This window comes from Glandiceps talaboti, chromosome 21 (assembly GCF_964340395.1).
Source record: "Glandiceps talaboti chromosome 21, keGlaTala1.1, whole genome shotgun sequence".
Taxonomy (NCBI): domain Eukaryota; kingdom Metazoa; phylum Hemichordata; class Enteropneusta; family Spengelidae; genus Glandiceps; species Glandiceps talaboti.
This window is the reverse complement of record NC_135569.1, coordinates 5677934-5822112: the sequence shown is the minus strand read 5'-3', so window position 1 is coordinate 5822112 and position 144179 is coordinate 5677934. Positions and strand designations below refer to the sequence as shown.

Genomic DNA, 144179 nt, shown 5'->3' with positions numbered 1-144179 from the left:
CATTCACACATTATTAGGTTAACCCTCTTTAGTGTAATGTGCGCATCAGAATGAAAGCTTTGAACTTTTACGTCACTTTGTTCAAGTAAACACCAATCCATTGTCAATTAAAATCAAGAAAAAAATCAAGGGTAGCCGTGCAATGTTTGGCTTAGAGGTCAAAATAATCTTAATATAACCCAATTTAGATTCCAATATGGCCGCCGAATACTGATTTGATTCAAAAAGGAAAAAAAAGAAATATTGTTGAAATTGAAAAATAAAGATTTATTCCAATGTTTCTGGACCCCAAAATTTCTGTAATAATGTTAAGTTTTCATATCTAGGGTTTGAGAGAGTTGTTCAAGTAAACACCTACCCATTCTCAATTATTTATATGAACACAAAAAAATCAGGAATAGCCGTGCAAACGTTTGGTGAAGAGATCTAAATGGTCCTAACATAAACTCACATTAGATTCGAATTCCAATATGGCCGCCGAAAACTGAGTTATTTCTGTGTGGGAAAATAAAATCTTGTCGAAATTGAAATGAAGAATGAAAACAAGATGAAACGAAAATATCTGCAGCTAATGTTGATATACACGATAAATCAATTTTCTTGAAAGGTGTAGCCTAGTAAATCTTATAAAAGAATTTCAATGGTGAGGTAGCAATATTTAGATTACACTGAATGTGTTACTTTATGATTATAATACACCCACTTGAATTTTCTCTTTATTCTTGTTAACACTAAAAAGTATTTTATCTATCGCATGAATGAAATGTTTTGAACCGTCTGTTTAAAACAGTAAAGGTATATTTTGTTGTTTTCTTCTTCTAGCATGTTCTACTCTGAAAGATGGTTTTGCTCGCTAGTGCCGTTCTACAAACTAAAACGTGAGTTTTCTATTAACTAGTGATCAGGCTCTATGCATAGCTCTTATGCCGCGCCAAGGTCTTGCACAGCATTACTCGATATTGTTTCATTTCATCAGCTTCCGCTTCCGGTCGAATGTGCAACCAGTAGCGGCCATATTGGCGGGATTTGTTACTACTGTCGACAAATAAAAATATGACCATATATCGGAAATTGCTGTTGTTAAATAACCTATACCACTCATGAATGCTTAGAAGGAATACAATATAGTTGCAATGTCACTGTACATGTGTTCACGATGTAGCCATCATCAATAAACACGTTTGTGGAAATTGTCTCAGGTCTCTGCCTTCAAGTCGAAATGATAAACATACTAAGTATATGCTACTCACTTAAAGACATTTTTTTTCCATGGGTTATCTTTAATTGACAGATAGAATAAAACTCTAGTGACGAGTTCAGGTCTTTTAAATAGTTGAGGGTTGTGAAAACATGGAGGGTTTCACCTCTTAAAATAAACATATTACATACTTCCTACCAGACACTAGGAATGTACCCTGCAACTTTGAAGAATATTACCTTGTGATTATGATATCTTTCAATCCAATACGTTCACCTAAATGACAACTGAGTATAAAGTAGAAGTAATGAAACAGAAAGTAGAATGAACAACATTGAAAAATGAACAAGAAATGACAAAATGTTTATTTATGTATTGTAGAAATAATGTCAAATTATATAAACTAAACAATACATACATTATTCTTTACCTCAATAGATATGAATTAAAGACTATGTAAGGTATACATAACCCCTTATCTCAATAGATATAAATTAAAGACTATGCAAGTATACATAACCCCCTATCTCAATAGATATAAATTAAAGACTATGCAAGTATACATAACCCCCTATCTCAATAGATATAAATTAAAGACTATGCAAGTATACATAACCCCTTATCTCAATAGATATAAATTAAAGATTATGCAAGTATACATAACCCCCTATCTCAATAGATATAAATTAAAGACTATGTAAGGTATACATAACCCCTTATCTCAATAGATATAATTAAAGACAATACAAAGTATACAAATCCCTCACCTCAATAGATATGATTTTAAGTCAATGCAAGACATATACACTTTCTTATCTCAGTGATATGCACTTAAGACTATGTAAAGCATACATAATTCCTTATCTCAATAGATAAGCACTTAACTATGCATGACATACACACTTCTTATCTCTGTGATATGCACTTAAGACTATACAAGATATGCATAACCCCTTATCTCACCAGATATATATTTAAAACTATACGCAAAGCATACACAAAGAAAATAGTAAGTGACCTCAATTTGTAAATTTCTACAAATACGCAATGGCAACATCTACACCATAGGACCTACTTTTTGCATTTTGATATATCAGTATGAGGTTATTTGTACCAGATGTTGCTCGGTATCTACATATTAATATTCTGATAATGTTTTCACCATATTGCAAAAAGGTTTAAGCTATTGTAATATGATTTACTTATAAAAACGTCAATCATCGTAATACATAGTTCTCCTTACATACGTAACAACAAGGTAAATGTTACGTTACTCGTGAGTATTAAACGGCAACCCTTGGCTGTGTAACAAGTACTTTTATATTAATATGTATGTATGTATGTATGTATGTATGTATGTATGTATGTATGTCTGTCTGTCTGTCTGTCTGTCTGTCTGTCTGTCTGTCTGTCTGTCTGTGTGTCTGTGTGTCTGTCTGTCTGTCTGTCTGTCTGTCTGTCTGTCTGTATGTATGTATGTATGTATGTATGTATGTAAGCGTTCTCTTGTTTGGAAAGCAAGGACATTTTATTTATGTTTAAAATAACTAAATAAATCAACAAATATCAATAACACTGTATCAACGTCGCTGCCAATATATTAAGTTGTATTTTATCAAAAGTAATTAGGAAATGGTATCGGACCATTCTATGCAACGAACATATATATCAGATATTTATGTATCCAAGGATGAAGTTAATTGGAAATGACCTTTGGAGGTAAGTCAATATGAACCTTCACTTCAGGGAATGTGTGCATTATTCTGCTGTTATTGTATAGCTATAATAAACTGTCATTTCTGATTGAGATAGCTTGAGTGCAATGTGGCATATGAAGGCAAAGGTACAGAATTGATCGATTGATTTGTGGTTGAATATTACAGGTAGAACATGATCAATAATGTACTCGCCCTAAAAAACTAGGATCGGATTGATTTCTTGTCATGTTTTATCCACACATATTTGTGTTTTCATCAGGCAACTACACGTCATTGCCTTCATTTTTCCATTCAAAGAAAGTTATGTATAATTCATCAAGGATGTTGTGATGCAGATTTCTGTAATGTTTTTAAAAAATCCACAAATTGCAAATACTACCCATGTTTACATATTCTATGTATGTTTATTTTTATGTATGTTTTTTTTATATATATATTGTTTCAAAACAAATCCAAAGGCTCGGTTTTGCATTTTAGGTATATTAGGTAAGATGTGACCAAAGTACCACACTTTTTTGTGTGTGTTCAATATAAGTGTTGTGTAAGTATGTATTTATTCTGCACTTCGATCAAAAGCGCCTAAATTGATTTTTAATGATTTATAGCATCTGTTTTCTCCAACAGCAAAGGATTTTGCAAATATATTGTACATTATATATATATATATATTTAATAATAACAAATAGCCGCAATAGCAACTGCTAAATGTGTTAATTGGGTAGATATTTTTTGGGGTGAGATATGTGAAAATATATTCAGTTCCTTGCCAAACCTATAAGAAACATATTAAGCCGATGTCACATAATGCTTTTGAGGTTACGTGTAAGTATGGCGTTTTGTATTACAATATATTTTAACTTAATTGTAAAAAGGATACAGTAAGCAACATGTCAGTACATTACTAAAAAAATTCCTTTTTTGTTAAAATCTTTATTGACAAATATAAAATAATTACCAAATATATTAGGTACACTTTAAGTATGCGTTTGAAGAGATATTGATTATATTTATATTGAAATGTGTCATATTGCACGTTTTGAGTGTGTGAAAATTATATTATACATAAACGTGTGGATTTACCCAAATGGGCCTCCAATGCATTCACAGTGTGATGACATACAAATAACCTTCCACAAATAAAATGTACCCATTGTCATCACCTAGCCATTAGCCATTCTGTGAAATATTTGATACTAAATTTGCAATAATAATGTCACAACACAATAGAGTGTGTGTAATATTGTATGTGAAATTGCTGTCTGCAAATATAACTGTCAGCATACTATTAGAAGACCATTATAATATCTATTAATGTTTATTATACCGGAATTATACCAGCAATGTTTGAAGCCTGCATAAACGGACAAAGATTATTATTCATTGGTATATATCAAATATATGCGCGTATATATATATATCCAATGTATATATATATATATATATATATATATATATATATATATATATATATATATATATATATATCCAATGTGTGTATATATATATATATATATATATATATATATATATATATATATATATATATATATATATATATATATATATATATATATATATATAGGAATAACTAAAGAAATAAAATTTATAGTTTTTCCCATTTGGGTCACCTAGAATCATGCATTGCTTAGAAGTAATTTGAATGAACAGAAACCATCTTTCAAGGAGTATAGTTTATTACTGTGTAACATTTATAATGTTGAATTATTCAATGCTAGGGTGAATGATAAGGTTGAATTTCAAATGAAGTGACTACCCTTGTATCAGTTTGTACAGAAATGAATATGAAACTAGTGAAAATTGTTATTTTTGAAGATCATCATCTTTGGATGCGAGCCATCTTTTTCTTTTTGTATATCCCTTCTTTTTTTTTCTCTCTCTCAGATTTCTTTCTTCTCAGATTTGTAATGTGATGTATTTCTTCTTTATTTATAAAGAAAATTAAAATATTGAATTTTGTTTTTTAAATATACCAATTAAGGGTGGCAGACATTATTCTTTTATCTGTCTATCGCCAGGTGAAAATATATCTAGTGGGAACGGAGAGTTATTTATTTATCACAGGATTGGAACTTAATGACTTGTGTTATTGTTAAATGCAGTACACCTAGCATCATCCTATATTAGTCTTCGATATTAGTCTTAGTTGAATAATGTTGTCCACCATTTTGTAAAAACATTCTGGGCTGGAGCATAATGTCGTGCATGAGGTTTTCAGATAAACATTTTCAATAATGAAAGATTACAACTACCGCCATCAGAACATGGACGAACTGAACCTGTTACAAACAAGGAAAGGAAACAACGTTAAATAAATTGGATAAATATCACTTGACACAGCATGTTGGAAGTACAAAGACTTATATTGCATAAAACTGTTCTTATCAAACCATGATGTTTAATACAAGTCTCTGCTGTTCTAACATGCTGAGCCAAGTGTTTTTGATCCAATTCATTTGTTTACTTTCCCTGTTTGTAACAGGTTCCAATCGTCCACGATCTGATGTTGGTAATGATAGTATTCATTTAGTGTTCCCATTGATAACAGTACCAAAGATGGCGTCTGTTAAGATATCAATAATAATAATTATAGAAGCTTTATAATGCAACCTACGTGAGAATGTTACCGATGACAAATACAACTTTCTAATATTCACATAGTTTTGACGTGACACGAGGTCACACAGAACTCTCAGCTGTCATGAATTAATACTTAGAACAAATGTTTGCATTTCGCGAATAGTATTCTTCTGAGATACCAAAATTATTTCATTAAAAGATCAACAGCGGCAAATAATGACTAATTACAAGCAGCTGGAAGAACAATGGCGTGATCACATTATTTCGCTATTTTTCATATTTGTCAATAATATTAAATTAAGGCAACAACACTCTTTGGTTTATTCATTTACAGTGCAGATGATTTTTATCACCCAATCATTGGAATATTGTATTATTTATGTTTATACGAATTTACAGTTGGAATAAAGGATGGATTCACTTTAGAAGGGAGCGAGTGAAAGGAAACAGCTAGGCCTAGACTAGGAGCTTCGATCTGCTTCATGATTACTTCTAAAATGATTAAAAGTTAACCACGACCACTGTGATATCTACTAGCTAATTCCCTAATGTCCAAGTCACCATGTCATGCCGTGTACAAGTGGAGATATGAGAGTGATTCGAGTATAATTACATAATCTGCCAGCTAGATGCGCAGACCATAGAGTAACAAGAAGAAGGATTGCATTTGAAAATAATATGCCAATAAAAATACATATCATGATTATTTGACAAGTATGATAAGATTGGATATCCATTTCCCAATCAAATATTTAGCCTAAAATATTTCGACTTCTGTAACGTTCATGCGACTATATATCATGTATAATGGAATGACAGTAGTACGGCATTTTAGCTAAAGAGATGTTGTCTGCACTATTTTGATAATTTATTGCGTGTGCTATGAAATATGATACACCCGCAAATGGCGTCAAAAATTATACAACCGAGTAGATAAGTAAAAATACTCTAATAGCCGGTTTTTGGTGTGTGAAAGATCTGAATTTATCACAGAGTTTGTTCCAGTAGGCTTCAGGTCAGGTACAACTACAATTTAAAATTGATTATATATATATATATATATATATATATATATATATATATATATATATATATATATATATATATATATATATATATATATATATATATATATATATATATATAACAGTATCAAGCAAGAGCCGTTACACTATGTTTCACGCTGTTGGGATCAGCATATATATACACGCACACACACTAAGCAGATCCATTTGAACATAGAGAATAAACAGTGAAGTGTTTCTGGCCAATATATATATATATATATATATATATATATATATATATATATATATATATATATATATATATATATATATATATATATATATATATATATATATATATATATATATATATATATATATATACACACACACATGTGGCGGAAGAAGATTAAGAGCAATAAAACGATACGATCAAAGAACCACACTGCCGACCCAATTTCAATTGTTATGTTTGCTCCCTTAGTCATACAATTTTTAACACATTATGGTGAGCAAGTAATTATTAAAGCAAAACATATGTATTTTCGGGTACAATAATAGACCAAAGGCCATTCTGCCCTTTACATGATACTACACTGATCTTTTATCATATCTGTTACTAATAAGTTGCATACTTGTACACATCAGTTGTACTCTTTATCGCTGAAACGCCTTTGCACTTCCTGTCAATATAGAGAAGGGCTTAACATTTCAATCATGTCTGACTAAAGGTTCACACACTGGACAGCATAAATATGTATTACACCTCAACATTCTTACACAAGCTATCATTGGTCAGAATTGAATCACATGGCCTTCTTTAAAGAGACTATCTATAGCGCGCGCTGTTTTATTGCCAGCGTGTGCAGAGAGTATGTCTCGGCACTATTGGCTGCTGGAGGTATTTCGACCGATCTATTCTGTGCATGTTATCTAGTGTTGAGTGCTTGAGATCACAAAGTTACTACAGAGAGACACACAAGCTTATGCCTTTCAGAAATTTGAATAAATATAATTACAAATGAGCTTATGGGACACTCGCGCTCCTACAAATAATGCCATGTCCACATTCAGTGGGTATCTGCAAGTACAAGTTGGAAATGCACAAAAGGGAAACATTTCTATCGATGATGATGAATGATGAGTGAACATATGAATGATTGATCGAATGAGTGGACGGTGTAATAAAATTAATAACACATGTACTTGGGTAATATCACAATTTAAAACCTACCCTTGGGCTGGCACTCTTTACCAAAATTTTGATGATACCCTAGCCTTCAGTTTGGACATCATTACAATTTTGGTAAATCGTGCCAACCCTTGTACAGACACTAAATTGTGATATTGTCCTCGCTTCGCTGCCATGTGTTATTATTTAAGTAGCGTAAAAAAGAGAATTAGCATTTGCATTTTCAACTTTAACTTTTATATCAGTGTGTTTTTATGACACACAATGCCACACATAATGTATCAAATGTCCCTCTTTTCAATTACTGGACATTGAATGTCTTATGTATGTGAATTCACTATCTACATGGACTCTCGCCCCTGTATTGTTATCAATTAACCCTGCTTGCTTTATGCATCCGTTTCCTATTTCCTGCTTTGCTGGGGGTGTCTTTTTCCCTCAACTAAGTCATGCTGAGTATTACTATAATAGCATTGGTTATTTGATAACCAGGATCAAATTTCTGATAATTTGTTTTCCATAGTTTCCTTCCACTTCTGACATCTACATTAGGTAAATCGTTCACAGCATTTATAAGTTGTAGCACGCACAATTTGTTAGTCTTTTCCCGATCCCCCAGCATTTAATCTTAAACATTAACACACACTAGACGAGTTTTAATGTATTGTTTCAAATCGCTGTATTTCCAGTTGAATGTATTTACTGGTGTAGAACCGGGAAAATTTGAATGTCCCACTTCAGAATGTCCCACTCCGAGGACTACATTGGAAATAGGTGTTTTAAAAATAATACTGTTTTATGTGTTATCCTCGATTTTCTTATACCTTGTATTTTAATATTTACTTGTATAATTCTTTACCTAATAAATTCATGAAATCAAGTCAAAACCATTATGTCTATATCTTTATTTTTATTGATGCTTCATTTGTTATCACACAAGCCTAAGTACATCACATTAAATTCTAGTTAATGAGTAATAATATTTTATAATAGTCAGTGTAGATTTGAACAAATATATTAAAATAGTATGTTCAAATAACCATGACGGTTTTCCCCTATAATCCGTTCAAATGGTACAAACCTGACTTGGTGAGCCAGCAGATCGGATATAATAAAAATTGTTTGCATCTCTAAAGTTGTTTGCAATGTCACTGATAATGGGTCAATGAAACTGATATAACATTAAGCTTAACTTTGCCTGATATGATTTACTCATGTTGACTTGGTGTTATGTAAGAGTGCATTATCACATTTGTAAATATTGGCAACAAACACAACTTAGTGATAAGAAGTGAGGTGAAACCCCACTTGCTTGGCTTATGGCTTGATCCCGTCATGATCAAAGTTGTAAAACGATTGTCTTATCCTCATTTGTACAATTTTTTAGCCCAATCTCCACAGTTCAAAAGAAAGGTTAGGTCGTATATGAAACATGTTAAAATCCACCATCTTGAATGGTGCATGACGGGAAATGCGGCCATTCACTTCGATTAACTTGACATTAATAACTAATTGTGAACAATCTGTCGCAGTATTCATAACAAAAAATACCCCGGCTTGGTTATGCAGATTATAGGGAGGACTTTTCTCCGATCACCACAGAATGCACACTGCCGGGACAACAGATTATCCAACAATCCTTTGCATCCATGCACATGCCCAGTTTAGATTTGTTACAATGTATGACATTTCATCACAGTTTTATAAATATTTGATCATATCAAAATTTGCTATGACAATAACTAAAGATATTGAATATTACACAATGCACTTGATTTGATAATAATTTCGAAAATGTTCCAAGTTCTAGTGGCCCAGATATGTTCCATACATTATTGTGTGCATGTACACTCGCAATCAGTCGTGTATGTTTTACAATTACCATGTAATTCGAGCATTGAAAATACCAGTGGATATTTTTTTTATTTACAGCATACTATAAAATATTTGTCTCTCCATCATTATATCACGTCTTCTTTCCTACAATTTGCTGCCTATTATTTAAACAAATATTGTTTTTGGTGAAACTGTCGTTATGACTAATGGATAAATACGTTTGGTCCTAGAGGATATCCATGACTTTGAATCTTCCTTCACGTCTAGAGGAACGAGGAGCTGAAATAGCATTTCATGCTTAGGCATAATATGTGGTTCCGATTACGCTCAATTTTAGAATAGGTGGTGTAGGTACATTTTTTAAATTATATTTTATGATATTTTTTTTCTGTGTGAGTGTCTAGTTCAGGTTTTCAATTGTTTTCCATATGGTCTCTGTCTTGTTTAGTTCTTTCTATCAGATATACAGCCATTACAGATTGGAAGAACAGTTTTATTTTGTCTTTTTAAGTTGATGTCAGTTTTCGCATCCACTATTTCTCATGAGACTTCACAATTTTTGCGATTTTATTATTTTTTTCTCGAATACATAAAACAAAGTTTAGGGTCGGCAGTGAAAAGCTAGATGGGGTCGGGTAACTGGAACCAAACAATTATTTTTTAGGCCTTATGTTAATCAATCAAAAGCATTCTACCTAATGTAGTAATTATAAGTTAGAGTTTATTGTGGGCAGTTACATGTTGTCCATTTATGGTATATTTGTCTGCTCAGGATGCTACTTAATAGTATGTTTACGTCATTCTAACAGTTAGGGTTTACTCACGAACAGCTTTTGTTTAATGACTTTGGCTTCTTATTCCTCTAGACGTGGAGAAGGACTCAAAGCCACTATCTTGTGTAAGTTGTGTGGTGAGAACAATTCCAATGATAGCTGCTTTAGAGAGATTTATGTATGCCTTCAAAACAAGTGCCGGGATACTAGAATACATATATGACGTATGTAGGTTAGTAGTACTAATAGTCGTAAATATTAGGAAAAGAGGTTAAGTATGCAAATAGCCGCCGATTTAAGGGTCAACTCTGGTGTTAGTACAATGCACCCCTTCTTTAACTACGATGACAACACTGTCAGTCAAGCGTAGAGTGGACATCACCCACCTTAGACTGGAAGGTACGTCGTGTTGTTCAGCCCTGTCACGCTTCTGATGAGTGCTGGCTGATAGCGTGGCGGGAATGTCTGTATATCTTACAGACTACATCAGCCTACGCCTCAAATAATTATATACATTGAAGAATAAATCTTGATTTTTGCGTTGTCAGAGTTCAAGAATTGTTATATGAAAAGGATATAATATTACAAATTACACATTATCTGGTAACCATATGGTCTCTATCCATTAAGAAGGCTTGAGGGTGAACGTGTAGTTTGTCTCGATAAACTAAACACGAACCTTGTACATATTGTTCACTATGGAATCCATTCTTTAAGGGTGGTGATTACCCAAGGCTAAACCATTGTGTGAAGCACACATTTCTTTTTTGAAATGAACCGATTTATGTGTATCTTGAATTGGTTGAAACTTGAAAGGACGTCATCATCGCCTGTTTGAAAGGGTGACCTGATGATCAAAAATAGTGTTTAACACCTGACTGTTGTGTATTGACACGCCGTTATCAAGTCATAAGCGTATCTCTTCTGACATAGTTAGTAATTATAGCCTTATCAGTACACCTACACAGGTAAACGACCTTACATTTTGATAGCATCAATTTAAGTAGCATTCTCGTCGGGACTAATTTTTGCTAAGAATCAAAGTTATTAACATGTCTCCAAAATTTGCCACATGAGCTTGTTCCTCATCATTTTGAAACGTGTGGGTTCGCCGTAGGATTTTGAAGTAAATCAGCAAGGTTTTTCCATGGAATAACACAGTATTTGCACAGTATATTAAATCTTAAAATGCCTTAATTTTGATATGATTGTGATCTCTATTTCAAATTGTTCGGTAACATCAGATTTTTTTCTTGAATTCCACTGACAGTGGACTAAAATTTTCGTAAACAAAGTTACAACAAATGTTCCGAGGCGCATATGTTAATAGAACGTGCTTGATGGAAGTGATGGCTTAAGTGTTATCAGTTGAATATGAAAATTTCCGTAATCATTCACAGGAGAACCACCTACAGCAAATGACCTTTCAATTTTGCAAGCTAAACTCAAAATGAAAATGACTGCACAAATAGTGAAGCAGCCATGACGTCAAGCAGACATTCCCATAAAGCGCAAAGATTACGTAATAAGTATGAATTACGTCATAGTTAGTAACAGTTGACAAACAACAAATATGAAAAAATGTACTTGTTTAGCGTTGGGTATATGTTAGTCTGGATGCCAACTGTGATTTCTAACCACAGAACGATACTGTATAGGAACTACACAAGGTACATGTCATTGAAAAAAAAATACAGTATTCGTTTTCAGTCGATGCAATGTACGTATTCGAAACACCTAAGTATGGAATCGGTATCAGTAGCACGTTTGCGTGAGAACACCGTTGACATTCAACACTTTAGACGTTTTGTTAATGACACCAAAGTAGACCCACTGGAACACTCAAACAAAGAGCTCTGAAACGAGAGTGACATTAACAGTTCACGTCATCTTAACAAGGATTTAGACCGTGACTATTTGTAATATTCACGACAAGTTTATTAACCCACGCTGGCACACTCTTTGACATCAGCCAGCAAATGACACTCTTGTGATAACAATGTTGATATTCTGAACATCAAATATTCGTTGTAATATCCAGGTCATTTAAAAGAGTTCTTAACATAGAGTCTTATCTTGGCGTACCAGTTAGTGCAGTGACAAACATCGTTCACTTAAAAACACCATGACAAACAACAGCATCTATTGACGAGTATCGTAAACTATGTCACCCCTTACGTTCTATGATCTGGGGCACAGACTTTACACGATCAGTTATTATATACACGATGTATACATTTAGTCAGTTAAGTTAAATAAATATGTCGGTGGGTCAAACAAACATAAGCCCAAAAATGATAAAAGCGAAGGAATGATATTTGAAGTATGTAAACTTTTTAAAGCTGCTGTGGCAAGAATTTATTATGTCTTCCTAAAAATTAGTTATAACTTTTTTTGTCAGTTATTGAGTCGTCAAGTGTATACTGTGCTAAGTGGTACATTTTTCGTACAGAGGAATGTCACCGAGATGAACCAAGTACACTTCAAACAAATCGATTCATCAGATTTTGGCAGGGTTCCAGGTACCACTTGGCACTGGTCGTCAAAACGAATGCAGTGACCTCTCAACTCATTTCATTTACATTGTATTCGCTAATCACCGTAGTGACGTAACGTATGGTTGAGTATTGTGTCCGATAAGATGAGCAGGTACACCAAAACTAACATGTTGCTGTTTTAATCTGTCTTTCAGAAGAAACGACATGGTTTTCCTGTTTGAGGCCGTATCTTAAAAAGTTTGACAGTGTTAGTTTATTACAAATAAATAATTAATAAATAACGTTATGATTTATGAACAATGTCTTTTGATGTTTATAGTCTGGATGCCAACGTGGTCGAGTAGAGGTTTAAATCATAACGATACCGTATAGGAACTAGACTGTAAATGTTTAACTAAACATGTTGTTGACGTACGTGCGACGGTTTCGCGCCTTACCCAACCACTCTCTGAACTTTATCAACCAAAGTCTAGGGGAAGCCTGTCGAGAAAAAGCCCCATCCTATGAAAAACTTTGCATCAATTGATTATTTTGTGTGTAATAGTAGTATGAACATGTCAATCAATTCATAAATGTTACACAGTCAAATAACTTTAAAAATTGATTTTGTAAGAGTTTTCTTGGCTATTGAAATATTTTTAAAAAAAAGTAATAGTCATAAACATGGAAGTCAGTTCCTGAGATTAAGTCTTTGGCAACTAATTCTAAATTGATCATGTAAGAGTTTACTAGGCAATTGACATATTGGAAGAAAAGTATACACAGCGAATGTTGTTCCATAACAGGTCAAAGGTATTTGATGGGAATGTTTGACAGCTGTATGAAAAATAACATCTGTGGTTGAAAATTGTATACTTTTTATCCTGAGCAAACAATAAACGCAAAACCGATAACATACGTAAATTGACCATCGATATAATAACCCATAAAACAATACATTAATGACAGTATCACTTCAAGTAAACGTACACATGTTGTTATCGGGCAGTATTCCCACTTTTTTATTTTCTGGAATTACAGCTGTGACAGCTGTTGCCAAGTAATTGTGTCATTTTTTATATACCTATGGTGCTATTAAAAAATTGCTGTTTCACTCGCTTAAGCTTACCAAATATGCAAATTGAGCCTTTCACACCATGACGTATTGTTAGCGCTTCTGTTGCAGTATTTCATTATATGGCAGTCATAGCAAAGCTAGCTAATGAAGACCCTTCCCTTAATAAGATATTATTATTTAACTCTTATTTCACACATTAACCAGAGATACTTGCAATGTAATAAAACGAGCGTATATTTCCTTTGATACATAACTGTTAGTATTCCAGCCGAAGGCAAGGCACCAAAATACATGTCTATTAACATCATTGCTATCATAGGGTACATGGTTCCTCTTAAACTAGTCAACTTTAACCATAAAAATATCTACAATATATAAATCTATTACACTATAAATTTGGAGGCTCATTTCAATACAATTTGTCGTTTAGTGCGTTAGTTTTAAAAAAAATCTACATTAAAAGAAACCGAGTGTATGGTTATGATATGATAACAATGTTTTGCTTAGACTAACTTAAAGGGTCTTTATCTCTAAATGGAACTTAAAAATCAATAACTGCAAAGCATAATACAAGTATGCTAAAAGATAAATATGATATCAAAATACATATCAATATAATCTCATGCGAATCGATATGCAAATGTTGGGCTTTATCATTAACATGTGTTGGCAGTTATTAGATGTAGTGGTCGCACAATGCATATATTTTTAATGATCCTGTGTCATAGCGAAACGACAGTGTCCACGAATTGAGATATAGTTCTAAAAGCTATTTTATCTGCCGACTGTTTGCACAAGAACTCTATGTTGGAGAGGAACACCTGGTGACTAGGAGAAAGAATTACCAACATTGAATGACGTAATACTTCGTAATGGATCACAGCACGAGACGGCTTTTACAGAGATTACGTTATAAGTAAATTCAAGGTTTTTCCCTTTGAAATTTACACTCACCAACCCTACAAAAATACTTGACCGTCATCTACATTCTTTGACATCTTTTTATTTGCCTGGAAGATATGCTTGCATCGCCGTTACTAACTTTGATTATTGCGCTCAAGGAGAAAGTGTTTTTCTTATACATTCACTAACCCTATATTCAAATTGCCATTATTAACTTTGTTGCGCTGTAGGAGATTAGCATCATACAAAATGCAAAGTGACTGACTCGATCTAATATGTTCATACACGTCGGCCTCATGGATGTGTAGATTAAGTTTCAGGAGAAGCACTTTGCAACTATTGTAACATTTATCGGGCAAACATAAATCGTTTTCCTGAAGAATTAACATATTTGAAATTGTAAATGCAGGTGTATTGCATCGTTTGTAGCCACACACGTCACTGTTTAAGAGCATTTGTATACGTTAAGTACTTACGGCAACATAATTGAGTTTTTACTTAATACTATTATCTTCAATCGATCAGTTATAAGTGTACTTACGATGCCTTTTCTCGTTGCATGCAGTGATTTATTTCAACGAAATCCATGAAATCGTCTGCGATAAAGGGTAGCAAAATATGGCCGAATCTGAAAGATGAAAAAGGTCACTTCCATAAGTCACTTATGCATACGTAACAAGCTAATTTGCATAATGTAAACAATTCAGTTTCTTTGCTTGAACTGTACTATATGTATGTATGTATGTATGTATGTATGTATGTATGTATGTATGTATCTGTGTATGTATGTATGTATGTATGTATGTATGTATGTATGTATGTATGTATGTGTTATTGTTGTGCCTGGTGTATGAATCTGACAAGAACTTGGTAGAGGTGTTATGGAAATACGAGAAAGGAAGGGAAGAGTACGTGTATTTCCATGTGAGCAGTGGTATCTAAAATTTATCTTTATTAATATTAGACAGAATATACATTTGATTTATCTGAATGCCTACGCTGTATATAGCTACTATGACATTACAATACGTGATTTCCTGCCATGTGAATTCTTAGAAAGACGACTATAAATTTGACGAGAAACAACAAAACATGATAGATAATTACAACAACATGTGCTGCATTGCTGTAAGCTATGATAATTATCTTTATTTATACTGGGTTGTTCTTCAAGCGTATTAATGCCTGTCTCCCAAGAACTCCAGTAAGGAGCACTCCTCAACGGTTAAATAAAGGAGGAAACCGGAGTGCCCTGAGAAAACATCAGCTCTCTGGTAGTACGGCATTCCTCTTGCTTGAAGCGTGGCTGTGGCTCGAACCCCCGATCGGAATGGTAAGAGGCAAATGGTTTAACCACTCGAACACCGAAAGGCCGGACATTGAGCTTGTGGAACCATTCTCATGCTGTCATACTTATCTATCATGTATTAGCGAATTTTTAAATAAATGTTTCACTTATCTTTGAGATCTGTCGGAAAAGACTGAATCAAAGCATGCACTGTTTAGGATCAGATTACAGTTCAATTAACTAGTTTTCTGTAGACTTCACATGAACACTAATGGGGTAACAGACTTCCGCTATGGAATCCTCCGAAAGACTGAAAGCTTAAAGTGGCGATATGGATGAGGACTGAGTATCTATTTTGGTTTTTTAATTTATAAACAATTTCATCATGGCTTCCTACTTGAAATATCAATGTGATACAACATTGACCAAGTCTGTGTTTGTAACTCAATAAATTGCAAAAGAGTGATAAATGTGTAAAATGTTTGTTATTGTACCTACAATAACAAACATTCTCGCACATTTATTTAGCTGTTTGCAATGTAGTGAGTTACAAAATCCAAAATAAATACCCAATAATGGCAATATGTCTCATGTGTAGGGAAATGCCAGCAGACGACAATTTAAACTTTTCAACGGGAAAACAATAAAGACAGGTTGAGTCACTTTCTAAACATATTTCAAGTAATCACTTATTAGCATTTCCAATATTTGGTATAGATTTTAATTATATTTTCAAACTGCACTAGCATGCATGGCATTTCACTTGGCGTTATGTATTTATAAGATATAACTTTTTCGAAATTCTTTCAAGTCATTCTGGACTTGTGGTTCTCGAAGAACAGTCCCCAAGTTCTGTTTTTGCTTGGTAAATGACATTTGAACTCAACGTTCAAAATTACCTAAAGTTTTATTTGAAAGATTATTTGACTATTTTGTCTATGAATCCTATGTTTCACACAAACAATTCTTCGTTATTGGCACCAATGTATACCCCAATTTCACATTATCCAACTTTCATTTGACAATACATCAATTAATGGTCTACTTTACGCAGCTGGTTCTGTCAGGAAAGAGTTGCTGATATTATTTCATTAAAGGAAATGTGTCATAAAGGGTCAGTGTTAGTAAATTAATCATGATGTCCAACCATATCACATATCCGTTTATTTGCTCTCTTATGGGTAACTTGAGACATTATGAAAAGGAACGACTTGTGACATTTGTTTTCCAAAAGGATATATACACAAGAGCCTTAACATTAATGTTTCAAAAAATATGATCTAAAGTTTCAGGCAGCACAGTCGTCATGTAGGCATAAAGGCTTACATGTGGAGTAATGATGGTAAAATAGTCACAATGGCCTGTTTGAAATCAGCAAGTTGATGTCTCATTAGCTCTATTAGAGCTATTTGTCATGTTCTTCGCTGCAGTACCTCTACTGTCTGTAAGTGTTTGTAGAAAATAAAGCAATTTTTTAAAAAAAGTTGTCAGTTTAAGCCTACCGACTGCCGTTTGTTTCTGAATAGCATTGCCCTAGTAACTCAGCTGTATAATTGAGGACCTGATATGAAATATGTTGCTCCCCAGGGAGTTGAGGAAGTATAAAGAGCCTTTGTGGTGTTATAGATCCATTCAGGGTTAATAATTGTAAAGTGTTTACAGCATACTGTGAAAAGACACTGTATAAAAACTAACATTATCATTCATGTGAAACACATGTGATACAGACATTCTTCTCTTTGCAAATGGTACGAAGATACATGGATAGCATTACCAGATCATTACACTATTCGCAATTTTAAGTTGCAATTGTTTGATAGGAAACATTTAAATAGTTTGAAAACACTTTTGCCCTTAGAGTTAAATGCACTGATTGTACCGTGACAATCCGAGTGGTACGACTCAAACTATACAGACATCACACATCAATATTCAATCTTCAGCTAAGTTATGGTTAACTTGGTGATAACATCTTTTGAAATGGATAAATTGAAAAATATGAAGATATATTTACAAAAGTAAAGTATATTTTATATTCTGCAAAATGAACAGTGCAGTTAGAATTGATGGATAAATGAATTCATGAAATAAAGGGAAGAGCACAATCAGTCATTGTAATAGTGTATGCACATATTGTTTACAGAGTAATTTTAATAGAATATGAAAAGGGAAGGTTAAAGGTCAGGGTTTCAATTCTTTCATTCCTTATCTTATCATTAAGGTCATGAGAATTACATAAGACCATTCTTTAGTTCTGGATGAACTTTTTCTATAGCTCTGTCGCCAGAACAACAACTAAATTTTAATCCTTACCCAAACCTGGCCATTATAAAGGAGAAATAACAGCGCTCATTATTCTGTTGACCTTTACAACGACACATTTACTACATTAAAAAGCTAAGTCATAAAATATTGACTGGCATTGTATTAAAGCTATACCACACAAAACTGCCTATTCAGTCACAAAATACCCGTTTCGGGCATGTCTAAAGAATGTGTATTATTATTCATTGCATGTGATAGTTACCGGGTTTAGTATTTGAAAGTACTGAATCAATTTTCGCCCGAACAGTTTGAAATTAACCTATGCCTAAAGGGTGAAACTCGGACTCTAATTCAAATTATTTCGAACTTGATAACAGCAATAGCTTATTTATATGCGTGATGACGGATTATTAAAGTACATTGCATGAATTGTACTTTACATGAGCCTACTTCATGCTGAGCAGTATCTGATATTTATATCATTCTATCCTGTAAAGACTAGCAGTATGTTACATACGAAGATGACCCAAATCGCAAATACTCGACGTGCATTATTGGCATTCACAATGGTGGCAAAATGGGAGTGTAACACTTTCTTGAATTCTTGAAATGTGAAGTCCCTATCGCATCGCCTGACAGCAGCTTTTCAAAGGAATTTTTTACGGCAACACCAACTTTCTGCAATCTCGAAAAATGTGTTTTTCTAAAAGTCAAAGAATAATGAGAGATTTGCCACCTAACATTTAAGCTACATAGCATACGCATGCAATTTAAAATGACGTCATCCGGATCCGAAATCCGGGTTTTGTAATTTCTAAATGTAAACGGTTGATGTACATTTCAAAATCGCTATTTTATAACCCATATTTAGATAATATGATAGTTATTTAGAAATTTGCATAGTTAGAGTATAATTTGAGTAATTACAGTCATTATTGTACATAACCTTTACAAATGCTCAATATATGAATGGTACGTTTAACTATTAATTACACCATTATGTATATTTTAACACGCTATCAGTGCCTATACTAGTTCCTTAATGTCGTTACCATCGAAACATACATTATGATGAGAAATTACACTCAGTATTTGTGACATTTTAATCATGACCATTAGAGCATTGACCGAATGTATTTCTGGGAACCAGCAAAACTCATAAAACGAGTCTTCAGTTCAAATTGTTGAATTAATAGATTGCCACGTGTACATATGTTAAACTATGTAAATTCCAGTGTTAATATTATCATTGTACAGGCTGGCATGGTACTCAAATATATCGACGCTGTTTCTACATTTGCATATTAAGGCAACTCCTAGCTATATTTTAATGATATAAAATGCACGTTGGTAAATATTTGATAAGATTGAATCGACGTGAATACATCATTGTAATTTTCTGGGGCAACCATGGGTATTTCTTTTAAAACGTGTGTTAAAAGAGAACATTGAATAATGAATAAAATTCACACTGAACAAGAACATGTTGTAATGCTATTGTTATTTCTCTTGAGATTGACGGAAAGCGAAACAGATTTAGGCTCAGATTAGTGAGATGTTCTAACATGTTTATACAAAACGTACATTATTAAGTAAGGTTAGCATTGTAGTAAGATTTTATGAGTTAAGATCCTTTGAGTGTACGAATACTTAAAAATAGATTTACCTATTGAATTCGATTTAAATGGTTTGTTATCTGTTTACTGGAAGTCGTTAAGTTCTGACCTATTGTATCGGACACATGTGGTTCGTTCTTCTATTTGGAGGACATTGCTAAATTGTAATATATATATTTTGCGGGTACTGATCGTGAAATGATAGAGCTGCAATTGTGTTATTCATCACGCCCTTTCCGATGAAATGGCAATATAATATTTCATGTCAATATATATTAATATAATAGCGATGTCATCGCCAATGTATCGATGTCTTTAGTAACACAAAGCAATCAGACGAAGAACATATATACAATGAAATAAAAAAAAAAGTCCTGTAAATTTACTTCAGCACAAATGTATAAATGTACTTACTGAAATAACGTTATTATTTTAGATCATGGCAAAATATTTTATATAAATGATCATAGAAAAATCCTTTGGGAATTAATATTAAAAATCACTACTTTAAATATTCGAAATGTTTATATATATATATATATATATATATATATATATATATATATATATATATATATATATATATATATATATATATATAACATTTCGAATATTTAAAGTAGTGATTTATATATATATATATTTATATATATATATATATATATATATATATATGTATATATATATATATATATATATACACATACATACATACATAGAGTTTTATTCTTCTTTCGCCAAGTAGAGTGCTAAATCACCTTGGAGAGCATATATATATATATATATATATATATATATATATATATATATATATATATATATATATATATATATATATATATATATATATATATATATATGAAAGAGAATGTATAAATTTTAACAATCAGTTTTTTTTCTTTTCCTGCCACACATCCTTGTCCTGGTAAATTAAACTGATAAGAGCAGAAATGACTTTACCTCTAACTATACTGTATGTAGGTGTATTCATCGGAGACGTGTTATTATTGAATGAATTAATGGCCTTAACATCCTTCTAAAAATATACATTCATTATAGGCAATTCTTGTAGCTGTAGAAATAATCCTGATTTCTTGTCAAATGCAAAAAATGCTAGTAAAAGCGGGTATTCGTTTATTTACAATAAAATAATTGGAACATTTTATGAACGTACCATTGTTGTTATATTAATAACTGAATTCACAAAAAGAATTTGTATGAATACTGAAAATTTGTCTACAGACCATGCGGCCATATTTTCCATATGTGCCCCCAATCCCTTTCAATGAATATAGTTAATAAATATTTGATGAACATAAAACCAATCATTTGCCAGAAGATATATCATGATACAAAACTCATATATTGCTCGAAGTTCATAAAGTCACAGTGGATTTTATTTTAGGCGTAGGATATTGAAATTGTTATAAGGTGGATACTCGGAGATATCTTGCTGTTGATTTGATAGAATTCATACTCCTTCTAGACATATTATTATATCATCAGACCGATATTTTTTCCAGTAAATCGCCGTTGACATATATTGCGTTGAGTAGTTATATAACTATGCATCGATACCATAACTCTAATTACGTATATAAATCTCTTATGTCAAATTCCTATGTGGTAATCTTTAGTACACAACCAAAAATAAATAAATAAGTGAAATACAACTTTCACAACTGATCTTCTCGTACGAAGGATACTAATGATTATTGTTACTGTTTAAAACACTTTTCAGACGCATATGTCATAATATCACACAAAAGTTGAATTACATTTTGCTTTCAAAAATTATTTCATATTGCATAAGCAAAAATATTCCAAAATGTTTCAACAATTATTTCATGTACCATTCGGCGGCCATTTTGGATTCGTCGGCCATTTTGGATAGGGTTAATTAAAGATAATTCTGACCTTTACTTCTATTTTGCATGGCGACTCCAATTTCTTCTGGGTGGGGAGGATGAGGTGGGTGGCCTTAAATGAGAGTGGGTTTGACTTTTCTTGTAACTTGTTTCTTCTTCACAGTAACAGATAGCTTTAAGATGCACCCAAATCGTGTATGGCTATCGGGGTCAACTGGCAATAATTAACCAGGGGTAAAACCAAAACTAGCTGTCTATCTCAATTTGACTGACGTCTGCAGAAACAACCGAGAGATTAAAAATAAACGAGGCGAAATTTGATATACGAGGATAAATTATTAACTTGACTTGGATATATCTTCCCTTTATTCGCTAATATTGTGAGATCTATTAAATTGAAACGAAATATAATCGACACGTATCAACATATTTTGTATAGGTTCACATGTAAATTTATAAGGATATAACAGTAATTGCATTGTTTTAATCTATGAAACAGAGAAAATACATCAGAAAGGCAAGACTTAACAACGTTCCATTACTTCATTGATCAACCTATGAAATGTAAACATAGTTAATACATCAGCGAGGTAACACTTAAAATGTTGCATTGTTTCATTGAGCCACCGATGCAATGTAAACTTAGTGAATACATCAGCGAGGTAACACTTAAAATGTTGCATTGTTTCATTGAGCAAGCGATGCAATGTAAAGTCAGTGAATACATCTGAAAGGGAATACTTATGTGCCAGGCAATTTTCTCAAACGGATATCAAAAATATCAATTGCAATTAGTTATGTTTTGACATAGAAAGTCGCAAATGAGTAGACATCATAAAAAAATAAATGAGATTGACGAACACGATTTCAGTAACTCAGTGTCTTTAATATATGATTCATTCACAATGTTCTTAAAGAAATGGTTAGAACAATGAGACATAAGTACGGTTTTTAATCAAGCTTGCCGGTAATATACATTGCACAATATCAGAAACATAATACGATAACATGCCAAATACCTCGATCAGAAATCGGAGGACGCTGTTTTTCTCCTGACCAATGGTCATTTCAATACTAAAAGACACTGTATATTGTAAACGGTTATCTTGCATTGTCAGTACCATTCACTTGAATTGTCGGAATTGTCAGAATATACAGTAATTTGCGTTTTTTGTAAATCTAATTTTAAAAAGGAAGCAAACTACATGTCTTAATTAATATACATTTCCTCAATTTTATTAACCTAATGGTAGCCCAAGTATGTCATATCATATCATATCATATCATATCATATCATATCATATCATATCATATCATATCATATCATATCATATCATATCATATCATATCATATCATATCATATCATATCATATCATATCATACCATACCATATCATATCATATCATATCATATCATGTCATATCATATCATAATATATTAAATGTATATAAATGAATGAAACGTTGTGTTTTGTTCAAAGCTCTAGAACTCTTATAAATCTTTTGATAAGAACCACCATGATCTATTGTGTTTTTAACAAAAAGTAATAATAATAATAACTTGAAAAAAATTGAAAGAAAACATAAATACAATACGCAGAAACAATTGTTATAAGAAGTTGTAGACCACAACTAAAAAAATCTGACAAACACAAGTGTTATGTTCGACGATGTGAAAACATTCCAGAAAATAACCCTACAAGGTATTTGAACCGGAAGAACTACACGTTGTCGGGGATATTGTCAAAGTTCTTCTATTCAATATAAAGATATACACCATTCATTGGACTATTAAACTGGGCACTCATTGTGTAATTTACAGTGGCAATGGTAGATTTATGTCTAATCACATTCTGATGTTATAGTCACGGTCGGATATTTCCAAATGGAAAACATTAAGAAAGATCCTTTTACGTCAAGTGAAAACTTACATAACAACGCAACGATTTGTTAATAAGTAAACTGTGTACGTGTCTGGTGGTATCTTTCTAAATTAGATGCGGGAATGGCCTAGGGCGGAGCGTGAACTATTACTCAAGCTCAACTATGGGCCTGTTACACTGGTGAATAAACCGCATGGTCGGTAAATATATTCCCTTATATTGATTTTACTAAAAGATTTATGTTGTCTGTGTCAGACATTAGATTTGATTTGTCCGGGTGATTTTGTAATGTTAAGAAATTCCGTTTCCACAATCCACACATTTCAAAGTGAGTTGAGAGTTATCGGCTCGTTATGATGTCGTGAACAGGACGATTTATCTTGTAACAAAAGCATACAGGCTGTCATGCTCGACGACACCAATTCTTTTCTTCCTCACAAATAATGTTTACCGAGTAATATCCTACAAGGCAGTTTTGCATATCGTATGACCTCGCTCTACGCAAAGGCGGACATTCACAAAGGGTGCACAAATACACCATTCAGAGACGAGCAGGTGGTGTTCAATAAAAGCCCCGAGTCTCGAATCTTTTTATCGACAGTCTTAATAAGCTGAGTCTTTTATCCATGCAAACATTATATGTATGTACAATAACGATCGGTTGGTGCTACTACCACTACAGAACGTATCTGACGAAAAATGGCCTCTCGGTAAACATAATGGGAATACAAATAAAATGAAACATATACATATACAACCGTTTCATTATCTCCATGTCAAATGTGATATCAAGTTAACGATGCGCTTTATCATACCTCAACAATAAATCATAGATGTAGTACTTCAGAATTAAAAAAGTACACCCTTGAAGGATGTTGCTTTTAGAAGTTTATTGCTGTTATAAATTTTACTTTTGATTACGTTTCCTTCTTAAGTATCGGGTAAATATAGTTAAGAACGTACATTAATGTCCCCGCAGGCATATAAGCTCCCTGGAATGTGACATCTATTAAATTCTCACTTGAAGTAGATAGAATACTTTTAATATTACAAACTGCATTTTCAGCTGTTAACTATATCTTGTATGGAATTAGAAAAATCTCAAATCAGACTAGGAATGCTTACAAACATATATTTAAGCAGTCTGTCTGAATTGGAAATTTTCACCCCATATGATTTCATACAAACACTAGCCGATTAGGACACAAACCAACTTTCTAATATTAATATCAGTTTTGTCATATATGTATTAAAGATAATAATGATAATTTGCGTTCTCGGCTTTGGGAAATATGGAACATCCTGTGTCATATTGGTCGTGATACGTGATAGGTCTACGTCCTTATATCGTGACCCCGTGGTCTGCCCGCTATACAAGCTAACACGCAAGGTCCACTTTGGAACGGCGAGATTCTTTTTCATGCTCTACCATTATACTGTTGCCGACGTGGATATCATATATCACTATTGAGCGGAATACACTTAGCTGTTAAACAACAATCCTGTTCCTGACCACGTCATCATTAGAACTATTATGGGCTGGAACCCGCCTTCTGTTTACGTTCGTGACGATGCCTATATTGTAGGATGTTGCCCATATTTGGAAAGACACATCACCTAATAAATATCACGGTAATTAATGGTTGCAGAGTGACAGGCTGGTACTAAGTATCATTCCATTGTTTGTCAGTCATAACGTTGTGCTTAAATTAAATTACACGAACCTATCACATTGTAGATTATTTGTTATCTGGTTTGATAACATTTATTTTTTATGATAAGCACATGAATAGTTAATTCTCAAAATTGTATTCATCGGTAAAGGTGTCAAGAGTTCAATCTCCGTACTTCAAAATGATGTTTTTAATTTTCTTTATATTTCTGTTTAAATTTGCAGGTACGTTTGCTTTCATATAATAGTATGATAACCTTCTATAAGAAGACTTATGAATTTGTAATCTATTTATTTAGATTCTTTGCAAAAAAAGTTAGTGATTCTTTTTTCCTTTTGATTGCCCAGCATGCATCTCGCCCTATAGCCCCCTTTATTGACGCCATCTTGGATCCATTGGTGCCTGAAGAACACTTATTCGGAGCTAGATTTCCCCCAATTTCGCACGTCAGAGGTGATTATGACTCTTTTACTTTTACCTGGAATGTTGCATAATTATTGATCTTATACAATTTTATGTATCGCTACCGCGAACGTCAGACTTTTCAAAATATATTCCACGAGAAACGTTTGTACGCGGTTGGCCTTTCAATGCCACCTCGCGGTGTTCAAAAATGCAGCCCGCATGCTAAACAATACTAAGTGAGGCCAAACTTTCCGTTGCTAAGTTTCACCGAAAATTTGCATTGCCAAACATATTTCGCAAGGTTATCTTGGAGATTATGTAAGCCTGCATTCCTTATAAAAATTGTTTACCTGCAATCGGCTTAGCTCGAGATAGGATAGTTTTTTTAAAAAAAGAACTGAGCAATCGCAAAATGTTAAGTGGCACTGACAGCTACAGTTAAATTTCTAGAAGATAAATCAGTCATCGGCGTGTATTATATCTTTTAAAACCTTGGGTTTAACGCATTTTATTTTTCCTCACAATTTGTTTAATAAATGTACTTTACTGCCAAAATAAAAGTTTGTGGTTTAAACCTGTTTTGCACTTGTGAAAGTGGGGAGATATGGCAAACCGTAAGACTCTTTTTGATATCGCATTGTAAATAAAGCAGGGAACTCGCTCAGTGATTTGCATATGAATAGTGTACTCTGTTATCGTGTTTATGCAGCGACGCACACAATTTCCACTGACAATGGAACTTGCATGTCATAACAGCGACGGAGACATGGAACTTTAATATATACATCTTTTTGAAAGGACTGCGTTGAGTGCCGAAGGCGTAGAGAGTAGCGATAGGCTGCTGACAAGATTAAATATATGTGCCGATGACAGATGAAGTGGGGCGGGTACACCCATCGACCGGGGCAAAGAACAATCTATACCATGCGGTGACAACAATGCACGGAGACAGAGTACGCACACACATGGTAGTTCCGACAAAGAGAACATCATCAGACAGGCTTTCGGTTGCTGAATCCGTGGATATCTAGAGATCGTTTTATGTTGAAACAGAGAGGACATTTCGTGGACTGTGTTAGAACTAAGAGCGCATTGTTCAGATGCATTGTTGTTGGCCAAGTTCGGTGTAATACACACGTGAGAACGCAAGAAAACAGCGTGGTTCTGTGACCTTGAGGGGTAAGGCATATTACATTGTATATATACAATAACTCACTCAGGTCAAACGTCGCCTTGGACAGCTGTCCGGAACAATCGTTTTATGAATGAGGTAGGCGTGTATAGATTCATTTTATGAAAGCCTTTGTTAGATTTGAAGGTGTTTTTTAAGGCGTAGTTTAATTATATTATATACGCGTTTTGTTTATTGCTCATGATTACTCTTTGCTTGAAGATTGCATTTGATGTGCATGCTTAGTTTTGTTTACTTTTTTAACTGAATTTAGAAAATGTTGCCCCTGAAGCCACAGAAAGGCACCTCTTTACCAAATATAGCCATAAACATTGCCTTTGTGAATGAAACATTTTTTAGCGATTTTGTTGCAATTTTGAAAAGCTGCCTTTTATTGCAAATCTAAACAGTTTGATTAACCATCTGCTGTCTAGTAGTCGGCATTGTTCCTTACAACTTTGAAATGCAAATTAAGCTGGTTGAAATATCACCCTATGGTCAGAGGTTACTAGGATCATAGGCTCAGAGTTATGTCAAAATCGTGAGAACTATCCTGTCAGTAGCAAAGAAATGCTATGCTTTGTTCTCATAGATGTCTGTGCATCCTTATAACAGTATCACATCACATACCAGGCTTCTTGATATGGGCATGCACACAAATGGACTCTCCCAGAAGCTATCATTTTTACCCCCACTTAAGTTAAAATGCATTGGCCATGGCAGTATACCTCCATCATGCAAATGACATTTCTTGCATGGCAGAAATGTCTTAAGTTATATAACATAATACTTATTTATCTTAACATGTTTAACTTGATAACGCATAAAAAAATGTGTGCTGCTGATTACGCTCAATTTTAGAATAGTTGGGGTAGATAGATTTATATTTTATTTTTTTATATATATATATATTTTCATATTCAAGTGTCTAGTTCTGTTCAGGAAGTTATGTTTTCTGTTGTTTTCTGATATGGTCTCTGTGTTATTGGTTTCTTCCCATCAGATGTACAGCCATTACAGATTGGAAGAACAGTTTTATATTGTCTTTTTAAGTTGATGTCAGTTTCTGCATCCACTATTTCTTGCGAGACTTCACAATTTTATTATCTTTTTCTTGAATACGTAAAAAAAGTTTAGGGTCAGCAGTGAAAAACTAGGTGGGGCTCGGGTAACCGAACCAATATTTTTTTTGGCCTAAAGGAACTGTCTTTTTTTTTCAAAATAATTGTTAAATAAGGTAATCTGTTTGAAAGTTTGAATGACAAGCTTTCCTTTGTTCTACCATAATGATGCAAGAGCACTTTCTGTAGAATTTAAAAGTTATGTATGATTATGAAACTGGGTTTTAGAATAGGCCTTTCCATAATTTGCCATGGTGGTGCTCTACTTCCTGTCTGTGTGTACCTTGAGGGTATACAGGATGTACATTGGTTAATTATAGAGCGCTGCTGCCTTGATTTACGCTTCTACAGAATACAAGGAACAAAGCTGTGATGATACCCCCAATTTGAGTGAGGGCGCTGTATTCTCAATTTCCTGTTTCCAGTCTGCAATGGCCTATTCCATGAATGTGTCCCATAGGTAGCCTCCATTTGTTGTTGATTTCACATCTTATTTTAAAATGTGATAAATTTTACTAAAAACATCTTCTATTTATATATGGTGCAGTTGTATACCTAATTCCATATACTTGTAACATAAGTTAGACTTATGGTGTTTTTATTTGTGGTTCCTGGTATAAATATGGCATTCTCCCATTCTTTTATTGAAACATTGTGATATATTGAAAAAGGAACGAACGAAACCATACACTTTAATACAATAGTCTGGCCACATTCGAAAAGGGGCAGCTGTATACGTATTTTATCTACATAGAATATTATAAACCTTTTTATTTAAAATGATGCCTTACCAGATGGGCATACATAACAAGGTTTCATATGCATACTAATCATGTATGGCACATGCATGGTTATAGAAAAATCATATGCTGTTATAATAATTATGTTGTATTGTATGTTATTGCCTTGATATTGGGTGAGATGGCATGTTATATGCCCAATGCACTGAAGGCATATAACCCAATATCAAGGATATTATATTTTTACTGTATTTACATACACATTTTATTGCCAAACAGTCTCTCTTTAAATCTATCAAAATAGTTCCAGGTTGATTTTGATCAATGCAGAAACCAGTTCTGGGTTGATTTTGGTCAGCAATCAGTAATATACATGTACAAACTGCTACGTCATCATCACTTTCTCTATAGAAAACAATGTATTAATTATGCAGTGTTCGAATATGTGAGGCATAAAATAAATTTGTGTATTATAGATGTACCTCCAGTTTCATGTTAGTGGTTACTGGTTTTGTTTGATACATTGCAGAAACCAATAAGAAACTGCACATTTTACACTTGAAGATAGCAAGATCACGATTTGCATTCTATCGAAATGAAGTAAACCAATTTAATGTACTGCAACTAGTTGCAAACATGCAGGTACCACTGTTTAGATGTCTGCGTGATGGCAATATTTTATATTGTACATGTAGTTCCTTTAAAATGTTGCAAGAAACTGTATTCATTCAATCTTGCTATCTTATAGTGTAGCATGTCCAGTTTCTTATTTGTTACTGCATGGATGTTAGTCTCGGTTACCCAGACTCCCGCTGCTGGGGTTCTACCTAAGAGACCTCCCCAAATGAGAGTCTGGGGCAATGAGGTAACTCGCTCGTGCAGGAAGTAGCTTCTAGAGCAGTGCATGCTGGGGAATACTTCACAGCCAACATTGTAGGCTAAACAATAGTAGGTACTTTCGCGACAAGTTATCACTTCTCAAACGAGTGATACATCTAAATAATGACAAACAGGCCTCGTAAGCCCATTTTTTATGATTTGGAAGATACATACTGTGTGACTTCTGCCGCGAGGTAGTTGTGGTCGCGTAGAAGAGCCCCCAGCAGTGGGAGTCTGGGTAACCGAGACTACATGATTGTATCAAACAAAGCCTATGAACGCTACCATGAAATGGGCATTATGTTCTTTGTGTGTTATTTCGCACCAGAGTAAATATTTAATAATAATCGTTATTTGTCCAAATAAATTCATCAATTTGTTGAATGGTTGCCGTGAGAGCAGTGCCTAGTGCGCTAGTGTTGGAAATATGGCACAAATATGAACTTCATATGTTATTCCCTCATGATATACTTCCTGAGGGACTGATATATGAAGTTCATAATTTAAACACTAAATATAGCTACATGTAGGTATATTAAAAATTCTAATGATAGTTTATAGTGACATCTTTTATTGATGTAGGGCGCCCTCATAAGACGAATTGTAAGAAGTCTTTTAAATTTGAAAATATTCCAAGAATGTGAGAGATTTACGTTTGTTACAGACTTGAACTAAATTGTATATTCCTGCATTTCCATATTTATAAATATAAAAGAACTGACTTGATTATTCTATATTTGATGTATTCTATGATAGTATGCCGAGATTTCAATGAAATTATTCGCTTAAACTATTTTGAAAGTGTGTGATGGTACTTTCACCATTTTTCATTTGATATGTAGTGAGGTTCTTGACTTCAAACAGGCTACTCAAGTGTTTGTTCTTGTTAATATTCAATACTTGTATATCTTTGTTTTGATCATTCAGTAGAATTTGATGGCATTCAGGTCAAACATTTATAGACATGTACTTAAACTGTTAGCCTAGAGTCACGTCATGTGGGGATTTAGACTACTTTCTTACCGCTCACCTAGCATTTCCATAATGTTTTTTTACTTTAATGAAGCTTCAGCCAGAAAGTTGGCACAAAATTTTCCTGCTTTTAAATTACCATGCTGTGAGATGACATTAATGGTCACTATGTGATTAGAATCAATAAGGAGATTGGAGCAGTACATTGTAAAGATGACAATCATATCACAAATAATTTTAGGTTTTAAAACAAATTTTAGGGAAATGCTCCCAACAGGCACCACCTGGAGGGGGCTATTACAAAGGGTTCCATCCATTAGTGTGTGTCCGTCTGCATACGTATATACATGCGTGCATTCACCCTCATATCTCTGACATGCACGAAGTGGTTTCAACCAAACCTAGTACAAATGTCACATGCTATCTGAGACATATGCATGTCACTTTGTCTTGTGACTGAATCAAATATGTCCGAATGGTGGCCATATTTGTTTATAACTTTCATGATATGCATCATAACTTTGGAGGTGTAATATACAAATACATTGTAGAGGGAGACTCCATGCATTAGTTCCTACACCCATATTATCATCAATGAGCTTTCTTTTAAGATCTTGGCCTATGATAGTCTTCTTTATGTTAAGTAAACAAATTTGGGCTCAGCTTTTTGAATAACAAATGAGGTGAGGGGGCTGGTAAATGCTTGGGAATTCTTGATGAAGAGGTGAATACCATGACCCCCTAACATGCCAAAGGAGACGTGTCATGTGTACATGTACATGTAAACACTGATGATGAATGCAGTGGGCTTTGATTTATATTGGCTAGTCTGGATTGTATCATTGTTTTGTTGAGTACAACCGGAAAGCGATAGGATAATGATTCACAAATTCAAAAGACCTGTTGATAAAAAAGACTTCAGCAATTGGCTGTATATACATATGAACAGATTTCATCCAGTCAATTACCTTTATTCTGATGCTGTCTATGAGAATATTTCTAAAGCATGAAGACGTTTATAGTAACTATCTTACATTATGATATTATTATGAAGGTGGCTGTTTCACATGTTATCAACTCTAATGATTAGAGAATTTTCAGTTGAAAAGTCGACCCATGTGTAGGGATTTTTTCATGAAAAAAGGTATCCATTTTGGTGGCAAATACCTGTATACATGTACTTTCTATGTGGTAGTACACTGCCCCCACCTCACCCCCCCCCTCACCCCCCCCCCCCCCCCTCACGCCACCTGTCCTGCAGGACATGCACATTTGTAGGTTCATTATACTTAATGGTATTTCTTTATGTACTCTGGTAAAAAAAAAGATTTCAACATAAAACTTGTATTAGTACAAAATGTACACTGTACATGTATTACATGAATTAGTAAACATCACACTTTGATGCTGTAGTAATATTTCTAACGGATTCTGATTTAGAATTTATGCAAGATTATCAAACTCAAATAACAAAAGGTGGGACATATGGAAAGATTTATATATAAGCATTGATATTTAATATGGGTCCTTTGGAAACATCGCTTTGGGAATTCATGTAGATTTTTTATTGCTTGTATACAATAAAAGTATTGATTTCGAAGTATTAAAATTGAAATGAAAACCACATGGTATTAGCTGTCAGATATGGATAATGTATTGTGACTTGAAAGCAATGGTGACAGCTCCCATATTATATTTTTTTGTTCGCATACACATAAGCAAAACCTTTTTCACATCAACAATGTTGCCAAAAGCCAGACAATACAGTAAAGAATTCAAGAGTTGATATCCATATGTTAAGTGTAGTGAATCAGTTTGGAAGGTAACTTTACCCATATGGCCAAATATATGTATAATATTGTACAAAAGAAACAGTTAACACTCCGAAAACGTGACAGAAGTTAAAACATTCAATGCTATGAATGTACATGTAATTTTGTGTATTTTGTCCCCCGCTGAAATGCTGCTTGAAAAGGAATAATTCCGCATGGAATTCGAATCACTTTTACTGGTAAATTCTACATAATACAGAAAATGAAGGTGGATTTATTTATACTATAATGGCAATGATATTAAAAATATATATGAACACTATGCTCAAAGCGATTTTAATTTATAACCCCTGGCATTGGCCTATAATGGTACAATGGTCCCTTACACTTTCTCAAATCCCTGGGGAGCATACAATCCATTGTAGCTTCTGTGAGTGCATATGATTAAAAGCATTCACATTACAACCTCTGTCTTACCAGGGCCCCAATTATAGAGCTGGGTTGAGTAGGGCACAATTGTGGTTCAAATCTTACCCGAGCCATTGACAAAGAGTAGAAGCAAAGCCTTGAACCCACAACCTGCAGATTTCAAGCTGGCCACTCTAATCGATCAACCATCATGACTCCGCAATGAATAGATGCGAACCTATACATAAAACTTACAAAAGTGAACAAAGGCAGATTGTACCTGTTTGACATCCACCACACATGATAGGGGTATTCAGGTATGAATGAATGAAATTTATTTTATTTATCTCTATTATAAGTGTTCTAGGTAGATTTTTACCTACTTACATGTACTATCCACAGCATAGTACAATGGAAGGGGGGACCATGGTAAAATGACTGAGAAACTCAGGTAAATTTTACTTACTTGGATAATTATCATCTGTTAAAAAACACTGGCAGGGGACCCTGGTAAAATGATTTGGGAACGAGGATAGAGTTTACATACAGGTACTTACTAGTACTCATAACAGCAATGATAGCCAAGAGGGATTCTCAGGTAGATTTTGCCTTTTTTACATGTACTACACATAACAAAATATAATTGAAGAGAACCCTTGTATAGACTGTAAGATACATGTACGTCATGTTGTTCAGCCCTATCAGGCTTCTAGATGAGTGCAGACTGATAAAGTGGCACAAATATCTGTATCTTAAAATGTAGCACAGTCCCATCGAATAGTACCGATGGTGAGTGCTGGCTGGTAGCGTGACACAGACTACCAACCACTGTATTGACTTGGGAACTTGGGTAATGTTTACCTACTTCAATACTATCCTAACAAAAACACTGGTAGGCAACCCCCGATAAAATGATAGGGCCATTCAAGTACATTTTACCTACTTTAACTCAGCCCTTTAAAATGAGAACTTGGCGAGAAATGTTCCCACTTCAATAGTTTCCCCTTCTGTTACAGCAGCTAATACATTGTAAGTAAAAACAGGTGAGCACTGAAGAACTAGTCTAGCATGTACAGTGTTGTTATATATACCTGTTTTATGTCACCAATAAAATGTCATTTGATTCTTTGACACTTTTATGAGCCTCAAGTTTCTAATTTTGCAATCAGACCAGTACTAAATATCTCTACCATAAGTGCTTTTATTATACTAGAGTTATAAATTATAAAATGGTGAAGTGCTGGAAAAATTGGATTCAAAGAAATTTGACACATTTTGAATTTGACTGGTCAATGTGATGTGCCTTGTGGATACTACATATTACCTACATTTGTACATGTATATATGTATGTATGTATGTATGTATGTATGTATGTATGTATGTATGTATGTATTATGTATGTACGTACGTACGTACGTATGTATGTATGTATGTATGTATGTAGGTCAAGTGATCGGGTAATTATTATCTGCACTGCCATTGGTTATCTCTCCACTCATTGTTCATATAGTGTACTAATGTGTGTACAGAAGCGTATATCTGTTTCGCAAAAGACACAATAAAACACATCAATTAACGAAATAAAGCATTTTGAAATAAACCTAATTCTTTTTAAATTTTGTATGTGTTTGTATCAGTAATGAATAAAGTGAGGTCCAAAGACTTGAGCATGCATTCTTCTCTAGTGGCTGAGATCACAAAAAGAAAGAATGCATGAATGGTCAAGGAATAAAGTCATGTCCTTGAACCCATCCAAGATAAAAAAAAAAAAAAACTATCAGGGCTGACCATAGGGCATGACGTCTTTTAATTCTTTCATGAATTCATTATGAGTAGTGTGTACGTGTTAATGTCACACATAAAACTTGTGTACCATGAATTGTCCATTAGTGTCTTTGTGTACATCACACCTAAAACTTGTAATACCATAAATTGTCCATAGGTGAAGTTGTGTTTAAAGCTTCTGATGTTACATGGCTGTAGGATTACTTTCATCAGTTTGGCTACCAAATTTCTGACATCCACTATGTGCCCGTTTATAAATTCAGTCTCGATCTGTGTAAGTCATACATGAAACCTGAAGATCATGAATGGATTGTCTGCAGATGAAGTTGTTTTGAGATGCTGATTCTGAGGTTACGGATTATTTTATGCGTGGTTATTGTAGGATTGCTTTCATGGCCAGCAAACTTCTTGACATCCACTAAGTGCACTTTTATGAATTCAATCTCTAGGTGTAAAACTGTAAACCATACATGAAAACCTGTGGATAATAGATTGTCTATAATGGGTAAAGTTGTTGTAAACCCTAACAGTCAAAGGATTATTGTATGAGTGCCTCAACACCTTCCATCAGTATCACTGACATAAACTCCAAACTTCCGATATCCACAAAACTTGATCTAATAATAGTTTTCTATACTTGTACTGGTTCAAAGACAACACTGACATCCTGTGTACACCCTGCTCATACACTACGGCACATGACTTCTATTAATCCTATACATTGATTGATTGTGTCTTTTCAGGTTCACTGATGTGTTTGAAAGCTTGAGCGACGGACGTGTACTTCTTCAGAGGTCATTCTTTAGCTGTGTGAACTCTATGTATTGGTGTATAGATCGAGCTATTCTACAGGTACTGTCCTTTGTTTTGTTCAATTCTACTATAGAACCCTGGTAACCCTGGTAACAAAGAGCTTAGCCTGGAAACAATAAACAGTCATTTCAAAATATTTCATGTACTCTTCAAGAGAATCTATAGACCAGTGTGCCTGCTAATCAACATTTTCATTGTGGGTCAAATGATAAAAATGGGGTTTATGTACGGAAGGATATTGTTTGCACACACAAAACTATATGTACATGATGGGGAACAGGATTTTAATCACCAAATATATGACAAGGGACTTAAAGATGGTGGATAGCATTCTGATAAATATCCATGTGCTACTGTACTACCGCGGTAGTCTAGAGGCTATCCGTGGCTTCAAATCTCTTCTCATATCTATGCTAATAAGACTAAGAGATGAAGTTCTAAATTCAAATAAAGCCAGCCTTCAGTGATCAATTAACATCATGCTTGTGTTAATCAATCACAGAATTCTGACCAATGATAGGGTAGTGTGTATTGGGAACATTTACATTAATGTCCAAATATGGTATATTTGCCAGGTCAGGATGTTACTTATACATTGTTTACATCACCTTAACAGTTGGGTGGTTACTCATTCCCATGCAACGACTTTTGGTTCATGATATCTTATTAAGCTAAATGGGATGAAGAAAGATTTGAGATTTGTAGCCACAGATACAAATGTAGCATCTATGATCTAGAGTACTACTGCACTGGTATTTCACTCATTTGTTCATGGTAGTATGAGCTTCACTCACTTGGCCATTATCTCAGATGCAGATATCTGAAACAATGGCAAAGTAACTTGTGTACATTTGTGTGTGTACACTTGTATATCCAGGCATGTAATAACAAAAGCATTTCATACAAAAAACTATCTACCTATGGCAAAATCATTTCACTGTTTGCATATGTTTGAAAATGACACTTTTAAGTTTTAAAAACCCTGTTAAAGTGACCATATGGATGAGGATTGGGTATTTTTTTTGGATTTTCAATTTATAAAACAATTTTGTCATGGCTTTCTACTTGAAAAATCAATGTGAAACAATATTGATTAAGTCTGTGTTTGTAACTCAATGCATTGCAAAAAGCTAACAAATAGTGTAAAAAGTTTGTAATACAAACATTTTACACTTTTCAATCTATTGACTTACAAAAAAGGACTTGGAATATGTTGTTTAACACTGATTTTTCAAGTAGAAAGCCATGATAAAATTGTTTTATAAAATTGAAAATCGAAAATAAATACACAATCCTCGTCCATGTGGCCACTTAATAATAGTTATTATTTCAGATTTACACTTTTCTCAATTAATATAGTATATAATAATACTATTGCGAAGATAATTATTTCCAGGTGGTGGCAGATTTGTAAGATATCAATACAATATTCTAGACCCCCAACTCATCCAGTAACCAATACTTTAATTGAGAAATATAATCTAAATAATCCATGCTCCAGACAGCATTTAAAACAGTCTAGACTGGTGACATTTCCTGTCCCACTTCTTAACCCAATTAAGTCCTTTGTGCTGTTGATCAGTTACACGTGTATATACGTTGTACACCAGCTTTGCTATATGGATGAAGATTTGGTATTCATTTTGGATTTTTAAATCATATAAAACAATTTTACCATGGCTTCCAACTTGAAAAATCAATGTGAAATAACATATGCCAAGTCCCTGTTTGTAACTCAGTGCATTGCAAAAGATTAATAAATGTGTAAAGTCTTTGTTATTTTATGTAGCACAGATTATAGCATACCGTAAAATGCATTTCAAAAGTTCTCGTAAATACATTAGTGTTGCCACAGAGTGCATGCATACCACCATATTAAAAGCTTAGAGATACGCCTATGTGCACTGTACAGTACGTACCATAATTGCATTTCTTGTGGCTACAAAAACGCAGAAATTTGTCATGGGAGTGATTATGTATTTCTGTACCCTCTATGTGTACATCAAGTTGCACTTGTTTGGATGCTAAAGTTTTGAAACCATGGTAACAGAAGAAGGAAATCTGGTAAAATTTGTATATGCATCAACATACCTACATATATAGAGCTCAGTATTAGTACTTAAGTCAAGGGCTCTGTCTGGAAACGGCTTAGAGTTTAAAAGTGCTGTACAAGTGAAAATACTTGCATAAAACTTCAACTAAACTATTCTAGTATAATTTTAATGTCAATGTTGTTAGAACTGTTGATTGCATAGCAGTAGAGAGTTCCTGTACAATTTTGATAAATTACATCATTTTGTAAGTTTTATCCTAATACCCTGGTTTGAGTTCAGACAATTGCAAGTAATGATTAAGTATACATCAGTAAGTACAATACTGGGAGTACCTGTTAATATGCAGATAAAACATTACATCCCCAAAAACATATACACTCAGCTTGTGCGCCTTTAATAACATGTTAATTATTCATCTATTTTACATAATTTTGTTCATTTCTTTTGTAGTTTTGTTTTCTATATTAGTGACACAATGGATGAAATTCCACCTGATATGAAGGTACCGACGATGTGTCGACTCGGGCCTTCAAATGTAGAAGAGGATATGATAGGTAAGCCAAATTCTATATCTCCTATTAACCCTTTGGGGGGATCACAGGGAGCCCAGGCTTATCTAGTTATGTTTACCTCAACAAAAAACAAACAAACATACATGTACATACCTACATACTAGTATATACATACATACATACATACATACACACACACATACATACATACAGACAGACAGACAGTCAGACAGACAGACAGACAGACAGACATACATACCTACCTACCTACATGTACCTACCTACATACATACAGACAGACAGACAGACAGACAGACATACATACATACATACATACATACATACATACATACATACAAACAACCAATAACAACAAAACATCAACACTAACTAACATGACAGACATGTACGACAGAGTAATTATGAGAAATACAATACATCACCATGTGTAATCACCCTAAATGATACAGGATCTGTGATGAAATGGTTCTCATTAGAAATCTCCCAGAAGTGAGTTTTGGTCCATGCCAATATCTGATTGCTGGTGAGTAAAAATCAAACTAGAGCAACATGCTTAGTATTCACATATTCACCAGGTCGACTGACATTGGGAAGGCTGCATTCTGACCATTTCTAAAGTCAGACATTGTGGGATTGAAAACCATGTTAGGTTTTCAAACAGCATGGGCTGCCAGTAATTTAAAATGAACAAATCATGTACCCAGTTTTGAGGAGCTTTGGCCATTGTAGGATGTCAGTGTAAGCTGGGGAGAAGGGGAGGGGGTTTGAAAAGTGATATAAATATGTGAAACTCACACTGTCACACTGGAAGTATAACGATTGCAACCTGCATTGTGACAAAGACATGAGAAGTGGTAAACATACTGAAAAAAATAGCCACTTTCTAACCACTTTATTTCTGATGCCGAGAAGTGCTTTTTATTTTCTACTTGTTGTAAATGCCACTGAAAGAAAAATCACTATTTCAACCCCTAATATTGACAGATGTGATATCTAGGGGTAGCTATTAGGAGATGTCTTTAATGCACTCACTTTTAGTTAGAACATTGAAGTGGCACAAACTGAGTTTACAAGCTTTTTCACTAAAAGTGAAAAAAATATTGAAATAAAACTACATTTAATATAATGGTACTGTCAATGCATGTCTATAACATAACAATTGTCTTCTGGCATTGTTAGAACAGTCCATTGCATAGTAGGGATTACCTGAACATTTTGCGATACTTATGATAAATTATGTCACCGGATCATTTATGGGTTATATCTTAATACCCAGTTTGAGTTCAGTCAATTACAAGTGATGGTTGAGTATACATCAGTAAATACAATACTGTAAGTATCTTTTAAATATGCAGCAAAAACTACGCCCAAATATGGATAAACTATACCCAAATATGGATAAACTACGCCCAAATATGTATTAACTACACCCAAATATGTATAAACTACGTCCAAATATGGATAAACTATGGCCAAATATGGATAAACTATGGCCAAATATGGATAAACTACACCCAAATATGTATAAACTATGTCCAAATATGGATAAACTATGGCCAAATATGGATAAACTACACCCAAATATGGATAAACTACACCCAAATATGGATAGACTACAGCTTGTGTCCCTTAAAACCCTCCTGACACTGACTTATTTGTTTTAGTTTTTATGACCCTTGTGATATACATGTATCTCATAAACTAGGAATAATTAGATGTAACTGCCCAATATTTTTCTTTGTTCATCCAAGGAAAATATGAGTGACCTAAGGGGGCTTTGTCACTATGAGTCTATAGATGAGTAGTGACAACATTTCGGTCATGAGTATTTCTCGGTTGAATAAAGAAAAATATTGGAGAATAACATAATTATACCAGTGCCAGTAATATCCAAGAAAGATCGTGGAAAGTAATGGCAATTTGAGCATTTTGACGAATGTTTCGAACACAGCAGAACCATTGATTTAGATATGCATTGCCATGACATAGAACGACCAGAGTAATATATTCCATATTTTTAGCTTACGCATGGGATATTGTTCTACACATCATATAATGAAATCTAGAGATATATGCAGGAGACTCAGGTTTTCATATTCACTTAAATGTGGATTTTAACTAAACATAGGAGAGAAAAAAATTAACATTTTAATATTTTTTGTATGATGGGTCAATGATACATGTAGGCATCTCATAAAACCAGGAACAATAGTTGATTGTTCTCACTTCATCTGAACAGATGGTGAAAGCCAGGGGTTGTTTTTATCTTTAATTAGATCAGTTGATTAATTCAGCTTCTACAAAGTAATAATCTATTGAAGCCTGCTATGAAATAGATTGCTTCCCATTGTTAGATCACACAAATTTATGATAAGGTCATGGTACATTGTACACATAACAATAGCGTGAAATATTTTACACACCATTACACACGAGAGGTACATATCTCTTAACACAATGTAATGTAATATCTACTACGAATATAACTTTCAAATTAAACAGGAATGTACTGAAAGGGAGTCGGTTATAAATTCCGCCTTGAGGTATCAATTAAAATTTAATACTTATATTTACATGTATGTGGATATCTTTCCTATAATATAAAAATAGTTCTGTACAATGATTGCCCTGCATAACAAAAACACATCTTTTGGTTAATTCAAGATTTTAAAGTTAATGGAATATCATGTCATCAATCATCACTCTGTCTGTCTGTGTCTATCTACCTGTCTCTCTATATCGCTCAGTAAATCAAGCATTTAGCCAATCAATCAGTCAATCAATCAGTCAGTCAATCAAGCAGTCAATTAATCAAGTAATCAAAACATTCCCAATGAATAATAATAGGGGGGGCATTATGGGAAATAAACAAAGTGAAGAGATAAAACTTCATGAACAATGCTGAGGCAAGATATGAGAACAAAGAAGAAGTCCCCAACATGGCTTATTTTCCCACAATGCCTTGCTCCAGTGTCCAGCAGGGCTCTCTCTGCCAAGCCAAATTTACCATTTCGGGTAAACATATGTGTAATAACAGAACCCCATGCAACATGTGCATAATCAGGGATATTTCTACTTATGTTTGCAATGTTTTCTACTGCCCTTTCATGCACCACGCTCATGAAAATATGGCCGCAGAGAACACTTGCACAAATATCCAGGTATGTCACACTTGTACTCAAGTGTTAAGGAGTTTTGTCACAGTACAGTGTATATGAAATAACTTACTTGTGATGACGAATATCAATGAAGCTAAAAAGATCATGTCTGAAATTCACTTTATAAAATGTCAGCTAATTTTAGTATTAGGTTGTGTTGTTAAAGGTACCTGCATTTCAAAATGTGAATTTTACATAGGAAGGCCCAATATTCAAATCTCTATATAAAGAAAACACACATCAATTTCCATATTTTTTGTTTTATTTCTCACTACCAGCATTTTTGGGGTTGTCAAAAATATGACAGAACACAAACAATATTTGACACAAGTGGAACATAAAATTTTATTATTTATAATAATAAGAATAGAAATATGATGCTTAATAAATATATTTTGTTAGGAAGATTGATAACCACACTGGTAATTTAATCATTTTAACATAATAGAATTCGACCCTTTTTGGTGTATTACATGAAACAATTCAGCTTTTGAATACAGTGTAGTCTTTGGTGGAGTTAGAATACTGTAAATGAATTTTACAGTCTTCAGCTAGTTCACAAAGACTAATTACCAGACTGGTACATTGTGTCCATGTTCAATTTTAGTCGCTACTTATATTTACTAATTACCAGACTGGTACATTGTGTCCATGTTCAATTTTAGCTGCTACTTATATTTACTAATTACCAGACTGGTACATTGTGTTCATGTTCAATTTTAGTCGCTACTTATATTTACTAATTACCAGACTGGTACATTGTGTTCATGTTCAATTTTAGCCGCTACTTATTTTTACTAATTACCAGACTGGTACATTGTGTTCATGTTCAATTTTAGCCGCTACTTATTTTTACTAATTACCAGACTGGTACATTGTGTCCATGTTCAATTTTAGCCGCTACTTATTTTTACTAATTACCAGACTGGTACATTGTGTTCATGTTCAATTTTAGCCGCTACTTATTTTTACTAATTACCAGACTGGTACATTGTGTTCATGTTCAATTTTAGCCGCTATTTATTTTTACTAATTACCAGACTGGTACATTGTGTTAATGTTCAATTTTAGACGCTACTTATTTTTACTAATTACCAGACTGGTACATTGTGTTCATGTTCAATTTTAGCCGCTACTTATTTTTGCTAATTACCAGACTGGTACATTGTGTTCATGTACAAGAAGACATTTTAGTCACTACTTATTTTTGATAATTACCAGACTGGTACATTGTGTTCATGTTCAATTTTAGCCGCTACTTATATTTACTAATTACCAGACTGGTACATTGTGTTCATGTACAAGAAGACGACACTGGCAACACTTCACAATTTTCACGATTTTAATATTTTTTTCTCGAATACGTAAAAATAAAGTTTTGGGTCGGCAGTGAAAATCTAGGTGGGGTCAGGTAACTGGAACCAAACAGGTTTTTTTTTTCTAGGCCTAAACAAATGACTCAAAAACAAACAAAAAATGTTTAGAGCTTGGTTAAACCAATTTAGCGATTACAACCTTAGCTTTCCATGGGAATTAATTGGAGATGGAAAAATATTTTGATATTTCGTCATAAAGACAGTGACAGCTGTTGTGTCACATTTTAATTAACAAAGTGATATCACTAATATTTTGTAATCAATATAGTTGATAATGTCCTAATAACCTCACACTAATTTAACAGTCTCAATCAACAAGATTTGGCAGAAATATTGTCCAATTATGATTATAAGCCAACAATAATGAAATACTAAGTCTGAAAGTAACAGTTTGAATCAACAAGATTTGGCAGAAATATTGTCCAATTATGATTATAAGCCAACAATAATGAAATACTAAGTCTGAAAGTAACAGTTTGAATCAACAAGATTTGGCAGAAATATTGTCCAATTATGATTATAAGCCAACAATAATGAAATACTAAGTCTGAAAGTAACAGTTTGAATCAACAAGATTTGGCAGAAATATTGTCCAATTATGATTATAAGCCAACAATAATGAAATACTAAGTCTGAAAGTAACAGTTTGAATCAACAAGATTTGGCAGAAATGTTGTCCAATTATGATTATAAGCCAACAATAATGAAATACTAAGTCTGAAAGTAACAGTTTGAATCAACAAGATGTGGCAAAAATGTTGTCCAATTATGATTATAAGTCAACAATAATGAAATACTGAGTCTGAAATTAACAGTTTGAATCAACAAGATGTGGCAGAAATATTGTCCAATTATGATTATAAGCCAACAATAATGAAATACTAAGTCTGAAATTAACAGTCTGAATCAACAAGATTTGACAGAAATGTTGTCCAATTATGATTATAAGCCAACAATAATGAAATACTGAGTCTGAAATTAACAGTTTGAATCAACAAGATTTGGCAGAAATATTGTCCAATTATGATTATAAGCCAACAATAATGAAATACTAAGTCTGAAAGTAACAGTTTGAATCAACAAGATTTGACAGAAATGTTGTCCAATTATGATTATAAGCCAACAATAATGAAATACTGAGTCTGAAATTAATAGTTTGAATCAACAAGATTTGACAGAAATGTTGTCCAATTATGATTATAAGCCAACAATAATGAAATACTAAGTCTGAAAGTAACAGTTTGAATCAACAAGATTTGACAGAAATGTTGTCCAATTATGATTATAAGCCAACAATAATGAAATACTGAGTCTGAAATTAACAGTTTGAATCAACAAGATTTGGCAGAAATATTGTCCAATTATGATTATAAGCCAACAATAATGAAATACTAAGTCTGAAATTAACAGTCTGAATCAACAAGATGTGACAGAAATGTTGTCCAGTTATGATTAAAACCAACAATAATGAAATACTAAGTCTAAAAAGGACAAAGAGTTATGTGACAAGTTATCATTCAGTCTGCATTTAACAGACCTAATCAGCAAGGAGGGACTTTTATGACTACTCACGGTTCATTGATTACTATGCAATTATAAATTAAATGGGACACGGGGGAAAAGCTGAGTTTCTATGTTTTTGCATTTGCATTTTTCTTCATTTTTTCGGGGGGGGGGGGGGGGTGTCTGGCTGCTAGACCTCTCGGGTTATTCTGCTTTAATACTTTACTCATAACCTTTTCATGTTTGTTTTGCAATCCCCAAAGCACAGATCCACAGTCTCACTACAGGACTGGAAGGGGGTGGTGGGAGGAGGGGGGGGGGGAGGGGCATGATATGATATTTTTACTGTATATTGAAATGTATACTTGTAATATTCTACTAATCATTTGTGATTGGTAGAATTCAGAATTCAAACCTGGTATTCAGGCTTAATATGTAAATTACTCAATTATATAAATTACTCCATTGCATTATTTAGTATATGTATTCTAGTATGACAAAGAAACCCCTACTAAGCCAGCTATTGTAATATACTAATAATGCCAGAGGATACCATGTCACCAGAGGTACCTGTAGTGTATACATCAACAGTAAAATTAGACTCAGAATAGTTTAATTGACTCAGGTTTTATATAGTTCATATTACAGTATTTTTGCTAAGGGTGGTAAGTAGGTAAAATCTACCGGGTTCCTATTTCCTTTGTTGCTGGGTTCCCAAACAAAATTACCAAAGACATTATGGTGATTGGGAAACACTGCCATTTTTACCCTTTCTCCCTTTCTTTTACTTGGGTTAACCTTAGCAAAAACACTTTCACCTGTGTGTGAAACGGTAACTCGGATCAATTGTGGCTCCTTAAATGGCAATGATGAAAAAAATAACCAATGTATTGATGAGTATTTATTATCACATTTCCCATAATGTAACATTCAATATGGCGGGTTTGCAAGTTCCCTATTGCTGTTATTTTCTCTACTTTTTCCAAAATTAAGATTATGCATTCACATGTTCTTTCCAATATGTTTGATCAGTCAGTAGGAATGTACTTATTCACTTCCTGTCTCTAACTTGCAGTGACAAGGACCCTTCAAAGTCACTCTTGTTTTCCCAAGGCTCGATATCAGATAATAGCAGACAAGCCATTTTCAGCAATTTTAATTTGCAACATGTGTACATGTTACTTGTATTGTCATGCTTCACTGATGATAATCAATAGAATCTCATCAAAATGATGATGACCCTTGGGTGACACCGTATTGTAACAATTAATGCTAAATATTTAAAAAGCTGAGTGTCATGCATCATTGAATAAATTAATTACGTTTAACAAGCAGTACTGAAAACTACCTGTATTATTAACATCATTATTCAACACACAAGCCAGTTCTCGGAACAAAAATGTTTTTTTTTTTATACCCTTGTTGTTCTACTTTGACAACTCTCAACTTAATGCCATTACAGCTAAAATGATGTAGAGTTGCATGGTGTTTCACTCATGGGACATTACAGCTAAAATGATGTAGGTTTGGTGTTTCATTCATGGGACATTACAGCTAAAATGCCTACATCATTTTAGCCATAGTACTGTGGTGCTCGAAATCTAAGTCGAAGTTAAAATCACCACTATTTTCCCAATTGTTCAGGAATTATGCTTGACGAGGTATAATTATATTATTTCCAACTATTTTTCTTCATTCAATGAGAAATATTCATGATCTAAAGGTTTTGTCAGTACTCGTCTAGCTACTCATAGTGACAAGGCCCCTTAGGTCACTTGTATTTTCCTTGACTGAACAAAGAAAATTTTGGGACTAATATCTATTTATACCACATGCAAACTAAGTTGTATGCTTTCAAACAGAAAACACAGGATTTCTTTTCTGGTACAACACAGTTACATGTAGATTACAACAATGTGCACATACATGTATGTGATTGGTTAATAGGGAACTTGCAAACCCACCATGTTGAAAGTTGCATCATGGGAAATGCAATAATAAATATTAAAATCAATCAGTATCATAAACAATATTGTTACATTGTTTGCAACCACCAATAGTCAATTCATATTTACCCTGACCATTGTGGGAGGCTTTTTATTATTGGTAGCTCCAGATTAGGTATTACGATAACCACAGATAATCCCATAGTCCTTTGCTTCTGAGCATGCTCAGTCTGGATTGCAAGTTCCCTATTGTATTAACAGGAAGTCAGTCTACAAAATTAGAGTTGTGAAGGAAAAGGATCGGAGATTGTAATTTTTGTAGTACCAGTCATATCTTATCCATGAGTTTCATATTTCACTTATATGTGCATTTCCTGTTTGTTTTTGATTTACTACCAAATTTATTTGCTAATAAATGCCCATTAAAAATAATAACTGATAATTACATCCTCAAGTCCATTTCAATTTGATCTCTCAAACTTCCTCTTTCACATGAATATTACAATTTTACAGCGTGAATAACATCTAAGGTTAAAGTTTGATGGTAACCATTGCCTGTATGTTTACAAGAAATTCAGTACTTGATTATACAGTTGATACATATGTGGTGATAACCCTTGTCAGTCGGTGTACAGGAACTCAGTATTTGATTTAATGCAGTTGGTACAAATATGTACATGCACGACGATGACCCTTGTATATTTGATTGTACAGTTGATACTGATCTACATGTATGACGGACATACATAATATTTACAATTTCAAACTACAATGTAGGTCCAATTTTATTTTTAGATTTATAAAACTATGCTCAGTATTTAGTGTGAAGTAATAAAAACGAAAAGAGAAAATTCATCCATCAAATCACAAGTGAACTCAGCAAGTTACTAAAATAGTTTGACTTCCTTTAACCTTGTTCATAGGTCATCATCAGATCAGCATGTGTAGTGTTAGTCACTGGTTTATCAGATTGTTGATTAATGATACAACTTGTCTATCTGTTTTGATTCAACTAACAGGTGCTTGGTCTAAAGAATTTATCAAGGAAGATACAACCTTTGGACCTTATGAAGGAGAAAAGAAGAAAATCAGTGATAACTGTGACCCTTACTACTCATGGGAGGTATGGATACATTTAAAATGCTGTACTATTGAATTAACCCCTTCAATACTGAAAACATTCCCGCCAAAATTGTTTGGACAAAATTCTTGTTTTATGTAAGTTTTTGGCATATATTAACTTCATTTTAGACTGGAATTAAAGACATGTTACATCCTAATAAAGTAATATTATTGTAATTATGAAAATATTCATATAAATTGGGTCCCCATATTATTTAAAACTCGTCTCTAGTCATGAAAGGGTTAATAAATTAATTATACTTGTACAACTGTTAAAACACGCAACTGGCGGTGCCTGGGACCATTTTTGCATATGACTGACTGTATGTTTGGAGGTGGAGAACTTGTGATGACTCACTGGCAAGTAATCACCAAAATATAAACATTCCCTATATCTGGGTTTTTCACATGCAAATGCTACTTATATATTGTTTTTACACATATCATTACTAATTTGCACAAACAACTCGGGTTCATTATATCTCCTTGAGCTAGATGGCTTTAAGAGAAAAAAAAAAAAAAAAAAATTGTGTACGGCTGGCAGTCTGCGCTGCCTAGCTTGCTACACGCTGCAATGTGGTAATGGCGGGAATGCCATCATGTCATGTGACAGCTCTTGCGTGATTTAAAAATACCTCATCAAGTGAGCCACCCCTTAAGAGATGATGGGTGATGGGTAGATCTACATTGTAGACTATATTATCAGTGTAGTCCTGGTGCATTTGCTTAGGTTCTGGCACCCTGGTAACTTAATTCTTATTTGCTATGTTAACTGCATCATTCAGAATTAAAACCCAGAATAAAAGTAATTTTGAGATAATGATACTGGTTATTATAATATATCACTGGTAATATTACCATGGTCTTCAGTACATCTCATGCTAGTCTAGTTCCTATACAGTATCATTATGATGTGGTTTACTAATGTAACACATCCCATTCAAATTTACATGTACAAGCCAAATAATATATTAGCCTTGTGTTAACATGACAGGGCTGGTGCAGGCATTAACCCCTTGACTCACTAACATGTGCTGGTGTAATGTTAGTCAAATCCCGATGTAAAGCACTGAGCCAGCACAGTGTCAACATGTGCTAGTATAATGTTAGGCCCATCTCGGTGTAAAGCACTGTCACCAGCACAGTGTAAGTGCTGGTGCAGACTTAAACCTTTCCAGTAAGTAGCTAACACATACTGTTGAGGTATTAGTACCTACCCAGTGTTATTACTGAGCTAGCTGGTAGCCACAAGTGTGGTTCAAATCTTGCCCAAGAAATTTGCCATTCAGAAACTAACATCACTGATGGTACTCGAACCTGTAACTTACAAGTTCCAAGCTTACCACTGTAACCATTCACCATCATGACTCCACATAAATTTTAATTTATTTCATCTAAATAGGTTTCAGATAATTCTTAATAATAATTAATAATTCGAAATTTAACGTATTATAATTGCAAATTTAAATATTCCTAAAACTATATAAATCCCCATTACATATTAAAATAGTCCAAATTTTGAAGAAATAAACTTGCAGACAATAAAGAATGTGAAAAATAGTATATATATATTTATACGCCTAAAACATATTGAAAAAAAACTGTCATAAATCAAACCTAATTGCCTCAGACAAAAATATTGACAGCTGAAAATTGATTGCATCACTACAGAATACACTGTTTATGTTGTCAATGTGAATTGTATGTTGCCTATAAACTTATATATGAGTGAGTAAATTAGATTAAGTGTAAGCAGAGTGTATATAGTTTAAATACTTTGGTAACTAAGTACACATGTACAATGTATTAAGAATACATAACAACTGGGGCATGTCACAGTCTGTAAGGTTCTTGTTCTAGATGTTAGTGTTATGTATGTATGTATGTATGTATGTATGTATGTATGTATGTATGTATGTATGTATGTTAGTGTGTGTGTGTGTGTATGTATGGATAGATGGATGTATGTATGTATGTATGTATGTATGTATGTATGTATGTTAGTGTGTGTGTGTGTATGTATGTATGTATGTATGTATGTATGTATGTATGTATGTATGTATGTTTGTTAGTGTGTGTGTGTGTATGTATGTATGGATGGATGTATGTATGTATGTATGTATTTTTGTTCATAACAGTTTAGATTCACGTTTAGAAATCCTATTCATACAAATGTCTAAAATGTAATTTCTTATCTGCTTTGTTTTAAGATCAAAGGTCCCACAGGGAGACGATTATTCTGTATCGATGCTGCCAATCCAAACAAATCCAACTGGATGAGATACATCAAATGTGCTCGTTACTATGAGGAGCAAAATATGGTTGCTATGCAACACCAGAAGGAAATTTACTACAAGACCATCAAGGTGAGTTAGGGAGAACTATTCATGTTTATTCAGATTTGGTTCATCATATTTGTGGTTTGACTTAGTGAGTACTTAGTAAAACCGTGGTGGTGTTCTCTAGGGTTCCTATTTAGGATAGACTATATGTGTAAAATCAGGAAAGAGTTCTACATTCGTTTAACCAGAGTTCCTCTGCATTGTCCCAGTGTCCCAAAGTCACTAGTATGTAGGCTGGTATTCCCTACCAGTGTTTTTGTTTGGCTGCATAAGTTGGGAACTTTGAGTGACATTTCCAGTTTTCTGTTCAAGGAATCTGCAGGATATTTATAGTGCAATCCCAAAATTTTGCTCAAATGGAAAAAAAGATTAAATTTGGCAGATTTTTAGCAACTATGATAGCATGTTACCTTAACCGTTTCCATAGTATTACTTCAGCTAAAATATACTGGTAAGGTGAAATGTAAATAACTGATTGAAGGACATGTCATCAATTTGCCCTTGAGCACCTTACATTTTAAGAAATATATCCTGTCAATTTCACATCAGACATCAAAATCTTTTTCTTTCAAGTCCTAATAGTCCATTTGAGTCACCTTGAGAGGGCGCTGTTCATTTCTGCTGATGGTGAGGACTAGCAGTACTACATTATCAAACATGTACAAGTGATTCTGTGTATTGGTGCACTTTTTAGTGGACTATAAGACATACTTATGCACCAATGACCACATGGTCTTCCCATGTAAATCAAAATATGCTTAAAGAGGCCATATGGATGATGAGGATCGGGGTATTTATTTTGGATTTTTAATTTATAAATCAATTTTATCATGGCTTCCTACTTGACAAATCAATGTGAAACAACATAGACCAAGTCTGTGTCTGTAACTCAATACATTGTAAAAAGCTAAAAAAAAGTGTAAAAATGTTTGTTATTGTATGTGCACTAACAAAACATTTGACGCATTTTATTAATCTTTTGCAATTTATTGAATTACAAAGAAGGACTTGGCATGTGTTGTTTCACATTGATAGTTTCAAGTTGGAAGCCATGATAAAATTGTTTTATGAATGAAAAATCCAAAATAAATACGCAATATTTATCCATATGGGCACTTTGAGCACTCACATTTCTTTAATGAAATTCGTAGTTTTGGATAAACATACAATGTATGTAGAAATAAAAGAACCCCCATGGCATGTCAGAACTGGTGTGGATGATACACATCATGTGACATGGTAATTGCAGTATTTTCTGCTGCGCTTTCACTCATTTTAAATATGAAAGTATGGCCATTGGAAACAATGGAAACAAATACCCTGAGTACAACTCGCTGGCACTCACACGTCAAAAGGAACTGTCATAGTTTGTCATATTGGCACAAACAAACTTAGACAGCACATTGTCTGCCAATTATGTCTTCAACAACAACTTTATGTACACACAAATGGATAATTATTGTTACAAACTGCATGAGAAAATGTGGTAATAATTTCCATATCTTAAGTTTATAAATATCGATAAATGACCAACCTTTAGTGGTAACTGATAAAATATCTCTATGGATGTATAATAAGTGGGAGAAACTCGCCATGAAAGATCACTTGCATTCAGTTTTCAAAGATAAATATGCCATTTTGTAAATAATGAATTAAGAATAACTGGCTTATAAAAGAATTTCAGTGAAAGAACTGTCTCAAAGCCATAGGTGACTTTTTTTTTTGTTATCTTCCAGGATGTGAATGCTGGTGAAGAATTGTTGTGCTGGTATAATATACCTTTACCATCTGAAGAAACGTATAACAAGACAAATAATGCTGCAGTCGAAGAGGAATCGGAAGTGAAAGAAGTAAAGAAAAGGGGGAGGAAAAGGAAATATAAGAAAAATAGAAAACAAATTTCAGATCCGGGATCAGTGGATGAAGAAAAGTCAGCTGGCAGACAAACTACCAATTCTCAGAAGTTTAGGAAAGTGTTATCAATTGATGAACATTTGAAAGCTAAAGGGGTTGGACGGAGAACCAGGAGTCGTGGAGGTGTGTTTGATGATGCAATAGATGGTGATTTTGAGGAGGATAGTGCTGATGATGAAGATTATGACACTGAGAGAGATGGTGAAATGAAAGGTGACATTGACGATGAGAGAGAGGACAAGGAGGGGGAGGGGGAAGAACAGATTGAACCGGAGATAGGAGAGAAAAGGAATCTCGATGATCAAGGGATTCAGATGCATTTTATGCAGAGAAGTGAGAAGAAAAGGTATGAAAGCTTTCATGAAAATGGGTTTCAAACTCTTAAAAGCAAATCACCGGATGTACAAAATGAAATTATAAACCGTTCCAGATCTATTAACTCTGGCCAAAGACAAGTAAATGAAAATGGACTTACTGGATTTCAAAAGTTGGACCAAATCATGAAATATCCACTTACTATTAATAGATATGATAAACCACAAGATGGAGTTGAGAAAAGAATTACATCTGCCATTGGTGATAGACTTGTGGACAGGAGATATAGAATGACAATAAGAAAGGACAGTACAAACTCAGAGGAAATCAAAGTGACAGAAACTGATGGAATACCTGAACTTGACAGGAATTCTGAACAGGATGATACCGAATCAGGTATGGTATTAGTCTACTTTCACTGAAATCTGATAGGGAATAATAGTATCACACACACAAGGAACTGAGATAGAATATCTCAAAAAGTTGGGAAATTTTTGTCTCATACAAGTTGCATGTGTGTATGAGACAAATATCCCTTAACTAGTATGAGGTGTTCTATCTTAAGAGTATTGGTGTGTGAGATTATTTGTCTTATGTCTTCTTTATCCTGACAAAATAAAATTTGTGCATTGGTTCAGAAGGTGGGACCAAATCATTTCCACACTTCTTGTTCCATGCTCTCAGATTGCAAGGATGTGAGAAGGTGTATTCCTGTATCATCAACATATTATGTAGACTCTACACAAACTTTGGTTTCCTGTATGACGTAAATCAGCTACAGTAAAAGTCAGAAGTAAGTTGTTGAACGTGTCATGTCATTCAACAATTTTGATTGAATGGAATCAAGATAAATAGTCAAATGGTTAGAATAGCCAACTTCGGATCTGCAAGTTGCTGGGCAATATCTCATTGCTGCTGTTTCTGAATGGCTTGCATACATTTGTAGTTGGGCAAGATTCAAGCCATGACTGCCCAGTCAACTACACTTTATATTATGAGACCTGGTTTGATAGAGGTTGCAGTGTAAATGTTTTTAATCCCAAAATAAATAATCAAATGATGTAAAATCTTTTTCTTACAGAAGTAATTGAGGAAGGGGATTGCAATATGCCTATTCTAGAGAGAGTACCTGAAGACTTGAGTTTGTCTCAACCAACTGAACAATCTAACATCAGAAATCATCCCCGCAGAGCTATGCAGTTAAATAGTGGTGTACCAGTGCCTACTAATGGCACCATGATAAGTGGAAGAATGCAGGATGTCCATTATGAAAACGAAAAAGACATAAACTTCATCCACGATACAGATCAAATGAAAAATACTTTACCCGTAGACTTTTCTTTCAGTTCAGTAAATGGTAATATACTTAGTGATCATATGCCAAAGAAACGAGACGTTGAAAGTAAAACTTATGGACGTGCAGATTTCAACCAGTCAGACTGTGATAACACTATGGGTATCCGAATCATTGATTGTTTTTCTTTAAAAACACAAGAAAAACTTATTGTTTCTGATGAACCTATTGATTTTTCATTCATATCAAATGGTGATATCAGAACAGAATATAAAACCAAAGAACGAGACAAGTCTGCAATAGACACTAAAGGCAGTGTACATGAGCTTGACTATTTGCCAGCAAAATCTGCCAACAATCTTGCAGCTAATGGTACTATATCTGAAAAGAATGCAAATCAAAAGGGCCATATACCTTCTGGGGCAGAAAATTCAGCTGACACTATGGCTGTATCTGTAGCTGCTCAAATAGTTACCAAACATGCAGCATGTGATGAGACTAAGGTTTCCAATGTCAATGGTACATACCATGCACCACTTGATTTTTCAGTCAGTTTGACTAATGACCATGTGGCCAAAAGACGTGTGGAACAGTTTGGGAAAGATACAAGTGGAGACAAACTACCATCTAGTCTGTCGAAAGTACCGTCTAGAGTGTTTGATGTTATGGATCTTCGTCAGAGTTCTACAAGTAAACAAATGATTACAAGCAACCGGACACTTGGGCAGGATGAAGTATTGTTAACACAGTGTGATCAAGAAGAGAGAGTAGAACAAACCGGCACTTGTAGTAGTCATGTGGATAGTTCTAAACGTAAAGGTCAAAATGATGTCAAAATTCAAAATAAGTGTGCTAGAATTTCACAGGAAATGTCAGAAGATGAGCAAGTGAAAGAAGATTCTAGGGTAGTAGGTGATGTTCCTGTGAGAGATGTCAAAACTGATGGTGCAGATAAACAGGCAGATATCTCAAATATTGTATCAGGTGTAGACAAGGAGATAGAAGCTAGTGATGCTGCTGCTGCAAGAATTAGCGGAAGTGATGTAGACTCGGAGGATAATCAAGACATTGGAAACAAAATGAAAGACCCAAAAGTAGCTGAATGTTGTAATAATGAAGACACAGATGTTTCGCATGATTCTGGTACTGCTGATATGCAAGCCAACTCTACACCTGTTGATGAAAGCAATGTAGATGATACAGAAAGATTTATGGATTCAGATAGTGATGCAACAATTCAAGAAAAAGATTCAGATACACAGTCTGGGCAGGAAGAACAGAGATTGATTATTAATGAGGATATGCAGGAAATATCAGACTTTGAAGACACAGATGCAGAAGGTGAGAGTGATGAGAAACAGGACCAGGATATCACTGATAATGAAACAACTACACTGGAGACAAATGGAAAACCAATTCTTTATTATCAGAGGAACTTTCTACCACCACAATTAGATGCATTGGGGAAACCTGTCATTTATAGGGATTTTTGTGATTTTAAATTTGAAGTCACAAATGACCATTTAGCCAGAGGCAAACAAAGAAAACGACTGTATCAATGCAAACTCTGTCCTCGTACCATGGAGTATAGCCAGAGCTTAAAGCGGCACTATTTTATCAATCACGTGGAAGATAAGTACAAACAACTTCTACCAACAGTCAAGCTTCCTAAGGTTGTGCACCAGAGAGATAGAATTAGAACAAGGGGTACCAGTCAAAGTGATGAAACACTCCGAAGAGAAACTCTGAAAGAAGGCTTAATTGAAGAGGAGAAATCCAGATCTTTGGTGTCGCATTTACATAAGAAGTTAGGTTTTGAGGTCAGACACCATACTGACACAGATGGGAGTGATGCTGCACACAGTGAAAGGGAAGATGATGAATGGATGGATGAGGTGACTGACCTCATCAAAGATGAAGTCAAAAACAGAGAACGAAGTGCAGATAACAAACCATTGTATCCTTGTAATGTATGTGGCAAGCTTTTGAAATCTCCAAGGCGACACCAGATTCATATGCTAACACATCCAAAGGACTCATTACTTAATTGTGACAAATGCAGTCGTCAATTTGTTTGTAAGCAAGGGTTAGCACGGCATGTGTTAACTCATACCGGCGAAAAGCCATACAGCTGCAAGTATTGCGGTAAGAAGTTTGGAACCACTACTAATACCCGACGTCATGAAAAGCTGCATCTTGGTTTCAGATCCCATAGATGTGATCAATGCAACATAACATTCATACAAGGCACAGATCTACAAAGGCACATTCAAAGTGATCATGGTCGAAGCAGGGTGTCGAAGAGCTTCAAGACAAAACTCAAGTTTGCTCCAAAATTTAGACAGGCACTTGAACGGGGACGAGGAAGATGGGGTAGAGGCAAAGGAAGAAAAAGAGGCAAGGGTATAGGGAGAGGTGGAAATAGATTTGTAAACCATGTAGGAAAAGAGCCACTCGTAGATGACGCACTTCTTCCACTTAAACCTCCTGGTCAAGACCACATGTGCCCTTGGTGTGGAAAAATCCTGAGTAGCCATAAAGGTTTGAAGATGCACATTGGCCGTATTCATAAAGAAAGAAAAAATAAGATAGGAAAGAACCACAAACCTACTGAAATTGCTAGTCAGAAGGATTGTGGGAAAAAGTCAATACCTCGAGTACAAACCAAGTGCAGTCCAACAGAAAACCATGCATGTTCATTGTGTGGAAAGAAATTCAACAGTCGTAAAGGCTTGAGGATGCACATTGGCCACATTCATAAAGACAAAAGAAGTAACAAAGGAAATAATGGAAAGACAATAGACACCACAGATGGTAATGATAGCAAAGAAAATGATCCTTTGGATAAAGTGTACTTAGAACCACATACCATGTCAGACAGTATACCAGACAATCTGACCAAGTACATGGATGGAAGGATTCAAACAGAAGAAGAAAAATCTTCTTTACCTATCGATAATGGAAGTAAACTAGTGTTTAGTACAACTGCAAGCAGTACTACAAGTGTTACAACAGGTGATGCGATTGCACCAACACCTGGTCTGCCTAAAAGAGTAGTGACACCATGCCCTAGTGAAGTACATTCCCAGCCAAAGGATGTTCCAGTATCATCAATTGTTAAGCTGAAAGTACCAACTCCACCAGGAAAGTCTGCCTTGATATCATCTTGTAAAGGAACAATGATGCCAAGCCTCATTGTCAGGCAAAAGTCCACAGGGAAAACATCAAGTGACACAGAAAACACTTTTAGTAGAGACAATGCAAATGCAAATGCTAATGGGAATATCACTAGGGTTAATCGCCCCCCACGAATCAAGTACACACCGATTATCAAAACGTCTGTGCTAAGTCCTGGCATGGTCAGTTCTGGACAACAATCCCAAGCAAACATAGCTAGCCCTAGTGGAAACCAGGTGTCTACACCACACACACCAGGTGGTGGGAGGGCAGTAATGAACAGTGCAACTATAAAAAAATATCTTCCAAAGGTCAGTGAAGTTCCTGATAACTTTAAAGTACTAAGACTGAATCCACATTTCAGACCACCGTTGCAAGGGAGTGTTGGACCAAAAGACTTCAATCCATCTCTGTTAAGAAAAAGCAAACAGCAGTCCCTAAAAGTTCCAACTGTTCAGAAACAGCAACAACAACAACAACAGCAGCAGCAGCGGCAAAAACAACAACAACATCAGCAACAGCAACAGCATCAACAACAACACCAGCAGCAACGGCAACAACATTGTCAGCAACAACAACAACAACAACACCAGCGGCAGCAACAACACCAGCAGCAGCAACAACAACAACAACATCAGCAGCAGCAACAAAAACAACTTGTGCAACAAAAAGAACAAGAGCATAAACAACAGCAACAACAACAACAAGCACAACAACAACAACAGAAACAGCATATAGTAACACAAGTACAACAAAGAACTTCCTTCATTCCTGGTCCTTCAAGGCAAATCTCTCAGACAACTCCACCTATAAAATCAAGCCAAAGAGTTGTTGCACCCACTGTAAACTACCGACCGCCTACAAGCCAAATACAACAAGCACCAGTACAGCCACAAGTTCAAGTGCCAATGGTTAGTCAAATCCAGCCAGTTGCCACAACTTCATCCCAACCTATTCCAATGCTCAATCCTCAAGTTATGGTAGTTGGGACACAGGCAATAAGTAACATCGCCAATACACCTTTCTCAAGTCATCAAACATCAGTGAGCCAGAATACAAATATTAGTAATGTAACAAGTACGCTTTTACCAAATTATCAAACACCCATTAGCCAGAATGCAAGTATAAGTACTGTAACCAATATGCCTCTATCAACTTATCAACCGGCAGTTAGCCATAGTCATTTGGTAAACGTCACTCAACAGCTTCCAACAGCAACCATTACAACAAGTAGTGGTAATATTCCAATTCAGACAATTCCAACGTCTTCATCAATACAACAAGCTAGTTTAATTCTACCAGTCTACCAACAACCAAACCAGAAAAGTACTTCATTGGCTATGTCACCAAGTTTTAATCGTGTGAATACAACTACCATCAAACATGTTGTTCCAGACAGTCAAATACCTAAACCAGGAAATATTGTGAATGCTACCACCATTCTTAGACATGTAAACTACCCAGCGCAAATGTCTTTGGCATCACAGAAAGGAAATGTTCCTATCAGTCCAGCTGGAATTAGACACCAGAGGCCTGTGTACCCAGCAATAACAGCTACAAATCAAAGTAGTCCCCTGGTTCAACAGAGCCCAATTTTTTCTAGACCAAACCAGCCTCCAGTTCTTCATAGTTCTTTCGATGAAAGGGTACCAACTGTACGACAGAAATTGCTAGCACGAAGTGTACGAAAGCTACCAGGAGCAAAACTTGCAGCAGCAATACAGAATATTAGGGCTAACCATCCAGTTCTAGCACAGACAGAGCAAGGAGTACCCATCCCACAAAGTCAGCCAATGCAACAGATCACTGGCCCAAGAATGATAATGAGCGCAACTCCAGTTCGGCTACCACTCAGTAGTTCATCTCAACCACTGAGTTCCTCTACTCAACCATTTAGTACAACAGCTCAACCACTCATTTCCTCAGCTCAGGTGATCAACAACCAGACTCTTGTAACTCAACGAAGTCCAACTATTCTGCAAGGTCCTGGACCAAATGTTACAGTACTTACTTCACCTATGAACCTACGTAATATTTCAGGTGGAAATACCATCACCCCTGCACAGCTCTTTATGGTTAACTCGGCTCTTTCTCCTCAATTGTATAATACAAGCAATGCCATAACACTCCAGCAAAGTAATCTTGTACAGACACCTTCATTGGCAAGCACAGTTACAGCTATTTCAAATTCTAAAGTACCTGCTCAACAGGCACCTGCTGTTACCTTGAGTCCTGTGAAGACAATGTATACAACTGGTCAAATGAAAAGAGCAGCAAGTGATTTCCAGGAGGTAATGAATCTAAGTGCAAAATACCAGAAACTAGAAAGAGGGACAGAAAATGCAGTTACGCAGGAAGGAAGGGTGCAGCATTCCCTTGCCATCAAATCTAGTAATGAGGGTGACCCTGTAGACTTGACAAAGCAAACCAGTGGCAATGTATATGTTATTGGTGTTAGTCAACCAATTGTACAGCAAAGAGTGACAGGTATGTCATGTCCCTCCCCTGCAAATCCATCAGGTGTTAAGGAGGGGCTGCATGCCAGGGCAGGGATGGGCGTGAGTAAGAACAGTGCACAAACATCCGCATGTGATAACCAAGATAAAGCAAGCTCCATTCATCTGCTTAAGAAATACATGCTTGGCAGATCAGCTGACTCACTGGTGCAAACCAAGGCTTACTCTAGAAGTTTATCTTCCAAAGACAAATTAATAACTTGTAATGTTTGTGGAGGTTTGTTTAACTCAATGAATGATCTTAGTGAGCATGTGACTATGCATGCTAAGGAGTGGTCATACACTTGTCAAATGTGCCTACAACTCTTCAAGGATTCCAGAACTCTAACTGAACATAGAAAGCAACAACATGGAATACAGCAGCATATTTACACATGCCCTGCATGCCCTAGAGAGTTTGGCTCTCTTGTACATCTCCATCAGCACCAGTTCAACATGCATCCTAATATGACCAGTACATACAAAGAGCATGGACAAGCAATGGTGAGAACCATGACATTTTACTAATTCAAGAAAACGCAATGAATAGATCATTACACAGAACTTAAGTAAAACAAAAATTTATATCACCAGTAATGTTACACTGACAAAATCAAAGCTTAGTGTAGACAAACAAAATTTGAAACTGTGAGGTGATCGTAGTTATTTTTCTTCCATCATAGAAATATCATGATGGTATGTTGTTAAATGAACGTTAATAGGAGTTATATGTGTTCTATGTCACTATTTACAACATTAGAAGCATGTAGTTCGCTGTAATGTGCATCTAAGTAATAAATTAATATGCAATGTATTACTAATCAGATGCTGATATATATGCAAATTAACTGCCGGTCATGCTAATTCCTTGGGATAACACTAGATAAAAAAAATCATAATTCTAAGTTTACTCATCTCCGATAAGATGAATTTCTTCAGTATAATACACAAGTTAATTTTGTTACAGCTGCTTTGATTGATGTCTAGTAAGGCTTGAAAGGTAATTTTCACCACCTGCATTCCACAACTACTCATAATATTTAAATTAGCTATAAACCCCATGTTTGTACACTGGGGTAGGGATTTCTGGGTATGCAAACAATTGAGATGTCCAATTTCATATGGTTTTGCCAGCAGTGCCCTTATCTATCAGTTTGTCTATTGCTTCTGAGTAAGACACCAGTTGACTGACAGGTAGGAGCAATAGATACAGACACCAATGCTCTTGGTGATGTCAGCATAGGTAATAGAGCACCTCGATTGTTTGCATTCCCAGAACTCCCTATCCCGGTATACAATGGTCAGTTCATAGCTAATTTAAATATTTTATATCTCTTATCTTTGGAGAATTCACTCAATGCAGAGGTGGTGAAAATAACTTTGCACGACTTACTGGGCATCAGCTAAAGCAGTTAGGAGTCTGATTTTTTGTTCTCACTTTAATGGATTTGACTAAATCTCTGTCGTTGCTGTTACAGAATACAAACCACAACTTAATGAGGTGAAGAAGACAGAAAGGAAAACAAGAGTATACTCAAGGAAGCAGTATGCTAGTAACACTGTTGCGGGGCAGCTTAGACTAAAAAGCATGAAATGCAAAGTGGAGCCGAATATAATGTCATTGAGTGTTGATAAAGTGAATGGCACAGATCAGTATGTCTGTCATGCCTGTAAACGGCGCTTGGAAGACCCAATCAAGCTGGAAAGACACCTGAAACTGTGTCCATACAGAAATGAATTAAAGACTTCAAGTGTTAAGAAAACTTTAGCAGAATTATCTAAAGGTTATGGAGAAAGGGAGAAGCAGTTCTTGGCACACTTATGCTGTCCACATTGTGAAAAACAATTCACATATTTGACCAGCCTCAAGAGACATGTTGATATCTGTAGTTATAAACCAAAGACCAGTGTTGCCATGCCAATAGCTCCAGTTGAAGGAACTGACAGCCTAGAGGACAGCCAAGGATTAATGAATATTGGTGTCATCGTTTCTAAACAACAGGACAGGACCGTCGTACAAACAAATGATGATATGAAATACTTAAATCCGGTGATATACTTTATAAACAAACAAGAGGATATAGCAGGCAACCAAGTTGTGGACGACATATTCAATGACTCTGCTAATGATTTTGATACTGTTAGAATAGAAAAATTAGATAGTGGTAGAACTGTGCATATCATGAATGAAAAGACAATGAAATTGATGCTTGAGAAAAAGAAAAGAGATTTTACTCAAAGTGATTCTTAGTACTTAAACCAGAGAAAGTAATCATATAACCCTTTCTCTTTAAATAAAGAGTTGTCGAAAATCAATTCTCAATAATTTACCACAAATTGTCAACGACTCACTAAAAATCTAGAAAGATACTGTGTAGTCAAGAATGCCGGAAATTGTTTTTTGGGCCAAGGTATCAATCATAACACCAAAATAATCAATGTGACCTCTAAGCCAATTTGACATCCAATAATTTCACCAGATTCACCAAAATAGTTGTTCTCCAATCGCATACTATGTGAAAATCAAGCTGCAACCAAATCTGGTTGCACAGTGCAGGATGTTGGACAGTTTAGTACAGTCGTAGTTTAGGAGCTAGATAGGGCTGAATAATATGATGTATCTTACAGGCTAACTGATAACAAGCAACAACACGAAATGTAATATAGCAGATTTTTAGCTGTCTATCTCAGATACAAAGCATATCAAAGCGTGAGTAGTGACTTATCCATCATCATTGTCAGGGAGTATATAAATAACAGCAAAGGAGCTATCTATGAGACTACAAATAAATAGTGTATTTGGTGATTTAACATTTCTGTGCACATTTCTCAAACATGTTTATGTTTAAGAAGTGATCAAAATCAGACTCCTAGTAATTACAGGACTTGAGGTTGCAACAGCTTCACTTGGATTCATAACTGAATCTTTTCATTATCACGAGAATTTGAAATCTTGATTTTAATCATTGCCATTTAAGAGGTGCTTCTTTTTGACATGTCCTATGCAAATGGAGGCGAGTTGAATGATTTAAACTTTTCTGTATGTACTAGAATTAGTTAATGTGTTAATGATGTTGACTGTCTTGTTGTTTCTATAAACCATTTCAGTATGGGAAACGTTGAATCATTAAAAAATTTAAAGCAGCCGTCATCTAACTCACATATGCTCGCCTTGGGGTCCCATGCTACAACAACAAGGCCCGTAACTAGGGACCAAATTTGCATGATTTAGGAAAAACTTTTCCCCACATGAACTCTATGGCATCATGCAAATGACCTTGTCAAAATGCTACCGGAACTTGAAATGGGTAAGAGTTTACATAGTGATCAATAGGTAATATGTCAATGGAACAACTCATGTGTGGCACATTTTTTTTCAGACGAAACAAAACTTAATTTAGTAAGGCAAGTACCTCCTACAGAATTGAGATGTGATAAAAAATTATGGCGAGTACTTATTTTGTACAAATATTTCTGATGATAAAGTTTTCCGTACTGAAGAGGTTAAAGTTGAAAAATGTAAACTTTGTGTTTTGCAATGTACAAAATTTTACATAATGTCTGTATTTTATATCACACTAAATTACCTATTGTAGTTACTCAGTAGTGTATGATTTTATTTACCTTTTATCGTGTTATTAGTATTTATGCAAACATTAGATTAATTTTCGATTCTTATAATCAGAAAATGTAAGAGGACTTTTTAGACAGCTATACCTCTAACCCTTGGGCTATATCAGGCCTTGGTATGTGCTATTAGTTTGAACAATTCATGGTCCTTTTTCTCTGGGACTTTCATATTGCCAACATTCCATTATCGGGTGTGCCTTTTTTATGAGACTTTTGTGTATTTGTCCGATTTTCCGTGTTTAATGTTATTATGGCAACACAAGAGTTTTATCATCTACTACAAAACGGCACTGCATATCAAACTGTGACAACCCAAATTTCACTATACATGTTATTGTTTACTAAATTATCAATGCACACAGTTAATGTTACACTTCATTTTGAAATCATTGTGTTACCATTGCTCTCCTTCTGTGAGCAATAAGTTCGAAACCAATCTGAACGAGAAGGGGTGATTTGCTTTCTTTTACTTATTTCACGTCTACTATGCTTGTTCTTTGCGTTCTCATGTTACAAGTTAGAAGTTTGAGTGACCGCGTTTGTAGGTGCTTGGTCAGTCACTGGGCATATGTTAGCTGGAGACTGAAAGACAACTTACATAAGTGCAGCAGTCATGTCTTAAATTCTCAACTTCTAGATACAGTAGCTAAGGTAAATCTACACGCCCCCCCCCCCCCCCCATTATATTTGATTTCTGGATTTATTGTCAAAACATGGCATTAGATGTGAAATTTTAATAACGTCACTGTGTGTAGGTGTGTGCGTGCGTATGTGTATAATTATGTTTGTCTTTCCTATGCCTTGTGTGTGAATCACTTTCCTGTGTGTATATGGAGTTTTACTCAGTACATCTTAAACTTTCATAATATGAAGAAATTGGAAAATGCTGAAATACTATTAAAATATTCCCACAGTATTGTTTTAAAGACAGCACAGAATATTCATCTCTTTCTAAATTAGTAAGCTATGCTTGGGTAGAAAACAAACTCCGTGATTTGATTTGGTATTTGGAAAATACTACCCTTCTATCAAGGTCAGTAGAACTTTCTAGGCAGCGCTGTACTGATTTTTAAACAGTTTAGACTTTAAATGAATATATTTTGGTAAATATTAATATATTTATATTTTATACTCTTTTTAGACACTAGCAGTTTTATTTACTTTCCAAGTACTATAAATAAAGGTCATTACAATAACTTTAAAAAATGCCTTCTTGAGTTTCTTTTTGAGTCACAAGTACACAATGTATGTACATGTAATAATTTTGTTTCGTTAACTACCGAGCAGTCTTTTTGTTTTGACAGCAGAGAGAGTTCCATTCAAATTTTTCACGAAATGCGGTATATCATTATCATTGCATGGCATTGATGAAATGTAGATAGATTCTTTAGACTTGTATGTTGGTCCATTATAAGACTTATGAACAACCTCATATGAAAGTGGCTTTTCGAATTAAATATTCTAAAAGAATTTCACACGAAAGAGACGTTAACTTCCGGAAGAAAAATCGAAGGAAGCAAAGGACTATATATATATGAAGGAAATCGACTCGGAGGTAAATGAAAATATTTGATCTGTATTCCCATATTCTACATCAATGAGAAGAGGTCCATTCACTAATGAAAAAACACGTCAACGTGTTGAAATATAACGTTTACACTCTCACTAAATAAGGATAGACATCCAATATATTACGTAGTTATTCCTAACAGTAATGTATATTTGTGATCTCCTGGTCATTCAGTTATATATATATATATATATATATATATATATATATATATATATATATATATATATATATATATATATATATATATATATATATGTTGAGGGTAGAAGAAAATCAAGTCGGGGTTTTCGTCTCTACAAGCCTGTTTCGTGAGTAAATCACTCGTCAGGAGATGTTGATGTACATATATATATATATATATATATATATATATATATATATATATATATATATATATATATATATATATATATATATATATATATATATATATATATATATATATATATATATATATGACTGTAAGTGTCTCGCTGGAGAGAACAGTGCTCGATGCAAATATTTAGTCGTCTGAAGATCGCTCGAAGAGAAACTCTGAGTAACGACTTATTACATCCTTCTTCTTTTGAATTAAGTCTATATGCACACACATACGCACACGCACACACATGAGTAATACTTGTCATCGCCATCAAGTGTAGTCTATCTGTGAGTACTTTACTGTAAGTTTAGTTTTTATCAACTTACGAGTACTCTTTCGACTGTTGATTTGCGATTTAGTGTTTTCTGGCTGTGACGCTATCAATTTAATGTGTGTAATTTCAAATGGATGTCGTGAAATCTAGTCTAACCGTATAAGAGGTCGACCATTATCCAACCGTACTTAAATCTTATCTGACAACACTGGTGTCAACACGGCAATTCAAGTATGAAGGCGTCTACTTTCCTTTGCATTACGTGGAACAATAGGGAACTTGCAATCCAGACTTAGCATGTTCAGATGCAAAAGACTATGGGATTATCTGTGGTTATCAAAATATAAACTGATTTGGAACTACCGATAAAACAAACCTCCTACACTGGTCAGGGTAAATATGAATTGATTATTGGTGGTTATAAACAATGTAACGATATTGTTTACGATACGAATTGATTAGTATTTATTATTACATTTCCCATAATGCAACATTCAACATGGCGGGTTTGCAAGTTCCCTATTTGAATGTTGAAAGAGTGACGTTGTTGTAGCCTGATATAATACGTTAAAATTGGTACATTTGTTTTTTTTCAAATGCTTCAACTTTTCAGAATTTCGTACTTGTGTCAACAGGTGATAACATTGAAGCTCTTTGTCTAGACGAGTATTTGGTAAATACATCGATATTTACTGGTCCTTGAGATCGTGCAGAATCAAGATCGTCAGCTCAAGGTGCTACTTATACACTGTTTACATCACTATAGCAGTTGGGGTTCACTGACTGGATGGACAACTTTTTGTACTGATTGAGGAACTGTGACCAGACGTGGTTGAGTTAGAAACCACGTTGGCATCCAGATAATATGAGATCGTCAGCAAAATTCTGAGTTGTCGTAAACACCGAAGCCATATGCTCTCATTAATCTATTCTGTGACAAGGTTGAGATTAATTTTACACTCAACTGTTCATGGTATGTCAACGCCTAGTTGTCTCTAAGTTAGTCAATGGAACAAACCCATGGCTGAAACTATTTGTCGAGTTGTTGTATTTAGAAGTGAATTCAATAGCATTTTGGACATTGGATGAAATTGCCAAAATACTAAATATATAAACATTAAGTCTGTGACATGAAGCAGGGCTATCCTGTCCAAGTATCTTTGTCTAACCAAGATATCCAGCAAATAAAGGTAGCACGCAGTGTTGAAGAGACAAGGAAGGCTATTGACCAATATTTTATACTAGACAAGGTAAACTTTGACTGAGATATGAGCTTTATTCATCAGGAAAGGAAATGTTGGTGATGGAAAAAATCATTTTCTGGTCACTCAGAAAGAAGTGTTAGAAAAACAAATTCTGGAAAGGTTGAAAAAAAGCAAGATTACTATTAGTGAAGTATGGATCAACATTGAAAAATTAATGAATATGATATTTGAATTGACTCACCCCACGTTTAAAATTTTACACGATAACAGACAGTTACACTACGACACATATCTCAATAGACAGATTTGCATTTTTAGATTCCGTGCAACGAATACTATATTCCATTCTACCCCTGATGAGTGAGGACTACGCACCTCACGAAACAGTTCTGTAGGGTCTATAGCATATAATTTGGTTCAAATTTTCAAAACCTATATATAATTCGCTCTACTACCCGTATTGAGCACTTTTATGTGGTTTTATCTACATCCAGTCAATTATATATATATATATATATATATATATATATATATATATATATATATATATATATATATATATATATATATATATATATATATATATATATATATATATATTCATATGTGACTGCTTAGTTCATGTAGTTATGTTTTTCGTTGTTTTCAATATGACCTCTGTGTTATTGATTTCTTCCTATCAGATGTACAGCCATTACAGATTGGAAGAACAGTTTTATGTTGTTGTTTTAAGTTGATATCAGTTTCTGCATCCACTATTTCTTGCGAGGCTTCACAATTGTCGCGTCGAATACGTAAAAAAAAGTTTAGGATTGGCAGTGAAAAACTAGGTAGGTGGGGTCGGGTATTCGGAATCAAACAATTTTTCAAGGCCTAAACATGTCTTCTTTCAGGGCAATGACTTTGCTGTAATGCTCTCAGTAAACATAATCAAAACGTTAGAATTTCAAATAATGTTCGTTGATGCACAGTCAAGTTCTGGCAATGTGACTGTTGCCTTCCTAAAATGACACAGATTACTGTTCACCACTAGATGGCGATGTGGTGAACAAACTGTCCCAAGCGTTTGTTATAAGCCAATCATGACTTTGGGTTTAATATATCTCTATGTGTTTACATAAATCGTTCCCACATGTTTTTGTGATATACGTACTAAGTACAGAACGATGACAGATGGCATATATGAATGTATGATTAATGATATTTGTGGAGTAATATTGACGTTGAGCATGTACAAAATTTAGAAATTCAATTTTAAGTTATTGATATTATTTTATTTTATGGACAGAATTGTGGTCTTTAGTATTTTGCTACACCCCAGACCACCCATGAGCGATAAAACTGATACCAATTCCCAATGGTGAAATATCTGGAATATTTTTTGTACTTAAAAAGCTGTCCGTTAAATGCATGTCTGTAGTATTACAGCCCGTTTCTAGTTACCGTTCACCAGCTCTATTAGATACAACCATGCAGAAACCAATAAGAAACTGCATATTCTACACTAAGATATCAAAATCGAAATTTCTTGCTACATTTTGTGTGTTATGAAATAAAGCATAACTTATGCTCCAACTAAACGCAGGCATCAATGTTTTGGTGTCTGCATTTGATGTCTGCATGGTGATATATTCATTTCATTTAGACAAAATATAGTACTATTCAATCTTACTATCTTAAAGCATGTACATTTGCGTTTCTTAGTGGTTCTTGCGTGGTTGTATCAAACAGAATCGATGAACGGTAACATGAAACGGGACTGTAGTATGGATGTACTGATGAAACGATTTTATATTCAATGTCAACTTACCTGCAATTGCACCTTGAAAATACGTGTTAATGTCAAGCCCAACCTCTGTCTGGAAATAATTCGCACGGTCATTACTGTAATTATCATTTATATCCGGTCCTCCCACTAAACCACCATAAAGTGTGTTTGGGTTATCCTCTTCCATGCGGTACAGGCCCCAACCACAGTGTCCTTCAGTTGGACAGGAACTGTGCAATGGATGGATGGGGGAGGAAGGGGGGAGGGACGGAGGGACGGATAGATAGATTGATGGATGGATAGAGTAAAGGAAATCATAGATTTCATATTATCACTGAATTCTTCTGTCGAGCTATAAAATCATCGTACACGGGGTTTTATTCAAACATAGACTTAGACTTTGGTATTTGTGTCACCTTTACTCATGATAGGTAACTTAATAATTGTACAGTACATCTACAGTGTAATAATCCTACATGAACACATTTCAAATATTTACGTCTAGAGGTGGGGTGACCATATTTACAAAGATGTGTTTATATTTCGATTCAAATCTGGTGAAGAAATGATCAGAGATACACAATGTACAAAATGGCATAATTCTTACCTTCCTCGATGGTGGTATTTGGTCGGCTTGCATACAGCTGTCGAGTCAACACACTGATCGGGATATCCTATAACGAAGCTTTGATTTCCATTATCCAGCATGTAGTGAATTTGGTCCATTGCAAAAGTACTGTAGATTTGTTCATCCACACCCATGTCAGCCAAGGTTACTGCTATGTATGCCGTATTAGCTAAACAAAATATACGAATTATCGAAAATTATGTATTGCATTGAATACATGCTATGTAACTTTCGGATTTATGCAAAACAAGTATCACGTTTCTCACAAACTTCTGATATATATATATATATATATATATATATATATATATATATATATATATATATATATATATATATATATATATATATATATATATATATATATATATATATATATATATATATATATATATATATATATATATATATATATATATACTTAATCAAGAATTTCAAGAATTTAGGAAATTACAAATCGTAACTCGGAGTTTCACGCTTTTGCGATCACCAGACTATCATACTACTGGCTTGTCAAGGTCTGTTTGCTCATATATATTTGTAATATTTTTGGTTATTCAATTGTGTGAGGAATCTACTTCTTAGTAGTAGAAGTTATTCTGGTGCTAACATTTTCAAACCAACTCAGATACAGAAAGCCAGGTTTTAACACGTTCGAACCAAAAATAAACGATGTATTCCATTGTTGTTTAACATCACAACCCACGTCTACACCAATGGTACTCTGGTGCTCGAAGTGTGGGCCACAATGTTGGAAATCGCTATTATCTATAATTATTTCACAAGATTTACAAAAAATACAATATGCATGCCGAGGTATAATTATATTATTCCCCAATATTTTTACTTCATGCAGCCTAAAAATATTTGTGACCTATGTATGTGTCACTGTTTTTTCCTAGGGTAGCCTGAACGACAAAAAATAGTCAATTTGGGAATATATGTAACACATAAATATCAGTATTTGGTACAAATCATCATGATAACAACTGCAAGGTTCATACAACCATCACCATGATTGTCTTCACTTATCAATAGGGAATTTGCAATCCTGACTGAGCACGCTCAGACGCAAAGGAGTATGGGATTATTTGTGGTTATCGTAATACCTAATCTGGAGCTACTGATAAAATAAACTTCCCACAATGGTCAGGGTGACTATGAATTGATTTATTTGTGGTTACAAACAATGTATCAACATTGTTTACAATACTAATTGATTAGTATTTATTATCACATTTCCCATGATGCAACATTCAACATGGCGGGTTTGCAAGTTCACTATTGCATAATTATGATGTTAAGGTAAACTTTGAAAGTATCTCTATAGCAAATCTCCAGACCCTGGTAGTGATAGCGTGACTGTGCTACAGCCTAATTTGTGAATGCCTACCTGTATAACGTAGTGGCGCCCATTCACTAACCCAGACCAATCCTTTGGGTGTTCTAGGTTTTTTGAGAGGATTAAGCCATATTCTGCTTAAGTACTTCTTAGCAAACTTTTGGTAGGTAGCCTTATATGCCTCGTTTTGGCTCAAAGAATATAACAACACCTGAAAAAGGAAAGTTGGGTATTACCATAGATTGCAATTACATTACATTAAAGATACCAATCACATATCACATACTGACATAGGTTCAGAGCGCTCGTATAAACCGATCTACACAAATTTTCAGCACAACGGTTGAGTACACACAGCGCCAGCTAGTGGTCAGCTTTGACGAGAATCATTCTTAGTGACTGTTGGCCAGGACTTATTAAACGTTTAGTATAGTAAGTATAATAAATAATACACATATAAATTTGGTCTCTTACATTGTTCGCCACGTGTTTATTTGCCCAGGAAAAATCTGTTCTCATCTTCACAAGGTAGTACTCAATCATTTGAAGATACTCTGCGTCATCCAAGTAAGTTGAATCCTGTGTGGCTCTGTACATCCAAATAAGGGCAAAGATATGTTCATCCCTCCAATCCGTTGGGCCCCTATTCATAAAATAAATCAACATCAAAATATATGAGCACGTCTGAAATTATTATGTATAAAAAGAAAAACAAATAAGCAAACAAGCAAACACACACACACACACACAGACAGACAGACAGACATACATACATACATACATACATACATACATACATACATACATACATACATGCATGCATACATACATACATACATACACACACACAAACAAACAAACAAACAAACAAACAAACAAACAAAATAATATCCTTATTTCAACAGTTATCAAGAATAGGTGAGACAATGTAAGTGAACGTTAGAAAGCCAAGGTTAAGGAATGTGTACCATATTCCTAACCAAAACACTGATGAACTAGCACTGAATTTACACGAGGCAATAGAAGGCGTTTACATCGACGGATATCATTCATATTGGCACTTGAAATATATGAACTAGCGATGAACTGAGCCATTTTGGTTCACATCCTATAAAAACGAATTTAGTTATAATGTGGTACTTACAAGTAAGGTGTGTTGGTATTTACCCCAGGGCTTGCCTCTCCGAATGATATCAATTCCGTTGCCTTATCGATACATTGTTGTTTGTATGATTCATCTGGAAAGACCATTTATGAATTTAATAACTTCTCAGTTTCATTTTTTTTCAATTCATAATAATACTCCGGAAACAAAACTTTGTTTGGCCGTCTCTCATACGTTGATTTTCTGTCTGTCTGTCTGTCTGTCTGTCTGTCTGTCTGTCTGTCTGTCTGTCTGTCTGTCTGTCTGTCTGTCTGTCTGTCTGTCTGTCTGTCTGTCTGTCTGTCTGTATGTATCTATGTATCTATGTATCTATGTATCTATGTATCTATGTATGTATCTATGTATGTCATGGTCTTGTATTCTAGTGTTTATTGTATACATACCATCTACGAGGACTGTAGCTGCTGCGGCAAGAGCGGCCGCAGTTTCGAAAGCATCATCAGCAGTAGGGTCACCGGTAACAGCTTTCGTCGCAGGTCGTCTCATACTTCCGTACTCGTTTCTATCATACTCTTTTATACGAGAAGTCCCGTCCGTGATATCCATGTGTTCTGGTCTCATCCAGTACATGTGGTCTATTCCTTGTGAACCAACCTACAAGCAAATATATACCGCTGTCGTTCTTGCAGAAAACATCTGTGATTCGCAATGAATCACAATCTTCACCTTTTGATCACTTTTTCAAATCTTACACTAGTCTTTAGAAGTGAATTGAAATACTGCAAAATTATAATTGCTGTACAAGGTCTTTGAAATATTGAATTTTTATCAAAAAAAGTGTAAGAAAATAAAAACCCAAAATAGATCAGAAAAAGTTTTGAATCTGTAATTTATTGTACTTACCATCTGGTAAAACTCTCCCTCTCTAGGATACACCTTGAGCAGATAATCGGATCCCCATTTTATCATTTCTTTGGCGTAGTCTGTTTGACCACAATCTTCGTACGCCTCCTGGAACTGTAGCAGACCCCACGCGACTCCCGACACGGCAAAGGCTATTGTTTTCGTAATCTTCAAATGATCTCCAGCTGGTGATAAAAGGAAAAAAAATAATGCTAGTTATGAAAGAAATGGGCAGCAGTCGTCATATTGACTTGGGGTCCCGCTACTCTTTAAGGATTTCGTTTCTCAAAAACGAATTCTTTTATCATGAAAATAGAGGCACATTGGAAATTGTAGTTAGCGAACTTGGGATAGGTAAAATCTTAAAAAGTAATCGCTATCGTGTTCGTCAGTATGTAACAAAAACACTCCATCCAGACATGTGCACCAGACGACCATTGAATTTTAAAGTTGGACTTCAAAATATGACTGACAGCTATCATCGCTACTCTATACAGTCCTGTTTAATGATTTACGACTTATGTGTACTCAAATATTCCGCATATGTTAAGTGTGCAGCCTTTTGATTTTTATACCGTATTATTAACAAAATGTTTTATAACACAGCTAATTTGAGGGCATAATTAAGATCATTTTTTACTTTTATACTGTATTATTGACAATTTTTTTTTTAAGAAACCTAATTTCAAGGCATAATTAAAATCATAATTCATATTTGATTTTTGAACAAAAAATGTGTAAACACTCATATGCCTAATTAAGCAGTAACACATCCCCTGGGGATGGTAATACCAAGAATGTTTGACCGAAATATATGCATGAGTGATAGCGATTGGTATATCCTCCCCCGGGGGGGGGGGAGAACTAACACTATGGTTTCTTCCCCCCCCCCCCCCCATGTGAATAATGTGCATAACAATAAAGCTGCTTTCAATTCAATTCAAGACAGCTGATCTGACGCACATCAACTCTGAACGTCGACCACATGAACGCCGTGCCAGGCGTTCGTTGTGCACTGATGAGTAACTGGATTTCCCAGCTGGATTTATTTTATCTGCTGCTTGGTCCTAGGGATAATCCGTACATTGATCGGCCCATTAAAAGTACAGTTATGAGTAAAACACCTGTTTAAATCAAGGTATTACTTGAAACGGTTTTATATACGGCATGCTTGGCGATTCGGTGGCGTGATGCTTGAGGTGATCTCAGACTTGATGGTCGACCGGTCTGAGAGGCGATAGACTTGGCAGCAGGTTTATTACAATGTATTTACGGAAATTACGTCTTTAGACCTTTGGGTTTGGGGATTTCCCACTCGGATATTGATAACTGATACTCGAGGACAGGGTCCCAGACAAATATCTTATTTGAATTATGGTAAGTCGGTCACTGTAAACTCTTACACTGGCTTCTGTTTTTAAATGACAATTTGACATTACACGTACACGGACATACCTGTTTTCACTTCTACAGCTGTCGAGTCGAGGACCGTGCATGCCTTGACCGAAGTAGTAGGCGATAATTTGTACAAATACACAATTTAACTCGAAATTTCCTTCACAATTTCCCTTAAACTATTCTGTCTCACTGAGAAAATCTACCTCTGACAATCCGCAGACTTCGCCATCACTATCACTGCAGACTGAGCAAACTGCAAAGTTCGGAACATGCAGAGGACAAATATTGAACGCAAGTACAAATGACGTGTAAACATCAAAACTTGGACACGTGCCAACTGTTCATTATCACATGCTAGTTTGATGTCTAGACCAATCAGATTTCTCGATTTTCGCCAGCATTAATACCGGGATTATATAATACCAAATTTAGCATACTTGGTGAGAGTGTGACTTCACATACCGTCGTAATACCCTCCTGTCAAATCGTCTTTAATCGTTGGGTTAAGTGCTTGTCCTTCGTCAAATGTCCCAGAATCACCACGCCATTGTACACGTTGTGTTGTCGGTAGATATCCCGATCGCTGTGCTTCATAAAACAGCAACGACTTCCTCAGTATCTCACAGTAATCGTTGCTGGGGTCACTCGTTTGTGCTTTAATGAAGGTGAAAATGAAACCTTAATTCAAGCTAATAGTATATACATATTGGCCATTGAGCATCTAACTTTCAAACCACTCAAACAACCGGTCTTCAAACCAATTTTGCTACCCATCGAGAAAAGGGTCAATACGCCAACCATCGAATCCAATATCAATTAATCAACTAATCAATTATTTTAACGTACAACCAATTAAAATACAATGAGCAGGGTCAACTAATCACTAAATCAAATAGGAAATCAGTTGTAAAGCAATACACAATAAATATATGAACTAACGACCAAACAAAGAAACCAAATTGAACCAAACCAAGCCAAGCCAAGCCACGCCAGGCAAGGCAAGCAGCAAAGCCAAGCAAATCAAACAAACCAAACAAAAACTAAACAAAGCAAACGCGACCAATGCCTACATAAAGGCTAGGAAAATAAGACAAAAAATAAATGTTAGATTGACAGTTGTTTTATCCCCATATGTCTTCATACAAGGACAATATTTACAACGTGAACGTATCTAGTTCTAAACAGCATAACTAGCTGCGCATGCCATACAGCACATATATTTACAAGACAGCCATGTAAATACCTACCTCTTATTATTATCCCACAGTGCAAGAAACACATTAATATAGTGGCAAATATCATCGATGCATTCACTTCTGCCATGTTGATGCTATCTGCAATTAGGTATGTTATGGATTACAAGCTCAGAAGGATGATGTTTGCTAATCTTGCACATATAAATTCTTAATTTATGACAAGGCAACGTTTGTTTAGTTGTTAACTTTGGTATGATGTTGTAACGTCAATGAACGGTTACCTGACTGGAAAATAAAAGCCTACAAAACTTTTAAGAAGTTTTGAATAATGATGACATTAAGTTCTCTTTTAAAATACCACGTATAAAGATACCTTTTTGAGACATAAGAAATACATGGCAGCTTACCTTCCAAACGTTTGCAGGTTTTTTTCATCCAACCTCTTCACAATCAACGATTGAGATCGAATTTTAACTTCTTTTAAGCAGTTTTTCCCCCGGGGGGTAGACTGCCTTATTTCTCCGCAGCTACGTACAACAATTGTTGCTGAGTTACACATATCTCAAATGAGAAAGAAATCTAACGACGATCAACGAGTGTACGACCCCTGTCGAGCATGGGTGGAGATTTGTGTAAACAATCACATGAACGAATATAATGTCGAGGAAACTATATGTCATTATTCTTTAGTTAAAAAGAGTAGAAAAAAAGATAGACGAAAGGATAAATGCATTCTTTACGAATAGATATTTAGCATTATGATATGAACCCCCTGGAATAAAACCTTTAGACCTTCGGACCCGAGTTTATGGCAAACAGGTGTCTGATAAGAGCATATATCTAATAAATTCGCTATTTCAATACGTTTTCGGTGTAAAGAGCAACTTGTTAGTGACTTTTTGTGCAATTTCTGCTGCTTATTGTGATAAAATATTCCATTTCGTATCGCAATGGACGTAGCGACATACGGTTGACTGACTGTTATCACACCATTAGAGGGTTTTACCCATCAAAAAATTACGAGTTTAGGTCGATAATTATCAATAATAAATAACAACCGATGGCAACGAATATTGAACTCATAACTCTCTCAAACTATCATGTCTACTCTCGTATCTTTACTATGCAGTTGAGAACTAAATGTTTAGTATTGTATATAGATTGTCACAATTCATATCTCTTGATGGAAATTTAACCCTTTCATGACTGGAGACGAGTTTTAAATAATTTTGGGAACCAATTTATATGAACATTTTCATAGTTATAATAATATTACTTCATTACGAAATAACATTTCTTTAATTTCAGTCTAAAATGAAGCTGATATATGCCAAAAACTTACATAAAAACAAGAATTTTGTTCAAATAATTTTGGCGGCAAAGTTTTCAGTACTGAATGGGTTAATAGTGATAGAGTAAAATCATGAAATGACTCCCCAGAACACACATTTTATGAACGTGTCTCCCTTTAACAACTAAAATGGCGACTACCACTGCAGCAGACAAAACTAAACGGAAGCTTAGGTAATTATATATTTACCTTAAAATAGATATTTTTTAAATGCATATATTTTTAGATTTCTAGAATATGTCTGGATTATTAGAGCTTTCTGTATCTCGATATACATGGGATTTGTGTCAGGTTGATCCGAAGCCGTTAGTGTACTAGGCTTCAGTAGGAGGGAAGGTTTCGTTATTGGGCAAATGGAGCTAGTGCTAAACTTTTATGCATTCATTCATTCACTCACTCACTCACTCACTCACTCACTCACTCACTCACTCACTCACTCACCAATTCACTCATGTCACATGCGCTGTCTGTCTGTCTGTCTGTCTGTCTGTCTGTCTGTCTGTCTGTCTGTCTGTCTGTCTCTCTCTCTGTCTCTCTCTGTCTCTCTCTCTCTGTCTCTCTCTCTCTCTCTCTCCCTCCCTCCCTCCCTCCCTCCCTCCCTCCCTCCCTCCCTCCCTCCCTCTCTCCCTCTCTCCCTCTCTCTCTCTCTCTCTCTCTCTCTCTCTCTCTCTCTCTCTCTCTCTCTCTCTCTCTCTCTCTCTCTCTCTCTCTCTCTCTCTCTCTCCACTCATTACTCATGTGTGATCTAGTACGACATCACATACTAATTTCCCACCGTAACCATTTTGCAATTTTGGTGAGAACATCTATGTAAGATTCTAAGCAATATAAAATGAAGAGGCCGTTGTCATTTCTTTGGATAAGAATGTCTGTCAATTTATTTAACACCAAAAATATACAGATATTCTTAACTTTGTGTAAAAAGTAGAGTGAACGATTACCTCTTTATAACGAATTTATTAGGCGACTATGTTTGTTATAATGAAATGTTCATAATAGCGAAGCATGTAGTCTATTGGAATTATAGCAGAATTCGTTATACAGAGGGTACAATGTAAATTAATACAAAATTGTCCTAATATTGATCTACATTGGATAGTAAAGCGTTACACAGAATAAATTGTACTATTCGTAACAAAACATAACAACATAACAAACATAAATTGGCAACCTAATTAAAAAGAGAAATACTATTGCTACAGCCACTGGGGAATTCTAATAATACTTCTAAAAAGATGAATTCATTATTTAACAAAGTTATAAAGGTATTTGACAGCATTTAAAAAAATAATAAACCTAACTTCAGACACTAAAACTATATTTGTTGAATGACTAGTAAACAAAGTTTTTTTAAAATGCTTAAAACACCCATATAAATATGAACAAACCACATACGTTGACGATTTACAATACAAAATTCAGTAAATATACACAGTTATTTTTATTGAAAGCTCTTTACCCAACCATTTTCTTATCCACACAATTGTCAGAAAGATTCTTTTGCTATTTTTTTAATTCATTTTATTTAATTAAAAATGTTACAGTGCGATTTAAACTGTCAAATAAGAACCATTCATAAAGGAAAAATTGTCCTAAATTGACATTGGAGATGACATCATCACATGTCAAAGTTCAACACTTAATTGCAGTTATTGGTTTTCAATCGCTTGCCATGTTAAAGACCAACCAGTACCTTCAATGCTGCTATCTGTGATAAACTGGACTTGGACTTCATTACCAGTAGAAACGAACTCAATGGGGTCATCGAGAGCTCCACAATACGTTTGACCTTGACCGGTAATTTTATCAAGGATCTAAAAAAAGACACAAATAATAACAAATTATATAATAATCAAAGAATCAAATTGTAAGTCTCTACAGTTTAGCACATAGTGAATCTGCAAGGAAATCGTTTCATCTTTCGAGGCGAAACTTCGTCAACATTTTATAAAAATTCGTTCCCTTACATGTGATATTATATTGCTAAAAACGCGGTCAAAATGCCAACGGGTCACAGAAGTACAATTGATTAACGTGCCATTTGTACGACATACCCATCTCCGAATGTAATGATCGAAAATTCTACTTGATATGGTTGTCAAATCATGTCGACTTTGTCAGAAAGGAACACAATTATAGCGATTTTTACCGCTGTATTAGTAGTGAACACACTTGACGATCGTTCGTAAATAAGATTTGATTCACTTGTCAAATTTTGGAAATGCTGAGAATATTTCATAACTTCTCTCTTTAAGTTTGAGTAAGAGTTTACTGAAGTTCAAATACTAGTAAATATTCATCTAATAAATGAATTATAATTATATGTTAATTTCTTACTAAAAAGTATCAGTGTATTTTTAGTACTTATTAAGTTGCCTTCAAGTGACAAATAATGTACTTACCGTCAAATGATCGAATTCACAGTTATCATCAAACTCGATGTTCATATCCAGGATGGTGAGGCTAACATGGTACCCACTTGGAAGGTGAATGTGCTTCACGCAGTCAAGTTCACGTGGATAAAGAACGTCTGGGTATAGTGGTGAATCCATCTGGCCGGTAAAAGTTTCATACTCAGCGCCACATCCTAAAAAAGGGTGAAGAAATAACTGATTATTGAGAACATATCTTTGGTTTGTAGAGATAGACATAAAACATCTATGTTCAATTACACGAAGATCCTTGAACATACAAATTCTTCTGGTGTATATTTTTGCACTAAAACTGTACAAATCTCGTTCGCTCTGCACGCTTGTATGTGAATGACAGTCCCTTGCGGTCATTCCTTTCGTTACTAATCCATGCAGCTACGTTTGCAAACAGTGAAATTCACCCAGTCTTTCTTAAAACAGAGTACGGTTGATATAATGTTGTTGCCTCGAAGAAAAGCTAAACAACTGAGAACCACGATTGTGAATGGTGACACTCTCTGGCACTTTGACGGTCTTCGATAACTTACCATAGCTTTCTGGGCATTCAACCATGTAACACTCTTCCTGGATAATTGGTTTGGCTTCAACACAACGAGAATCCGGTACGACTGAAAGAGGGTTGTCCTTGTCTGTGCGACACTCCACAACACGAGAATGAACACCACATCCGCAGGTAACAGAGCACTATTGTATAAAGGAGAATGATATGACATTTGTTACTAAGTCGGCCATTTCCTAGCTTCTTATGTATTTATCCCACCGCTGCCACCATGTAATCGAGTTGTGTAGGCTTGTTTGACCCAACATCTCAACTATAAAACGTCACAAAACACTTCACCAGTTACACTGGGTACGACATATTAAACTCGATATACGGCTCCACACAGCACACAGCGTACAGACAAATATACACAAATAGATTTGTATTGGGAAAGAGCCCGGATTCTTTACTCTAATCTGGTGAATACTGATATGTATTTTCAGATTGATAACAACACATTTTACAGGAAGGTCTTGACAGAAATTTCAACTTCTAACAAGTTAATCATATTTATTGGTGTAGTCATGGAGACGATACTTATCGTTCTAACGTGAATCGATTAATGCATATGTAATTTGCCATCAATCTTTACAGTCGATCAATTTGACTAAATTCCCAAATATAATGACAAATACCATTTAAACCATGAATGCCTAATTAATTTATTCATATTTGACGCTAGTTGCACTTTATATATGTTTCCTGTCTTGGGTTTATGATAACTTCACAACTGCAGCCTGTACTTCATTTGTGAAGAATATGCATATCATACTAACTTCATTTTTTATCAGGCGTAGTGTAATTAAATTTTGATTATAAACGTATTTGAATAAAATTATACATGTATCAGAGATTTCTTGGATTGGTACACATGTATATTATTGGGCGTTAGATAAATATCTCTAAGATAATCAGAATCGTCCTAAACCCGCGAAAAACACCGATGCATTTGCTTGCTTGTGGTAAGTAGGAATGAGATAAGTATCATGCAAAGACACATAGTATCGAAACTTATAAGTATAAACACCACAGGAGCCGGGATACCCTGATAATTCTGTTTCCTGATATTAACAGCCGACTACGACTATTAGTTTTACATTATAGCTTCCATAGACTGGTAAAAGCGACAGAGGCACTCCTGTTTTGCATCAGTTGGATTTTTGTGTTCACCTACTTTTGTGCTTGCATGAAGTCTTTCCTTAGCTCACCCCACTCCAGCAAACGACCCGGCGTTTTTTTCGGTGGTTGTATTTGCACACGTGTTTATGACCCTTTCTGCTGCATTTGCTGCATGTTATGAGGGCATGTTATGGTTTATCGTTAGTATAAATATCACTTACCTCTCCCCAATCACCAGTGAACCAGTAGTATGGACATGTACATGGTTGGGTAGTTGCTGGTTTGGTCAGTCCTGCTGCTAAACATTCCTCATCTGTTCCTGTGACAACGTTTGTTCCATAAATCTGCAAACATGTAACTGTTCTAGTCTGTGTGTTAGTGTCACAGTTACAGGCTCCGAAACTGCCAGTGCTGTACACATATCTGTAAGAAATGTTGATAAACATTATAATTGAGAATTCATCTTCACCTAACTCAACTGCATTTACTATAAAAAATGAGCAGTACAATTGATGTCGCTATCTAAATGTAGTTGCTCGTTTCATATATATATATATATATATATATATATATATATATATATATATATATATATATATATATATATGTGTGTGTGTGTGTGTGTGTGTGTGTGTGTGTATCGTGATGTCTATCTGTCTGCCTGCCTGTCTGCCTGCCTGCCTGTCTGTCTGTCTGTCTGTCTGTCTGCCTGCCTGCCTGCCTGCCTGCCTGCCTGTCTGTCTGTCTGTCTGTCTGTCTGTCTGTCTGTCTGTCTGCATGCATGCATGTATGCATGTATGCATGTATGCATGTATGCATGTATGTATGTATGCATGTACGTACGTACGTACGTACGTACGGGTATGTGTATATATGCGTACGGGTATGTTAATGCTTGAATTATGGTTAAAAATCGAAAGTGTGAGCTTGCCATTATTTTGACAGACTATATTTATATGCCTGTCAAGATGACCACCACCACCACCACCACCACCACCACTACCACCCTCCCTTCTTTTTCAGATACGAAAAGATAAAAAAACCAACTTACATTGAACATTGTGGTACGGTAGTACATATCTCTTGGCTAACTGGTAGTGTAAGTCCTTGTTGAGCACAATTGCTTGCATCAACTTCAACATTGGTTCCTTCCGAAATACAATAGACATCTCTGCTTCTGATCGAGTTACCGCATGTGGCAGAACACTGCAAAGAGATGTAGGAGATACTATAAATGCTGAGATATTAAGTGTCAGTCGTTTTCTGATGTACATTCAAGCTCTCTAAAAACATACGACCTTCCAGAATGACCACCTTGAAAATCGACCATTTTGATAAAGGTATGAGAGAGAGAGAGAGAGAGAGAGAGAGAGAGAGAGAGAGAGAGAGAGAGAGAGAGAGAGAGAGAGAGAGAGAGATAGAGACAGACAGACAGACAGACAGACAGACAGACAGACAGATAGATAGATAGATACAGAGAGACAGAGACAGAGACAGAGACATAGATAAACACTCGCGCACACACACAGAGACACACACAAACGCACAGACACAGACACACACACACACACACACACACACATACACACACACACACACACACAAACACAAATTGCTCACCTCGCCCCAGGCTCCAACGAAGTAAGAGAAGCAGGCATTAGTACTACACAATTCAACGGTAGTGGGGAGTGCAAGCCCAGCCTGTGTACACTGTGCAGTATCAACAGGTGTATTGGTTCCCAGGGCAACACAGTTCACTGTTCTAACACGGAAGGAATTGGCCCCACAGGTAGCTGAGCACTGGAAATGAATTGAACAAACAAGTTAATATTTAAACGATTAACACACACACATAGCAGTACCGGTAATATTAATATTAAGTCACTTATCCATCAGTTGTCAAGTCTTAAGTGTCCCTTTTCCAAATTATAAAGGGTATTGTTATAATCGGACAAGATTTTGATGATGGTATATGAAAAAATAATTGCACATTTCAAAAATGACAGAGCAAAGCTAAACTTGTAAACACACCAACAACCAATAACAGAAAATAAATCTACGCATTTCAATAACGTTCACGGTTGGATACTTGGGCATTATAGCAATACGTTTTGACAATGTAATAACTTTTCTATTTTGGCAATAGTTGTATAGCCAATGTCATGTCTTACCTCTCCCCATGCACCAACATTGACTTCGACACATTGTGGAACAACGCAATCTTCCCCTGATGATGGTCTAACAAGGCCAAGATTAGTACACACTACATCCTCAACTAGAGTTCCACTGTTTTGTTCAACACAGGTAACACTTCGTACACGGATAGATGTTCCACAAGTTGCAGAACACTTTTAACGAAAAAGAAAACAGAAAAGGGGATTTAGGTTCTATGCTGAGGTAAAGATACATATAAAATAATTCAGAATATTAAATGTTACCAGAAAGGTTCATGGCGAACATACACAATACGTACCGTCGATGCAGCAACTACAATGAAACATGTACTACATCATCATATCATACCACATGAAAGCCAAGTTGTAATCGTTCGAACAGTAACAATGGAATTTATACTCTGGTCATTCTTCGTCATGCACGACAACGCGCATTACGTCATTGGTTTTGCAGTGCTCGAAATAGGAGATGAAATGTTCAGAATCGATACCATTTTTTCTTAAATAAATGTTTCGGAGACGCAGTCATATTACTCCTGAATACTATTCATGGATCTAAGAGTTTTGTAACTTCTCTTCCTCGACTCGAAGTGACAGTCCCTTTAGCTCACTCGTATTTTGTTTTCCAAACAAAAATACATCGCTAAATGACATGTATGTATAACGGCATTAAATATTCGTTTACGATATCAATGTGGTTTAGACAATATAAACCACGAAAACTTAGGAGTTTTTTGCCAGTGAATATTTATATTATATGAAATATATATGCTTACTTGACCCCATTCGCCAACGTTGAAAGCATAAACTGGACAGACAGGTACACTACTAGTACACAATTCTGTAGTTTCTCCAATTTGGAGTCCCTGTGATAAGCAGTTGGAATTATCTACGGGTTCTGATGTACCAATTACAACACAGCTAATGGTCCTTACTCTGAAAGCTGTGCCACAGGTGGCTGAACACTGAAAATAGACAGAAACCATGATCACTCTTTAGTTTTTTGATACTTCACTCAGCATATTGAATGGTAAACTTGAAAAATGTTACATTTTTATACATAAAGTAGTATATTGACATACACTTTCCAAGTTTAATACTATAGGAGTAATGTCTACATAATCTTCTGTACAAAATTGATACATCAAATCTTTCTACTGTTTGGTGTAACATTGACATATGAAGGATTTTCTCTCATATATATATATATATATATATATATATATATATATATATATATATATATATATATATATATATATATATATATATATATATATATAGGAAGTCAGTGGTAAGATTTGTCCGTAGTACAGTGCTCGATACGTCTGCACGCAGAGCGGAGTATATGTTGAGGGTAGAAGAAAATCAAGTCGGGTTTTTCGTCTCTACAAGCCTGTTTCGTGAGTAAATCACTCGTACATCAACATCTCCTGACGAGTGATTTACTCACGAAACAGGCTTGTAGAGACGAAAAACCCGACTTGATTTTCTTCTACCCTCAACATATATATATATATATATATATATATATATATATATATATATATATATATATATATATATATATATATATATATATATATATAATACTATAGGAGTAATGTCTACATAATCTTCTGTACAAAATTGATACATCAAATCTTTCTACTGTTTGGTGTAACATTGACATATGAAGGATTTTCTCTCATATATATATATATATATATATATATATATATATATATATATATATATATATATATATATATATATATACTTGTTTTTTGTCTTTTTCAGTGACGTAGCAATAATAATACATTATCTAAAACTTTAAAAAAAAACGATTTTCATTTCCTTGTCAATAAAATAACAGAATTCAAGCATATCTATAGACAGTAGGCTTAGAATGCAAATCATTTCACATGTTGAATATTTGCAAACCAGTTCATCTGACCGGCCTTTCCATTCAAAGTATTCTTACCTCGCCCCATGGTCCGACTAAGAAGGTAAAACATGACGGTACAGCACATGTTTCAACTGTTGATGGCAAAACTAGTCCAGCATTTGTGCAAAGGGTTGAATCTACCTGGACATCTTCTCCTAACAGATTACATGTAACTGTTCGGACTCTGAAGGATGTACCACAAGTGGCTGAGCACTGTTGAAAATGAAACAAAAAGAATTGATTACATGCATTTCGTCTCCATGCACCTAAAGATAGGGTTTAACAAAATGACAAAATGGTACATATGCCTTTTTAAACAATAACAATTTGTAACCTACCTCTCCCCATGCGCCAACTCTGACTTCGACACATTGTGGGACAACACAATCTTCCTGTGCTGCTGGTGTAAGAAGGCCAAGATCAGTACACAATACATCCTCAACTGGAGTTCCACTGTTTTGTTCCACACAGGTAACACTTCGAACACGGATAGATGTTCCACAGGTAGCAGAGCACTTTAAGTAGAAATTGAAACAGAAAATTGGCATATTATTTAATACCCTATGCTTGGTCTATACATACATACATACATACATACATACATACATACATACATACATACATACATACATTAAATTCTAAATCAAACGTTCTTCTACTGATTCCTTACATTTCCAATTTCATGAGTTTTACCATAAGTACAAATCCCCACATAATATCAATATGCAATAAAACTATTGCGTCAGTTGTTTTTGTACAATGTTAATGAAATTACACGAAATACTAATTTTTGGAGGTAGTTTTCATTGAAACAAAATAGAAATGAGCTCTGCACTTTCTTAAGTTTTGACATTTTGAAGTATATAGAACAGGTTATGATAGTGCTATATTTATCTACGTTATACTACGGATACTTACAGAACTCCATTCGCCAACTTCAAAGGCATACACAGGACAAGCTGGTACTAGTACTGTACATAATTCAGTGTTGACTGGTACCTGCAGCCCTTGTGCTACACAGTTGCTGTTATCGACTATTTCTGATGTACCAATCACAACACAGTTCACAGTTCTAGTTCTGAATGCTGTTCCACAGGTTGCTGAACACTGTAAAATGTATGACGAATAGGTAACACTGTGAATCCTGCACAGGAACACTTTTCATTTCAGCACACATATACACACTGTCTGATTGTGTGTTTTTTTTTGGTGTGTGTGTGTGTGTGTGTGTGTGTGTGTGTGTGTGTCTGTCTGCCTGTCTGTCTGTCTGTCTGTCTGTCTCTCTCTCTCTGTCTCTCTGTCTCTCTCTCTCTGTCTCTCTCTCTCTCAAAAAAAAAAAAAAATATTTACCTCTCCCCATGCACCGACGGAGTAAGTGTAACATGATGGTACAGCACATGTTTCAACTGTTGTTGGTAAAACCAGTCCAGCGTTTGTGCAAAGGGTGGAATCTACCTGAGTATCTTCTCCTAAAATATTGCATGTGACTGTTCTGATTCTGAAGGATGTACCGCAGGTGGCTGTGCACTGGAAATTAATGAAAATAAAAGTATTAGAATTCAATAGATCAATTTTGGTTTACACGCCTCTAGGTAGGATATGAAGAAGTAAAGGGGCAAATATAATTGTCATGTAATATTACGAGACGACCTACCTCTCCCCATGCGCCAACTCTGACTTCGACACATTGTGGGACAATACAATCTTCTTGTGAAACTGGTCTAGTAAGGCCAAGGTCAGTACACACTACATCCTCAACTAGAGTTCCACTGATTTGTTCCACGCACTCAACACTTCGTGCACGGAAGGATGTTCCACAAGTAGCAGAGCACTTTAAAAACAAAAGATAAAAATCACATGTCAATGTAAGACATAACTGACAAATGTATAAGATTTTAAAATATATTTCCCCTGAAAAATCATCGTTATATATAAGGACTAGTATATACTGCTGTTTAAGTATTTAAAGTCATTTCAGGTTTTGTTGACTCCCCATTTCGACCGCGAGATGTTAGTCTTGTTCACTCTAAAATAGATGGTGCTGTTATAATTATAAATTTGTCAATCTGCTATATTGTTAAAGTACAGGTTTAGTTACCCAGACCCTTTGGCCAATAACGATCATCCCACCTTTGGTAGCACTGCACGTTTGAGTAACCATACATCCGGGCCAGTGCATCTTAGTCTGCTCAGTTAATGTTGCACGATGGATATTGAAGGCATGTGATCATAATTCCAAAAATGAGAATTCATAGACAGTGTGGGTACTTACAGAACTCCATTCTCCAACGATGAAGGTATAGACTGGGCATTCTGGTACAGAGCACAATTCAGTGGTGCTTGCTGGCGTCAAACCAAGTGCTGCGCAATTGCTGGAATCTACTACATCTGTTGTACCAAGGATCACACAAGAAACAGTTCTTGCTCTGAAGGAAGCACCACAAGTAGCTGAACACTGTAAAGATATCAATCAAAATAATTATATTTTGAAAATTATGCACTCAAATCATAGGCAGAAGTTTTATTTAACATGTGTGTACGTAACTAACTAACTAACTAACTAACTAACTAACTAACTAACTAACTAACTAACTAACTACCCAGCTAACTGAATGGCTGACAGATTGATTGATTGATTGATTGATTGATTGAATGATTGATTGATTGATTGATTGATTGAATAACTGATTGACTAACAACTAAGTAAACAAATTTGCTACTTTACTCAACTATACAATCAGAGGGTATAGTAAGGTCAGCGTGCTTTCAATTTAAAACATTTTCAAATGAATACGTAACTTACACAGGACTTTATAATATCTACCTTGGGCGAGATATTCTTTTAAAATCTTACTATAAAAAGAAATTATATATGTATTATTCCATTTGTCTATTCTTTATTTTTTATATAAATAGTCAAGAACAACTGATAGCAGGGTGGTTATTCAGAAATAAATAATTTATATCAGGACTGATATTCATAAATGGAGTATTCACATAATAATTAACATTAATAAATATTTTCACCGTCATTTTGATTGTCAGGTTAGAGATTTTCTATTGTCTATGTTGACTATGTTTATTGCCAAGCTTAAATGTAATGTTTAGATAATGTTGTGCAAAAAGCTCGACTTAATAGCAATTTTATAATTTTGCACATTAACCTAAGGTTAACTGTACAAAAATATGATGTAGTGCAAGGTTGCACATATGTATCATACTTGTGAGCTACGTCGTCAGTACTTTTCGAAATATATTTGTAAAATGGGTTTCTCATTCATATTTCTTGATGATACTAAGGCTACTGCCTTCGGAATGCTTTCCTGGTTTCCCATGGTATTATATTTTAGGCTTCTTTTAAATGGGGGGGGGGGGGTCGTCAGCGACACAAACTAAGTTTACGTAAAAATATACACTACTATCAAACATACAGTGTACACTGTCAACAGCCAAACCCTTTCCGATATCATCATCGCCCTCTACACTTCAAGTTGACTTACCTCGCCCCATTCTGAGACTGAGTATACGTAACATGCTGGTACAGTACATGTTTCAACGGTTGTTGGTAGGACAAGTCCAGCAGTTGTGCAAAGGGATGAATCTACCTGGATATCTTCTCCTAAAACATGGCACGTGACTGTTCTGATTCTGAAGGATGTACCGCAGGTGGCTGAGCACTATAGGGAAAGGGAAACAGAACGAGTTTAATATATATTGTTCTTATTCCATGTAGAATGTAAAAAGGCAACCATGTTGTCATAAGTAATCAAACATTTGACTTGAACAGAGCAGACATAAAATAACTGGTGCGCTTCAATGCAGATGATAATTCTTTAAAGTACTGTTTTTCTTGACAATGTATGCATACTTATATAAATATGCTTATAGAGGCAGACATTCACACACCTCTCCCCATGCTCCAACTCTGACTTCGACACATTGTGGGACTATACAATTTTCCTGTGCTGCTGGTGTAAGAAGGCCAAGATTGGTACACACTACATCCTCAACTGGAGTTCCACTGTTTTGTTCCACACAGGTAACACTTCGTACACGGATAGATGTTCCACAAGTAGCAGAGCACTATATAAACGTAAAACAGAATAAGGTCATAAATAGAGCTGCTTCGGTAAAGTTGTTTTTTTAAATAACAGGGAAATGTCCAACTACAGTATAGTGACGCGAAGAATTGGAAACCAGGTCTTAAAAGTAATGGATCGATTGTGGCAATGACTCTGATGCAATGATACAAGTCTATATCTTCGGACCTGACATTATGCTAGCCTTTGTCTACCTATCAGCTTGTACAGTAACTATCCAAATTCAAAATTCATCACCCCTGGGCCCTGGCCCTCCCCAGCCGTTTTCAGACTTTTCGTATAACTGTGAATATACATAGAAATCATTGGCGTTCTATGTAAATTATATGCAAATCATCATACGTTATATATTCATTGCAGGTACGTCTTTTTATTTACATAATGACTCCGTTTGAATAATCGAAGAGTCTGATCTTGTATAGTCACTCCCCACTGCGACCAATCAACTTATGGGGATATATTCAAGTCATAGTATCCAGTCAATATTAGGAAACGCAGTGTATAGCAAGCAGAGTAGACAGGCAAGTATCAACATCACATTGTTTGCAATCAAAAGACACAACAAAGGATTTTATATGTTCCTCCATCTCGGTGGTAGACACTCTTTTTATACACATGGTTATAATGCAGAGATGACGCTGTCATTTGAATGGCTACAACACGATTTGTCTATTTTGTCTTAAATGTCTAATTTAATAATTATTTTCAGGGAAAATGTATGTAACTCATTACTTCCAATAGTAGATTTCTATAGATTTTCTAGTGGGTTGACATTCTGAAACAAAATGAAGAAAGACCAACTGAGAAGTGTGTTCTAAGAAATAGATACTGGGGCAATATGGATACTTACAGCGCTCCATTCTCCAACTTCAAAAGCATAAACTGGACAATTTGGTACTAGTTCTGTACACAATTCAGTGTTACTCGGTAACTGCAATCCTAGTGCTGCACAGTTGCTGTTATCGACTACGTCTGTTGTACCAAGCACAACACAGTTGACAGATCTAGTCCTGAATGCTGTTCCACAAGTTGCTGAGCACTGAAAAACACAGTGAGTTATGAAACGTTAACACTTTTATGAAACGACAGCTAATCATATTCAAGAAAGACATAAAAAATGTTTTTCTCCCTTCTAATTATCTACATAATAACTTATATACGGATTCTCCTTTTTTAAGATTTTAAAATTATCCTTACCTCTCCCCATTCACCGACAGTGTAGGTGTAACATGATTGTACAGCACAAGTTTCTACTGTTGTTGGTAAAACTAGTCCAGCATTTGTGCAAAGGGTTGAATCTACCTGAGTATCTTCTCCTATAACATTACATGTAACTGTTCGGACTCTGAAGGATGTACCACAAGTGGCTGAACACTGTCACACACAAAATAGAAAAATACAACACGTTAGCTTACTCTATGCATTCATGTTCAAGATAGTATGTAAGCAAAGGGCAAAGCTGTATGTGCAGTAATTCTGAGCTTATATTATACATGAAAACACAACAAATAGAGTGTACCATACACATTTCATAATACCACACTTCATGATGGATGTAAGAAGGAAAGAAAATGTGATTCTTATTTGATGCTAGGAAACAACCTACCTCTCCCCATGCACCAACTCTGACTTCGACACATAGTGGGACAACACAATCTTCCTGTGATGATGGTCTAGCAAGGCCAAGGTCAGTACACACTACATCCTCAACTGGGGTTACACTGTTTTGTTCCACACAGGTAACACTTCGTACACGGATAGATGTTCCACAAGTAGCAGAGCACTATATAATCATGACACAGAATAAAAACGTGTCATTATGATATGTCGGCTTTTCGTTGTCATTTATTAAAAGGTAACCATGGTTTTAACAAATATAGTAAAACGTTTATGGTTACCATGGTTCTTTTTAGATATATGGTTATGGTACAAAGAAGTATGTATCTTGAACAGTAAAAAAGACAACTCATCAATAAAATATTTTTATTTACTATATAAAAATTAACTTGCTTAGGAACTTACTAAATGAATTTGTATACAGTGGTGAGTACTTCAGATTTCACAGTGTTACTTTTCACGGGAATATTGTTCAGAGAGTTACTTCAGCTGAAATTCTATATGCAAGCACTTAGTCACGAGTGTCATTTTGGAAAAGCCTCAACATATGCTAAATGATCTTGGATTTTGAAACAAAAATTCAAATGCTGATACAGTCCTATAAATATTATTTAAAAATATCATACGATTTAAGAATACTTTCAGGGACTATTTTTAGAATCTTTACGTCTGACAGTTGAGTCTCTATGGCCGCAGTCTTTCTTGAGCATTGACATTTTCAAGTAATGAGAAAGAGAACAAATTACCATAGTGCTATATTTATATACGTTAATATTCTCAAATATTAGAATACTTACAGAGCTCCATTCTCCAACTTCAAAAGCATAAACTGGACAAGCTGGTACTGTACATAATTCAGTGCTAGCCGGTAACTGCAATCCTAGTGCTGCACAGTTGCTGTTATCAACTACTTCTGTTGTACCAAGTATAATACAGTTGACAGATCTAGTTCTGAATGCTGTTCCACAAGTTACTGAGCACTGTAAACATATAGATTAATAATTATGTATTACTTCAAACACTCAAATTGACCTTTATATAATGACATCCAAGAATTTTCAGTTAAAAGCTATTAGGAATTGGGAAACGGGGTTTAAAACTATATCGTTAATTTTCCTGTACAAAACTATACATAAATAATGATCGTGATCACGGTCTTATCACAAATGTAGATGGCGACTTCTTGCCCAAAGTAAGACCTGAGGTTGGGACTACCAATTTTTATAAGGAACGAAATCTTCTCATTCGCATTTCCTTATGTTCAGTGAAATGGGATGTAGTATAGTTGACTTTTGCTTACCTCACCCCATCCACCAACGGAATAGCTGTAACATGATGGTACAGCACAAGTTTCTACTGTTGTTGGTAACACTAGTCCAGCGTTTGTGCAAAGGATGGCATCTACCTGAGTATCTTCTCCTAACAGATTACATGTAACTGTTCTTACTCTGAAGGATGTACCACAGGTGGCTGAGCACTATCACACAAAATAGAAAAACACAACACATTAGCTTACTATATGCATTCATGTTCAAGATAGAATGTAAGCAAAGGGCAAAGCTGTATGTGCAGTAATACTGAGCTGTATATTGTAAATGAAAACACAATAAAAAGAGTGTACCATTATGCATTTCATAATAGCATACTCCATGATGGATGTAAGAAGGAAGGAAAATGTGATTCTTATTTGATGCTAAGAAACAACCTACCTCTCCCCATGCACCAACTCTGACTTCGACACATGATGGGACAGCACAATCCTCCTGTGCTGCTGGTGCAAGAAGGCCAAGATTGGTACACACTACATCCTCAACTGGAGTTCCACTGTTTTGTTCCACACACGTAACACTTCGTACGCGGATAGATGTTCCACAAGTAGCAGAGCACTTCACAAAAATAAAACACAATAAGGACGTGTCATTATATTATGATGTGTCGGCTTTTCATTGTCATTTACTACAACTAACCATGGTTTGTCCATTAACACTTCTCAATCAAATATTGTCAAACGTTTAGGGTTACCGTGGTTCGTCTTATATGTATGATTATGGTACAAAGAAGTATGTATCTTGCACAGTAAAGAGATAACTTAATTATATATTCTTGTTTACAAGAATCACATTGCAGGAATTTACTTAATGAACTTGTATACAGTGGTGAGTACTTCAGATTTCCTAGTGTTATTTTTCACAGGAACATTGTTCCGAGAGTTACGTATGATGAAATCCTATTATGTAAACAGTTTGTCACGAGTGTCATTTTGGAAAAGAGTCAAATATGCTAAATGATCTTCGAATTAGAACAAAAATCAAATTCAAATGCTGATACAGTCCTACAAATATTGTATGATTTAACAATACATTCAGGGACTCCTTTTAGAATCCTTACATCTGATAGCTGAGTCTCTATGGATGCAGAGTTCTTGTGCGTTGACATATTCAAGTATATTGAAAATAGAACAAATTACCATAGTGCTATGCTTATATACGTTAATATTCTCAGATATTAGAATACTTACAGAGCTCCATTCTCCAACTTCAAAAGCATAAACTGGACAAGCTGGTACTGTACATAATTCAGTGCTTTCCGGTAACTGCAATCCTTGTGCAGCACAGTTGCCGATATCGACTACGTCTGTTGTACCAATTACAACACAGTTGACAGATCTAGTTCTGAATGCTGTTCCGCAAGTTGCTGAGCACTGTAAACATATAGATTAATAATTATGTATTACTTCAAACACTCAAATTGACCTTTATATAATGACATCCAAGAATATTCAGTTAAAAGCCATTAGGAATTGGGAAACGGGGTTTAAAACTATTCGTTAATTTTCCTGTACAAAACTATACATAAATACGATCTTGATCACAGTCTTATCACAAATGTAGATGGCGACTTCTTGCCCAAAGTAAGACCTGAGATTGCGACTACCAAATCTTATAAGGAACGAAATCTTCTCATTTACATTTTCCTTATGTTCAGTGAAATGGGATGTAGTATATTTTAATTTTGCTTACCTCACCCCATCCACCAACGGAATAGGTGTAACATGATGGTACAGCACAAGTTTCAACTGTTGTTGGTAAAACTAGTCCAGCGTTTGTGCAAAGGGTGGCATCTACCTGAGTATCTTCTCCTAACAGATTACATGTAACTGTTCTTACTCTGAAGGATGTACCACAGGTGGCTGAGCACTATCACACAAAATAGAAAAGCACAACACATTAGCTTACTACATGCATCCATGTTCATGATAAGCAAGGGGCAAAGCCGTATGTGCAGTAATACTGAGCTGTATATTGTAAATGAAAACACAATAAAAAGAGTGTACCATTATGCATTTCATAATAGCATACTCCATGATGGATGTAAGAAGGAAGGAAAATGTGATTCTTATTTGATGCTAAGACACAACCTACCTCTCCCCATGCACCAACTCTGACTTCGACACATGATGGGACTACACAATCCTCCTGTGCTGCTGGTGTAAGAAGGCCAAGATTGGTACACACTACATCCTCAACTGGAGTTCCACTGTTTTGTTCCACACAGGTAACACTTCGTACACGGATAGATGTTCCACAAGTAGCAGAGCACTTCACAAAAATAAAACACAATAAGGACGTGTCATTATATTATGATGTGTCGGCTTTTCATTGTCATTTACTACAACTAACCATGGTTTGTCCATTAACACTTCTCAATCAAATATTGTCAAACGTTTAGGGTTACCGTGGTTCGTCTTATATGTATGATTATGGTACAAAAAAGTATGTATCTTGCACAGTAAAGAGATAACTCAATTATATATTCTTGTTTACAAGAATCACATTGCAGGAATTTACTGAATGAACTTGTATACAGTGGTGAGTACTTCAGATTTACCAGTGTTATTTTTCACAGGAACATTGTTCCAAGAGTTACGTATGGTGAAATCCTATTAGTGTGAACAGTTTGTCACGAGTGTCACTTTGGAAAAGATTCAAATATGCTAAATGATCTTCGAATTAGAACAAAAATCAAATTCAAATGCTGATACAGTCCTACAAATATTTACAAAAAGAATATTGTATGATTTAACAATACATTCAGGGACTCCTTTTAGAATCCTTACATCTGATAGCTGAGTCTCTACGGACGCAGATTTCTTGTGCGTTGACATATTCAAGTATATTGAAAATAGAACAAATTACCATAGTGCTATATTTATATACGTTAATATTCTCAGATATTAGGATACTTACAGAACTCCATTCTCCAACTTCAAAAGCATAAACTGGACAAGCTGGTACTGCACATAATTCAGTGCTTTCCGGTAACTGCAATCCTTGTGCAGCACAGTTGCCGATATCGACTACGTCTGTTGTACCAAGCACAACACAGTTGACAGATCTAGTTCTGAATGCTGTTCCGCAAGTTGCTGAGCACTGTAAACATATAGATTAATAGTTATGTATTACTTCAAACACTCAAATTGACCTTTATATAATGACATCCAAGAATTTTCAGTTAAAAGCTGTTAGGAATTGGGAAACGGGGTTTAAAACTATTCGTTAATTTTCCTGTACAAAACTATACATAAATAATGATCGTGATCACGGTCTTATTACAAATGTAGATGGCGACTTCTTGCCCAAAGTAAGACCTGAGATTGCGACTACCAATTCTTACAAGGAACGAAATCTTCTCATTCACATTTTTCCTTATGTTCAGTGAAATGGGATGTAGTATATTTGACTTTTGCTTACCTCACCCCATCCACCAACGGAATAGGTGTAACATGATGGTACAGCACAAGTTTCTACTGTTGTTGGTAAAACTAGTCCAGCATTTGTGCAAAGGGTGGCATCTACCTGGGTATCTTCTCCTAACAGATTACATGTAACTGTTCTTACTCTGAAGGATGTACCACAGGTGGCTGAGCACTGTTACAAATGAATATGAAATATATCAGGTACATACAGCTTCTGCCAACACATACCAATGTAATACATTGTAAAAATACAGTCATGACTACAGTAACACAGTCTAGTTCAAAAAAGATCCATGTTACAAGTTACACTACGTTTATCTTTCACACATCATGTCATCAATATTGTTACTCTAGCACAGAAATCTGTGCTACTCCTGACAACATTCATGCTAATAAGATGGCGTTATCGCATCCCAGATTTTAGTTTCAGCAGACTGGAGTTCGAGTTCGGTCGGATATTTGCATATCAGTCCGAGAAAGATCAACAGCTGTACCGATTGGATATTAATGAGTTATTCTTGTCAATTTATAATGGGTAGCTTTTGACATGCGCTGTTTACACTTCGCCCAGGATGGGATTTAACCACATTTAACGGCTAGATAGGGTAACGACATTGACTGGATGTGATGTGTGACAGATAAATGTAGTCTAAATCGTATTGGAACTAGACTAATACTAAGATGACAGATTACTAGAATTGGATAAAGGAACACTATATAGAAGAGTAGAATGCATGCTTCTCATGTTCACACGTATAAAAGGAAGGAAGAAAGACTGTTATATTTTTTTTATTATACTCTACTTACCTCTCCCCATGCACCAACTCTGACTTCGACACATGATGGGACAACACATGCTTCCTGTGTATCTGGTTTGACGAGGTTAACGCCAAGGCACAATGCGTCTTCAACAGTAACATCAGTGGTCTGTTCCTTACATTCAACACTTCGTGCTCGGAAAGAGATTCCGCAAGTAGCAGAGCACTTTTGAAAAATGGAAATATAACACGCATTAGACATCGTATTGGTTTGGTTACCTATGAGTGGTATGTTCCTTATTTATATTTTTTTTAAATCTCGATCGATTGCCGTCATACCCTTTTTGAAGTTTCATATAATATTAAAAAGCCTCAATCTTATCTCTTCAGAAAAGGGAGACCAATGTCATGAAAATGTGCCAAAACTCAACGAAATAATGATTTTGAACAGCATAGGTACTTACAGAGCTCCATTCACCAACGATAAAGGTATAGCTAGGACAAAGTGGTACTGTACACAATTCGGTGCTGCTTGGTTGCTCTAACCCTTGTGCTGCACAGTTGCTGGAATCCACCACTTCTGATGTACCAATTGTGACGCAGTTGACAGTCCTTGTTCTGAATGCTGTTCCACAGGTTGCTGAACACTGCAAAAATACGAGGAAACCAAATACTTATAAAAACAGACATTTTTTTATCATGCAAGCACACGAAATGTTACATTTTATCTCACTGTGAACACAAATAAACAGTTTTGTGTTTAAATTGTTTTTTTTGTTTCATCCGACAGTGATGTTGATCTGTGTTAACAGTGAGATAAAATGTAGCATTTATATGCTATGGGTACCTGTATTTCGCTTTATATAATTTGTAAAGAAACGCGTTGGTGTGAAATGTAAAACAGATCGTGCCATCCAATTGAAACGCTATACTCACTCTGGTTTTGGAGTACACCATGTCTATAAAAAAGGAATGCTGGTCCCAAGTTGTATAGGGAGGAAATGGTAGGTGTAATGTATGACGAAATTACTGAAGCACGAAGATGTAAGATAATTAATAACAGTTTCAAAACAAAGTGAGATTTTGTTTAGTTGTACAAAAAAAAACAATCACTTAATTACTTACCTCTCCCCATGCTCCAACAGAGTAAGAATTGCATGATGGCACTGCGCATGTTTCAACTGTTGTTGGTAAAACTAGTCCAGCGTTTGTGCAAAGGGTGGAATCTACCTGAGTATCTTCTCCTAACAGATTACATGTAACTGTTCGGACTCTGAAGGATGTACCACAAGTGGCTGAGCACTAAACAGATGATAATTCAGAAAAAAGAAATACTTCATCAGATTTATTCAACAAACCTACAAAATTTGATAAAAATATAAATACAAATGTAAATATAAATAAAAATGAATGACATTTTTTGATTGCTTACCTCTCCCCAAGCACCAACTCTGACTTCGACGCATTGAGGAACAATACAATTCTCTTGAGATGATGGTAAGGCAAGTCCACGATTAGTACATTCAGAGTCAACAACTGTAGCACCACTTGGTTGTTCAACACATTGAACACTTCTTACTCGGATGGACGTTCCACAGGTTGCAGAACACTGGAAATGAAGTGACAGAAATGCTACTTAAAGGCTTTTGTTAGTAAAAATGAGATCATAAGTAAGAATTAGGATACATAGATGGATTAACCTGTCTATATATCTATCTATCTATCTATCTATCTATCTATCTATCTATCTATCTATCTATCTATATATATATATATATATATATATATATATATATATATATATATATATATATATATATATATATATCTGTCTGTCTGTCTGGCTGTCTGTCTGTCAATTCACCTATCTAATTGTATTAATTCTTCTATTTTTCTCCCCTTGAATGTATTATCTATATGTATAAATATGTATTTCTTTATGGAAATGAAGGGAAATCAGAATAACCCATCATCTTACTAGCCAATTGTTTTATAAATGAATATCATTTTAAATGTGATTAAAATCAGTTCAACAATGAATATAAATCTATTTATGGAACTACTTTTAACTCACCTCACTCCATTCACCGACGTTAAAGTTGAAGCTTGGACAGCTTTCTAATGTACACAATTCAGCACCTACTGGTGTTTGTAGTCCTTGGTCTCCACAATTACTGATGGCTACAACAGCGTTTGTTTCCAAATCTGTACACGTAACAGATCGTGTTCTGACTGCTGTTCCACAGGTTGCAGAACACTGAAAATAACAGTAAATGTATACAGCTATCAGTACACCCCAGTGTTGTTTTTGATGACACAGTTTAATAAGAATTAGTCTCAAAAACTAATACAACTAATGCGACACGCCTGGATTACGTGGTGAGATATTACGAGAAGCAAAACCCTTAGAGGATTAATTTTCAATCCTGAGTCAGTATCTCGACACTTCCCAATGTGTATTAAGCCAATATTTTCAGTTCTCAAGATGCGACTATTTTCAGACTACAGTGACAGATTTCTGTATATTAATAATACCATAGTCAAATGTAAAGCTTTGACAAAACTTCAATACTCTCTAAAATGGCATTTTCATAGGTGCTCTGAGAGCTCTGTAAGCATTTTACACGGTCAAAGTCATCTAGTATTATGAGTGCCATCTTAAAGCGACTCCTATTTGTATGCACATTGGGCGTTTAAATATCATCTTTATATCATATGTCCAAACCTCCCTCTTCATCTATCTCTATGGTTACAGGGGAGTACCTAGCCCACTATAAGAAATAGGCAAATATGCATTTCAAGAAAGATTGAACTTTCGAACAAACTCCACACAGCTTCACAGACACGTATTGTTAACGATTTGGTGTTTGGGTTTATATTTACAATGACTTTTTGTAAGGAAAAACTCTTTTGCTTGGTTGACAGTGATTCAATTCTTAGAAACCTCAGTTTATTTTCATTTCTTAGGAAAGATGAGAATGGTGCAAAAAATCAGTCCGACTCACTTCACCCCAGGGTCCAACAGAGTATGCGTAACATGCCGGGACAACACATGTTTCCACGGCTGAGGGTACTGTAAGTCCAGCATCAGTACACTGAGATTCAGCTACGTTAGTATTTGTACCAAGGAGGACGCAAGTCACTGTCCTAGATCTGATGGATGTGCCACAGGTAGCTGAACACTGGGGTGTAAAAGAAATTACAAACATTGTAATTTTTTACATTGAATTGCAACATGAGAACAAATTGCATCTTAACTTTAATACATTGAGGTTTGTTAAGACAGACGAAGTGTGTTAGAATGTACTTTGCTTTTCGCATAAATGTATGTTCACTTAAGTCAAAAACATATTATAGTAATTATTCTCGATTGTTACTCTTTGGGAACTTGCCATGGAATTGTGGACGACGCCCGTTTTTACATATGTATTCATTATTTTTGTTCAAGTCATTACTAAATTAGTACATTCAGACAGCTGATCATACCCTAGACGTCTACAGACTTTAAGTTGTTGCCTATTTGAATGTGGTAAAAATAAATACCTCTCCATAGGGTCCTACGCTGAATGCTACACAGTCAGGGACGACACAGACTTCCTGTGATATGGGTTCAGTGAGTCCATTGTCGGTACAGAATTGAGCATTAACTGTATTGCCAGAGGTTTGTTCCACACAGGTTACACTTCGTACACGGAGAGAAGTACCACATGTAGCAGAGCACTAAAACCAAAGAGATATAAAGTTTGGATGTTACATGCATTTTCACATTATACTAATTCACAAGAAAATCAATTAGTTGGTAAAACACATACTCATTCTGGTCCAAGCAAAATGGTTTTGAAATGGTTTAAAATGAGTAGAGTCCTATAAATAATCATCGCTGATATCCATCTTATTTTAAATGTATAAAAATGTATACCAATAATTTGCACACGATACTGATGGAATCACTATCCAAACCTCAACCAAACCTCCATCCCTCCCACCTTAGTTGCGTGATCGGAATGTCCACTACGTCACCGTACGTAAGGCGAAAGCCCTGAAATTATAGCTGAACTTGTGAATTTGTGGTCCTCCGAACTAGGACTTTTGTAGCCACGGCGGGGTAAAATTACTAAATAAACGATTTCTTGCTAATATTTGACCACAGAATGCATTAATTGTCTATTGCCAGCATTTCTGGTAAGCCCGTGTGTCACGACTGGCTCTTCGCAGGTGGAAAAGGAAAGGAACGACTAACTCGGTATGCTAGCAGAACTACCGAGACAGGAGTTTGTATGTCACGCTTGGACTGAACAGATATAACTACAATTATTCAAAAAAACACTTACGTCACTCCATTCCCCTACTGAAAATGAATAGACAGGGCAAGCTGGAACTGTGCACAATTCTGTTTCAGCTGGTAAAGAAAGGCCATTTGCAACACATACGCTGTCGGCCACTACGGAACCACTGTTCACCTCGATGCACTGTACAGATCGAGCACGGAATGAACTTCCACATGTGGTAGAACACTGGAATAAAAAATGTAAGATTAGTTAAAGTTGCATGAACCTTCATACAAATCTCTCACCAATTTCCACGAACGAATCCATAATTGGTACACGTAGGACCAGAAGAATTTTCTATAGAGGTTAGCTTTGTCAAACCCTCAGCAATAATGCACAAAGGATCATTCACGGTGTTTCAAGTTAAAAAGTCTACAGGTCACAGATCGAGACCGTGTGGAAGTATCACATGTAGGGGAACAGTATCAAATACAAAATAAAATGACAAGGGTCACATCTTGCAAATGCCAAGACTCAAAGAGTCGGAAATGTTCTACTCTATTAAAGCTTCCCCTTGGCTTTTAAAGTGACCTTGGCTTTTTAATTGATAAAACAATTCTATCATGGCGTCCTACTTGAAAAAATCAATGTGAAACAACATATACGAAGTCCTTGTTTGTAACTAAATAAATTGCGAATGATTAATATATATGTGTAAAAGGCTATGAACGACATTCTATTCGCTAGTATTTTAATCACACGGAACACATTTATGTAAGCAATGAATACTTCTGAATATTCTTACCGATCCCCATTCGCCAACAGTGAAAGAGTATGAGACACAGGAAGGAACCTCGCAGATTTCGATGGGAACAGGTCTGGTGAGTCCGCTGCCAATACATACTGTTTCATCAAGGGTAGCTCCACTGATTTGGTCTACACATGATACACTACGTATTCTGTAAGCTACGCCACAGGTTGCTGTGCACTGTGAAATGGGAAAATGGTACGGAGAATTACATGTTAGATAATTGCTAGTTATTTTGATTCTTCTGTGGCATTGCTTATTACATATATATTTGGGGGAAAAACAATGATTTGTTACATTCTTTGCCATTGTTAACTAATTGTCTACTGCATGTAGCCGCAGAAACGCAGGCGCCAATGTTTTGACGTCTGCATTAGATGTCTGCATGGTGGCACGGCGTCAGTTCATTTCATTTAGAAACAATGTTGCAAGAAACTGTATTCATTCAATATTTTAGTATCTTCAAGTATAACATGTGCAGTTTTCTTATTGGTTTATAAATGCAAGGTTATACCAAACAATGCTGGTGAATAATAACTTGAAACAGGTTGTAGATTCTTAGAAACATTGTTACATTTTGCTAACGTATGAAACCACTGTCGTAGTTAATCTTTACTTTGTTAATAGCTTCTTCTGTTTTGGCTACTGTTGCTAGTCATGTTGAAATATTTATTTAAAAATACGCAGTCAAGTTGCATTTTATTACTTAGTCACAACCAGCTATGATAAATTTAACCCAAGCGACGGAAATGTAACAATATTAATAACATTGTTGTGGAAAGAACGATATAAATTACCGCTATCAATATTTTTGTCAGGTCAGATGACCGACCGTTTGAGCTTTAATTGTATAAACAGCGCCCTCTCTAACTTTACAAACTATTTTTTAATGACTTGCCTCATTCCATTCTCCAACTATAAAGGCATAATCTGTACATGATGGCACAGTGCAGGATTCTTGACTTGTTGGTACTGTTAGGCCAGCACCCACACAGACACTAGTTTCTACTGCCACTCCATTTGTCTGGTCAAAGCACTCCACTGTACGTGAGCGGAAAGATGTACCACAGGTAGCAGAACACTGTCAAGAAAAAACAGGAACCAGACATCAATCTCCGGTAAACAGTCACAGTCACACTTCAAATCTAACATTTTAAATGTTGTTATTTTGCTTGTAGAATGTGTTTTACACTAGGGCACATGGAGCCCAGGAACCGTGTTAAAACAGACAGACAGACAGACAGACAGACAGACAGACAGACAGACAGACAGACAGACAGACAGACAGACAGACAGGCAGGCAGGCAGGCAGACAGACAGAGACAGACAGACAGACAGACAGACAGGCAGACAGGCAGACAGACAGACAGACAGACACACACACACACACACACACACACACACACAAATAAGTAAAAACAAACTAACTATCTCCTGAATAGTATGCAGTTGAGGTAATTTTGATTGAAACGCAGAAATTGTTCAGATAATGTACAGAAAAAGTCTTACCTGTCCCCATTCTCCGACTGAGAAACCGTATGTGATACACGATGGTACAGAACAGATCTCAAAAAGATCTGGTTTTGTAAGACCATTTGCTACACAGTTGCTTTCAAGAACGATATTACCACTAACTTGATCAACGCAATTCACTGTACGGACTCGGTAAGCAACACCACATGTCGCTGTGCACTATGGGAATTTAAAAAGAAAAACATTGTCGTAAGATATAGTTGCATATATACATCATGTGACTTTGGTAATCATGACTTTACTACTTGGTACATTATGGTACCTCTGCACATCGTGGTAGAATCGTGAAAACTAAACTAGTCTTGGTCTCTTCTACTGCACCTACGAAAATTGTAAAATACGTGATGCGTACACTAACCTGTCCCCAATCCTCAGACACGTACGTGTATAAGGTACACGACGGTACATCGCAAGTCTCTACCGCAGCAGGTTCTGTTAAACCTGCTGCCAAACAAAGATCATCGCTGACAACATTGCCACTGTTAAGCTCAAAACAAGTGACAGAGCGAGAACGTGTGGACACACCACAGGTAGCAACACACTGGAATGTTTAGAAAACGGGCATTAGTTTGTTATAACGGATAAGACACTGTCTGCAATCCTATCATATGCGTTCACCGTGTGAAACCTATAAGTGCTGTTTTTGCTTACTGCATGCATACATACATATATGCTTGATTGCTTGTTGCTGTTGGAGAAGAGATGCCAAGTTCATGACAAAGTGTACAGATAGTTAGGCCAACAGGTGAAAACAGATGCATAAGATTACATAGCAAGTGATTTCTTGTTATACTTTAGAACAAATTGCAAAACACATTACATATAGAAAGCCATCATTGCAAAATCATCTAAAAACCATTAGTTAGAAAGGGATTGCTGCTCAAAGAAATAAATTTCTCATTATATTTGGGTTCCAGATAGCCATTTCATGGTTTAATATCACTGGCACTTCTACTATAAGCGATTTCAGAGAACCGTCAAGTTAAAGTTGTCCCTCATTCGGGGATCTTTATTGTGGGCCACATTGCCTCATGGGAGTCAGCAGAAATGTTTATGCAGTGGTTGAACAATGAATATTCATGACTATGCAATGGTTGAACAATGAATATTCATGACTCTTAAGTGGCTAGTACATTCAATGGAAACGTCATGAATATTCATTGTTCACCCAATTTACAAATATTTCTGTTGACTCCCATAAAGCATTGTGCCCACTGCAAGGATCTAAAAGTGAGTGATAACTTCACCTTGATGCTTCTCTGAAATCGCGCGTAATATAAAGCCACTTTCCAAGACCCAAAGTTCATGAAACTATCTTTATTTCCTTGAGTGGACTTCCCATTTAAGGTGAAAAAAAGTGAAGAAAGTAATTCCTTAGACCATGCAGTAAAATACGGATATGAGGCATGAAGTTGTGTAGCGTTGTAACGAGGAATACTAGCAGATGACTTGGAGATATTGAGAGAACAAGATATCAGAATTGTCTTCACAAATATCACGTGTAACTATCATATTCAATACACAGTACATTAGTTGTGCATGTTAACTACACAAAGAAATACAATGAATATATGTTCATACCGCGCCCCATTCACCAGTGGTGAAAGTGTATGATGTACAAGCAGGAACGGTGCAAGTTTCTTGCTCAGCGGGTTTTGTCAACGAAGTACAGAAGGCGTCATTCACTACGTCACCACTTGATGTTTCTACACAGTTCACGGTACGGGATCTAATAGAAACGCCACAGGTAGCAGAGCACTACGGAAAGGACACCAGATACATTGAATCAGTTGCAAGTCATACAATTATATATTTTATAATACGAAACCATACGTTACTGTAGATCCGGGCAAAGTTCACTGGTGAATATTACAATTTTCGATATCCACCACACCACACCACACCACACCACAGTATCGTATGAATTAGTTGTCAGCTTAAGGCATCTGCATTTTATACCATCGATGATTCTCAAACTGCTTATAAGTATTTTGCAGAGCTAAGCCCTGGTATTCTACGTTTCCATGGAGATTTTCACATCATTGTATCGTTTTGTCAGATGATAGATCTATGTCAAATTCTGAAAAAACATAATTTGGAATGTACGGTGTTCTTGTCTGAATTGGTTACCAAAGAAACGTGTCTTACCGTTCCATATGATCCAACAACGTAGCTGTAGGTAACACAGGCTGGGACGGTACAGATTTCGATGCTAACGGGGGCGGTCAATCCACTATTTACGCAGAGGTCACTGTCCACTTGGGTTGTTGTACCCACGTTGACACAGAACACATTCCTTTGTCTGAAAGCAGTTCCACATGTTGCTGAACACTGAAATAAGACAACATTATCGCGATGGGTTATATTATAGTTGGATTATTTGTCTAAAATGTACAAATCTGATGTAAATAATCACCATCACTCTGTCATCATCGTCATCGCTACCACAACCACCACCACAATCACCACCACCACAATCACCACCACCATCATCACCATTATCACCACCACCGTCACAATCTTCATCATCACCACCACCACCACCACCACCACCACTGCTACTACAAATCATCACCTCCACCATCATCACCAACAACACCACCACCCCCATCACCATCATCATCATCACCATCATCCCCACCACCACCACCACCACCACCACCCGCACCATCATCACTACCGTAATCTTTTTCTAAATTATCACCATTCACACCAATGTATATACTTAACTTACCTCTCCCCAGCTATCCGTGCTGTAAGCAACGCAAAGAGGTACGGTACATGTTTCTTGAGTAGTTGGAAGTGTTAACCCATCGGCAATACACACAGAGTTGTCCAAAGTATTCCCAGTATCCAGATCAAGACAAGTCACTGTACGAGAACGGATTGAAACGCCACAAGTTGCAGAACACTGTAATAACAAAACATCAAGACGAATCAGAAATACATGATCTATCTATTCATCTTCTAGTATTTCTTGATAGTACACACTTTTTCTTTGTATGTTCCTTTCTTCTCTGGTAGGTTTTTCTTATATGAAAGAGCGTACATTCATTGTTTAGATAGTGTATATACATCATCATGTAACTTTTGGTTCTGAAGTGTCAATATGGCATTGAAGAATCTGATCATGGGATCTCGCAAAAACAAACTTCACAGAATATGATAAAGTTAATGAAATTGTTCTCCATATCGCCTTGCTGAAAGATCACAAGATACGTCCGTTAGCATAATCAAAACCCCGACGCCAAGAACCTGCATCTTTAATGCAAATTGGGCGTAAAGCACTGCTCGAGGAGAAAAATGAATGACACTAATTTCAACGCATTTCATTCAAAGAAGTCATTATTGTCCGCATATCTCCATACACCTCTTGTCCAGCTTTGCCTCGAGCTGGGCGCAAACGTCCGATGGATTTCGCATATGTATTTACTTATAAGTGATACTGTATTTTCTTCACGGTGTTTCATCGCAATTGATATATTGGAAATATATTTTCAATAAGTTTTTAAAAACCAAATTTAGTACCTGTCCCCAACTGCCAGTAACAAAAAAATAGTTGACACAACTTGGCACCGTGCATGCTTCCACACCAATGGGTGTGGTCAGGCCAGCGTTCTGGCAAAAGGCATTGTCTACTTGTGAGCCAGCGTCATTGATACAAGTAACCGTCCTGCTTCTGAATGAAGATCCGCATGTTGCTGAGCACTAATGCAAAAAGAAAATGTAGAGCGAAGATGGAAAAAAGTTTCCAAGGTTATGATATTGTTTGTGAAGTTTGGAAAAAATCATAAGAGAACAGAAAAAAAACCGGTATTCGTTAGAGTTGCAAGAGGTTGCGTTGTGAAACATGTCGTCCATTTAAACAAAATACACACGAATCGTCATCAGTCATTCCTTCATCTTCTCAATGATTGTCGTTAGTAAGTGTAAGTAAATCAACAGAAGGGGTGTTATTAGTTTGTATGTTCAGAGGGTTATAAGGTTGTCAATGTATATACTCGGCGCTACGGTAGGACAAGCGTCTCCCTATTTCATTACTCGCCGTGGTGCGGTTATTTCGCAAGACATAGCAAATCAAGTCTTTAGGTTTGTACCATCTCTACTAATAAATAACTGGAGAGTGCAGTGTAAACTTGTGCGCACAGAAATATTGTCCAGCCGCAAGTGGCGCTCGCCATGCACCCATAGAAAATTAATAAGCCACGCTCTGCTGCGCTGCATGCTTCTGCCATCGCGAGTTTTGTTGAACCTTCCCACTAGCATCATTCCACTATTTAGATCAATTTAACTTACAGAACACGTAAGTGCTTATATTTCAACTTAGTATTACATTTTCTGTCATCTTTATGCTCCCTTTACTTTCCCATAATGCCCCATCACAGTATACATCAGACCTCTCCGCGCAGCTATTACCAATTCTTGTAACTATTATAGAAAAGTCTTGTAATGATGGATTGGTGAATATGTCTCTTTAGGGTCCCCAAACATAATAAATGCAGTTAGGATACAAATCAGCCTCATGTATGTTCCCCGACTTTGAATGGTTTCCTCACACTAATACGAAATTTCAGACATGGACGCTACCGTACTGGCATGTTAGATTAAACTTTGACATGGTTGGCACAAATATTGTGGTCGTCTGTCCTTCTTGCAAAAGATCAGGTGAAAACTATTTGAAGAAAACTGCGATCCAAACTATTCGATTGTGCGTACATATAGGATGCATTCAATGTGTTTAACCTTTCCATCCCCAGTAGTACCCAGGGTACATACTATACAAGAGAGGTGAATTGTCATTGTAAATCTGATATGAACTCCTGCAGACTTTCTTGGAATTGATCTGTTGTAATGTTTTCGCTCATGGTGGAAAAACCGCGTGCTTGAAGATGTGTCTTAAAAATAGCAATTAACGCGTATATAGGTAATCAACATCGAACTTAACCATAGTATACTAAGTTAGTACCTGTCCCCAGGTGCCAGCCACGAACGCATAATTCACACAGGTGGGCACGCTGCATATCTCCACTGTAGCTGGTGTAGACAACCCAGCATTCAGGCAAAAAACGTCGTCTAAAAGCGAACCACTGTTGTCGAAGCAAGAAACAGTCCTGGTTCGGAACGACGATCCGCATGTAGCTGAGCACTAATTCAAAGATGTGGATATGAAATGTACACAGTGATGTTGAGTATGTAAATGAAGTAATGAACATAAAAAAAACATTATAGGAAAATAATATAAGACAACAGCTTAGAAAAAACACCTGTTTTCATTGTTAGTACTAGCCACATTTTACTTCACTTTGTAACGGTCAAATGATATATCAGTATGTGCCACTGCATGAAAGACAAGTTTCAATGTTGTAAGGGGTATATTTTAAGCTGAGTTTGTAAGTTTCTCAGGGAAGGAATGTTGAGTGCATATCGAAAGGCACTTGTCGTAACATGACCACTCACTTGCTATGGGCAGGACTTCAATTGTCGATTTTCCAGTTCCAAGATTCATTGCGCAAGAAGACGCCGTTTATGTTGTTCCATTTAGTCTTGTTTTGGCTTCATCAACGTTTGAAATATCATTTTCATCAGGAAATGGTGGAAATACATGTTGACGTGTTTGATTATGAGTGATTTTATAGAACAAAGACTAAACATCATCAATGACAGTGATTGTACACGTGAATCTAGGGTAACGTCACGTGACAACCATCTCCCTGAGTAACGCATGCAAACGCCTCAGCGCGTACACAATACGTAGCGTTGGATGGAGAGAAGCGCAATGCATCTTGGAACCGGCAATAGGTCTATTTAGTATACGTTCAGGCATAATACATAAACGATAAATGGACAGTGCCCTCTACGGCGTGTGTCCACATCAGACATCAATATACTGTGTTAATTTGTAGCTCTTATGTATTCTAATCTGGGCAAAGTCAAACTTACAAACTCAGCTTTTGGCCCTTTGGTAAGTGTAAGAGGGGTTAATAGTGAATTGTTTGCAAAGTGTATTGTCAGTGCACGTAAAAGTGATAACATAGTTGTGGTGATCAGATCATAGTTTGTAGAGATTTTATGTCGCTTCGCATTTCTCCAGCATGATATGATGATTTACAATGCGTACAATCTCCGCAAGCAAAGCTCCAGACACAGAAATAGGGATGGGATGGGGAATGGGGTTACAGTATGGAAAAATATAAACGCGCAATTAACGTGAACACACAGACACTGGATACAGGGAATACTGGAAAGGTTGGGGATAATGTTAAACAGTTGGATCTTGGGATAGTGACAGAAGGTTGTCAGAGACATGAGGTGGGGGAGGGGGCATAGAAAGGAAGATCGTTCCAAGATGTACCGGTCGAGGTGGGAGAAAGACCTCACGAAAGGTATTTGCAGACAATATTAGAACACGACGAAGACGGGATCAGAGGATAAGCAAAGTTATCTGGATTGTTATCGGTGAGGGGGTATCAGTGGGGTATTATGGTCCAGAACCAACCATTTAATGAATCAAGGTAAAGCAACGAAGACCAATACACACAGTTGTTACAACAGGAATAGGGCGTGAGTATATTTTTTGGTAGGCTAACAGCGCTACACAACAAATATAAACTATCAACTGACCTCTCCCCAAGCTCCAACACTGAATTGATAATTGACACATGCTGGGACAGTGCAGAGTTCACTACCTACAGGTGTTGTGAGGCCGACAGCGTTGCAAAAAGAAGAATCCACAACTGCGTTTCCGTTTTCAAAGCAAGTTACTGTTCTGGTGCGGACTGACGTACCGCAGGTGGCTGAACACTGTAAATTGGGAGAGAAAAATACCGCAGACAAATGAACAACAGCGCAAGTCCCAAATTTCTTTATAAATACAACTTTTCTTATCGACTTCTTGGCAAAATTAGCTGAGTTTAATGTGTATCTAGACGCATTTACGATGAGCAGTTATGTGAATTGATTGTGTTTCCATCATCGGCTCGCGCTAACATCCGTCGTTGATGGCGCTATTCGCTAAATGGTGTTCGTCCCAAAGTATGTGCTCAGGGCAATGTGCATAATTGTATGTCATTAATATCATCTTTTTAAATATAAAATTACGTTTCAAACAATTTGAATACCGTTGCTACCTAAAACCATACATACAACAGTTCTCCCTTGACCGCTACATTGCGATGATAGTTGCATACGTAGAAATTGTTGACCAAACGTGAACATACACAGCCCGGGTAATTATTAATAAAAAAGAATCCCTAACTTTACCATAAAATGTGGGGGGAAAAAATCAAAATTTTGACATTAACGGCTCGCGTCAGATTAGGGTTCAGATGTAGATGTTGACAGTTGATCGTTGTTTGTAACTATGGGTTTATTTTGTTTCAATTTATGATGATAATTACATCACCTATTAAAATCGTAATCTGCTACAAAGACAGTATATACAAGCTAGGATTTCCAGTTAATTATTTTTGATGTAACAATATTTTGTAGGAATTGGTTTGTGTCAAATAACTGCTTATCGCAATGCCATATATTACAAAGCGCAAAACTGTTTAACTATAAAAAAACGAATCAAACAGCAAAGAGGAAATTGACACAGCGGTGGGGTTTTTCTTTTCTTTTTTGAAATATACATGTTTAATAAGAAATACGTTGTAAGACTTTCCTACTGTGCGTTGAGATAAAAAGGGTCATAACCCATGACTTGATCGTTATTTTTGTATTCTGGACACATTAGTCCAGAGTCTGTTTTGCTAAAATGTTCATATTGACTGATTTTGTCATACCACCGGGTAGTCCGTTCTCTATTTGCAGCTTGCTTGGTTTTCATTGTAACATTCGCAAAAGTGGACTCTAAGATAAATTGTGTAGCCGCGCTCATCGGTTTTGATTGAAACACGTTCACCGATGTGTGAGGGCGCCCCATCACAGCGTATCCTACAGACTACCGCCATATTAGCAAAACTGTTGCGCTGTTTCCCAAAGCTTAAAATCTTAATGAGATATACTGACATTGATTTAACATTACAAATCTACATCTACTTTTAATTTTTACTAGTTCTTAGTGACTATTCATTAATACCTGTCCCCAGGCGCCGACGGAAAAGGCATAGTTAATACAATTTGGTACGACGCACGTCTCCACATTAGTTGGTGTAGTGAGACCTGCATTCTGACAAAACGCACTGTCTACAACGTCACCATTTTGATTGAAGCAAGTAACAGTTCTTGTTCGGAGTGACGATCCGCATGTAGCTGAGCACTAATTCAAAGATGTGGATATGAAATGTACACAGTGATGTTAAGTATGTAAATGAAGTAATGAACATAAAAAAACATTATAGGAAATTAATATAAGACAACAGCTTAGAAAAAACACCTGTTTTCATTGTTAGTACTAGCCACATTTTACTTCACTTTGTAACGGTCAAATGATATATCAGTATGTGCCACTGTATGAAAGCGTCATCATTGGACACGTTTCAATGTTGTAAGGGGTATATTTTAAGCTGAGTTTGTAAGTTTCTCAGGGAAGTAATTTTGAGTGCATATCGAGACGTGCAATGCATCTTGGAACCGGCAATAGGTCTATCTAGTATACGTTCAGGCATAAAACATAAACGATAAATGGACAGTGCCCTCTACGGCGTGTGTCCACATCAGACATCAATATACTGTGTTAATTTGTAGCTCTTAAGTATTCTAATCTGGGCAAAGTCAAACTTACAAACTCAGCTTTTGCCCCTTTGGTAAGTGTAAGAGGGGTTAATAGTGAATTGTTTGCAAAATGCATTGTCAGTGTACGTAAAAGTGATAACATAGTTGTGGTGATCAGATCATAGTTTGTAGAGATTTTAAGTCGCTTCGCATTTCTCCAGCATGATATGATGATTTATAATGCGTACAATCTCCGCAAGCAAAGCTCCAGACGCAGAAATAGGGATGGGATGGGGAATGGGGTTACAGTATGGAAAAATAGAAACGCATAATTAACGTGAACACACAGACACTGGATACAGGGAATACTGGAAAGGTTGGGGATAATGTTAAACAGATGGATCTTGGGATAGTGACAGAAGGTTGTCAGAGACATGAGGTGGGGGAGGGGGGCATAGAAAGGAAGATCGTTCCAAGATGTACCGGTCGAGGTGGGAGAAAGACCTCTCACGAAAGGTATTTGCAGACAATATTAGAACACGACGAAGACGGGATCAGAGGATAAGCAAAGTTATCTGGATTGTTATCGGTGAGGGGGTATCAGTGGGGTATTATGGTCCAGAACCAACCATTTAATGAATCAAGGTAAAGCAACGAAGACCAATACACACAGATGTTACAACAGGAATAGGGCGTGAGTATATTTTTTGGTAGGCTAACAGCGCTACACAACAAATGTAAACTATCAACTGACCTCTCCCCAAGCTCCAACACTGAATTGATAATTGACACATGCTGGGACAGTGCAGAGTTCACTACCTACAGGTGTTGTGAGGCCGACAGCGTTGCAAAAAGAAGAATCCACAACTACGTTTCCGTTTTCAAAGCAAGTTACTGTTCTGGTGCGGACTGACGTACCGCAGGTGGCTGAACACTGTAAATTGGAAGAAAAAAATACCGCAGACAAATGAACAACAGCGCAAGTCCCCAATTTCTTTATAAATACAACTTTTCTTATCGACTTCTTGGCAAAATTAGCAGAGTTTAATGTGTATCTAGACGCATTTACGATGAGCAGTTATGTGAATTGATTGTGTTTCCATCATCGGCTCGCGCTAACATCCGTCGTTGATGGCGCTATTCGCTAAATGGTGTTCGTCCCAAAGTATGTGCTCAGGGCAATGTGCATAATTGTATGTCATTAATATCATCTTTTTAAATATAAAATTACGTTTCAAACAATTTGAATACCGTTGCTACCTAAAACCATACATACAACAGTTCTCCCTTGACCGCTACATTGCGATGATAGTTGCATACGTAGAAATTGTTGACCAAACGTGAACATACACAGCCCGGGTAATTATTAATAAAAAAGAATCCCTAACTTTACCATAAAATGTGGGGGGAAAAAATTAAAATTTTGACATTAACGGCTCGCGTCAGATTAGGATTCAGATGTAGATGTTGACAGTTGATCGTCGTTTGTAACTATGGGTTTATTTTGTTTCAATTTATGATGATAATTACAGCCCCTATTAAACTCGTAATCTGCTACAAAGACAGTATATACAAGCTAGGATTTCCAGTTAGTTATTTTTGATGTAACAATATTTGTAGGAATTGGTTTGTGTCAAATAACTGCTTATCGCAATGCCATATATTACAAAGCGCAAAACTGTTTAACTATAAAAAAACCGAATCAAACAGCAAAGAGGAAATTGACACAGCGGTGGGGTTTTTCTTTTCTTTTTTGAAATATACTTATTTAATGAAAAATACGTTGTAAGACTTTTCTACTGGGTGTTGAGTCAAAATGGTCAAAAAACCATGACTTGATCGTTATTTTTGTATTTCAGACACAGTAGTCTGTTTTTGCTAAAATGTTCATATTGACTGATTTTGTCATACCACCGGGTAGTCCGTTCTCTATTTGCAGCTTGCTTGGTTTTCATTGTAACATTCGCAAAAGTGGACTATACGATAAGTTGTGTAGCAGCGCTCAACGGTTTTGATTAAAACACATTGACCGATGTGTGAGGGCGCCCCATCACAGCGTATCCTACAGACTACCGCTATATTAGCAAAACTGTTGCGCTGTTTCCCAAAGCTTAAAATCTTAATGAGATATACTGACATTGATTTAACATTACAAATCTACATCTACTTTAAGTTTTATTAGTTCTTAGCGACTATTCATTAATACCTGTCCCCAGGCGCCGACGGAAAAGGCATAGTTAATACAATTTGGTACGACGCACGTCTCCACATTAGTTGGTGTAGTGAGACCTGCATTCTGACAAAACGCACTGTCTACAATGTTACCATTTTGATTGAAGCAAGTGACAGTTCTTGTTCGGAATGATGATCCACATGTTGCTGAACACTGGTGAATAAATGTGAAATCGAGAAGGATAGTATGTGATGGTGAAAGTGTTACAAGTCATGCATGATTGATTGGTGATAACGTGATATTTAGTACATATATCAATTTTTGATGTATGTATGTATGTATGTATGTATGTATGTATGTATGTATGTATGTATGTATGTATGTATGTATGTATGTATGTATGTATGCATGCATGCATGCATGCATGCATGCATGTATGTATGTATGTATGTATGTATGTGTGTATGTGTGTGTGTGTATGTATGTATGTATGTATGTATGTATGTATGTATGTATGTATGAATGTATGTATGTATGTATGTGTGTGTATGTGTGTGTGTGTATGTGTGTGTATGTATGTATGTATGTATGTATGTATGTATGTATGTGTGTATGTGTGTGTATGTATGTATGTATGTATGTATGTATGTATGTATGTATGTATGTATGTATGTATGTGTGTGTGTATGTGTGTGTATGTGTGTGTATGTATGTATGTATGTATGTATGTATGTATGTATGTATGTATATATGTATGTATGTATGTGTGTGTGTGTATGTGTGTGTATGTATGTATGTATGTATGTATGTATGTATGTATGTATGTATGTATGTATGTATGAGTATGTATGTGTATGTGTGTATATGCGTGTATGTGTGTGTAGGTGGATGGATGAATGTATGTCTGCATGATGTATGAGTGTATATCATTTAAACATTCAATATAAATTATTGCTTGTTAGCAGCTAGTGACGGATTTTAGTGCAGTGACGTCACAGTGGTGCATTAATGTTGAGGTTGATTGGCTGTTACTAGTATGTACGTGTAGATTATAGGCATCTCCCTTGTAAACATTAGTTGAAAAGTGTATTCAATAGCCGAACATCTAAACGCTATGTGTGGAGAATAACGAATCAATTACTTATTATGCACAAGAGTTGTCAAATTTATATTATGCCGTTGATGGCGCACTCACCTCACTCCAGCTTCCAACGGAAAATGCGTATGACGTACAGGCGGGTACAGTACAAATTTCGGTTGTTGCTGGACTTGTAAGTCCAGCGTTCACGCAGTTGGCACTGTCAACAAGAGTGGCGTCATTTTGGAAGCAGGAGACCGTTCGTGTTCGGAATGAACTACCACACGTAGCAGAACACTGTAAAGAGATAACACCATACGTAATTCAATATTTGTAGCGTGCAATCCAAACCACACACCGCATTGGTATCGTTGTCTGTGAATCCAATGACTGATTTGAACCTTATGGAACCCTCTGATTAATATTGACGTTGGAGGACTGTGCAATACAATGCGTGAGTAGAGTACCCATATTGTGCGAACCAAACCACGGCCTTTGGGATGACGCATCTAATTTCCTTAAAATTACCAGACGTACAAGAACGTCATCCGAATAGATCATGACTGCTCTCTACTTGCAGAGAATTGCAACTAACCCAGTAGAATTGATGTTTTTAAACACCGTGCCATTCAGAGATGTATGACAACTCATAATGGTCTTTTTGTAATATTTCGAATATTGAATTTAACTTGTCTCCGAGAAATTTAAAAAGGGCAATTTTGCAAGATTGTCATCTCAGGTTCACCTAGCAAGATTGATTTTGGTGTTTGCCTTGTTACGTGCTTTTTATGTGCAGGTTGTTAGTTTTGTTTGTTTGACTTTAGTGAACGAGTGTTGCAATTATATTTGCAAAATTACTAAAGAGTCGTGAATAGGCACGCAGGCTGCCACTGGGGGCGCTTTCAAAGTGGAAATATCTACACTTGTTTTAGTGAGTGATGTTCAGCAGACCGTTCTCTGGACAAAACAATGATCTTGGCTGTAACCCCTTTCATGCGCCTTACACCACTTGAAGCTAAACCGACATCATATCATAGTCAAATTGTGAGCAAATATATTTGACAGAAAGTGGCCTGTTATTGGATAAGTTACTGAACGAACATCGAACATGCAAAATGACACGGGACATGCAAAATGACACTTATTATTACTGTGAACCACAACACGACACAACACCTTTAAACGCCAACATAGTACAAGCATAAGCACGTGCCAATACGATAACATGTTATACCTCTCCCCAACTACCAGTTACAAAGTTGTAGCAATCCGGAGTTACGCAGAATTCGGTTGAGATTGGTTCCAACAGGAAGGAATTTTCACAAGCTGACTGAGGAACTACTAAGTCAGTAGATGCATCAATACAATCAACCTGTCTAACACGCTTGGAATCAGGACCACAAGTTGCAGAACACTAGTTTGTAGCAAAGTGATTGAAAAAAAAAATAAAAATGAAAATAACAAAGAAATAACAATAAGAGAGTTAATTAAGAAAGCGATGAAAAAAAAGAACTACATAAAAAGTGAATGAAGACCAAACAAATACCTGCCGCAAAATGCGAGATTTTTTAGATCTTCGTAATATTACTGTACAATAGAAATGTATTCTTTTCAATCATGAAACAGATACACAACAGTTGCTATGGATATTTGGCCAGACTTTCCGAACTTAATAGAGATTCGAGATTTCAACTGTCGCACATTGGGAAACAAAATATTCGTATGTCCAACACAATTTCAAAATTGGGGAAACACCTTCGGTGCACAAGCTTGGACATTAAAATTTTACTGAAATGTTTCGAGTTTTGAAGATAAAGAGATTGTACATGAATCTACTTTTGAATATCAATTCTAATTTCAAAAATTGATTTTTTTTTTAAATCACGAACTGAATTAATTAACTGAATTAATGCTTAATGAATGTGGTTTGAGCACAGAATTCATGAATGTTACCAGTGTCGCTACACATTCAAGTATTAAAATGCAGCCTACATGACTTACTGCGTAATGAAACCCCAACATATTCCATAGTTATAAAGAACTTGTTTACTATTCCTGGGGATATTATCGGAATTTTGAAGAAATTTTGTCTAAACCCAAATAAATATTAATAATACAAGCCAATGACTATTATTTTTTTTAAAAATCAACGTGAAGGTTTATCTAGTTGATAGCGGATATAGTTACCAATCACATCACTACCATACCTACATACACATGGGGAGATTACTTTGAGTGTATTTGAAAGGTTATGCGACTGACTATTTTTAGAAGTTTCTCTTAAAATAAAATCATGTGATAAAATAATTTGAAAAGAAGGCTCTTGTACCTACAACTTTGATGGGAAGAATTTGGCACTGAAACCAAATCATATTTTGACAACGTGTTGAAGTCTGTCAAATTCGCTTCTAGAAATATGGTAAGATGGTGTTATTTGGTAGAGGGTTCTTGACATTAGTTTCCATGGTAATGGACAAACAGGTCTAGACAAAACGGGAAAAGATGACACGAATAGAAATGACAAACTATCGCTTGGTAAAGTTCTACTTACCATACTCGTCTGCGTACAAATACTAGGGAGACAACAAAGAATAAAACAACACATTTGGGGTGGATTTATACACGTGCAATAAAAAACAAAACGGGGTAGGTATAATTGACGAGCAGGGATTAGGCACAGACGAGTATGGTAGCAACTGTAGATAATATTCTTACCGGGCCCCAGTCGCCTACGACATACGCATACGCTGTTACAGGACACGCAGAAAGAGAGCAAGCCTCAACATCACTTGGTGCACTTAGCCCACTTTGTATACAAAAGATTTCAAGTACGGAGACACCATTTTGGTTGACGCAGCCTACAACCCTGCTTCTTGTGGCGGTTCCACAAGTTGCAGAACACTAAAATAAAATAAAACCAAAAGGTAATTAAGATAACGTATACTTCTAGACGCAATGTTTCTAAAAACGCAACTTGTACAGTAGTTGCAAAATCTCATGGAAAAAATAGTTCAAATGGTCAATAAAGGTTAAGCTTTAATGTGTTTCAAGATCCACTTACAAGTGTAACAGAATAAAACCGAAGTAAATTCTGACCTCTATTTAAAAAATTATACCTTGACCCTGATTTTTATTATTCATTTTGACTGAGAATGAATTGGAGTTTTCTTGAACAGCTAGAGTAACAGAAACAAGTTTAAACAGTTTATTTCTAAGGCTCATTGTGCGCAAAGTGTTCGAGAATAAACTCGTTTTGGCGTTCGTACACTTCTGTCGTTGCATTCTGTCCCTAAGAATGACTCATTAAAAAAATCACAATTCCACTAGTCAAGAGTGTACTCTAACTTCTGCTACAAAGGAATTGTATCTTTTTATTTAAACTGAACAGAACCCCTCCATTTTCTTCACTACGAGAATGATTTTTATGTTAAAATCATGTTACCTGCACTGCAGATCATTGTTAAGAGAAAAAAACCTCACATATTCTTTTCGTAAATTTCATGAAAATACTTACCGAACCCCAGGCGCTAACGGTATAGCTATAAGTATCACATGAAGTTAGGCTACATGCTTCACTCGTTGAAGGCGCATCTCCGAGTCCAGCATCAATACAGGTTTGAACGTTTACTTGCTGAGCTGTTGAAGAGTCGTAGCATACCACCATACGAGTTCGGATACCTTCTCCACAGGTGACTGAACACTGGAAACGACGAAATATTATGTGTTAGGAAAACATCGTCTTCTTTATAGAAACTTTGGACACGGTTTGTTCAATCAATCAATCAATCAATCAATCAATCAATCAACGACTCAACCAACCAACCAAACAACGAATCAACCAACCATTCAATCAATCAACCAACCAATGCAACCAACCAACCAATTAATCAAATTCAATAAAATAAAGGGCTCAAGTCCAGAGCACTGTCCTGTTCAGTGAATTGCAACTGATGCCAAGCTTCCTGTAACTGCACCGTACCATTTATGTCTCACAGCGCCTGTTCACTGGCTTCAAAACGTGGTGCTCTGTAGGCTACCCACCATAACGTGTCTCCATTCTGCATACTTATAACAAAAGTACCCCCTCCCCCCAAAAAAATGGAGAAGAAAAAAAGTATACGATTAAACTCACCGATCCCCAGCTGCTGACATAGTAAGAATATGACTGCTCACAAGCTGGTACTACGCATACCTCGGAGTCGAGAGGACGTGTTAGCCCAATATTCTGGCACTGGATATCAGAGACAATTGTATTTGAGGCTGCGATAACACAGTTCACGGCTCGTGTTCTGAAGGAGTTGCCACAGGTGGCGCTGCACTGTATGGTTGAAAATGACAAGGAATCCAAATTTATTTTACATGAATAATAAATTCATAATATGGATAACTGTTTGTAAAAAAAGGGTTTGCTTTTCAAAAACGGGAAAATTTGATAGGTCTGTTTATAGTCAAAAGAAACTTTCTTGACGTAGGAAGACTCACAAGGTGGTACTACGCATGTCTCGTATTTCTCCATACGGTTAAAACAGACGGATAGCCGAACTTCACTCATCCAGCTAAAATCTCCAAAAATGAAGATGGTGAACGTTGACGGATTTGCTACATGTGACTTAAATTGCCGAACTCTATTCCTTTAGCAATTAAACTACTAGTATTAGAGAAAACAACTTTGTTAGCGCTCAATCAGACTAAACTTGCCAAACTCCACTCACTGGTCACCCAACTAAACTCGCAAGACTTTGTTAGCGCAGATTGAGTTGAAGTAAGACTGAAACTTACCGAACTCCATTCTTCAGTAACATAACTGTAGACGACTGTTGATTGACAGTCGCCATCGTTACACTGTCTGGCTGAGAGGGGTGCACGCCAATAACCACAATGGTCTGGGATTGTTGTCTCATCAGTATCGGAGTTCAGACAGGACAGTGGTCGGGTTTCAAGACCATCACCGCAAGTTACAGAGCACTAAGAGAAAGAAAGATACACATAAACAATTAGATCTACCATTGATGGAAAAAAAACACACTGAAAGTCTTGTAAATAATTTAAGCCATGTGGATACATTTACTGCAAGTACGAATTTAACTGGTCGAGTAAAAGGATAAGTGAAACGTAGATGTCTGAATCAGACAAATGATATGTTAATGATATGTAAATAATTATGTAAATAATATGCAAATGATCTGCATCATATTGAGTTAAGTTGTTTGTTCATGGCGATTATATGCCATCACATCAATTTAACATGTTCAAATAATGTTTTGAGTTTTTGCTATTTTTTTTCCAATTTTCTGTTCTCCAACTCCAATGTCCCTGAAAATCAAAGTTGTTTAAAATCCCTCTAAACTTTACAATATTAAAGTTTGTTGCTGTTCTTTAGATTAGATAAAGAATTAGGAGGATCGACATCTTTCGAGGAAATAAATATTGTCTTATCTGTTTTCTCAGTGAACTTATATATATTCGGCGGCCATATTGGATTCTGAAATGGTTTAAATTTCATGATCATTTTAACATCTATTTCAAAACGTTGTATTATCATCCCTGTCTTTTTGTTGATTTTCACTGAAAATAGACTGGAGTTTTTTTTTAAACAAAGAAAGTAACAGCAAACTTATAAATGAATGAAACCAACAAAATGGCAAATGAAAACTTACCGATCCCCATACACCAGCTTGCCATTCCAGATCGATGGCTTGCTGATAATTCAAGTTAGAAAATTGGGGCCATTCAGTGTCAAAGTCGGTCATATTGGTGTTCAGAGCAAGATGACATTGTCCAACGGTTAACATGCCACTGATGGAAAGTGGTGATCCTTTGAAACATCCCATAACGTATGGAAAGTCGTCAGTGACGTGATATTGATACACGCCTTGGTTATTCAGTTTTCCGTGACACTCGTCTAAATCTGCCGATGTTAGGCGAACTCCATCTTCATCAATTGGACCATAAATTGCGAAACCATCCATAGCAACACCTGAAAAATTCAAACATGTAAAATTACTCACCTAAATTGTACGAACAGAATTACAGGAAAAGTCCAGCCAGGGATCTTATTTTTGCCTTAAAGGTACACTTTTTATTAATTTATGCTATCAAAATTATTTAATAGAACTCGGTAACTTTGAACTCAATTTTGAAATCTTGTAATTTGAAAAGCCCTACTGCACTTTATAATTCTTCGACCATTTTGAGGATATCCTATGTGTATGGGAACACCTCTTGTGATCATGACATCAGCAATGAATATGCAAAACTGGCCTGGACTTTGCCTTTCATATGTGCCTCCGATAGTATACTGCACGTGAAACCGAGAACAACAATTACATAACGAGTTGTAAAACAAACACTTTCTCTACACCATTATTCAACTTCAGTTATTGCATAAATCTTCCAGGGCTGTAAAAAAATGCAAGTATGAAGACAAGTGTGAAGAACGTGGATAGATGTAAAGGAATAGCGATAGAATACAATAGACAGGGTATGAGAGCAATGAACAGCGAAGAGTATAAGAACCAGGGACTGACAGCAAGAAATGTGGAAAGAAGAGAGGTAATTGGGAAACACGGGGACAGAACAGAGAATCGGGAATGGCACATGCGCACTGTGGAGGTCAAGCGCGCAAGAAGAATGGACTGGCAGCAAGGAATATAAGAAATAGATACGGAGCAAAATGAGAAAATAGTGTACGAAAATAGTGAGATCACAGTTTAAAGAAACATGGCAAAGGGACACTTACCAATAATCGATGAAGGTACACCATCTGTTTCTGATGATAAACAGGTCGGGTAATCTCTATAGTAGTAACGGCCCTGTACGTCAGTACGGCCCTGACAAAGATCTGTGGCATCTTGGAAGGCACCTCCCACCGCATCACCACCAAAGTCATCAACAACACTATAGAATGGTATTCCATTGGTTGCTATGGCGATTGGACCCTCTGGCAAACAGGCTGGTAAATCTGCAACCTCGGGATCTTTTGGGACACGTAACAAGAATTCTTGTGCCGTCAATAGATTTGGTAGGTCGTTTGCGGGATCAGGGAAAGTTCCCGTCGCATGGTCTGGAACAGCGTTGGTTTGAATCGAGTACAAGTCAGTAACACCGATTGTTTCCTCGGAAACGGTTACGTAACCAACCTCACCCGTGTTCGTTTCTGTTAACCCACTGGTCCTGAATGCATCAAGTTCAACTTGGGTTAAGCCATTGGCGGTAGCCAGAAGTACTAAAATCGTAAGTGTGGACAGCGACCACATTCTGAGTTGCGCCCTCATGGCGTTGTTCTATGTTTTCTGAAATAGTACAAAAGATACGAGGCGTTTTTCATTATTTTGTAAAACATTTATAAAGTGATAATATCGGTGTTAGAACTAGAAAAAAAATGAAAAGGAAATCATTCGACAATTTGCAATCACTAATTTATAATAAAGATAAAAAAACAAACATTTATTATTGCTCGGAGTACAAATGTGATTCAAACTATTGAAACTTGTTTTCCTGAGCTCGTATTATTCCACAGATCTAAACTTTTTGTCAAATACTATGAGTAATTCTCGTCACGTAATTGTACCCCCTAACCGTGTTTACAACCACAAACAGGTGGTTTTAACATAACCATTTCATTAGTTGATCGATCATGATTTCCTGTCCACGCCCAACTATCTGACACGTGAGTCAACTCCTCTGTTTTATTCATTTCGACCCCCTAGTGTATGAGTACAGGTAACAGTTGAGGTACTAAGAATTCATATTGAGAAGTGGCCAGCTGAAAGTCAGCAAATTGCCAAATTTTGACCCCCTTTTTATATGCTTTTTAAAAGACTTGAAAAATATTTCCAGCACTTGGCCCCCTACTAATATGATCCTAAGTCAAAATTAAATCATATTTCTCCCAGAATCTTTCTCCATGGGGTGAGATAAGAGAAGAAGACTGTCGAAAAATGTTTTTAGGGCTTTTGAGAAATGTCCTTTTTTTCGAGAATGACAAAAATATGTCTAGTTTGTTGTCTTCACTAGTGTCTTCTGACTCTCAGCAAACTTAAATTCAACATAGATACCTAGTTATCTATCAGAATAAGGGTTTAGAAATCACACATAAACAAAAAATAGAATTGTTAAAGACTAAAAAAGATGGAGTTAGGCCATTGTGGTAATGGCCGGCCCCTTCTACAAGTATTTGTTACTGGGTCAGTTCGGAAGATTTTTGAAAATACTTTTTTTTTCACAAAACGTATATGATGTAGAATGCTTATAGAACCACAACTACCTCAAAACACCATACGGAATTAGCACTGAATCCATGTGGGAAGGAACTCACTGGACTTCTTGGGAGACAGGTATGTACAACTATCCAGAAACTCATTTCCTGTGATCAACAGCAAATAGTGTTCGACTACCTCCATGAGGTCGGATAGCGAAATTCTTTCGTTTATGGCCGAGTCAATCTAATTGCTTTGAAATCTTCCTTGATGACAAATTCCTCATTACATTTTTTTTCTAAAATGTTGAACTCTTGATGACTCGTGTGTTCTTTTGTTCAAAGTGCATCACAAACATTATTTTAAAGAATGGTTGAAATCAATAACGCCAGACTCGCAGTAGAGTATTAGTGAGGAGAAACCAAGTGTGAATTGATTGGACCATTCCATTCTACCTGTATGAGTGGACCGGCGTTTTAATAAGCATTGACAAATGCCTTTTTTCATCTCACACGCGTGAATTTTCATTGACATAGAAATATGTCGTTGACCTTGGCTTGAACATTGTATCTATCAGTGGAGCAATCGGATTCAAAATGATCTTTTTTTTTGTTCGGGACCAACTTATTTCTTATTCTGTCAGACAACAGTTTTCATACCCAAATGTTAATCCTAATCCGACTACGGCCTTTCAGTGAATCTCAGACCACCACTAACGAATCTGAGAGTGAATGTGTTTCCTTTAGTGTGATTCTGTTTCCTATGTTGATGCACAGATAAGTAACTTGTGTTACTTATCTGTGGTTGATGTTAGTTCAAAATGCATATGGACACCGACTGTTGTTCAAGTTCCCAAACACTTGATACGCAATGAACAATGAAGCTATTACTAAGAGCGTACAACTGACTACATGTAAACACTACCCCTTTTAAGAAGATAATTACTGTCTAAACGAAGCATCATGGCTTCCATTCATAGACCATGGGTTATAGTGGAATGACACGATGCCAAATTAGTACTCGGTAGTTAAAATTTGGCAAACAGTGGGCCCTCTTTGTACCACTTTGGGAAGTTATGTTACAGCAACCTGTTCTCAGGTTGAACAAGCCAAAGACAATGACTTTTCTCTGTACTGTGACGGACGTTGACAAGTATCCATAGTTACAAGGTTGACGTCATTTTCACTGATTAAAACCATAGCCCCTGCACAAAACTATTTTGTGTGTTCAACTTCAAGTACGTCAAGACGCTTGGTCAGTTTTGGAAAGTTGTAGAGAACCAATTTTATTAACTAAGTCAGGTGTCACTCTTATCGCCGATATTTCTTCAGTGTGAACACAGTCACTCTATCACTGATTTATAAACGATGCATTTTGTTAGTTGGAAATAAGTACGAATTGACATGGTCAGTAGGATATGTGTAGACCATGGTGGGGCCACCAGGGACTTCGAGGCAACTGTGCAATCAAGTTTCTATTCTTTACCTTACAAATAAAGGCGTGGTTGTCTTCACAGGCCTAAAAATGTGCATGCCTGTATTCCCCTCGAAACAGGACTGACAACAACAAATCGACACTATAGCGGCCCATACTCTGAATATAGGTTTTTGGGGCGAAACTACGTAAAATTCGCCGTGAGAAAAACATAACATTTTAATAAGAATATGTTTGTAAAGGCCTTTAGACGAAATGATTGTAGTCATTAAAATGTTCAGGGTGTGACCGAGTTCTTTCATTATTTCAACAAAGGATGGACGGTGTCTTTCTTTACTCAAGTTAGCATTTGAAAAGAAGAGTGAAAGAGCTCAAACCTGTTACGTAATGAAAATAGTTACACCTACAACTTACAAGCAAGTCACACACAAGGTATTCATACACATGGGTCATTCACTTCTCCATATTGTAATGTGGCCATTTCACATACTAACATGACTAAACTTTCAAAATGAAAGCAATCAAACTTTAAAGTATTCTTTTACGAGGGAAACGTGTCCCTGGCAATATTTGCAAGTTTTAAAAGGTTTTTAAAGTTACGAAATATTGTCGAAAATGCATTTTGTTGACAAAATGCCAACTCGCTTGTGATGGTGGTGCCTGTTCAATGGCTTCGGCAACAGCGCCTGAATGCTTCCAGACACATAGTTCATAATACCGGAAAACCATAAACGTCCTATAAAACGTTTTCATCGAGAGACTGTGTTACGAAAGTAATAGTTTGTGGATGCTTTGCTAAGTGTTAATAATCATACCCGCGTCAATGGACAGAAGCAACAGACATGTGTAGTCTGAAACTTTTAGGGTGAGGTTCAAATCCCCGTGACTAAATGAAAATGAAACACTGAGAAACTCTCGCCTAATTAAAAAAAATGACTCCCCGGATTACCACTTGTTTGTAGCATGCAAACATTTCACTAAATAAACTTATTTATAGTTTGGTAGTTCTAAACAACATGGATAATTCATTTTTGAGCACTTTTAATTCAAGGCGTTAAATTAATTTGAGCGTGGGTTCCAAAAAATACTTCAAATACTTATCTAGCTAGTTGCTAACATCGTACGAGCTACACAAATCGCTCTTGACTAGAACAAAGCATATTATGCGTCTTCTTTTGAAAATCAAAGATAATGTAAATAACCGACTGAGTACATATTTGTTAAGCAAATCAGCTCGGAATAGGAGTTGGCCAAACTGAAAGTAATGCACAGTACAAAAATTTGAGAACTGAAAAATAAAACCAGTAATTCTTTCTTGCTGAGTATAAAGACACAAGTGGAGTCTCGTATCCCACAAATATGACAGTACGTACATGTCAGTAAAATTCGATCATTCTCAAAATAAGTTCATCAAAGCATGAGAGAACTTGACTATTACAACTTATTTGTATTTCCCGAAATACGCAAATTCAGTCGATTGCTTAGTGCAAATAAATAACGAAAATAAGGTCTCTGGGTATTTAACTATACGATATTTACGAAATAATTGTACAACCATTCTGAGCATATCGTTTTTAGGTGTGCAGTTTCAGGAAACAGTTGAAATGGGAGTAACTGGGATAGAACAATTTGGTATATAAATAGTGCAGAGTTTGAAATTTGGTGAAAATTTGTGCTCTTTGCACTTCTGTCGATTTTAAGGCAAATAAAGTCTACTGGAGAGGTGTTTTTGACTATAAACTGCAATTGGCAAGACTTTGGTGACTAGAGTAAAACGAAGCCATTAACATGTGAGAGATTTAAGCCGGTGTGACTCGCTTTCGGTGAGAGACATTTAAAAAAAGTTTTAAAACAATATTAAGAATTCTTGGTTGTTGTAACTCAGGAAATTAAAGATCGTGTTTCTTACCTGTAGTTTTGCAGTCAGAAACGTGTCGTTGTAAAGAAGAGGCGTGTGTGAAGCAACCCCACCGTGTCCTCACCAGAGAGAAAGTGACTGATCTGTAGCGGAGCCAACGCCCGATGAAAGTGAAGAGAAATAGCTACTTGGTATTAGGGGGAGAGTGTATAATCATGGTAATTATACCCTTTCTATACCTGAAGGCCATTCATATGCAAACAATGTTAGCTAACATTACGAAGCCTTGTATAATTCTTGTACACACCCAAGCATGGACAATAGGGAGGAGTGACCCAGTCCCCCCCCCTCCCCACACTACCCCAAAAAGGCACTAGTATATCAATTACTGACGATGATTAATCGGGGAATCTGTTTATCGAAATTTAACAAACCGAATCGATAATTCCAAGGAAAATTTTATTACTATAGTTAATAAATGCAAGGTAATATATACAACGAGCTTTACTTGGACACATTCCAATAGACTGCTAAATCAATACAAATCAATGTGTTTGAATGTGTTTGAGCTGTGTTGGACAACTAAATGAACTTCTGGGGAACTAATATGTACATGTTTTCAGCTAACTTGCGATTTTGATTTTGATTTCTTTCTGAGTCCATAGTTAGATAGCCATACTTTACTTATGTTGTATAAAAAATGTTAGATATTGGTGTTATTCGTCTGGCCAATAGCTGACAGTGTTACTGACATGCTTCAGACAGTCTATCTGTTCTCGACCAATAGACATCGCGTTAACATCTTACTATGTAACTCACTGAATCAATGAGACTGTTCAGTTTGGATATGGTTTAAAAGTCAAAGTGTGAAAATCAGTTGTCAGGCAGAGTCATACTACGCAAGACAAGACATGACACGAGAGGACACCAGAATAATTTACAAGACTAAATATTAGAAATACTCATTCATCCATAGAAGTGTGGACTTATGGTATAGTATACCTAACACCGTTGTCACAGCAAGAACAATTCAAACATTTGAAAAGAGACTAGACCAACTATGGAAAGATCAACCCTTTAAATTTAACATGTGTGAAGATAAACCCACTCCTAGACAAAATCAAACAGAGCTGACATTAGAGGCCAAGCAAGGCCTACCGTCAGAAGAGGGCATGTAAGTACCTGTACATATAGGACAAGTTGGTCATGAACAAAAAGGGACGATCTAGTGCAATCCTCTTGGCTCCAGTGATAATTGTTGCATAACTTTAAATTTATACGCTAACGCATAACTTGTTCAACAAAAGATTGACACTAATTACGTGAGCCTTTGAGACTCTCTTACTTTGTCATGCCAGGGTTAATTTACAATCATGTTAACAGCAGAATAATAGCAAAAATTACAATGGGTTACAGTGATTGGCGTGGACAAATATAATAACAGGCGTTTCATGTATATCATATTATATAATTAGGTATGTATGTATGTATGTATGTATGTATGTATGTATGTATGTATGTATGTATGTATGTATGTATGTCTGTCTGTATGTATGTATGTATGTATGTATGTATGCGTGTGTGTGTGTGTGTATGTATGTATGTACGTACGTACGTACGTGTGTGTGTGTGTGTGTATATATGTATGTATGTATGTATGTATATATGTATGTATGTATGTATGTATGTATGTATGTATGTATGTATGTATGTATGTATGTATGTAGAACGGTTGTATATCTATATGTCTGTTTATTTGCTCTGTTTGGTTACTCACCATGTACATTCCCAGTAGTATGCTTCTATAGCTTGAGTCGTACACCCTTCATCTGCTGACGTTCATATATTTTTGTTCTATATCAAGCAATCTTTTGACACCCAGGATGTGGCGTTCGTAAACCTCGTACTTCGCATTAATCCTAGATGTGAAAAAGATCGTAGTTTGTCTCCAGTGTCCAACGTTTGTCAATGATATGAGACAAGTCGGTCCAAAACAAACCCCGGCCTTTAAATTTGAAGCTTAATCTTAATTGACCTTTGACATTTGTACAGTATTATGGAATACACGTGTGGTCAAAAAAGGATCACGGATCAAATTGAATTGAGGTAAAGCTCCATTAACATGACAGGAGACAATTGGTATTAACAGGTCATTCTTCCCCCTTTGTCTTCTGGATGCCTGAAAGTGGCGTTTGTTGTACAGACAGATAGACATACAGACAGACATACATACATACATACATACATACATACATACATACATACATACATACATACATACATACATACACGTTCCTGCAATAAAGTTCTTACAGTGGTTTCCAATAAATGCAGTCATCAATGGTCCATTTGTCGTCTGAGAAATATAAAGGCGATAAAGGGAATAGCGTACAATTAAATACCTTTTCCCCTAAATTTCCAGTCGAAGCATGAAACGGTCAAACATAGGATACTACACAGCATTACACTTAACAATTATCGTATTTAATTCAGTTATAATGAAACAAAACATAGAATAATAAGAATTGTAAGTGTATTGCAGGATTTATGAACTTATAGACAAAAGTAGTTCACCAAATCTTCTAAATAACAAAATTTTCAGTTCTCAGACTTGACTTGCGTCTTGACTTTCTAATATCACGACTATTAGGGAGCCGTCATTATTTACGGCCGGGGGGGGGGTCCCGGAGGAATGGGGGGGGGTCGCTCTATAATTTAAATGTCTTAGCGGGTTACTGAAAAACAAGAGAAACAGAAAGGGGCTACTAAAAGTTGTCACTCATAATTGCGATATCGATCCATTATGATATATAATACTCTGAAACTTTTATTACAGAATTCAAAATATAATTTTATTTACTGTCAAATTTTCTCTAAATGTAATAAACAAATGATGTAGTAGAAATACTTCACTTAAATTCTGGTTTCTACTGTTTTTACACAGATACACCCTCATGACCTTTTTCTGACAATACACAAACTGTTTCAATATGTCACTTCTGACTAGCAGTACTGTATGTTTTAGTAACAAAATGTCAAAAAGCTTCTACAGCAGGAGGGGAACCCCCTCCTGACCTCGTCCCGCTCGGACAGACTAGGACAGACCAGCATATGTAAAACCTATACTCTCTACGCTATCAACACAATCACATACCTATAGTGTAATGGGAATTATTTAGGACAATTGAACAGAAAATTTGGGGAAGATAGACAATAGCAAATAATTACATGTTTTTTTCATATAATTATTTAAAAATAATTATTTTCAAAAAATTTGATTCACATTTGTTGAATCGAAATCAGAGTCACTGCCTCCTAAAAACACATCACTTTATATTATTAATGTAAGCAGTGTGAGTGTGTTGGGGGGATCACTCAAATTTACCGTGTCAGATGGGGGGGAGGGGTTATTGAATTTTTTTGAGCAAAATGGGGGGGGGGGGGCCTACCCATATTTTCAAATTTTTCATTGCCATTCCCCTCCGGACCTCCACCCCGGCCTTAAACAATGACGACTTCCTTAGTCTTACCGGTAGTGCACACAAACTTTCAAAGAGTACAGATCCTAGGACGCTGAGTTCGTTGAGTGTTGAATGTGGCTACGTGGGACAAACTTCTACTCACGGTTCCTCCGTACGCGTTGTACCGAACTGTCCTTGAAGTATTTCTCCTGGCTTTTACGGCAATATCCGCACCGTTCCATACCATACGTCAGGGTCAGCTTACTCTTTTAGCGACGTCAAAGTCTCGATACCGGGAACAACATGTCTCCGAACAGCTAAAGTGAAGACGGGCCCCTTTTGAGGTAACCATCGAGAAAACCTCTGGAACGGTCCGTGGACTGCCTCAACCCTCAGCACGTGTAGGGCAGTCGACGTGGCACTGTATTCTCATCAAAGACTATGTTAATTTATAATTAGTGAATACACCTCTGTATTAACATAATGCATAATAACTAACACAGATGGTTTAAGAACCAACCAATAAAAACTCTTCATCGTCAACGTCCATCCAGCCATCCATCCATCCATCCATCCATCCATACATACATACATACATACATACATAGATACATACATACATACATCCACCCCCCCACACACATACATACATACATACATACATACATACATACATACACACACACATACATACATACATATATACTATATATATATATATATATATATATATATATATATATATATATATATAGTATGTATGTATGTATGTATGTATGTATGTATGCATGCACATGTATACGTACGTACATACACATACATACATACATACATACATACATACATACATACATACATACATACATACATACATACATACATACACACACACATACATACACATACATACATACATACATACAGACAGACAGACAGACAGACATACATACATACTTACATACATACATACATACATACATACATACACACACACATACATACACATACACATACACACACATACAGACAGACAGACATACATACATATACATACATACATACATACATACATACATACATACATACATACATACATACATACATACATACATACATACATACATACATACATACATTACCTGTAATTATTTTACCTTTAATGACAGGTATTTTTGTGCAGAAACGCGGCGTTGCTATGGGAAGTTGTCTTGACCCTAGTTATGCTTGTTTATTTATGTCTTATCAAGAACACCTTATTTTCAGCTCGTATCAAGGGATCTTACCTGATCTATATAAACGATTTATTGATGACGGCGTTGGTGCAGCATCACTCAAACTTGAGGACCTTATGCAGTTTATTAACTACATATGTAATTTTAATCCTGTTATTCACTATACTTATGATATTTCTGAACTAACTATTCATCACATCCTAATAAGTGTAAAGATTCCATTCCCTATTCACAATTACTTCGTTTACGTCGTATATGTGTAGTAGTGGTTTGGATTTCAGAGAAAGGTCTGCTGAATTTTGCACGTACTTCCATCGACGTGGTTATCCTATGTCTGTTACCAATGCGGCTTTACATAAAGTATCATCTTTGTCTAGGGAAGCTGAATTGTATCAAATCACATGATCAGAAGAGTAACAACGATCGTCCCATACTAGCTCTTACATACCATCCCTTTTCCACTAGAGTTAAAAACATTATATACAATACTAATCATGTTTTTGGCCCAAAGAACAGTGTGCCTGTTACAAGTAGATTTATTTGTATTAGTACTAATGTAGTGTATTGCATTACATGTCAGAAATGTGGTATTTTATATATAGGTTCAACTGTACGTCGTCTTGGTGATCGTTTCATGGAACATCTCCGCCTGACCAGACAAAAGAATCGTAACTATCCAGTATCTATGCATTTTATTACCACCGATCACATTCACAGTGTATCAGATATGTCCATTTCAGGAATTTGTAAGGTTTCTGGTGATGAGAAAGTATTGAGGTTAAAGGAAGAAGAAATCATTTTCGGTCTTGGAACGCTGGAACCCCTTGAAATTAATAGATTATTCTCGTCATTCCCAATCTAATCAGGGTTTTTTAAATTTCAGGCGTGTTCTATCGGAGTCGGGTTCTATTTGGTGCGTGCGAATACTAGAACTTTTACCACGTATAACCGTTTATATATCACGCGCGGTTGTCGATTTGTTCCATTATTACATTCAGATATGTTCAGGTTTTAACCTAACATTTCTGTATGTCACCGATTTTTCCTTTGAAAAAGACTATTTATTCGAAACGAAACGGTTACCAAAGTTGACGAAGCTCGAGATGTAAACGTGGCCTTTCTACTGTAAGGGATGGCATGCAAGTTGTAATATAGAATAGTGACGTATTAAACATGGATGTATTAGGGGAGACAAGTGTTTGTTATTTTCATCAACAAGCTTGCGATCACATGGTACCCGAGTGTATTCCACACCTTAGAAATGTTGTTTATCAGACATTTTTATTGCCCATAAAAATAAAACGTTATGTCGACACACCAGTCTAAACTTTAAGCCCAAGGCCATATTGACTACAGATTCTTCACATTCCTGACCAACTCTACTGCTGCTATAGATGTACCATGATTCTAACCGCCATGCTTGTCTCGTGTTCAACGGATAAACAAACTGGTGTGTATATGTATTTTAATGCTCAAGTATTTTACATCTCAAGCCATCTCAAGATCTCGCATCCAAAATAACATTCGCAAACACGACGTTATTTGTCACATAGCTTTAGTCAATCAGTGCCATACCATACATACTTTTATGCCATCAGGAAATGTATCCACAGAGAAATTGGGGAGCCTCGTAGTAATTACAAGAATGAAGGGCCTTCAGATAAATTGTCATGAATATTAATTGTTCATATAATATATGTGCATGTCTGCTGACTATGAATTGCTGGAACAGTGAAGGTAAAAACAGTTTCAGTATGGTGCATCTTGGCAATCGAGCAAAATTTATGTGATGTGTAAATCATGAAATGACTTTCCATAACCCAAAATTTATTAAAACACTTTTATTTCCTGGTCTGGCATTCCACTTTAACCTTTTAGTCGTTATGACGTCACGACCTATCCTATATAAACGTGACAATCGTGAACTCGAATCTCAACATAGATGGGGTAGACCCCTTTATCTGGGGTACGTGTATTGAACACTACTAGTAGAACGCTGTGATATGATACATTGTCTTATCAACAGAAACATGTAAAGCCAAATGTCAAAAAACAGTATCTCAAAACAATTGAAAACTAGCGGAAATTTAGAAGCTCAAAACGCAAATGTCCTGGATACATTAAAGGAATACATTTATATTCAGACCACCAAACAAGTCTTGGAATTGGTACCATAAGATGCCTAGTTGTGGAAAAAAGAATTACGAATTGTATGCAGTAAAAGACATATAGGAAGTCATTTAGAGGGGCAACATTTCAAAAGACACATATTACTGGATGCTTTATAATACATTGCGAGTGATGAAGATGTACACAAACAAATTCTCTGGTAGTCACCCGCCATGTGGTAAGCCGCACTAAATTTTGCAAAATATACTTGGTAAACAACTGTTCCTGGGGTAAAAAGTTAGTTCAAACCAGGAGTAAAAGACCGTATGACCCTTTCAAACCATCAGAATTTTCAAGCCCCCTTCCCCCCTCCCTTCACATCCCCATTTTCTTGTGCACCCCCGTTTTCTCCTCACCCCCCCCCTCCGCCGTAAATTCTATTCGTTCCTTTATTACAATCTTTTCGAGGTGAATAATCTTTTCACACACCTAGGTACAGTCTAAAACCACGAAAAACTATTGTTTGGTGGTCTGGGGTACAGTATTGCTTTAGTGGTCTGATCCGTTACGTAGTAAAATTCCGGGGTCCAATTATATGTTCATCATGACTTGCCCAGGTGACACAGCTTTTTAGCCGTCACATAGTTGCCATTGGCAGAAATTATTGACGTACTAACTAGGCTCTCTTGAACAGCCCACCAGCTTGGCTGAATTGTCAGAGAGTTTACCATTCACTCTGATCAAATATCTGTAAGCGTGAATTCACAACATATTCCGAATCCCCTGTAGTAGTCTCAAGTAGGTTATGTAAAGCTAGCTTAGTGGATGTCGTAGAAGCTTCACCAGCCATGCCAAGTTTATTTAAAGGCCCGAGTCGGACGAGGATTAAAATCTAGGTGTGAAAACGATTATCTGATAGAGCTATAGAAAGAAATGGTCAAAAAACACACTAGAGAATAGTCTGTGCAATTTTGTCTCCATTGAACATTGGCCTTTATAATAATTTAGGTACTAATTCTGCAAAGCAAGTGGACTGCGATATACCTGTCCTCAGAGCACTATTCGCTATAGTGGTCTGAGGATATACCCTCTCCTCTTGAACTGAGATAGGAAGTTGAAGTTTAACTCGACCACAGTATGTAATAGCCAGGTTTTTTTTGTATTTGCAAGGCGGAGTCATCTTCATTACTATTCCGTGACGCCTATTCCATTTGTTGCACCATAGACCCAACACCTGTAGGTCTATAATTGGACATTAGTCAAACTATTAAAAAAAAGTAGTTCTGTCCACAGCACAGACATCAATCTCAACACAAACAATTAGCCACGAGCAATATTATTGCACTTTTCACATAGTTACAGTGAAAAAAGACACGTTACTATTTCAATACTCCGCCATTCAATAATACAAAGTGTTCGTAAGCCTGAGGACTTACAACGATAGTGCACAGTACATAGTACTTATCAAAACACATTAGCATAGCGGGAGGACAACAAAGGGACTGGTATGTTCCACTCAAGCACAACACAAATGTAACAAACTTTGGAATAATACTTCAATCTCTGTCAGTACGTTTTATAAACCAAATACAAGAGCGTCAGTATAATATTCTAAAAGCAGATTTAAACTGAATGCCTTCCGTAAGGACAGTCTTGAGATTTTTTGTTCCTACACATAATAATTGCCGGAATGGAAACATCTTGGGTATAGTGCATGATATCCCTCAATTGGCAAAAAGGTGTGCCAAACTATATGAAATCTGAAAGGACTTTGTGATATCAATCCAAGTATATAGTGGAACAGGTGCAATGGTTTTTGAAATGAAATTATTCCAATTTACAGAGATACTCATGAACATACAGACATACGTACATTTACACATGTATACAGAACAAATGTATGGATTGCTTATTGGTATGCTTTGAACGTAATGAACTTTTGTTTAGTGTCATGAATCTATAATTGTTATGCCCAAATATTCGGTCTACAAGGTACATCAATACATTTTACTATTTGTCATTAGAGTGGTCATTCTTTGATGGATTCAGTGTATTATCTATATCAAATCTGAATATTACATTAAAATTCCAAACTTGGAAAAGAAAGTATGAACCGGAGTTGAATGCATTGCTTTGTAGTCTTGCGAAGAATCTGAAAATAAACAGAAAAGCCATGTCTTCAGAACGAGTGAAAAAGATTAAATTTAAAGTATACGAAAATGAAATGTTCGTCACTGTCGACGTCGATAGTTCTACGCACAACACTGGAGTGTACAAATCAACGGCATAGTATTAGTAGAATTACACGTATGTGAGGTGACGTCATGTTGTGCGATCAGATCAAAAATTTCATGAATCATGCAAGAAATTTAGCTCTATATTTGTGATTTTGGAAGCCCCAGTAAAAGTTAGTTGTCGAACAAAGTTTTTCAAATGCCCTCCAGCTAGTCTCAGGAAAGCTTGCCGTCCTCGACTTCACTCAGTAACACTCAGTTCAAGAATTTCGCAATGCATGCCACAATGAAGTGAATTACCATGGCTCTCAAATTCGCTTGGTTTCTCGAAATCAGAAAATCAAATCTGGACATAAAGTTATCGATGTATATTTCGATATACGTACCTTTTAATACAAGCAACCAAGTTGACATACTTTGACCGATCTAGAACGAAGCCAATCAAAGTTGGAAAATTGGGGGGGGGGGGGAGGGGGATTGACACAATCCAAGCAATGAGTACAAAGCGCAAGGACGTAACTACATTTACTTTTCTCATTTGCATTGTCATGATTATGTTAATAAATGCACTACGTTCTGGCACCAGACTCGAAAGATTTATGTCAAAAAAAATTCAATTTTGATGGAAGAAGAGGTCGTATGGATTTTGCTTCTATGGTACCTGAGAGTTGATTGTTTACGTACATTTGAATAATGTTTTTGTTGCAATTTTTTCGCCATTGTTGTGTCTACGTACGTGTAGTGTGGAAAATTATCAAATGCGAAGATATTTTTATAGTGATCAATATGTCACCTTCTCACGTCAAAAAGCCCACACTGGCAAAACCTGTCACCGGTATTAAAATTATATTCATGACAGTATAACTTACTCTGTAGAGATGAAAGGTGTGAATGGTGTGTGGGCCACGTTTCCAGACCGGCAATATAGCGTAGGGAGTGTGGTTGATGATACATTTCATCAAGTCTAAAATTTATAAAACAGCTCCTCTTTAAGTCATACATAGTAGTAAAGCTAATTTTCTTCGCAATGACTTCTGAAACTCAATTATACGAGATTACCTTCCGTTCACCCCCTAAATCTCCATGAGTACGTACAGTGCTTGAAAAACATTTAACACTTCACTTCACTTCCGGGTTTATTTAGCGTTCGAATGTTGACAAGAGCGCGAGTTTCAGTCTGCGCCAAAAGTTGCGTCGTTGACGTAATTCGAATTTGACACCTCCTACCTTAAAATCATATTTATTTACACAAGGCAATAAAAGGGAGTGAACAGAAAACAAAGAAGAGGAGAGATGTGACACGATACCACTTCAAGATACATCATTTAACATGTTACATAGCTAGCTAGGGAAATTGAGAAATTCAATATTAAAATGGGTTCCACTTCCGTTTAAGGGGTTCTACTTCCGTTTATAAAGCGTTCACTATATACTGTATGTCCTGTATTTTAATCTCACTATTATCTTCCCCAAGACAGTCACACGTTTACAATATTCTAGCACAAACCAAGTAGCCGTGATACTATAAATATCGTCTTTGCTAAGTTCTGACGTGCTCTGTGGTATATCTGTGGCATATAATGCATATAATGCACGTAGTTTCTCATTAAAACAGAAAGTACACGTATTTCTCCACGATTTGGAAATTTTCTAATGATGAATTTTCAGAACGAGAGAGTTGTTCTTGAAAAAAGCTATATATTCACTACAAGGCACATTTAATGTAGGGTGGAGCAGTGACATGTAACTATGAATGTACATACACAGGTAAATATTCCAGGAAGGTCACACACACAAATACCCCCACCAGCCCACACCACCCCTAACAGTTACATAACTTTGTAGTAGGTTTGATAACAGAAGTCTATTGTTATGATAATAAAATAGAAAACAAAAGATGATTCATTGGGCGTATTGGGCGTGCTACGAGTACGGTTCCCGATTGGCATGTTGTCATTCATTGTAATGATTACACAGGGATAGCTAATTAGCATAATGATTATGGATAATTCTAGTATCCATTTAACGGAATATGAATTGATAAGGAGCTTGTTACATAGGCTACTAAACATCTTACAACTTTCATCAATGATAATGTTAGATTTGATATACAGCTATCCCACTCTGTGCCCAAAGAGTTTTACAATTATTACCCCTGACATGGATCTATAGCGGTACAATGGCCCTTTGTACCAAATCCTCAACTCCCTGGGGAACATACAATCCATTGCATCCTCTATAAGCGCATAGGATTAACGCAATCACATTGCAACATCTGTCCTATCAGGTCCCCAATCATACAGCTCGGTTGACTGGGGCACTATCATGGTTCAAATCTTGCATGAGGGCTTTAATTCAGAAGCAGACAGCAGCATCGAGGCCTGAACCCACCACACCATACAGATTGTAAACCAGTCTCTATCCATTTGAACATCATGACTCCACCGATTTAGAAAGTCGAGAGTTCTCGGGACAATCGGAGTCCATTATCTCAAACACAGAGAGCTGAGATATAAATTTTGAATTGAAATTGAATTGAATTGAAATTTATTTCACCAGAACTTACACAGATTATACAGATATTGAATAAATATATAGAAAATACAACGTCTAGGGACAAAATGAGATTCTGGTGAGGACCAAGGACAGTAGTTCTTTCTGAACTAATCGAGGTCCAAGGCCCTGACTGACATGCTTAGTATAATGTATTGCTGGTTACACTGTTATAAAAGATAAATATATACATAACAAATGTTCTTTATATACACACGCATCACACTCACTCATAGAAAAAACAAACCAAACCAATCATACATTCATACATATACTAAATATTCATAAACTAAAGTTGTACAAATTTTACAAATCACTGCTGTCACAAATAAATAAATGGGCTATATACATGTATATGGAATGTCACTAACTGAATAAAAACTGTTTTAATTCAGACTTAAATTTTTCCTGACTGTGAAGTGATTTAATTGGTAGGGGCACTGCGTTCCATGCCTTGACTGCTGCGTAGTTTAAATTATACTGAGTTTGTGTCAAGTTGGCCTTTGGGATTGGTAAATTGGTAATCTAGATTGTAATAATCTTCACTACTAAAAGGGAGAAGGTGAGCGTTCTTCTGATGTCCAAATGATGCCATGGCCGACTGAACTTTCAATCACGTGACATCCAACGTTTGATAACAGCCAAATGTTGACTGTTGTACAGTTGTCGATACAAGCAGACATAAATAAATGAACACTACCCTCTAATTCCGTTTCAAACACCTAATATTTGAAGGCCCAATTTAGCCAACTTAGTTTGTAAGAAGTAGGAAACCCTGGTCAATAAAGAAAGCATTATTTTGTCTTTTACTATTAAACTATTTTGAGATTGTAGTTGAGGTATGCATATGTATTCTTTTATATTCATTCAAATCAAGTTTGGACAAGTCAAATCAGAATACAGTGACAAGTCATTTTATGTTATCTTTCTCCCGATTGTCCAAAACGAAACAATGCGCTTTTGTTAAGAATGTATCTATTTATATCCTTAAGCTAAATTTACTCATAAATTCCAACGGTTTTTCCCACCCTTTGCATTTAATTAAAACTAAATTAACAAGTATAATTAGATGAACAATACGAACAGGATGTAGTATTACATTTACCACAGTAACAAACTAATACGCGTCAAGCACTTTAAAATTTTCCTCGGAAGATTTCAACTGATATTAAATTTGCCAGTTTTATTGAAATCAGAAAACTGGTGTCGGTTTTTTCAATATTTTCTGACGAAGAAGTAAAATGGAATGAATTGAACCTACGATAAAACCTCAAATCTAGCTCCCACGCATGCGCATTATGATTTTCATCCGCGCACACTTGACCCACAGACGTTTGAGAAGACACTTCTTTAACATCTTTGCTTGAACAAAATCTGACAACAACTAAAATACACAGATTTAGAAACACAAAATTTTGAACGAAATTATTGAACCTAAAAACAGAACATTACAACCTCCTCTAAACCTGACAGAAACGGAAGCTGGTACACTTTCACCTTCTGTTTGGAACACTTCAATAACTTAGCAATGGAATCACGCATGTGTAAACAATGTGACCTCACATCCTTGAAGAAGGAGGATTCAGATTAAAAGCCAGGATTTATCCAAGTATTCTGATGCGGTACAAAGTTTGAATTTATTTGTAACTATTCGCCTGCACAGATAAGTCTTTATGCATACTGTTAATTATTAATTAAGTACTAATTAACTAAATAATGAGTCTTTTAATATAGATGCAAACCTATTAATATATATTTTATCATATAAAGTTTGTAGTTTTCACCAAAAGACATTGAAGTTTAAAAATTAATATCTGGTTACATCTCTGTAGCATTTGTGTGTGTTTGTGTGTATTTGTCTGCATAACAGAAAATCGCTGGGAGTAATTCCAGCACAAACAGTTGTTTTTTAAAAATAAGGGGAAAAAAGGGAAATGAAAAAAAAAGTATCTGGTAACGTTAGGTTAACTGTTTGTATTGCACACCAAATTCATAACGTACATAGATTGTCCTAATAATGACTAGACAGTGACATTTTACAAGAAAATCTTTTGAAACACTGAGGAAATGCATATTTGAATGAATCATTCAGTTTCATTATTCCATATAAAAAAATATGTGATTCCGGTAACGCCCAATTTCAGAATAGGGTGGATTGGTAGGCTCGTTAGTTTATTTATTTATTTATTTATTCATTCATTTATTTATTCATTCATTTATTTATTTATTTATTCATTTATTTATTCATTCATTTATTTATTTATTTATTTATTTTATAGCTTTTTTGTAATGTTTTCCCTTATCTAGAACCCTTCCCGATATGGTTTGCGGCGTTCTGGTTCACACGAGGCGATGACATCTTCATCACATCACATCTCACTATTTCTCGCGTGAAGTTTTGCAAATTTTGTTCGAAATAATTTTTTCTGCAGTAAAAAACTAGGTTGGGTAACCCGTAACCAGACAATTTCTGTTGCCCTTGCAAGTAATAGATTAATTACACATTCACCTGGGATCCATTTTTAGAGTTTTTTCATCTACTAATTATTCAAATAGATTTTCTAAATAAATGTCTGATTCTTGATATATTTATTTGTTGTGTATGTATATGTTTTTACTCGTGTATTTTTTTTTATTCTGAATTTTTAATATTTTCGAATGGTATATTCTTTGTCTTAAAGTTGTTTTTTTATTTCTGTCATTTGTTTTTAACCATCCGGTGTATGGCTTGTGATTATATTAATGTAATGCGCTTTTAAATTATAAGAAATAAAATTATGATGATTTTCCAGTCAAAATTAGTTTAACCAAACCAAACCATGATTAAGGATTTCAAACCTGAATTAGATTGGGCTTTGGCGTGTATTTATGAAGCATCTATTTCCTTGACCGTTGGTGGCGCAAAAGTCAAAGTGTGACTTGAAATTAATGTTAAGGTATATTGCTTAGATTTTTAATCAAGTTTCTATTGAAAATGTGTATTCCTAGCTAAATTCTTGGTGAAAGCGGATTTGTCAAATTTAAAAAAAAAAATAAATAATCGATGATATTTGGGATGCCAATGATTGTCACAAAATAAAAAGCGGTGCTAGTTCAATCTCTCTTTTCTTTGTACAGCCTTGGAATATCTAAAAGTTGTGAAAATTGGTAAAATATTCATAGATATGAAATAAGATGCTTATAAATAAGTTTATTTTCCTGTACTTGATATTTATAGGAGCAATATGATATAATGATATATTTCAGATGTATACAAACTCAGAAATAAAGTAACTAAAGCGTATGACATCCGAGACATTTACTATAGAAAAGTTATTGGCTGAATGTCGGTACTACAAACAAAAAGATTGATATCCTGAGATGTATACAACTCAAGGTTATCGCAAATTCAAGTTCAGCATATATTCAAATGATTGTTTCTCAACAGTGAATAAGAATTATACGTTTTCTGGAAGGTTTTATTCTGTTCTATGATGTCATTGAGTTTGACTTTGCCAGTGCCTCAAAGTGAAAGTGAGAGTGTGATTTGTTGTGACAAGTTTGTCTTAGACAAGGCCCATAAAAAAATTGTTGGTTCCGGTTACCCAACTCCACCTAGTTTCAATCTGTAATGGTTGTACATCTGATGAGAAGAAACCAATTGCATAGGACAGAAAACAATGGAAAACATAACTACCTGAACTAGACACTCACATATGAATAATACATATATATATATATATATATATATATATATATATATATATATATATATATATATATATATATATATATATATATATATATATATATATATATATATATATATATATATATATATATATACTAATAATAAAATAAAAAATATACCCACTCCACCTATTCTAAAACTGTGCGTAATCGGTACCACACATTTTGTTTTGTTAGGCCTAAACTCGTGACGTCGATTAAAGTGAGTGTAGCTAGAATGTCTGTCTTTCGATTGCTATGTTCTCTAGTGTTTTGGTTGACCATTTCACACGTGACTCAAGTACGTCCAGCCAATATACCACCTTTTCCAATACCCTCTTTGCAATTTCCATCTTTGATTGGTAGCTTTATCATTTTTTCTTTCTCTGAATGTTTCACTCCAGAGAATCGCTTTTTTAAAACAAAGTTGCTCAGTGATAGGTCAAGAACCAGAGAAACGCTCGTATACATGGTACTGTCGAACCAGATTAACTATAGAAGTTTTTACGTCTCACAAAAATGTTTTCGTTGCAAATTACATTTTCAAAAATACAAAAACTGATAATATTGTAGAGTGACAGTTGTCGACGATAAGTATTTCCGGTCTTCGTAAACAATTAACGTTCGTTAGTTGCAATAATTCTCCCTTCATACCTCCAGTGTCAGAGGAAGGAGGGTTAGACCCTGCACGAAAGGGTTTCGTGTCTATCTTCAAAAGTCATTTTGGTCAGAGATACGTGTACACTCCATTACCAACAAAACACTGTCATTCAATATGGTTCAGTGAGGTACACGTTCACCTTCGACCACATTCCATTATTCATGGCATTACGGTTTGTCTTTGTGACATAATTGGAATAAATTAGACCATGGAAGTATCACGGATAATACTTCCATACATATGGACCATGCATATCTCCGTTTTTATATTTGAATAGGTGAAACCAGAGTAACTATTAAAACTTGTGACCAGCTAGCGGCTGCGTGAAAATGCTCATTTGTAATTAATCCCATTATTTAACCCGATGTTTCAAGTTCCCATTAATCTACTGCATATAACCAGCCTGACATTCCATGATGTATTATCTCACTAAATACATCCATGGACATTCTAAGCCAATTCACCGTTAATTTGTATTTCACCATTATAGCTTGTTCTTTTGTTTTTGAATTGCCATCGATGCTAATTACCCGGATGTGCCGTTTCCCACGCTGGAATTCAGTTGAAGAAACCAACAACAAAAGAGTGATTGTTACGCTGTGTCTATTGGGAATTTATCAGCTTCAAAATAGACATACACAGCATAGATTCTATGCAATGTATATAATGAAAACGTCAAGTTTGGAGAAATGTTTGAAAAGCGTTTCGACCTAGCGAGAATGTTATACTGCCCATTTCATATTAGTGTTCACTGGCTCTGTTTGATACAACCACGCAGAAACCAATAAGAAACTGCACATTTCTTGCTACATGTGATCAGAGCGACTGTGATTTTGTCCAAACGAAATAAACCTCAGACCACAATGATAGTGGCCTGAGTTTTAAACAAATAGTAACTAGACACAGACACTCGAGTGCCAATATTTTGATTCTGTATGTCAGGTCTGCATGGTGGTTGTATCATGGAAGTAGAACCCCATGGTTGTATCAAGTACAGCCAGTGAACATTACCATGAAACTTGCTGTATAATCACTGAAAAGATACAATTTGGTAAGTTTAATTAAATTTTAAGCAAATTGATGTACTACTGCAGTGATATACAACTGGATGCTAAAAAATTAGGTTTTTTTCGTTATTTAGCAAAAAATAACGTTCACAACGTCCGCTGGTTGGCTTGAGCCACCAACCTTTCGGTTAACAGCCGTACGAGCTAACCAATTGTGCCACAGAGATAATATGGTAATCGCATTTAACATATAAAGGGTCAACGTGAAACATAACAAAGAAGTTTTTAATATTACAAACAATGATATTAAAATACCTGTCTTTTATATTACTGTTTTAATGATTCTTGGCTTAATTATTGATTCAGTGTTCAATTGTTTCTTTTCTATTAAAAAGGTTTACTAGCTTGTTTGCCCTCTGTGTTGATGTACTGACCGTGACTGATTGACTGGCTTGCTATTTGGTTGAAGGAAGCGTTGGCTAATGAACAATGAATGTGCTTGTGTATATGTGTGTGCCTGAGTGATTACGTCAGTGCGTGTGTGAATGCATGCGTGCATGTGTTTGTGTTTGTCTATGCCTGCCTGTGTTTTTTGTTTTGTTGTTTGTTTGTTTGTTTGTTTGTTTGTTTGTTTGTCTATCTGTCTGTTTTTGTTTGTTTGTTTGTTTTTGTGTATGTATGTGTTTGTTTGTTTGTCTGTATTTCTGTCTGTGTGTCTGTCTGTCTGTCTGTCTGTCTGTCTGTCTGTCTGTCTGTCTGTCCGCCTATGATTGTACATGTGTTTGTTTGTGTTTGTTTTGTCACGTGTGTGTGTGTGTGTGTGTGTTATTGTGTGCGTGCACCAAGCGAGTATAAAGGCAATTTTTCAATGTAGTCTCGTCGACTCGCGATTCTGAAAGTTTGGTGAAGGGAAAGTCAACATTATAGCATGTAAATAATACAAAACAGTCTACAACAATCAAGGTAAATTGTTGATCACCATAATAGTATCAATGTACACATCTTTAATGTAGTGTACACAACTTATGCCGAAATTTAGGTTTAACAGTAAATGAAAGAAATTGCATATTGGTTTTATTCGAGGTTATTATATACCGCATATAGACACACGCAAAGGAAACTCGTTACTGTAATGCCACCATGTGTAGCTGGTCATTAAACCATTTCATCTTACCACAGGGAATCCAATCTTTACGTGATCTGTCTACGAAGAACAACCAAACGACAAAGAAAAATACATCACTCTCGAAGTGTATGCGAATCGAGGTTATATGGTGAAAGGGTCTGACTTCAGGAAGGCCTCAGACCACGTCACTGTAGAGAATTCTCTTCAGTGGTCTAAGGGAAGGCCTTTAAACCGTACTACCGTAAGCCGTACTACCGGGATTCACAAAATCGTTATTTGGGGCAGTAAAGTTTTTATCATTTGTATTGCCACGGCAACATCATTTGAATGAGAGGGGTACTAGAGGTGTGAGAAGATTAGCTTCAATATATGCAAATTCAGGTACCTAGGTGTCAAAGACCGATATTTCTTTAGGCGCCCGTTTCTAGACTAAAATAATGCAAATGAAATAAATCAAGGTATATTTAAAACTGTTCAAGACCAAACTTGCTGAGACGAATTAACATCATTATGATTCCAATTTGTGTTGCCTTGGCAACAATATCATTTCCCCCAAGTTGCGTGGGATAAGGCTATAGAATGTAAAACACACTCGATGGTGGCGCTGCACAAGTTCTTTTGGTTAGTTGTACGGAATGTTCAAATACGTTTATAAAAACTTGCAGTTGTAGACAAAAACAATTAGATCAAGGGGGATATCACCAAGATTTACTTGCATATTATCAGACGAATCGATTCTTTCTTCAGAAAGCACTTATGCAAGAAATCGGACACAGTTTTACCCCTAGCCAACAGGTTCAATACTATCGACCAGAAAACATACAAAAAATGAACGCTTTCCATTGTAAATGGTTGGGATTACTAGAAATAACAGAATGTCTAACAACAATGCGCCACAAACACAACAAAAGCAGTCTTACTGACCGAACATCGTGTTATATAACCATGCCAGTCGTCGAAAGCGAAGTCAAAAGGCTAAATATTGTCTACGCATGCACCGAGTCTGCTTCATAGTTGTGGTAATGCCGATAGCGACGCCTGGGATATTGGCCGTAGCGTCTTTTGAAACTCAAGTGCATAGGTTGCTTAGATTTGAAGGGAAGCTATTGTTTAAAAGATTTACATATGTTTGGGTTCTTTAACATCATTGTATCTCAAGCTCTTTTAGGCAAAATCCACATGAGTACATTCAGCTTAACTTGATTGGTATTGTTTTAGGGGATAATACATCCATGGTCTAACAAGGGTAGCCTGCT

The 144179-nt window shown here is 35.8% G+C and overlaps 2 protein-coding genes and 1 long non-coding RNA gene across 3 annotated transcripts; 2 read left to right on the top strand and 1 right to left on the bottom strand.

Moving 5' to 3' along the window:
* The first annotated feature begins 25775 nt into the window (after window positions 1-25775).
* On the top strand, window positions 25776-38050 carry LOC144451162 (uncharacterized). The gene is made up of 3 exons (XR_013482287.1): window positions 25776-25826; window positions 35371-35479; window positions 37945-38050. It is a non-coding gene; the product is annotated as an uncharacterized LOC144451162 (long non-coding RNA).
* A 439-nt stretch (window positions 38051-38489) lies between these two features.
* LOC144451759 (uncharacterized) lies at window positions 38490-52487 on the top strand. The gene is made up of 5 exons (XM_078142663.1): window positions 38490-38550; window positions 47030-47133; window positions 49343-49498; window positions 51211-52099; window positions 52342-52487. The coding sequence occupies exons 1-5, from the start codon at window positions 38490-38492 to the stop codon at window positions 52485-52487; spliced, it is 1356 nt and encodes a 451-aa protein (XP_077998789.1).
* A 29104-nt stretch (window positions 52488-81591) lies between these two features.
* LOC144451758 (uncharacterized) lies at window positions 81592-120616 on the bottom strand. Its single transcript, XM_078142662.1, has 44 exons — window positions 120082-120616; window positions 119000-119319; window positions 118122-118307; window positions 117475-117660; window positions 116857-117042; window positions 116058-116243; window positions 114577-114756; window positions 113460-113639; window positions 104171-104347; window positions 103585-103767; window positions 103018-103194; window positions 101795-101977; window positions 101413-101595; window positions 100802-100984; window positions 99901-100083; window positions 99159-99341; window positions 98371-98547; window positions 97833-98009; window positions 96902-97084; window positions 96260-96436; window positions 95953-96129; window positions 95292-95474; window positions 94877-95053; window positions 94065-94241; window positions 93561-93743; window positions 92736-92912; window positions 92334-92510; window positions 91832-92014; window positions 91023-91199; window positions 90614-90790; window positions 90111-90293; window positions 89303-89479; window positions 88894-89070; window positions 88547-88735; window positions 87503-87679; window positions 87097-87273; window positions 85869-86051; window positions 85251-85427; window positions 84947-85123; window positions 84515-84703; window positions 83935-84111; window positions 83633-83809; window positions 82446-82634; window positions 81592-81843 (listed from the first exon to the last, which is right to left on the bottom strand). The coding sequence occupies exons 1-44, from the start codon at window positions 120614-120616 to the stop codon at window positions 81592-81594; spliced, it is 8514 nt and encodes a 2837-aa protein (XP_077998788.1).
* Between the last annotated feature and the right edge of the window lie 23563 nt (window positions 120617-144179).

Excerpts from the sequence above, each read along its gene's own strand:
- LOC144451759 (XM_078142663.1), top strand. The coding sequence starts at position 38,490 with ATGGTTCTCATTAGAAATCTCCCAGAAGTGAGTTTTGGTCCATGCCAA. Across the intron at positions 38,551-47,029 it reads ATGCCAATATCTGATTGCTG|GTGCTTGGTCTAAAGAATTT; the intron begins GTGAGTAAAAAT and ends TTCAACTAACAG. Across the intron at positions 47,134-49,342 it reads ACCCTTACTACTCATGGGAG|ATCAAAGGTCCCACAGGGAG; the intron begins GTATGGATACAT and ends CTTTGTTTTAAG.
- LOC144451758 (XM_078142662.1), bottom strand. The coding sequence starts at position 120,616 with ATGAGGGCGCAACTCAGAATGTGGTCGCTGTCCACACTTACGATTTTA. Across the intron at positions 119,320-120,081 it reads TGTACCTTCATCGATTATTG|GTGTTGCTATGGATGGTTTC; the intron begins GTAAGTGTCCCT and ends TGAATTTTTCAG. Across the intron at positions 86,052-87,096 it reads CAGTCTCAGAATGGGGCGAG|TGTTCAGCTACTTGTGGTGC; the intron begins GTAAGTCAACTT and ends ATATCTTTACAG.